We start from the raw sequence: 144179 nt of genomic DNA, 5'->3' as shown, positions 1-144179 counted from the left end.
TTTCTAGATGATAATAAATACTATCGCTTCCAGTCCTTTCCAACACTTTACTCACAACCAAAGTAAGCCTGGTATATAATTGCCAGTGTTCTCTCTTCTCCATTTCTTGAGCAAGCGGACGAAATTTGCTGTCCCCCAGTCTTCTGGCACCATTCCTGTAGATAATGGCGATGTAAAGATCCGAACCAATGGTTCTGTAACCTCCTCCCTAAATTCTCAGAGAATCCTAGGACAAATCCCATCTGGCCAAGGAAACTTCTCTACTTTCACTTTCTCCAGAATTGCTAACATCTCCACCTGACGAACCTCAATCCCGTCGAGTCTAATAGCCTGTACTCCATATAGGCCTCGACAGCATTGTCTTTTTCCCTTGTCAATACTGATTCAAATATTTACTTAGCGCCTGTCCTATCTTCTCGGACTACACACACAACTTCACACTACTGTCCTTGATTGGCCCTAATCTTAATTTGTTCATTCTTTTATTCGTCACATACTGAGAGAAAGCTTGAGGGCATTTCTGGATCCTACTTGCCAAAGGCTTCTCATGCTTTCTCCTGGCTCTTCTTAGTTCTTTCTTTAAGTCCATCCAGAATAACTTCAACTCTCAAGCATCCAATCTGAGCCTTCACGTTTCATCTTTACATACGCCTCCTTCATCCTCTTGACAAGAGATTCAACTTCTTCAGTAAACTACAGCCCCTCTCTCAACCACTTCCTCCTTTCCAGACACGTATAAACTTATCAAGGACACACATTCGCTGTTGTTTGAAAACGCCCCGCATTTAAACTGTGCCCATTCGCTGCAGTTTCCTTCCCCATCCTATGCATATTAAAACCTTTCCTATTCGCTTCATAATTGCCTTTTCCCCAGCTATAACTCTTGTCCTGCAGTATATACCTGTCCCTTTCCATTGCTAAGGTTAACATAACTGTATTGTGGTCACTATCAGCAAACTGTTCACCTACCTCCAAATATAACACCTGGCCTGGTTCATTACCCCATACCAAATCCAATTTGGCCACGGCCGTTGTTAGCCTATCTCCGTACTGTGTCAGAAAAGCATTCTGCACACATTGGACAAAAAACTGACTCGTATAACGTAATTGAACTGGAGAGTTTCCAGTCGATATTTGGGAAGTTAAAGACCTCCATAACAACTACTCTGTTACTTTCGCTCCTATCCAGGATCATGTTTGTAAGCCTTTCCTCTACATCTCTGGAACTTTTCAGAGGAAAATAGAGAACTGTCAACAGGGTGACTTCTCCGTTTTTGTTTCTCACCTCTTCCCACAATAACTCAGTAGACGAGTCCTTATCAAACATCCTTTCTTCCACCGTAATGCTGTCTTTGATTTTCAATGCCAACCGCCCTACTTTCAGTACCTTCCTTGCTCTTAACGAAGCATTTAATGACCGGACCCTCCAACCATCAGTCCTGTCCCTGCTCTATCCATTTCTCCAAAATGGCCGCAACATCAAGCTGTACAACTGCACAAATTGGAAACAGGGAGTGATTGGAGGGACGTTAAGGAGGATGAGTTGGATATATCAGAAGACATCATGACGGGAGATACCCAGGAACAGACAGAAAATGGAAGTTTGATTCAGAAAGTCTCACGGACTGGAATGCCTTTATCTGGTGCCATAACCTGTGAGCACTGTGCGGACAATGGCTGTGGTCCCAGATCATTTATCGTCAATAATATCACAAAGCTGAGTTTCTGACAGTTAAACAGAGTCCAAAAGACCAAGTGATTTTTTTTTGTTCTGCAGGGAGAAGGTGATTTAATTTAAATAAACTGGGTGAACAGCAGCAGGAACTGAGATTCCTGCACGATACTGAGATACTGCGCCAGAGAATCTCAGTGAGGTGGATCACTGACAGAGGGGAAATCAGCATCTCCGCTGTGGGCCAAATAATGATTGATAAAGATTTCACACCACTTCCGTGGTTTTGTAATACACATTTCAATTGATGTAGCTCAATATCATGAGTGTATCTTATCTCTTTGTACTTTCCATAGTTTCGTACTGACATAAAATCATTTTGTCCCTGTATTTTGTGTTCACTGAACAGATTTTACTCCTCATTCCTCACTTTAGATGTATCTTTGAATCTGTTCTTCATATGAATTTTAAGGGTAACATTCCAAAACTGATGACTGGGGAATACTATTTTCCCTCCCTCCAGTCTGACCTGCCATGTCCACAAATTATCTCTGCTTTAGGTATCCTCCACAATGTCATAATCAAACTGTAATTGAAGTCCAGTAAATGACATTTCCTCACAGTTCACTAACATCGATAACATCAATAGGACAGGCCACATCTCCCTCTCTCTGAACCTGGAATAACAATCTGAATTGCATTAGTCACGAACAATTACATGTTAACTTCTCCATGCCATTTGTCTGTTATAACCCCACGTTTCTCAGACACACATTCCCTTCAGATCATGAACTATAAAATTTGTCTTATTGTTTTCTTGAAATTATAATGCTTGGTCACTAGTTCCAGGATGTATGTTTCCATTTATAAACAGAGAAGCATGTTTACGTTCTGATAAACTTATACCATTTCTCCTGCATCCAAGGCAGATTGAATGGTTACACGCAATTGATCTACCAGCCTCAAGATTTGTTCCATCAGTCGCCCTCACATAGCCCATCCAGAATGCGAAAGTTTGAATCATTGTTTTGAATTTTAATACAAAAAATATTGAATTGTAAGGCGTTGGCTGGAGATACTTGTTCAGTGACTGTGATTAATGTCAGCCTCTGTGGATCGTAAATGTGTCACTGGAGGGTTTGTCTCTTCTATTAATTAAGGACTCGGTTCAATGTGTTATCCCAGTATAGGTGGGAGCATCATCAACTGGACTAACAGGGATCAGCAGGTCGAGAGACAGTGGAGGAGAGATCAGAATCTGAGAACATTAGACTGGAATGTTAAAACAGACAGGAGCTTATTCTTGGGTCTTTACTACCTTTCTCAGCCTTGGATATCATTGGCATCACGGATCGACGATATCCTTTGGATTATTCAAGGTGGTTACTATCCCATCCTCGCTATAGTTGGTGTTCCTGGTAAGTCATTCCATATGACCACTAAACTGAGTTGAACTGAATTGCTGTTCATATTCAAATTTTAGAATTTCGAAGTCATCATTTTCAGACACAGTCAAAAATGTTATTCCTGACAGAATATAACTAGCAAATTACTATTCACACCTTACTCAGCAATGCACTGTGACCAACCTCTCTTTCAACATCGGCAGAACTAACCAACTGATCAATGACTTCAGAAAGAAAGGAGGAATACATGCCGCCATCTCCATCAATGGAACTGAAGTTGAAATGGTGGACTGCATTAAGTTCCTCGGAGTGACGATAACCGACATCCTGTCCTGGACTTCTCAGTGAGATGTGACAGTCGAGATGGTACAACTCCTCTTCGTTCTCCAGCAGCTCAGGACATTTGGCATGCCCACAAGGATCCTCACCAATTTCTACAAATGCACCACTGAGAGAAAACCATCCGGGTGCATAATGGCCTGGCGTGGCAACAGCCCAGCCCAGGACAGTAACAGAAATGACAGAATGTTGTGTGCACAGCCCATGCCATGAAGGAAGCCAACCTCCCATCCTTTGACTCCATTTACAGGGCTCGCTGCCGCCGAAAGACTGGCAACCAAAGACCCATCGCACACTGGATCACCTACAATCTCTTCCATCAGGCATACAGTACAGAAGCTTAAATATACAAACCAGCGTCTCATGAACAGCATCTTCCCAACCATTATTAAACTGAGTAATGGAATCTCTGACTTCAAATATTGCTGTTCTTAATCACATTGATCTCGCCTATTGCATGCCATTTGTGGTGTAGCCTGTATGCCTCAGTCTGTTTTTAGTTTTCCCTCTGATCTGTATGTCCTTGCTTATTGTAGGAGCAAGATTACCCATCTAGGGACAAAGACTCTGCAGGGAGTAGACTTTAATTAAAGCAAAAACTGGTTATTGCAGGTAGTGTACCAAAGAATCTTCCTCAAATCAGGCTTTAACATAAGAAGACAATGGTTTCCATAATCCTCAGCTCGGATCAGAGGGGAGTTGCTGCTCCAAGTTACCTGGAGCTGTGGGGTAGTGGGTACCTCTTGGTTTTCACCTGGTGGACGGTGGCCTTTACCAATCACCTCAGAGGGTTCTTCGTTTCCTGTTTGGGAGGTTCTACCCTCCTTTCTCCACGCAGTGCTCTGTTTCTTCTTCTGGTGATGACCCTCCTTGAGCCCATATTTGATTAGCTTAGATCACTTACGGCCCAACAAGTCCACACCGACCCGCTGAAGTCCAACCCACCTAGACCCATCCCCCTACATTTTACCCCTTCACCTAACACTAAGGGCAATTTAGCATGGCCAATTCATCTAACCTGCACATTTTTGGAGCACCCGGAGGAAACCCACGCAGACACGGGGAGAATGTGCAAACTCCACACAGAGAGTCGCATGAGCTGGGTTTTGAACGCGGGTCTCTGGCGCTGTGAGGCAGCAATGTTAACCACTGTGCCACCGTGCCACCCATCTTCACCATCCGAAGAGCTGCCTTTATCCTCACCGTGCAGCTGCCGTTTCTCCCTTTGCTAGGAGGTTTATGTGGATTGGCACGTTTTCCTCCCCGTGTTTTATTTTACAGGAATCCACTCCTCTGCCTCTTTGGTTCCCTCCTCCTCCATTGCCTCTGTCTGTTCTTTAGGAGCTTGGATCGGCTGCTGTACCTACCTGCTGGCTGCTGGCTGTTCCGCTCCAGCCTGTCCTTCGTTCCCTTGCTAGTTTGTGGTACCTTGCTCATCTTTTGCCGTCCACCGCCGGCCATCTGTGCGTAGGTTTCAATCGCTCATCTTGCACAGGCCTAGTACATGTGGACCGCCTCTCCGCACAAATTACAGTTCTTAGCCTCTTTGCATTCCTTGGTTGGGTGACCCTCCTGCTTGCAGTTCCAACAGATACTGACCTTACAGTTAGCCGCAATGTGAACTGACCGCCAGCTGGTTTGGCACACTTTTGGCTGGGCTCCGATTGCAAAGCTGGAAGGTGGGTGGATGATGTTCTCACTGCATTGACCCTCAGGGATACCCTGACCTGCTGCTTGCTGGTCCAGATCCTGAAAGGGTAGACCACATCAGTGCTTGCTGCCTCAACCTGGACGTATCTTCTCAGGAAGGTGAGGACATCAGCTGCTGGGACATAGGGGCTGTACATATGAATCATAACACCCTGCCTGTTCTGTGCACGACGCCCACACATCAGGATCACTGACAAGATGGAGAACAGAGGCTCCCCTTCCACCTCCTTGAAGACCTTAAGGAGCTGCTTACAGTGTTTCACACTCCTGAAGGTCACATCAAAATAACCTGCCCCAGAAAAATCCTGCACACATCAGCTGCTCTCAACCCGCAGCCCTCAAGCAAAATCTTATTCGCGGATACCGTCCGATCCACAGGTGTAATATTCTCCACCATCTTAACAGTCATCCTGACTGTGTTGCGAATGCCCTGGCGTGGGCTGCGGGCAGCTGCTGAAGCCATAGCTCCTAATTTGGCTGGTCCGTGAATTGGTGTTCGGCCAAAGCCAGCATGAAGATCCACCAAGAGCAAGACAGCACAACCAAACGATCATTCAACGTCCAATCACGATTCAGCAATGATTTCGACTAGCTGTGATGACAAGCAAATCGACACCTGTCCTGATATGAACAGACACTTGATCTTAGCCAAAAGAGACTCTATTAAAAATCTTGCTGAAAATCCAAGTTCCGTTCCTCTATTGCTTTTCTGTAAAAAAATCTAGCAGTCAGTTTCTCAAATATGTTTCCCATTTCATTAATGTGTGTTGTTTTTTTTTTAATCTATGCCCATTATTCTCAGTTCCAATAAATTCCCCAAATTCGTTTATTTACTAATTTCATACTATATACTTTTCTCCTCAGTCTCAAGTTTTCACTTATTGCTGGGAAGGCTTTGTTTATGCCTTTTTCTGTGAAGACAGAAGTAAAGTAGTTGATTCATATCTCTCTGTTCTCCATTCTTCATTTCCTGATTTCTGACTGTAAGAAAGCTGACACTTTGACTAAAACGAACAGCTATTGTCTATTCACCCTGTCCATGCACTTTGTAATCTTAAACATGAATTACTTACCCATTCAACTTTCTCTGCTCCAATGGAAACAACCCGAGTTTATCCCGCTCCTCTCCACAGCTCATATGATCCATCCCAGGGAAGATCTCAGTGAATTTCCTCTCACCTCATCCAATACAATCACATCATACCTGTAATGTGCTCCCAGAACTGCACACAGTATTTAATTTGGCCTTACCAAAGTGCTACATAACTCTCATGATCTTTGGGTCAGCTACAGTCCTGCTTAACTCATCAATGATCATATCCAGTCATATTCAAGGATGTGTGAAGAAGCACCCTCTGAACTCTCTGATGTGCAGCCATCCATTGAATTCTCCCCTGTTATTCCAAAGTGCATTACCTCATATGCATCAGGGTTACATTCCATCTGACATTGATCGTTATCATCTGACCAATCCGGCAGTATCTCCCTGTAACGTAAGGTCTTCCCCCTCGTTGCCCACCACCCGGTCAATCTTTGTTTTCAACACAAACTTGCCAATCACACTCCCCCTACTCACTTCACATTAACATCACTTATGATTACCACGAATAATAAGGGACACAGCACTGATCTCTGCGGCACACCAGGGAACATTGGTCTCCAGACACACAGAAAGCCTTCTGCCACGAATTTGTGTTTGGATGCAACTTGGCAATTCACTAATAGGTCCTACTTTTGCTGGTTATTCTGTTCCAGATAATATACCTGTAGAATATCTGGGGACTCTCCCTAATCTTGCCTTGCCAGCAGGTTTCCATGGCCCTGCATGCGTCAGTCCCCTCCGAGAGAAGAATTTCTTCCTTATTGCGGTCTTAAATGCCCTGTCCCTTATCCTGCTATTATTTTGCTTAAATGTAGAGTAGACAGCCAGAGAAACATTCTGTTTATTTCCACCTTGTCACATGTTTCGTAGATTTTCTAACTTTCATTGTGATCACCTCTCGTTCTTTGAAACTGGGGAGGTCACAAGACAAGTACCCCCATCAGAAAATCTTGCAATCTGAGGGATTAATCTGGAGAATGTCCATTGCACGTCCTCTGTGATCAGTATACTACTTCTTACATTGGGTCACCAACACTACACAATTGTCCAAATATATTCCGACCAACACTCTATGCAACTGCTAAAAGATGTCTTTACATCTATATTCAGATTCCCTTAAACGAAGGCCAACCTAACTTTAACTTTCCAATTTCATGCATTCTTCCAAATTCTATTCACGTTAATTGTATTTACGAACTCACTGTGTGAGTTCTTACAGAAATACTTCTGAAAATCCAAATGCATCACTTCTACTGGTTGTCCATTGTCTATGCTGCAAGAAACATCATCAAATAATTCCGAGGTTTGTCAGGTGTGATTTCTCTGTCAGAAATAAATAGAGATTCTCTGCAATGTTGTTGTTCATTTCTAAATGTCCAATATCACATCTTTAGATTAGATTACTTCCAGTGTGGAAACAGGCCCTTCGGCCCAACAAGTCCACACCGACCCGCCGAAGCGCAACCCACCCATACCCCTACATATACCCCTTACCTAACACTACGGGCAATTTAGCATGGCCAATTCACCTGACCCGCACATCTTTGGACTGTGGGAGGAAACCAGTAGATTCCCACTGCTTCCCTACAGGTATAAATTTAATTGGTTTGCAGTCCTCTGCATTATCTCTTCTTGCCTGCGTATATAGTTGCATCATGTTTAGTACATTCCACTTATCTATAATGGCTTATGGCCTCTGCAGGATCTACGGGAAAATAAAACACAGTCACCGACAGTTCAATTAATATGCTGATTTATTTCTGACATTTTGATATAAAGTATATCTGGCCCATCAGACTTAGCAATGATCAATCTAGCTATATTTTCAAGTACTGCCTTTTTGCTGATACGCATTGTCTTTACGTCTTTAGTTCCACAAGTCCCATGTGACCACTTGCTTTCCCTCGGAGATTTCCTGGGGATTTCTCCATGAAGACAAGTGTGAAGTAACTGGTTAGCTTCTCCTCACTTCTCCGTTTACGCCAAAATAATTTCTCCTGTATGTGACAAATTTCCACGTTTGACATTGCTCTTGTTTTCTTTAGTATATGGATCGTAGATATAAACAGTCTGTGTGTTTCCTGTTGGTTTGTATTCATGTTCTTTTTGATTTCCTTAACACTTTCTCCTTCCTTATTATCGAAAAAGTAAATCTCTCGGAATGTTCAGGTTTCCACAATATCTGGAATTCTCCTGAACCTGCTTCCTTTGATTTAATGCAACTGATTTAACACAATCTTTAATTTCTTACGTTAACCATCATTGAGTCACCTTCCCTTTCTTTGATGTTTGTATCTTAGTGAGTACGTATTTTTCAGACATTGCAGTATTTCTATCAATAACAACCATTATTTGGCTCACACTAAATGTCATATTGTATTTTTCCAAATCACTTGTCCTTCTCATCCCCAGGCTTCCATGATATTTGAACACAATGTTCTAAAATTGCATATTGCATGCAGACGCCGTGTAAAATGCAACATATTAATGTCACGATTCCTCAAAATCTGCTTAAGAGCAAGGTTATTAATTAGCCCTTGTGACCTCACAACACCACGCCCGAAATTACCTGCTCTCTAGTTTGATTCGCAACATACTCTTCAACGCACCTCATATATACTTATGGAATTTACTTTTCACAGCATTAGCATTCATTTAGTTAAAGCAGTTTAGATGCAATTTTAGATCATCCAGTACTACTGCAACACTAGTGCATATCTAATTTCCAGAGCATAGGATACTCAAAATTTGCACAACAGTTTTGGTTTAAATACGGAAGGCACCAATGTGTATTCCTCCTTGTTGTTTACAAGATCGACGCAAACTGATTCTGAAGAAGCTGAGAGATGTGGTCTGTGGTGTTATTCGTAATAGACGTGGACAAGACATTGGGGAGGCTCAACCCGACGCTGAGATGATCCGAAGAAATTCCCATGAATACAGGACAAGCATCAATAACCTTCCCCGCTATGCCAGGACAAGTGTCTCCGTATTTTCTCTGCTCCCTCACACTCACTGTATATCTGTTAAATGCCTGATGAAGGGCTTTTGCCTGACACGTCGATTTTCCTGCTCCTCGGATGTTGCCTGACCCGCTGTGTTTTTCCAGCACCACTCTGATGTAAGTTTTGTTTCCAGCATCTACAGTCATCATTTCTGCCATATCTGTTATAACACCAGCACCCGAACAAGGCACTCTATCCACCACTCTCAGTATTGCATGCAACTCTCTCTTTCCTTCACTTTCTTTGTCACTGAAAACAAATTGAGTTTGAATTTATTGTTTTGCCAACATTGAAACAGTAAGCCGATATAAAAATGTGGACATTTGGAAAATTGGAAAGAGAGCAGTTGCCATCGAGACTTAAGAAGGCTGTGGATCAATCATCTTGCTCTGCAAGACATTAGGAAGTATTCCCTATCAAAGTTATTTGCTCATATGAAACATATTCACAGTAAACAGAAATATGACGACCAGGGAATTCAACGGCCAGAAGAGTGACGTCACAGAGGATGACAGTGGCAGTGTGGCTTTAAAATTTAGTTGATGTAATCTTCGTAAGTGTCTTATTGAAACAGCATAATGTTATTGAGTTGGAGTCAGATAATAAGCAGTTGTGTTGGTGTTGGATTTGTGAATAGTTGTAGTGTAATATTCACTTTTAGAGTTTAAAAAATACATTCACATTATTTTATTTAAATAGTGAAATTTGGGAGTTCTCTGTCACTCATATTTTAATAGATTACGAGGTGAGGTGAGCTTTTCTAGGTTTTTGGTATAATTAACAGAGGGTTTCACAGCCAAGTCTTAACAGTTGCAAAGACCAACATAGAACAACGAAAAAATAAATAAGGGGTGAGAAGATTTAGTATGAGAGTAAGCAAGTCAATCATGTAAAGAAAGATTGTAAGAGCTTCCTTCGATATATAAAAGGCAAAGGAGAGGCAAAAATGGGCATTGATCGCAAGAAATTGACACAGGAGAGAGAGTAATGTGGAACAAGGAAATGGTAATTGCTTGTGTCAGTCTTCATGGTGTAAGACATGAGTAATATCCCAAACATTGAAAAGAGTGAGTGGACAGAGCTAGGTATGGTGGCCATCACCAAGGAAGACAAATGTTTTGATGACATGTATTTGAAAGGATTTGAATGCAAAAGCAGGGATGTACTTCTGATCCTCTATAAGGCTCTTGTCAGACCATATTTGGAATATTGTGCGCTGTTTTGGGCCCTATATCTCAGGGAGGAAGTGCTGGCCTTGGAATGGATTCAGAGGCGGTTCACGAGAATGGCCCAGGAATGCAAAGCTTAATTTATGAGAACGTTTCAGGACTCTGCGTCTGTACTTGATGGAGTTCAGAAGGATGATCTAATTGAAACATGCAGAATACTGAATGGCCTGGACAGTTTGCATGTTGAGAAGACTTCCATTGGTAGGAGACTCTCGGACTCAAGGACACAGCCTCTGCGTAAAGTGAAGACCTTTAGAATGGAGATAAGGAGAAATGTCTTCAGCTGGAGAGTGGAGAATCTATGGAATTAATTTTCACAGAAGGCAGTGGAGGTCAGGTCATTGAGGATATTTAAGACAGAGATAGATAGGTTCTTGAGTATCAAAGGGATCAAGGGTTACAGGGAGAAAGCAGGAGAATGTGGTTGAGAAACTTGTCAGCCATAATTGAATGGTGGATCACATTCGATTGGCTGAATGGCCTAATTTCTGTTCCTATGTCCGATGTTCTTATGGTCGTAACCCGCAGCCGATTGCTTCCTCTCTATCACTTTGTCCCTCCTGACAGCAAAGTGCGAGAGTAACAAAATCCCTGTGTCATCTTTATCAAACAGGAAGGATTCCTGCTGAGGAATCATGGGAATCGCTCCACTGCTCGAAGGAAAGGAAAATCTGCCAAATCCAACTGTTCCACGAAGAAGTCTCATATCTGCAGGTTGTTTGAGTAGAATAACGTCAGATATAGAATAGCAGTTGGGACACATTATCACTTTTTCCTGTTATATGAGTTCAACTACTATGAAATGGGACTTGAAAAGGAAACAGTGACCCTTCAAAACTGGTCGGAGCAGGAATCAGAAATTCTCACGGGCTGTTCAAATGGGAATTCTCTTCCCCAGAGGTTTCATCCCAAGATGGCAGCTAAACACCACCATTTCCATCGTAATTAGACATAGTCCATAAATGTTGGCCTGTCAACAACAGCCACATTCCATGAACACATAAAAAATGATAAACTGCAGCAGAACTTATTGGATGGGAACAAGACTGATGGATAAATGCCTGATACCTTCCAGGATTGTGCTTCCTGTGTACTTTGTGTGCAGTTTCCCAGTATTGTGTCTGCGTGTTTGCATTTACTGAAAGTTGAGTTTGTTCAACATTTGGCAGACATGCGAATGGAGGAAAATTGTGGGCAGACAGAAAAGTGCTGCAGAGACAACAATCAGATCAGCCATGATCTTATTGTCTGCTTGAGAAATGACATAGTGTCTAATGACCCACTCCTGCTCCTAAGTCCTTGTTCCAATCAGTCCTTAAAATCACCTGTAAAGGAGCAGATATAGACCACTTGCTCCAAATACCTGGTCCGCAGTAACGCAGGCTATCATTCAGACCCTCAAAACTGTGTGGTTTGGTGTGGGTCGGAAAATGTGATGGGAAATCTAGGCTGGGTACGAAAGAGTCCTCCCACCTCCTTAAATAGTGTCTCTTCTCTGCAACTGGTGTTTCAGTTGTTGGTCATGTTGTAGACCCAGATTCACTGTGAATATCGGGCTCATATCTCGCCCAGAGTCTCACAAAATACTTTTCTCTCACTGTTCTCAACAGTCAATAACAGCACTTCTAGGTAAATTGCAGGCATTCACTTTCCAAAGACAGGATATGAGAAGATAAGAAACAAGAGAAGGTAATTCGGATGCTCACGCTATTGTATGTGATCATGGCTGAAATACTGTTGGCAGTAACTCCTCTTTAATGCCCAATTCTTCCCTCCACTCAGCTCTCTGACAGGTCAAAAGTCTATCTATCTCCTCTTTAAATACTTGCAGTGATCTAGCTCCTCTAACTTTCTAGACCTGAGAATTTATGACATTCTCTACACTCTGTGAAATGAAATCATTCTCCACACAGACACCATCACCTGTTAACACGGATATCAAGGCAGGATTTGACTGAAGATTTTATCCTCAGAGGCACTTAAATATCCAGAATCATACACCGCGAGTAAAAAACAAATACAAGCCATGGAGTTTATCATCTTTTCAGTGTCTGTGTAGAACATAAGGAGTGTTTGTCCATCACCATCAAGTTTCAATGCAATGCCATCTTATTCTTTAACAGTGCTACAGAGTAATTTTCACTCATTCCTCTTTTACCATCAGCTCAGGGATTAGTCTGGTAAATTTCCTTTACACTGTCTCTGTTGCAATGAGATAATTTCTTTGAAAGGAGAGAAATATGTCCACAATACCCCAAATACAGCCACAACCCCACTCTCAGCGATGATCACAATAATTCCTTTCCCTCACTTACCGGTCTCCATTTCTTTATTATGATGCAAAAATCCATTCCTTCTCTATGCACTGCCACTGACGTGGAATTTAAAAGTTCCTTACATCTGTATGTCAACATCAGTAAAGCCAGCACCAGAGGTGCCCGTGGAGATGTACATCACTCTTGGGGACACAGTCAGTCAGAAATAGGGAAATAGGGAGTGGTCACGTACACATCACGTGTAGGAATATTGAAAACAGGCACAGGAAGGGAGCTAACTTTACTTTTGTTCTTCCCTCATGGGATAAGTGCAGCAATGGCGATGCCAGCATGTTATATGGATATTGAGTTGAGTGGCTCGTTCAGCTGTTCCATAGGACAGTAAAGAGTAAAACACATTGATGTGGGTTTGCACAGACGTAACTGGGGAAGGATAACTCATTGACTTCTCTGAAGGACATAAAGCAAGCAGATGGTTTTCTTTGTAACACAAATGATGATAGTTTTATATCAATTACATCAATTTCCTTCATGGGATATCAACAGATTATTATTCTGTGCCTCTAGATTATGTGTCAATGACTTACGCAGTATGAAGTGTCTGCCTGTCTGACAGACACTATGCAGTCAACAAGTTCAACATACTCAAGTCCAGTTATCCTGTATTTGACACCTGATTAGAAGGGACTTGCTAAGTTGTATCCACAATTAACAAAGGTACAATTGACGGTTTATTCAGAAGTCGCACTGAGGCCGAGGAAGAGACTGAGATTTTAAGATAATATTGGACAGGATTAGTGAGGATATAGGATTGGGAGGATATCGAAATGTAGAACTATGCAGGGCTGGAAGGATTATGAAGTTTGAGAACAGTCTGGTTCCTTCTCGCATATTGGTGAGTAATTTTCTCGTTATAGTTTGTGCGAAATGAAATATTTTCTTGGAATTGAAAATGTTGACATCCACCTTTCTAAATTTTAAATTATATGAGCAGCAGTTATACCTGGATTAATGAGCCGATAGAATGATTAAAGTCTGGTTGAAGATTTGTAGCTCGGGTGTCCGTTGTTGTGGTTCTGTTCGCCGAGCTGGAAGGTTTTGCTGCAAACGTTTTGTTCCCTGGCTAGGGAACATCATCAGTGCTATTGGAGTCTCCTGTGAAGCGCTGCTTTGATGTTTCTTCCGGTATTTATAGTGGTTTGTTCTTGGTTTGATAGAATGACTTAGCAGGAACACCAAATATAGCGAGGATGGTTAGTAACCTCCTTGAATAACGACCAGTACATCTTAGATCAAAATGCTAATGACATCCAAGGCTGAGACAGCCAGTAAAGACTATCGGATATATTCCTGTCCATTGTTGGAACATTCCAATCTAATGTCCTCAGATTCTGATCCATTGTTATAACATTCTAGACGGATGTTCTAATATTCTGATCTATTGTTGGAACATTTCAGTTCAATGTTCTCGGATTCTGATTTATTGTTGGAACATATCAGTCTAATGCTCTCGGAATCTGATCTATTGCTGGTACATTCCAGTCTATTGTTCACAGATTCTGATTTATTCTCCCCCTCTCTCTGGAGCTGATGATTCCTATTAGTGCTGTCGGCGATGCTCCCGCTGATTCTATGCATTACACTTTGAATAGAATCCCTAAGCAATAGAAGAGGAAAACCCTCCAGTGACACCTTTGGGATCCACGGAGACTGACATCAGAGCCATTGAACACATAGCTCCAGTTAAGCTCCTTTAATGCAATACATCTTATTAAAATTAAAAATAATGATTAAAATTTACACATTCTGATAGGATATGTGGGGGTGACTGAGGGAACAAACGTTGGTGCTGGTAGGTCAATCATGTGTAACCATTGCATATGGGAGCAATGCCAGAGGTTTACCAGAACATAAATATGTGTTTATAAATGAAACATACAGTCTGTGACGACTGATCAGGAATTACAATATGAGTAACACGTTGAGAGAACTTTTATCGTCCATAATCTGGGAAGAAAATGTCCCTAAGACTACATGCGGTTATAACATGACAATGACATTGATATATTAACAGAAAATTATACCTAAGAGACAATGGGAAGTGCAGATGCTGGAGAATTCAGTGTACATAAAGCAAGACGGTGGGAAAGGCACGTAGGTCAGGCTGCATCCGAGGTGCAAGAGAGTCAACGTTTCAGGCTAGACCCTTCTTCAGAACTGGGCAGGGGAAGATGGCTGAGAGAAAATGGGTGATCGGGTGAGGCTGGGGGAAAGGTAAGCGATAGGTGAGTGATGGTAAGACGTGATATTGATAGGTCGGTGGGGAGTGTGCAGTGGATGGTGGGAAGGAAGTTGGACAGGTAGGTTCCTTTGAGAGAATGGACCTGAGTCGGAGGGTTGCATCTGAGAACTGGGTGGGCGAGGGGAGATTTGTATATCAGCGAGTCCAATGTTCATGCTGTGCTTTTGTAGTCTCCTGAGGCAGAAGATGAGGTGTCCCTGGTAACATCCTGGTAAATCTCTTCTGAATCCTCTTTAACTTAATAATCTCCTTCCTATGACAGAAATGCACACAATACAACAGAAGAGGCTTAATCAATGTCCTGCACAATCTCAGCATGACTTCTCAACTTCTAATCTGAAAGGTCTGAGCAATGAAGTAACCTTAAACACCCTGCACCACAAACTTCAAAGAACTTAACTGCGCCCCGGGTCACTCTTTTCTATATAACTACCAAAGCCTAGCATTAATTGTATAAGCCCTCCCCTTGTTTGTTTTACCTCGCATTCAGCCAATTTAAACTCCATCTGCCACACTTCAGCCCAGTGAGTTGTAGTGCAGAGTGTGTTTCAGGATTTCTTACCCTAATTCAGCAGAATATTGATAGTAGCCATTTAAACCGGAAATCATAGCCAAGCAATTAAAAATCTTCATAGTTTATCTCAAAGGCACAGCGAATGCACTCAATATCCTATTGTTGAGGCAAATAACTTGTACTTTTTTTTCAATGAGAAATTTCCCCAGTATAATTTGGTAATGTTAACCAGAATTTCATAATTCCATAAACCCAAAATAAGACCCACAATCTGGGCATGATGTAGACCTTGTGTAGTGGGTAGTGCCCACATTTCTGAGCCGGAACTCAGGATTCGATTCCAGTCTATGAACGCATGTTAGTGCCCATAGTTCTGAAGAAGGTGGTGTGCATTGATGTTCTGTGGAATGCGTTACAGCTTGTTAGAACAGGCTTAGGAAGAACCACACAGGTGCATCATGTTACATCTTTACGGACAAATGTTGAATGATGATAGTGTCCCTATCACTACGCCAAAAATTCTAAACAAGTTGATTAAACGTTTTTGGAATCTTGCCTTGATGTAGAAGGAAGAGGTACGACTACTGAATTTGAGCATTTAGACCCATGATGACTGAAAGCACAGCCAATCGTCTTGATTGGAGTCGCATTTGCACTTTCTAGAGGTTTATAAAATCATGAAGGACATGGATAGGGTGAGTGGTCAAGCTTCTTTCCCTCAGGGTAGGAGAGTCTAAAACTAGAAGGCATAGGTTTCAGGTAGGAAAAGAAAGATTTGAAAGACAATGAAGCACAATGTTTTTTTCCTGCAGAGGGTGGTGCTTCTATGGAATAAGATGCCAGAGGTACTGGTCAGGGCTGGAGCAATTACACCATTTAAAAGGCAACTGGGTGGCTATATAAATAGTGGGATACGGGCCAAATTCTAACAAATGCCACTAGATTAATTTAGAATATTCGGATAGCATGAAGGAATTGAAGCGTCTGTTTCCTTGTTGTACATCTCTATGAATCATTGATTTAATTAAGGATGATCACATTGTAATCGTCAATTGTTCACCATTATACAAACACTGTCCCCAATACAGCCAAACTTGATGTTATCCGCAAAGTTGCTAAATATACATTCTATAATTCTCATCTAATTCATTTATATAAATGATAAACAAAAGTCGACCCAACAATTTTGCCTCTGGATCATCGCTGCCCACAGTCTTCCAGTTCGAAAAACAACCATCTACGACTACCCTGTCCCCTGCCATTAAACAGGTATACACAGAAACACACACAATCACGCAAACATACATATAGAGACACAGATGCACATCTTTAAGACAAAGGTTAGATCAAAACAATGAACAAGAGTTACAGTGAGAAGGTGGAAAATTGTGTTGAGAAACACACGAGACAGGATCAAACAGCAAAGTAGACTTGATGGGCCAAATCGCCTAATTTCAATTTCCTATGCCGTGTGGCCTTAAGGAGTCAGGACTATTTTCCCAAGGGTCCAGTAGATGGTAAGGTTGATAAATGCATGACTGAACAGTCAATGGGGCTGTGGGATAGTTTTGAGGGGCTGAATGGTCTATGTTTGTTCCTATTTTCTGTGCCCTTGTTGCTGAAAAGAGGAGGTGACTTGCTGTGAGGTTAACACACTTTAAAATCAAAGGGGTCTCCCATTTCCATTTGAGATGACGTTGTTCCTTTCTCCTTTGGATTGTGTGATCTGTGGTCCTCTCATCCCCCAGAAACAGTGAAGACTGGGTCATTGAGGATATTCAAGGCTGACATTGACTGACCTTTGATGGACAGGGGAGACAATGTTTATTGGGAACAGACAGGAAAGGGGTATACAATCAGAGGTTGATACAGAGGGAGAAAAAGATCCCATTCAGACAATCAGCACTGTGACAATACATCGGGGGAGGCCATAATGCACCTCCATGGGATTAGACTGGAATAGAATGAAGTATTCAAATCATTTCAGTAAATTACACAGCACAGGATGTTGACACATAATCTTCCCAGGATGTTATGCAGGCGCAGGGGCGCCCTGGATAGCTGTCAGGAAATACAGAGTAGAGATCATTACTCATTTTGTGTTTGGAAAGCTGTAACTATTGGAATTCTTCAGGGATCTGTGTGAGGTTATCAACAAATTACAATCCATACCAATGAATTGGATGAAGGGGAAGGAACTCAGTTTGCTCATGCACCAGGATAGTTATTCAATAAGATGTCAAATGGAGGCAGGTCGACTGTAATGGGATACATACAGGGGGAGGGCAGGGCGTCTGCAATGGGATACAGACAGGGGACGGCAGAGTGCCTGCAATGGGATACAGACAGGGGAGGGTAGAGCGTCTGCAATGGGATACAAACAGAGAGAGGGCAGAGAGTCTGCAATAGGATACAGACAGTGGGAGCGCAGAACGTCTGCAATGGGATACAGACAGAGGACAGTTGTGATCAAACCTTCAGCAGGAAAAAATAACAGTTCTGGGTGTGTGTGTGTGTGTGTGTATGTGTATATATATATATATATATATATATATAAAATGGGAATTTACTGATTTGGGGAAAAGACAAAACAGCAGAAAATTATTTAAGTGCAAGGAGAATGCAGAACTCAGTGGTACAGAGGGATCTGTGTGTCTTAGTACATGAATGACACCAATCTATTCTGAAAATGTATCTAGTGATATGGAAGGTAAATGGAATGATTCTGTTTCGTGCAAGCGGTGTTGGGTATGATCTTAGCGATGTTTTCTGCATCAGTACAGTGCATTGCTGAGATCACATCTGATGCATTATGTGTTGTTATAATTGTCTAAACTGAAAAAAAAAACTGCTTTCAAATCGTCTCAAAGATGTTTCTCTTTACTCATTCTTGGGATGAAGGCATTACGTCATGAAGAATTAACAGTTCAGCCTGAGAATGAGAGATGTTTTATTGACATAAAAGATCCTGAGAAGAGTATATGTGTGGGAGAGTAAAACTAACAGACTGTGAATGACATAGAATTAAGGACTGAGATGGGATGTATCTATTAAGTGTGTTCAGACTAGTTTCCTCAAGCAGTAAGTAGAGGGTGCATCTCGGGAAGGGACGAAACGTGACCTACTCTAAGATCTAGGGCAGCACAGGTGACTGCGGTGATAGTGGGGGAGCACTCTGGGATCAGTGGCCATAGTTCCAATAATTTTTAAATAGTTATGGAAAGGACAAAACTGATCCACATGTTCAAGTTCAAAACTGGGGCAAGGCGAATTTTGATGGAATTAGACAGGAGCTTGTAGCGGTTGTTTGGCAGAGTTTGTTTGCAGACGAAGGGACTCCGACAAGTGGGAGGCCTTTAACAGTGAATTGTCTACAGTTCAAGTTCTCTATATTCCGGTGAGGGTAAAAGGCAAGGTTGGTAGGAGGAGGGAACCTTGGATGTCAGGAGATGCTGAGGCTTTGACCAGCAAGAAGGAGGCGTGGCTCAGGTCCAGGCAGCTGGGATCGAGGGACTCCCTGGACATATACAAGGGATACAGTAGATTACTGAAAAGGGAAATCAGGAGGCGAAAATGGGGCACAAGATAGCCTTGGCTGAGAAGATTAGGGTGAATCCAAAGAGGTTATTCAAGCATGTTAAAGTAAAAAGAATAACTAAATGAGAATATGACCTCTCAAGGTTCGAAGTGGGCATGCATGTCTGGAACCGTAGGAGATTTGCGAGATTCTCAATGAATATTTCTCCTCTCTCTTTACTGGGGAGAAATACATGAAGACTTGGGAGGTTAACAAAGTCCTGATATTGACTTGGGTGAGCCAATATCACAGGAGCAGATGTGTTGGATGTATGAAGGTGGATAAACCTCCTGGTCCTAAGCAGGTGCATCCAAGAACACTGTGAGAGGCTACAGAAGAAACTACGGGGATCCTGGTTGATATTTTTGCATCATCGTTAGCTACAGGTTAGGGTCCAGAATATTGGAGGGTAGCAAATGTTTTGCCATTATTCAAGACGGGAAGCAAAGAAAAATCTGGGATCTATAGACCAGGAAACCGAACATCTGTGGTAGGTAGTTTACTTGAGAAGATTCTGAGGGATGAGATAAGCATGCATATAGAAAGATAGGGTTTGTTTAGAAATAGTTTTTATTCAGATTCCCTTCCATATGGAAACAGGCCATTTGGCCCAACAAGGCCACACTGACCCTCCAAACAGTAACCCACCCAGTCCCATTCCCCTACCCTATATTTACCCCTGACGAATGCACATAACAGGATGGATAACTTAGCATGGCCAATTCACCTGAGCTATACATCTTTGGATTATGGAAGGAAAATGGAGCACCCAGACACACACAAACACACTGAGAATGTGCAAAATCCACACAGAGTCAACCGAAGCTGGAACCAAACCCGGATCGATGGCACTATGAGGCAGTAGTACTAGCCACTGAACCACCATGCCAACCTTACTTTTTTCCAGACAGTTCAATGACACAGGGACAAAATCTATTCTGCCCTTCACCCATGACGCACGGTCCCGTATCACATACCATGGACAATTTATCTCCACTGAAAATGTCATCTTATTATTATTTGTTAGTTTGTTATCATTAATTTTAATAATTATTATTAATAGTTGTTTTCAGACTGGAGAGATTGAATGGCTTTGTGAGTGGGAGATCATGCCTCTCAAATTTGTTTGAGTTCATTGATGAAGTGATGAGGAATGTTGATGAGGGCAGCGCGGTAGACATAGTCTGTATGGTTTTCAGTAAGGCCTTTGACAAGGTTACCATTGATAGGCTGGTCTGGAAGGTCAGAATCACATGGAATCCAGAGGGAGCTGGCAAATCGGAAACACAATTGGCTTCATGGTAGTAAGCAGAGAGTAATAGTGGAAGGATGCTCTCGTCAGTGGAGTTGAAATGCCCATCAGCCATGATTGGATGGCGAAGTGGAGTCGATGGGCCGAATGGCCTTACTTCCTCTCCTATGTCTTATGGAGGCCTGTGACACATGAAGTGCCTCAGGGGTTGCTGCTGGGCCCGTTTTTTAATTATCTGTATCAATGATATTCTTGTGAATGTACAAGGCATGATTAGGAAACTTGAAGATGTCACTAAAATAGGTGGCATCGCGGAGAGTGAGGAAGTATATCAGAAATTGCAGCTGGACCTTAGTCAAACTGGAGAAGTGGGCCGAGGAATATTTAGCAACGTTAGATCAAGGTAGGAGTTTGATGTTGATCTTAAGGAGTGTAGTTGAGCCGAGGGACCATTCTCTGAAAGTAGCGTCATAGTTAGACATAGTAGTGAAGAAGGCTTTTGCCACACCTGCATGCAAAGGTCAGGACATAGGGGAGAGCACTTGGGAAGTTATGTTGCAGTTATTCAGGATGTTGGTGAGGCTGCACTTGTCGTGTTGTGTACAGTTTTAGTCACATTGCGATCAGGAGGATGTTTTTAATTTGGAATGTGTGCAGACAGATTTGACAAAAATGTTGCCAGGACTCTAACCCAGTGATGGCTCACAAAATCTGCTGGTCTCCCGGATTGCAACATTCCATCAAAGACCTTCCAGGAAAATAACACCAGCTAACTTTCCAATAACAGAATGGGAGAACATTAGAAACTGGGGCAGGACATTCACATGCTAAGCCCGTCTTGCCCTTCACTAAGATAAAGGCTGACCTGCTCCAAGTTTCAAATCTTCCTTAATGTCCAAGTCTTCTTGAGCACTTCCATAGAAAACAGAACAAAGAACAGTACTGATTTGGAGATGCGGATGCTGGACTGGGGTGTACAAAGTTAAAAAATCATGCAGCACCAGGTTATAGTCCAACAGGTTTAATTGGAAGCATACTAGATTTTGCAGTGTCGAACCTTCATCAGGTGATAGTGGAGGGCTCAATCCAAACACAGAATTTATAGCAAAAATTTGCAGTGTGATTTAACTGAAATTATACAATGAAAAATTGATTGCTTGTTAAGTCTTTCATCTGTTTGAATACCATGATAGTTTCACTTCTTTCATATGCAAATCACAAAACCTTTATTTTTAAGTTACATCCTCAGGTTAGCTGTTAACAATGGTGATGGCTAGACAATAAAGGTGAACGCGTTGGCTCCCTATGTTCTCTGTCTATGCCATGATGTTTAGATTGATTCTAATCTAAAAAGTGAGATAACGGAGTTTTACATGAATTCATGCAGTCTTTGAGCTCAGAGGTCTACATAAATGCATGCAGTTAGGACATTCAGCCCTTGACGTTGTGCCGTTTATCCTACTCTACATGCATTCGTTCACTTTGTTCCATGAGCCTATCCAAGAGTTTCAAGGTTCCCTCACGTATTTGACGCTGCTATCACCGCTGGCAGTGTATTCGACACAGCTACCACTCTCTGTGTATCTCTGATATCTCTCCTAAACCTTCCTACAATTACCTTAAAATCATGCCAGCTAGTGATAGACATTTCTGTCCTGGGAAAATATTTCTGGCTATTCACTTTGTCCATGCCTTTTATCATCTTGTACACCTCTATCAAGCCACATCTCATCTATTTTTACGCCAGTGAGAAAAGTCCTCTCTCCGTCATGTTTTCTTCATAAGACCTGCCCTCCAGTCCAGGCATCATCCTGTTAAATCTCCTCTTTGCCCTCTCTAAACTTCCTTATCGTTCCTATAATTAGGAGACCAGAACTGGACACAATATTCACTGTGCAGTCTGAGCATTGTTCTATCAAGCTGCAGCATAACCGCGTGGCTCTTAAATTCAATCCCCCTACAACTGATAGCCAACACACCATACACCTTCTTAACAACCCGATCAACCTGGGTAGCAACTTTGAGGGATCTATGGACACGGACCCCAATATCGATCTGTTCCTCCACTCTGCCAAAAATCCTGCCTTTAACCTTGTATTCTACATTCACATTTGAGCTTTCAAGGTAAATCATCTCAGTTTGAACTCCATCTGCCACTTCTCAGCCCAGCTCTGCATTCTGTCACTGTCCCGTTGCAACCTACAATAGCCTTCCACATTCTCTATCACTCCAACCACCTTTGTGTCATCGCACAATAATTTGTCTCAGTGCCATTTCCCTTGAGTGTGACAGAGGGGTTGTCTGCACGAGGCAGAGCTAGTTTCCTGGTGTTATCTTATCGAACTCACCTCATTAACTATCCACCTCACCCCATGGTGTCCCACTCATTCAATACCAGCCTGAGTCTCCCACGCATCATGGTTGGAAGAACATACCATCTCCCGGATGCCCCTGGATATTCAGTGATCCCTGGTACTGCTGACATCATTTAAAGGCCAATGGGCACACGGTTGAGCTTTCTCAGTTTGGAGCTGCCCAGCATAGTTTACTGAACATGGCAGAGAAGGGGAAATTACACCATAGCTTGCCGACAGGGGCACGGAGGTCCTGGTGAATAGTCTAGTACAGAGGGGGACCATTCTCTTCCCAGTGAGAGCTGCACCACCAGACCCACCGAGCATGGTCTGAACACACCACCCAGCTCAGTGCAGTATCTGTGATCCAAGAAAAGTCTAACAATACGGGAAAAGCATCTTGCCCGCTCTGTCAGGATAAGAGTCATCGTATTCTCTCTACTCTCTCACAGTCACTATATATCTTCCGCCTTACCTAGAATAAGGCTCCATCACTCTCACCACAGCAATGCAGCATCTTCTCTCTCGCTTTCTCTCTCTCTCTCTCTCACACACACTCTCTTTCTCTCCCTCACCTATGCAATACCCCCACATGGTTATAAAATGTTCTTATGAGGACAGTTTCTAGAATTTTCTGGATGATGTCATTTGTACAATGATTCATATAATTTTCAAAATAATTCAACTTTAGCAAATTGTTCATCCCCCAGTATGTAACGCATCAGAGGAAGGAGTAGAGTTTTACTTTTTGTTAATCACTCAGGATGAAAGTGCATCATGATGACATTAAGCCTCTCAAATATGCTCCGCTGTTCAGGCAAAGGGACAACCTAAACACTTGAAGACTCACTCGCTTCTTGAAGACAGGTGGCACTTTGGAGTTTCGCCAGTTTCACTGGGACATTCCTGTAATCCCGACAGTTATGGAATAATTCGCATAGTGCCACTAGTCACTCTGTAACCACTTCTATTAAAACCAGCTATGAATTGCTGATGACCTGTTTACCCTTGGTCTTTTCTGTTTGAGAAAAGCCTTGTTCGTTTTGCAAGAGACGGTGCAAACCTTTCATCTGACTACAATTTTGTTTATGATATTGAAACTCTTTGTGCATTCGCCTGAGAGAAAAGATGTGTAATACTGTTTTAAATTCTCTGCATGTTCCCTGCAACCAGTTCCCCAGTCACATCCTCCAGGTGTCCGACATATTCTTTCCTGCTTTTCTTCCAAGGGTCACACGCACATCATGAACAGTTTTTATTTGATATGGGAAAACTCTTGGGGTTAGTTTTTTTTCATATTTCTTACCAGTTTTGGAATATTTCTCTTTGTATTGTGTTTTATACAATCTGCTTCTGGTTCCAAAAGTAAACTTCCCAAATGTGGCCGACGCGAGAGCTCACCAACCTGAATTCTTTAGTTTGTGATTGATTCGTATCCTTCACAGCCTTTGTGCATCATGGGTGGTTCATTTTCACATCTTCGTATCATATTCTTTTTCACCAGAGACAATAATAGCTGAGCGTTATTCAGAAGCACCTGCTTAAATGTGCCCCCACCCCGACACATCTGCTGACCTTCACCTGTGTCTATTTTCACACTCCGTATTTGACCAGCTATATTACATAAATCTGCATTTGAAATACCTGGCTCTTTTCAGTCAGTCAGGGGGAACCGATGTATGTGGCTGAACACATGGAAAGTAATTCCAATCTCTCAGTTTGTCTGGTTCTGTGATTTCTGTTCGATGATGCCACATTCCTTTGGGAAGTTTCCTACATAACATCCTTTTCTCTTTAAAGTCTGGTTGAAGGTTTGTAGCTCGGGTGTCCGTTGTTGTGGTTCTGTTCGCTGAGCTGAAGTTTTTGCTGCAAACGTTTCGTTCCCTGGCTAGGGAACATCATCAGCGCTATTGGAGCCTCCTGTGAAGCGCTGCTTTGATGTTTCTTCCGGTATTTATAGTGGTTTGTTCTTGCCGCTTGCGGGTGTCAGTTTCGGTCGTAGTAGTTTGTATGTGGGGTCCAGGTCGATGTGTCTGTTGATGGATGTTCTTTCCGTTTCCGGGTGTCAGTTTCAGCTGTAATAGTTTGTATATGGGGTCCAGGTCTATGTGTCTGTTAATGGAGTTTGTGGATGAATGCCATGCCTCTAGGAATTCCCTGGCTGTTCTCTGTCTGGCTTGTCATATGATGGTAGTGTTTTCCCAGTCAAATTCATTTTCCTGATTGTCTGAGTGTATGGCTACTAGGGATAGCTGGTCGTGTCGTTTTGTGGCTAGCTGATGTTCATGGATGCGGATTGTTAGCTGTCTTCCTGTTTGTCCTAAATAGTGTTTTGTGCAGTCCTTGCATGGCATTTTGTAAACTACGTTAGTTTGGCTCGTGCTGGCTATTGGGTCCTTTGTTCAATGAGTTGTTGTCTGAGTGTGGAAGTTGGCTTGTGTGCTGTTATGAGTCCTAAGGGTCGCAGTCGTCTGGCTGTCAGTTCTGAGACGCTCCTATGGTAGTGTGGCTAGTCCTTTTAGTTGTGGCATGTCCTCGTTCCGTGGTCTATCTCTTAGGCATCTGGTGATAAAGTTGCGTGGGTATCCGTTTTTGGCGAATACCCTGTATAGGTGTTCCTCTTCCTCTTTTCGCAGTTCTGGTGTATTGCAGTGTGTTGATCATCAGTGCTATTGGAGCCTCCTGTGAAGCGCTGCTTTGATGTTTCTTCCGGTATTTATAGTGGTTTGTTCTTGCCGCTTCCGGGTGTCAGTTTCAGCTGTACTAGTTTGTATGTGGGGTCCAGGTCGATGTGTCTGTTGATGGATGTTCTTTCCGTTTCCGGGTGTCAGTTTCAGCTGTAATGGTTTGTATATGGGGTCCAGGTCTATGTGTCTGTTAATGGAGTTTGTGGATGAATGCCATGCCTCTAGGAATTCCCTGGCTGTTCTCTGTCTGGCTTGTCCTATGATAGTGGTGTTTTCCCAGTCAAATTCATGTTCCTGGTTGTCTGAGTGTATGGCTACTAGGGATACAACACAGGATCTGAAGAGTGACTGCAGAGAGTTAGTTTGGAAGCGGAAGAGTAGGACGAGTAGTGTAGTGATCTCAGGTTTGCTGCCAGTGGCACTTACTCAGTATATGGACAGACCAACGAGGGGGGAGGCTATTTTCAATGCAGCTTTACACGTGGCTGCGAGGCTGGTGAAGGAGGGAGGACTTCAGATACCTAGACCATCGGGATACATTCTGGGTAAGGTGGGACCTGTACATGAAGGGTCAGTTGCACCTGAACTGAAGAGAACAAATGGCCTATTTGGGAGGTTTGCTCGTGTGATTCTGGCGGGTTTAAATTAGTTTGGCAGGGGGTTAGGAATAAGACCACATGTCTGAGAGGGGTTTAGTTGCAGACGGGACAGTGACAGGATATATTGAATCTAGCAGGAAAGTTTCTCACGCGATGAAATAAAGGGATCAGTTAAAGTGCATCTGCTTTAATGCAAGGAATGTCCAACATAAGAGTGACGAACTTAGAGCATGGATCAGTACTTGTGGCAACGATGTCGTGGCCATAACGGAGACATAGGTTTCACAGGGGCAGAGATGGTTGCTTGATGTTTCAGGGTTTAGAACGTTTAACAATGCTTCGGGGCAACACGGTGGCACGGTCTCACAGCACAGAGACCCGGGTTCAATTCCCGCGTCAGGGAACTGTCACTGCGGATTTTGCAAACTTTCCCTGTGGATTTCCTCCGGGTGCTCCGGTTTCCTCCCATAATCCAAAAATGTGCAGATTAAGTGAATTGACCATGCTAAATTGCCCGTAGTGTTAGGTGAAGGGGTAATTGTAGGGGAATGGTTTTGGGTGGGTTGCACTATGGAGTGTTGGTGTGGACTTGTTTGGCCGAAGGGCCTGTTTCTACACTGTAAGTAATCTAATCTAATCAAATCTAAAAAAGAATAGCGTGGGTGGAAAATTAGGAGGGGGTGTGAATTGTTAATCAGAGAGTGCGTCACAGCTACAGAAATGAAGGTTGTTGAGGAAGGTTTGTCTACTGAGTCAGTATGGGTGGAAGCTAGGAACAGCAAGGGAACAGTTACCACATTTGGGGATTTTCTATAGACCACCTAATAACAGGAGAGAGACTGAAGATCTCATAGGCAGGCAGATTCTGGAAAAATGCAAAAGTAGTAGGATTATAGTTATGGGTGATTTCAACTTTTCCAAAATCGACTGGAACCTCCTAAGGCGCAGATGGTGTGGATGAATCCGTTTTTGTCAGGTGTGTTCAGGAGGGTTTCCTTGCTCAGTATATCAGAACCTGATGAAGGGCTCTGGCCAGAAACGTCGAATTTCCTGTTCCTTGGATGCTGCCTAACCTGCTGTGCTTTAACCAGCAACACATTTTCAGCTCAGTATATGTACAGACCGACGAGGGGAGAGGCTATTTTGGATTTGGTGCTCGGCAACAAGCCAGGACAGGTGTCAGAACTCACGGTAGGAGACCACTTTGGTGAAAATGATCACAACTGCCTCAAATGTAGCATAGTCTGCGAGAGTGAAAGGAGCAGCTTCCGAGGGAAGATATTTAATTGTGGAAAAGGAAATTATGACGCTATCAGACAGGTGTTGGGAAGTACAGACTGGGAGCAATTCTTCCACAGAAAGGGCAAAGCAGATAAGTGGAGACTGTTTAAGGAGTAGTTGTTGCGAGTGATACACAAATTTGTTCCTCTGAGACAGGTAAGAAGGGGTAAGATTAAGGAACTTTGAATGACGAGAACAGAGGAACGTCTCATAAAAAGGAAGCAGGCAGCTTATGTAAAATGGAGGAAGCAAGGATCTAGCACAGTTTTAGAGGATTACAGGCTTGCTAGAAAGGAGCTCAGAAATGGACTGAGGCGAGCCCTGATGGCGCACAAAAAAGGCTTGGCAGGAAGGATGAGGGAGAATCCAAAGGCATTTTTTGCATACGTGAGGAATAAGAGAATAATCAGGGAGAAGGTAGCGCCGATCAGGGATAGGTTAGGGAACTTATGCGTGGAGTCTGAGCAGATAGGGAAAGACCTAAATGAGTTTTTTTGCTTCAATTTTCAACAAGCAAATGGAACTTGTTGTCAATGAAACTTAGAGGAGCTGGGACAGATCAGTCTTGACCAGATCAAGATTGATGAAGTTGATGTGCTAGCAATTTTGGAAAACATTAAGACAGAGTCGTCCCCAGGGCCAGACCAGATTTATCATAGACTGCTCCGGGAAGCAAGAAAGGAGGTTGCTAAGCAGCTGGAGATGCTATTTGCCCCCTCACTCTCTACAGGAGTCGTACTGGAGCATTGGAAGGAGGCGAATGTTGTTCCTTATTTCAAGAGGAGTAATAGGGAAATCCTTGGCAATTAGAGACCAGTCAGTCTTACGTATGTGGTCAGCAAAGTTTGGAAAGAATTCTGAGGGATAGGATTTACTACTATTTGGCAAAGCATTGTGTGATTAAAGGCAGTCAGCATGGCTTCATGGGGGCAGGTCATGCCTCACAAATCCTATTGATTTCTTTGAGGACGTATCAAGACAGGTCAACAACGGTCGAGCAGTGGATTTGGTGCATGAGGACTTCAGCAAGTTATTTGTAAGGGTTCCCCATGGAAGACTTATTCATAAAGTCAGGAAGTATGGGGTACAGGGAGATTTGGTTATCTGGATTCAGAATTGGCTGTTTGGCAGAGGGCATTCAGTGGTTATAGATGGAAAGGATTCTGCTTGGTAGGCAGTGTTGAGATGGATCTCACAGGGCTGTGTTCTTGAGCCTCTGCTCTTTGTAGATTTTATAAATGACTTGTTTGAGTGTGGGTTAGTAACTTTGCTGATGACACAAAGGTTGGAGGTGACGTTGATAGTATAGAGGGCTACTGTATGCTGCCGTGTACCATAGACAAGATGCAGAGCTAGGCTGAGAAATGGCAGATGGAGTTCAACCTGGATAAATGAAAAGGGATGCATTTTGGAAGGTCAAATTCGAATCTTGAATATAGCATTATAGACAGGATTCTTGGCAATGTGGAGGAACAGAGGGATCTGGGTGTGCAAGTGCATAGATCCCTCAAAGTTGCCACCCAAGTGGATAGGGTGTCAAGAAAGCATATGGTGTTTCGGCTTTCATTAATAGGGGGATCGAGTTTAAGAGCCGTGAGGTTTTGCTGCAGCTCTACAAGTCCTGGTGAGAACACACTTGGAATATTGTGTCCAGTTGTGGACGTGCTACTATTGGAGAGCTCAGAGGCTTTGGAAAGGGCGCAAAGAAGGTTTACCAGGATGCTGCCTGGATTGAAAGACTTGCTTTAGGAAGAAAGGTTGAACGAGCTTGGATCTTTCTCTCTGGACACAAGGAGGAGAGAGGAGAGCTGAGCAAGGTGTACAAAATAATGTGAGGAATAGATAGAGTCAATACCCAGAGATTTTTCCCCAGGGCAGGATTTACTAATACGAAAAGTCATCGTTTGAAGATATTAGGAGGAAGGTCAAAGGGAGACGTCCTTTGGTAGGTTCTTTATGCAGAGAGTTGTGAATGCATGGAATGCATTGCTAGCTTTGGTGGTGGAAGCAACGTCATTGGGGACATTTAAGTGACTGTTGATCATGCACATAGATAGCAGTGATTTGAGGGGTGCGTAGGTTAAATTACTACATTTTACATTAGGGTTAAATCTCGGGACATCATCGTGGCCCAAAGAGCCTGTTCTGCGCTGAACTGTTCTATGTTCAATGTTCTAGTTAGTGCATTTAAAACAGACTCAGATAAGTTTTGATTGACAAGGGGATCAAAGATTACTGAGAGGAAGCAGGAAAGTGGGGTTGAAAATCTGTCAGTCGTGATCGAATGGCGGAGCAGACTTGATGGTCCGAATGGCTTTATTTCTGCTCGTATAGAGTTGTTGCCTTATAACATTTCGATCCTGGGTGGTACGGTGGCTCAGTGGTTTGCACTGCTGTCTCACAGCATCACGGAACTGGGTTCGATTTCCTCTGGGTGTTCTAGATTTCTGTCACAGTTCAAAGTGTGCATGTTAGGTGAACTGGTCATGCTGAATTGCCGGTTTTTTTTCAGGGATGTTGATGTTAGGTGCAATAGTCAAGGGTCTATGTATAGTATTAGGGTAGAGAATGGGATTGGTTCACATACTCTTTGGAGGGTCAGTATAAACCTGTTGGGCCTGTTTTCACACTGTAGGGATTCTAAGAAAATGCAGGTTGCTGCAATGTTCCAATGAATCACAACCCAAGCTCGAGTAACACCTCACTTTACACTTTGGTACGTTACAGTCTGTAGGAGTTAATATTCAATTCCATAAATTCACAACCTGAAAGCGTTGTGGCTGTTCTCCATTTTCCGTACACTCTCCCTCCTGGGCTCTGTAAGTTCGTATCTTGTTTATGTTGCATTTACCAGAGAAAATCAATTTCTAATATTTACACATTAATTTACACACGTTATATATCTGTGTCGCTTTCACCAGAATTTCAAGCCCATTTGTCTTTCCCATTGGCCTCCAAACACGCTTTCCCACCTCTGCCAATATACAAAAACGCTCATTTCCAATCCTTTACACTTCTGAAGAGGATTTACACTGGACTTGAAGCATTGACATTGTTTCTCTGTCTCTGAAGATGTTGCCAGACCCACTGAGTTCTTCCAAAAATTGAAAAGTTGCAGAACACATTTTCAATATAGCAAAGATCATTGGATACAGGAAATCAGAAACAACAACAAAAATGTTTGGACTTACTGGGTGCTTTGAGGAGCGGTCACAGAACCCAAAAGATTAACTCTGCTTTTACTCCACAGATGCTGTCAGACTTGTCAGTGTCTTCAGCAATTTCTGTTTTTGAACAAGTTTCAAACATGTGCATCAAAGCTGCTCACACGCCCGGTCCAACAGGGGGCGCCATACACCGGGAAGGGAATGATAATGCAAGGTATACAAATTTATTTGTTCTGAAACTACATAAGGCTGTCAGCACCGACACTACAGAGCTCTTAATCATGGTCATGGAGAGAAACAGAGGGAAATACATTGGTTTAAACAGAAGATGGCATTACCAGAGGGGAAGAGATTCAGGTGAAAACGTCAAATGCTTTTGAGGAATGTGACAAATTGGAGGCATGGCATCATGAAAATACCCAAACAGGATGAGAATTTAAAAAAAGGAAGCGTTCCCACATCAGAAACCTGGATAGGGCACTGTGTACAGGGGAGAAGGGTGACCGGGTCCCCGTGCGAATTGAGGACAGGCAGCAGAATTGTATTGCAGATATTGCAGCTCAAACTGGGCATTCATGTAATGCTGCAAATCATTGCAGCTGTAGTAGCAGCAGCAGCAGAATTATATTCAACCACAATGTAATCTCTCAGTCTACCATTACCATAAAGCCGATCTCCGATTCAGTGATGAGTGTGGGTGAACATGCCACTGTCAGAACCGTGTCTACCGGAACCTGATGACAACCCATTCAAGCTACCGCACTTACTGCTTACATTAATAAACAGCAGAACTAACATCTGATGGAGAGGACACCATGATCCCAAGACTGTGACCATTTTTTTTAAAACCAGCTATGCATTATTGCTGACCTGTCTACCCTTAGTCTTATCTGGTAAAAAAAAAATCATTGTTCCTTTTGTTCGAGACGTTTCAAGAACTTCCCTCCTATTACCATTTTGTCTACCTCATTGAAATACATACCGTGCCTTCCCCTGTGAGGAAAGATGTAAAATATGGGTGTAAATTATCTGTCTGCTCCCTGTAGCCAATTCTTCAGTCACACCATCCAATTATCCTCAATATACTTTCCTACTTAATTTCACCTAAGGTTACACACTCATCTTGAACTTTTTATATATGCGCTGAAAAGCTCGTGCTGTTTGTTTTTGTATTTTGTGCCAATTAACTGCATCATGTCTTTTCTCCCCTTTTCCTCGGTTTCTAGATTGATACAGTCATATCGTGCACAAACAGACCCTTTGGTCCAGCTTGTCCATGCTGACCTGGTTTTCGAAACTAAGCTATTAATATCTGATTGCATTTTGTCCATATGCCTCCAAATCTTTCCCATTCATATGTTTGTCCTAATGAGTTTTAAATGCTATAGCTGTACTTGTATCTCCCACTCTTCCTCTGACAGCTCATTCCATTTACACTCATCACCATCTGTGTGAAAGCATTGAACCTTCGTCCATTTCAAATCTTCCCTCTTTCACCTTAAACCTATACCTTCGATGGTTGAACTCCCCATCCAGTGGAAACGACCTTGGCTGGTCACTCAATTCAAGCCTCTAATGATTTCATAAACTTCTACAATGCCATCCCTCAACCTCCTACACACTATCTGAGACTAACTTCACGAACAATCATTTAAAGATAACCAGTGCAAATTTGAGATAGTATTCAAATGACAGGTGAATAACACTCAGCCCAAGCTTCATACTGTGATTTGTTTTTCTCCATGTTACAGTACTAAGGCAGGAGGAAACGCTTACGACTACCAATAAGAGGTCAAACACCTGATTTGCTTCGTCCAAATGGGGTGATGATCTCTACGGCGAAAGCACATCTCTGTTCTGAACCATATAAGAAGGGGAATTCTTGTACCACACAGTCAGCGTTGACCTTTAGCAGAGTGAGATGAAAGCTGAGTATACGTTTTGGAATTTGGATCACAGTGTGAATTCGATGCAAAGGAGGATAGGTGTTTTCAGTAATGTTTACTCAAAGAAGGAAACTTTCCAGGATGAAATGTGAGTGGGAGGTGTAAAACAGCATGAATGGAGAGGCTGAGCCACACTGAGACCAGAGGCAAAGTGGCAGCACAAAACGCAGCTTGATGCTACAGCAGAGTAGGTAGACGTGATCAAAGAGTTTCAGGTGAAGTGGGTAGGGACCATCATGTGAGAGAATGCACACTGTAATTTGAGAGGAAGAACCTAGAATCAGGAAGGAGAGACGAGTAGGGAAGAGGATGGAGTAACAATGGCAGTGTTTTCTGCGGGGTAAATCAGGAAGCACAGCTGAAATTCATGCCTAACATCAGCGCATGGTCCCTGAAAAAAAAATTATAAATCTGGCCCTCCACTAATGCTCATCAATAGTATCCTTGAGAACTTTTGTCAACCATGGGTGGTTCACATCCTTATCGAGTTCTTCTTTTGAACAGAAGCAATAATTACTGAGCGGTTTGGGATATCTGCTTGAATATCTGCTCACGTACGCTCACTGGCCTTCATCTGGGTCTATTTTTACATTCCGCTTCAGACCAGATGTGAGGCAGAAATCCTCAATTTAGGTGCCTAGTTCTTTTCAATCATTCGGGGGAACTTCTGCATGTGGCTGAACACATGATCAGCGGAGGCTGACTTTATTCTCCAAGTTTCTGCATCTCTGTCATTTCTGTTTCATGATGCCACATTCCTGTGAGCTGCGTCTAACATGAGCTCATTTTCCTTCAAACCAGAAATCCCCTAATTCTGGTGATCAGAGCCTTCAGCTGTCACTGTCACATCGCCCACGGTATGATCCTCAATCCGTCCCCTCCATCCCAAAACAATGTTAGATTCCCTCCTTGACAACACTTCGTCTGCACTAGAATTCACATTCACATAATCATCTTATGCCATTTCCACCATCTCCAGCAGGACAGCACCATCAAAAACACCTTCCCTTGCCGCCCACTGTCAGTATTTCACTGGGGCCATTCCCTCTGTGTCACCCTCCATCACTCCGAACACTTCCCCACTCCCTCATGGCACCTTCCCATGCAATTGCAGAAGCTGCAACATTTATCCATTCACCTCTTCCCTCCACACTGTCCAAGGCCCGAAACATACCTTCTGGGTGAAACAGCATTTCACTTGTAAACTTTCAATCTTGTCTCCTATCATTGCTGCTCACAACGCAGTCTCTCTATATTGGCAAAACCACACAGAGATTGCGTTGAGGAAAACTCCCACTCTTTCTGTAGAAATAACCCTGACCTTCTTGTTGGTTTTCCCCTCTCATGCCAGCATTTCGGCACTAGGCTGCTGCAATGTTCCAAGGAAGTACAGCCCGAGCTCAAGTGACAACTCACTTTATACTTTTGTACATTACATTCTGTAGGAGTTAATGAACAATTTCATAACTTCGCAGTCTGACACAATTGTAACTGTTCTCCTGTTTCCATAAATTCTCCCTCCTTGCCTCCCTATGACCTTATGTGGTTGTATCTTCTTTACCTTTCACTCAATGGAGATAACCCCTTTTCTCCATTCTCAGCTTAATTTAAAGCTATTTCTCGTGATCTTCTAGTTCACCACTTCTAAAAGCATGTTTATCTTTTGCTACACGCACTTTTATCCGTCAACCCACTCCCCACATCTGTCAACGGATTATAAAACTCATTTTCCAATCCTTTTCAGTTCTGAAGAACTGTCATACTGGACTTGAAACGCTGGCTCTGTTTCTCTGTCTCTGCAGATAATGTCAGACCTGTTGAGTTTCTCGGGAAATGAATAGTCTCAGAAGAAAATTCAATTAAACAAATTACTATGGATACTGGAAATGAAAATGCAAAAATTGCTGGAGAAAATGGGAGCTTTGTAAAAGGATCACTGGCCCTGAATGATTAACTCTGCTTTCACTCCACAAGATGCTGCCAGATCTGCTGAGTTTCATCAGCAATTTCTGTTTTTGAATAAGTTCCATAGACGGTTGTTAAAGCTGCTCAAACGCCCTGTCGAACACGCCGTGCATTGGGAAGTGACCGATAATGAAAGGTGCACAAATTCTTTGATGTGAAACTTCTTAAGGCTGGCACCACTGACGCTGCAGAGCTCTTAATCAAGGTCAGGGAGAGAAACAGAGGAGAACACATTCACATCAAACACAGAAGATGGCATAGGGGGATTGAAAAGATTCAGATGCATATGTTATAGGGTTTGAGTAAAGTAATAAATTGGAGGCGTGACAGCAGAATTGTATTCAACTACAATCGGTAACATTTTTCCCAGGATAATCCCTCAGCCTACCATTACCATCAAGCTGATCTGTGGTTCAGCGACGAGTGTGGGTGAACATGATAGGGTCAGAACCATGTGTACCTAAACCTGATGACAATTCATTAAAGCTACGGCACTTGACTGGTTACATTCGAAACAGCAGGACTAACATCTAATTCAGAGGGCAAAGTGATCCCAAGACTAACGGACCAGATCGAAGATCTGCAGTGCTGCCACATCCAGACATAAATGTCGATGGACTATTAAACAACTCACAGGAGGAGAGGACTCCATAAATATCGCCACCCTAAATAACGGGATAACCCTGTAAATCAATGTAAAAGACATGGTTGTTTTATCTGCACTGTCCTCAGCCAGAAGTGTTGAGTTGATGATCCACCTCACCCTAGCCAGAATCACAGATGCCAATCTTTAATCAATCTTATTCGCTGTATGTGACGTGAAGAAACAGCTGAACACAGTAGATACGACAAAGGCAATGGGCGCTAACACTATTCCTGCAATAGGACTGAAGACTTGTGCTGCAGAACACGCCGTGTCCTTGTGGAAGCCGTTTCATTCAAGCTCCAACTCTGACATCTCCCTGGCAATGTGGAAAATTACTCAGCTATGTCCAATCCCATGACAAGGCAATAACTACAGTCTGACCATTTACAACGCCCTGAGTCCCGTCGCGAGAGTCACATTGGTGGGAGTTCCATTTGGCAGAGCTGTCAAGCAGCACAGAAATGACCAGCTCAGTGTGGTTTCAGATGGGTCCCCATGTGGAGATAGTGCTGTTGTGGAAATGACAGTGGATTACTAATCCACACCATGCTAATGCTCTGGAAGCTGGTGGAAGTTATGATTAATAAAATATCGAAATGTAAAGCCTGGAGTCATTAACAGTGACCCTGAAGCCAATGTCGATTGTAAACACCAGTTTCCTTCCTCAATGTACTTTCAGGAAGTGAATATTCTGTGCTTTCCTGATCTGGCCTAAACGTGACTCCAGACTTGCAGAGATGGGATACACTCTTCAATCGGGAAACACTATCCTGTTGACCCTGCAGAGACCTCCTTCCTAACATCTGAGAGCTGGTGGTAACATTTACAGAGCTTTCCAAAGACTGCACAGAAACTTCGGGAAAGTAGTAGGTCATTCAACACACTGAGTATCCTCTATTCTAGTTCATGTTGAAAATCTCCTCAATTCAGTATTCCCCACAGTATTCATTTCGTTTAATATGTTTAAACATCGCAACATATAAAATAGGAACTACTGTATTCGCTTTGGTCCTTCAATTTTGATCCTCCATTCAATATACAGGCAGTCATCCAATAAGGTGTGTTTATAAAATGCAATTTCTCTGCAACATAATTAGTGAATTGTGTCCCTTTCTTTATAAAGCGAGCTCCAGTTCACTGTTGTGGGAGACAGTCTCTGGCACCAGCTGAACAGCAAATCCCAGTCTCAGGATCCCTCTGTCTGCCAAATGCACCCTCAGTGTATTCAGCTAAAGCAGGAACGTAATCCGCTCTGCAAGCATTGACACTGAGCCTGAATTGGGATTTGTAGGAAGGAACTTTATTTCAAACAGGGAGGGGAATATCTTGGAGAGAACCGGAATTCCGCATCGGCATCACGTGGTCAGGCAGCTCGCACGCTTTCTGGTGAAGATCTTGTTGAAAGATGCAGGGCTGTAGTCAGTGACTGTAGTGTTAAAGTGTGATATTTACTCTACTAATTCATTACAATATATGGTTTAAAGATTTATGTAGCCTATGCTGTTGTTTGCAGGCACAGAGAGAATGTGCAAACTCCACACAAACAGTGACCCGAGACAGAAATTGAACCCAGATCTCTGGTGTTGGGAGGCAACAGTGCTAACCACTGAGCTATCCATGGTGGGCAACGCAACCTGCCTGCACAATTCAGCATTCAAAACGTAGCAAAACAGAAGGGAGATTCCATCAGTCCCCAAACTTGTCATTGAGCAATAGGATGAGGGCATTGAGATCTTGAGCGGCTTAGTCAGGAGCAGGCACAGGACATGCAAGCCATCGAAACTGTAGTGTCGGAATACCAGGAGGGCATTTGGCCAATCGTGTGTGTAAAACAGGAACAGAATGAGTCCAATCAGCCACTCATGCCACTTATATAGCAATTGGAGCCAATCGTTTACAGGCTCGTGCCTATTTCACAGGAATTGAAATGGGCTGTCGAGGTTATGGAAAGGGAGGAACTTAGAATAACCAACTTCACTCGGGAGTGGAAAGGTATGAGGTAAAAACATTGACTGCAGATGCTGGAAAGCGTTTCTGGATTAGTGGTGCCGGAAGAGCACAGCAGTTCAGGCAGCATCCAAGGAACAGCAAAATTTCACTGCTCCTTGGATGCTGCCTGAAATGCTGTGCTATTCCAATACCACTAATCCAGAATGGAAAAGTATGAGCAAACGATTGGGACTAAAGACAAATTGATCGAATCTTTTATTAAAGAATTAACAACAGGAGACTTTGAAAGTAAAACCACAATCCGTCAAAGTCGACATGATTTTATTAAGGATAAATCATGTTTGAATGATTTTTCTAATATTTTCTAATTAAAAAATGTGACAAAAAAAGTTGAATAAACGGGATCGGAAAGATGCATTATATCTGGACTTCAAGAAGGCAATGCATAACATGCTTGACAAAAGATTAATATGCAAGACAAATGCACATGGGGTTAGGACAATTTATTTGCTTGGAGAGAAAATTGGCTAATCAATAAAACCATGATATGGAGGTGCTAGCTTTGGACTGGGTTGAGTAAGGTCAATACTCACATGACACCAGGATATAGTCTGAGGGGTTTATTTGAAAACTCAAGCTTTCATTTTCCTACTCCTTCGTGGCACAGGGTGTCTCTTTTCCCATTCCCTAAGCGCAGCTCTTCTAATCATACCCCTTTCTTCCCCTGAAAATAGTATCCCATAATACTCATCAATTCACACCAAGTATACAAATTCGACCCCAGGAGTTGATCCAACTGTTTTGCCAATCCTACTGGATCTTCAATCAGACTTTTAATTTCTCTTTTAAAAAACCTAACTTCACTACTAGTCAGCGTTGCATTAACATATCAAATTTCGTCATTACCGACGGGTACTTCTCTAAGGGGATATATTTGTATCGATGCCCCGCTTAAGTCCCCCTCTTCCCTTCTTTTTACTGCTGATCTCCTTCTAATCGGACTCAAGGAAAGGTCTTCCCCTGGATCTTTTTCAGGTTCTTGTACCGGAGGGGGTGCTGTGGGAGAGGGAAATGATGGGCCATTATTATCATTGTTATATACGGGAGGGGGTAAACATGACAAAGGATCCCAGTGGGAATCCTTTGTTTCCTCATTGCCTTATTCCATTTCTGACTTTTTCAGAATTAGAATTTTCGGGCTCCCTGCCCAACAGGCGGAGTACTCAGATTCTTTATTGGAGGAGTTATGTTTCCTATTTACATATATATTTAATTCTTGACATAACCAATCCTCGTCTGACACATATTTAGGCCAAAATACATTTGGGGCTTTCATGCCTTCCTTAGTCCACTCAAAGCAACAAAATTTTATCATTTGTTTTTTGTCTTCTCTTCGCATCCGAGGATTGTATTGCCAATATCTTAGCATCTTTCCTAAAGGACTGTTCATTAGGATATAGTCTTCAGATATCTGTCTCATGTCTTGTTGTGCATTTAAATTGACATTTTTATTTCCAATTTTAATACTCTTCTGTTTCTTTATATAATTTTAATTAACCTCTCTGAGGTTCGGTGTTATCTTTTTCCACACCCGCTTCAGGGTCCGGATCTCTGTGTGGGGGGTTCCCTTCTTAACAACAGGTCTAAGGCTGGGTGATCGAATCAGTTAGACACCTTTCTTGTTAGATTAGTCTAGCCAATTAAAGATCTTTATTTTCTTTTTTTTTGAAAGTTGCCAATTCCCCTGTACTTCTCGTACTGAAATTGTTAGAAATGGGGTAAAGTGTTGTTTTTGCAGATATAGAGAAAGCATGCAGAAAAGGGGTACAGCAAGAGAACTATTAACCCTGCAGGTATTTAAAGACTTTTCAGTGTATAATTGTGGTGAATAGAATACTAACTTTGGTGTGTAATTACTATAACAAAAAGTTTTTTTTGTAAAATTGAGCTTTCAGCAAAAAGCTGGGATAACCAAAATGCTTGAGCTGTACAAAATGATACAAGGTAATGAAATGGCCGAGGATTGAATGTACCAGCAGAATTGGTACAAAATGTTAAATCAGATCTTGACAAATAAATGTGTGTGTCAGCATTTACAGAAAGGAAGTTTGCCAACTTGGGGACGGGGGAAGTAATAAGGGTGGAGCGCAGCTGGGCAGTGGTCTGGAAAAATAAGAGAGATTGGGTAATTAGGAGTCTGGAGAGATGACCTCACTCAGCTCAAAGGGTATAACCGTACACTAACCTAAGCTCTAATTTGATTATTTGCTTATGCAAGTGAAGCCCTTACTTGCAAGTTCATAATAAATTGTCTTGTTTCCAGTTTTGGAGGTCTCGTCTAAATTTCATTGAATTTTGTTTGTAACAGATTTTGGGGCTCATCCGGGATCCAAAACACGACCGCTTGACACTCTTGTGACGATGGGCGAGGTGCACCTCCACCGTCATCCCAAGAGTGTCGAGCGGTCGGAGTTTTGGATCTCGGACAAGGCCCCCAATTTGTTAGAAACAGAAATCACTTATAAATCAGTTGGAGACAAAGCCATGGAAGCAAGAACAATTTATTACGAACTTGCAAGTAAAGGTGTCAATTGCATAAGCAAATGAGCAATTTAGAACTTAGGTTAGTGTACAGTTATACCCTTTGAGCTGAGTGAGGTCATCTTTCCAGACCCCTACTTACCCAATCTCTCTTACTGTGTCATACCACTGCCCAGCTGTGCCCCACCGTTATTACCTCCCCCTTCCCCAGGTTGGCAACCTTCCTTTCTGTAAATGCTGACATATACATTTATTTTGTCAAGATCTAATTTAACATTTTGTATCAATTTTGCTGGTGCATTCCATCCTAGGACATTTCATTAACTTGTATCATTGTGTAAAGCTCAAGCATTTTGGTTATCCCAGCTTTTTGTTGAAAGCATCATTTTACAAAAAGAATTTTTTGTTATAGTAATTACACACCAAAGTTAGTATTCTACTAACCACAATTATACACTGAAAAGTCGCTAACTGCCTACAGAGTTAATAGTTCTCTTGCTGTACCCCTTTTCTGCATGCTTTTACTATATCTTCAAAAACAACACTATAACTCATTTCTAACAGCTCCCCCATTTTTTTTTACTATTTGTTGTTTTTGCAATCTTATTTTCTGCCCTCTTTTCACCCTATTGTGCCGATGTTCACAATCTAGTCATTTCTGTCCTTTTAGTTTGTACCATGATTGGTTGTTGTCCTTCCAAAGACATTACCAGCTTATTCATTATCCATTTTAACATATTAAACTCTATCAACAAACCTACAATTATTACTAGCACATAAACCAGCTTATTCATTATCCATTTTAACATATTAAACTCTATCAACAAACCTACAATTATTACTAGCACATAAATGCCTAAATTCACTAACCATTTTCCCATCCGGTCAATCTCCAGTTACCCCATCCCCATCCCGTCCTTCTTCTTTTCGGAGTTCATATTGTTTATCTTTTTCTTTACTATTTCTTCCACTCTGGAATAAGTGTCTGGGATGCAGCATTCCTTACCAATCAGAGCACCGGTTCCCCCATTTTCGGCCAAAAGATAGTCTCAAGCCATTCGATTCTGTAAAGCTGCCAGCCTTCCCTTTTTACATACACGATCTGTGCGTCACGTAGCAGTTCTTCTATTGGTTTTTCACTCCATCCCTCTAATTTCTCTAGTTTCTTTTGAATGTCTGGCCATGATTTGGTTAAACATTGGACCTTTAAGAGTCCCTGTGCAACCTGATTATCGGGATCCATTCCCGAATACTTCCTTGTGGCCTATTTGAGCCTTTGAAGAAATGCAGAAGGGGTTTCATCCTTCTCTTGCCATACTTCAAAGGCCTTAACAAAGTTTTGTGATCTTGGTGTCGCCTCTTTAATTCCTAATATTACCATTTCTCGGAGATCTCGCATTGACTCCGTATCTTCTCTGTTATTATTTTCCCAATTGAGGATCAACATTTGAGAATTTATGTTAAACTTTTCATTTCCTTTTTAAAGACCCGAACTTCACTGCCAGTTAAGGGAGCATTTATATATCCGATTGTACCTTCCCCAATCGGAACCTCACGTAAGGGACAGAATTTTACATTTTCCATTATCTCTGCCCTCCCTTTACGTGTGGTGGCTCGAGTGATTGTGAGCCCCCTAGGTTCTGCATCTTTTAGTTCAGAGTCCATTCCCCTTTCTATGTCTGGACTCGGTTCTACTTCGGGAGCTGTAGGCTCTTTCTGGGGAGTAGTATACGATAGCGGCAAACACATTAAGGGATCCCATTGTGGCTTCACTTTTTCATTCTTTTCTTTTGTTCTTTCCATGAGTCCTCCGTATTCATGCAACATAATTTTACTCCTGCGCTCCCTATCCAACAAGCCGCATAATCGGACTCTTCTTGATTGTAGGTTCTTTTCGATTGACATATATATTAAAATCTTGATACAGCCAATCCACATTGGACCCATACTTGGCCAAAAAAAACAGACGCCTTAATACTTTCTCTAGTCCAAACGAAACAACAATATTTTATCATTGTAGTCTTATCTTTCTCCCGCGTGCTGGAGTGGTGTTCCAAATTACCCAACATTCTCCCCAAAGACTATCGGGCGAAATATATTCCACTTTAACATTATTTACAGATCATCGTTACACAGGCAATTCCCCGTGCGTCCCATTGTTGTTAATTTAATTAATCTTAATGAGGTCCTGTGTCACCTTCTTCCACACCCCCTTCAGTGTCCTGACTAGACACCGTACTCGTCTGATTAATTTGACCAATTATATGCTTTTTGAGACTTCAACTGTTAACATTCAATCATCAACAAACAAATGTGCATTCAAACCAGATCACAAAGGGTTAAAATTTCTACTAGCTGTACAGCTCTTCTCTCTCTCTCTCTCTCTCTCTCTCTCTCTCTCTCTCTCACGCACACACACACACACACACACACACACACACACACACACACACACACACACACACACACACACACAGACACTTTGAGCTTCCTACAACAAGTCTTCTAACTTTTGACTATTTTTCTAGACGTCTGGCCATAAGTTAGTTACGAAGTGCACTCTCAGTAGCCCTTCGCCGACTAGCCCATCTGACACGGGCTGTTGTCCATTAACATATGCTTTAATTCAGATTTTGCCAATTCCCCATACTTTTCATACGTTCCCGACCATTTAAGGTTATCCTGACCACCAAGGTAATACTTAAAGGTGAATTTTCTTACCTTGGTCTGTGTACAGAGTTACCTGGTCGCAGCTGGCTCCTAACCTGTGCGGCAATATCTGCAGCTCTTTTGGTCACTGCAAAACCCCACAGCTCTTATTGTCACTGCAAAACCCCTCCTTGTTTCCAGGGCTGCCCGTCCGGATCCTACTCACCCAAACCGCAGGTGGCAAACAAGTGTGTAGGAGATCGCCGACATCGGCGAGGTGCACCTCCCCACCTCATCCCAAGAGTGTTGAGTGGTCGGAGTTTTGTATCCCGGTCGAGGCCCCCAAATTGTTAGAAACAAAACTCACTTATAAATCAGCCGGAGACAAAGCCATGGAAACAAGGTAAATTTATTAAGAACTTGCAAGTCCGGGTATCCAGCTAGCCTGGCAAAAAGTGCAAAGATATCAGTTATGCAATCATTTTTATACAGTTTGTGTGTTGCAGGCTCACATCCCCTTTCCCGATTCGTACCCTATCATAATCATTTATTTCATTTCATTCCCTTATTTGGCCTTTACTTGAGACTAACCTGAAGATAATTACTTCACTTGTTTTTCTCTTTCCTTATCTATGTACCAGGCTGTCCGTGTCCTTGGATGTCTGCTTTCCTTGTTCTGCTACTATAAGCTTTATTGTGAAAATACCCTTACTTCTTCTTTTGTGGTCAGCTACAATACTCCATAGTTATTTCCTAGCTTAAAACTATTTTCTTTAAAACTACTTATTTAAAAGACCCCCTTTATTCATTAAAGTGTCAGCCTTAAGTATACTACATGTTACAAGAATTCCATGACCGTTTGTATAATGTCTCACACCTCACCTATCTACAGAAATTATACTCCACTCGCACTTACAACAATTACATTTCTATATCGCCTGCAGAAAACTACGTTTCTTATTTATAACATACATCATTGCTTTTGGTCAGACAGTTGGATACTCTGACAATGGCATTGTATAAGCATTGTATAACATTGCAATTCATTGTATAAGCTTCTTTCCATCTAAGTCGATGAGTTGGGGGAAATGTCACAACCTCCTGGCTAAAACACAGATAGACAGCCAAGGTATATTGGCCAAGTAAATCTCCCAAATCACAAAACCCACACACCAGGCACAGTGCAAACACAGCAGCCAAGCGGTCATGTCATCAGCATAATGTAAAAGGCAACAGTTCTCCTGGGCAGAGATATACCGAAGAACGTCTCCACAAAACAAAGGAGGGCCGACAAAGGAAGGCACCGGGTCCTGCTACACAAAGAAACTAACAGCAACAATCCATCCAAATGGTTGGAAGTGCTTCAAACTATTAACCGATTCTCCTAATTGGCCAGAACTACAGAACTTTCTGGAAAAGCATCCAGAAATGAACAAAATGAACAAAGACTGATGTCTTCAATCTTCTGGAGGCCATCTGAGACCAGCATGACAAGAGACAGACAGAAAGAAAGCAGGTTTGCAAACCCAAAGACAGAACCAGAGAGAGAGAGGGAGGGGGAGGGGTGGGGGTGGGGTGGTGGGGAAAGAGGGAGAGATAGAAAGTCAGGCGGAAGTAAACCCCAGAAGCATGGGAGAGAGTGAATGTGGAAAACTATTGATAGAGAGAGAGAGAGAGAGAGCTGTAACTAACTGGAATAATGAGAGTCACCCCTTCAGTCTCCCCATGCTTTAACTCCTCTTTGTCTCAGTCTGACAACCCTTCTTCCCTCTCTCTGTCCTTCGCTCTCTGCCTGTCTCTCTGTCTCCCTCTCTCTCTCTCAGACTCTGCCTTTTTTCTCACTGTCTCCCTCTCCCTGTCTCTTTCTGCCCAACATTCTTTCATCCCCCATCTCCATCCTAACTCTCTCCATCTCTCCCTCTTTTTCTCACCTCCCTTTCTCTTTTATTTCCCTATTTCAGACCTGAAAGTGCTCACCCAATTTTCAACACACTCAAAATATTTTGCCGCACATTTTCACACTCCTCTCAAATTTATCCCCTTCCCCAAATATCTTCCCTCCCAAGTAACTGCCTCACTAACTGTGCCCCCTCGAATATTTTGCTGCCCCACCCCATCGTTGCTGTGAGCCCCACTCCGTGTGGCAGAGGGAATTGAGTGGAAAAGTGTGGAGCTGGAAAAGCACAGCAGGCCCGGCCTGAACCATCGACTCTCCTGCCTAACCTGGTGAGCTTCCCCATCTCCACACTTTGTAACACTGACTCTCCAACATCTGCAGTCCTCACTTTCTCATACAGGTAAATGGGTCTGGGTTGACTGACTGGCCTGTGAGTGTTTTAATATACAGCAAGATCCCATTCCCAGAATTACAGAAGGTTTGCATCACAAATAGAGTCCTTTCTGCCCATTATCGCCCCTTCCACATTAAATGATCCTGGTCCTATTCAGGGACGTCAGGAATTGGCCGCTGAATGGCCTCATTGACTCTCCTTTCTGTGGACGCCTGTTCTCCACGCTGTCTCAGACTTTGCATCATATGCGATCCCTCCCTCCATCTCTCTCTGACAACAACCCATCCTTTCTCACCAACCCCAAATCCCCAAACACTCCCCCTGTCTCTGACTGTCCCAATCCCCCCTTGTCTCCCACTCTCCTCCTTTCCCATGCAGGCTCACAGCCCCTGGGCTGGAGAACATGGTGCAGAGACTAACTCGCCTTTTGACTGATTGCTGTAATGCACAACTAGATCCCACTTTGCAACTTTCCCCAGTCACACACACTGTCCTTCTCCCTCCATATGTGTCCTTCTCTCTCTCCCTGTCTCTCTCACTCCGTCCTTCCCTCACTCTCTCCGTCTCCCTGTCTCTCACTGCCCATCTCTCTCTCCTCACTTTCTCCACCCCCATTCTCTCCATGTCTCCCGCTCTCTCTTTTTGTCACCCTCCCCTTCTCTTTTCCTCGACTTCAGACTCAATGAGAAAAGTACTTTAAGTCCCTTACACTCACCTTGTCCCCACCGTCTGTGTAAAACCCAGCAGAGACCAGGAAAAGTTGGATCACCCTGCATTAACTGTATAGCATCCAGCGGCACAGAGGCAAACTCTTCCCAATGTCACTTCCCCAGTTACTGGGACAGGAGTCTAGGGAGAAAGATAGAGAGAAACTACAGGAGAGAAAGAGAGAGGAATAGACAGACAGTGAGAGGGAGGGAGAATACACGAGAAAGACAGGCAGACGGGGGGGGTGGGGGGAAGTAAAGTGAGAAGAACTGAAAGAGAGCAAGAGAGAGGGGGGGAGAGAAAAAGAGAGTAAAATCCGAGGAAGATAAATGCAATGTCAGACAGATACAAGGAGAAAAAGGGGAGGCAAAGACAGGGACAGAAGGTCAGACAGACAGCAAGAGAGAAATCCCAGGGAGAGACATAGGACAGAGAGAGAGAGAGAGAGAGAGAGAGAGAGAGAGAGAGAGAGAGAGAGAGAGAGAGAGAGAGAGAGAGAAGAGTTGCAACAGCAGAGAGATAGAGCTGAAAGAGTGGGGGATGGGGGGAGCTGCTGCGATGCAGTGAGAATGTTGTACAGACAAGAATAACAAGATCCCACAGAGCTGAGAGAAAGATGCAGAGAGAGATGAGCAAGGAGTTGGTTTTGTGGAAGATTGATTAGATTAGTAGTTAACTGAGTTTCATTGTTTTTCTTTCTTCTTTAGTATCATTCCTTTGAATTTTGATGATTATATATTTAAGATCTATTTTTATATTAATGTTTGTGCTTGAAAGTTCTGTTTATTTTTGTAAATCTGTCAAAAGATTAAATTTCTAATAAAAATATCTTTAAAAAAAAAAGGATTCCTGAAAAACATGGTGCGGTGACAAAGGGGCAGAGTGTTGTAGGAAGGGAATCTACAGGGAAATGTCAATAGGGCAGAAATTTGAAATATGTTGAGAGATAGGAATTGAAGGAATGACGTGGGACAGTGAACTGGGAACACAGAAATGGACATGAAAGCAGTCATGGGAGTGGGAAGCAGTGAAATCGTTGGGATCAGACTGTGCAGCTGCCCCCTCTCGAGCATTTTGCACCTTTGTCTCTCCTCAGTGTAGACAACGCCCCCTTGTGGTAAAGTTGCCATGGACAACCTGAATCCCACAGTTCGTGTGTGTCAGTGTGTGTGTGTATATATATGTTCATTCTCTCTGATGATTCCTCATGGCAGAATAATTTGTTTTCTCTGTCTTTGTATTGTACTGGTTTCAGCTCCCAAATCAAATGCTAAATCATCCATGATCGTATTGAATAGCAGAGCAGGCTGGAGGGGCTGAATGTCCTCCTCGTGTTCTTATTTCGGATGGTGTTATATTCTTAATGCTATCTCACAGCTCTTGGTCCCCACACTGGAGATTATAACTATACAAGGGCCTGATCTGTAGAGTGCTGCACTCTTCCGTGAGTCACCGAGGGAACCAATCTGGATTGGAGTTGCAGCCTCTGAGTGAGAAGTGAAATCTCCAGGTTCTCAATGTAAGGTGGAGCAGGCCAGTTCCGGCGAAGCAAACAGCTGGCCAGATATGCTCTGTCCTCCAGCTCCATTTCAGAAGGCCACGCGGGAGGGGCTTGTTTCCTTCATCAGCTTCCTGTGCTCTCCCTTCTGGGTTAAAGTGGTGCCGAATGGCCTTGTTCCTGGCTCCTATTGAGGTGCAGGCTGGCTCTGATTGGATTATACAGGGTATGCCCCTGGAGTGAAGTAAGTTATCTCAGTTGGTTAAACAGTCGGTTTGCAATGCAGAGTAAAACCAACAGCATGGGTTCACTTCCCACACCAGCTGGGGTTACCCTGAAAGACTCTCCTTGCCAACATCTCCCCTCAGCTGGGGCCATGCTGACCCTCTGATCCAGACACCGCTTTCTAATGAGGAGATGCCCCATGCTCTGGTAAGTCTACGGTGACATTACGTTGGGTTGCAGCTGAAGCACTGTGTGCAGGATTGGTCACTGTACTGCGAGAGGGATGTTAACGTGTGAGGAACAGTTCAGAGAAGGTTTACTGGATGAATTCCCACTGGAATGAACAATACTCTCTTTACCCCAGTTCAGCCACCGTTACAGATTTTGTGTCTTTGGAGACACAAGGACAAATTCACCTGAAACAGGAGCTGGGCACACCATAAGACTGGCTAGTTCACACCACACTCCCTCAAACACACACACATACACACTCCCTCAAACACATGCACACAAACACACACTCTCTCTTTCAAACACATGCTCACTCACTCAAACACACACATATTCCTCTCTCTCTCACACACACACAAACACACACTCAGACAGACACATACACAAACACATAATCCCTCTCTCACACATGCAGACATACAGAGATACAGACACATGCACTCTCTCTCTCATGCACACGGACAGACACTCACTCTCTGTCTCTCTCTCTCTCAGAGAAACACACACAAACCACAATTACTGTACAAATGTGGAGGAAGGTATGATGGAGAGATTATTTCTCATGGGATTGTACCCTGATCTCGAATGATGACTGCTCTAGGCAGACAGACAGCAACTGCAAATGACTTGTTGGATCTTCCCGTGCACCACTTCTTGCATCGATGGCGTTGTTCTGTTTGGGTGCCTGTTTTTATGAAGCATCTCCAAGCAACAAGTGACCATAGATTGACAACAGTTTTCCTCCAATCCATTTTGAAGACACATGGTGATGTTATCTTTCACTGATTGTTTAAAAAGATCTGAACCTTCTAAAAAGAGCCTCCAACCCAAATTACAAAATCAGCTTTCCGTGCGGACCCTGAGGAAATGATCAGGGAGGTGTATCTGTACCTTTCGAAATTCTGCACCTTGTACCGTCAGATAGTGCTCCCTCATACCTCGGAAAGCACCACTCTATTGTGTTTAACCCCAGCGTCCCTCAGACAATACCTCCTTAAAACATTCACACCCTCAACACCTCAGAATACAGCCTAGCCCACCCTTCACACAACGTTCATCTACAAACCCCTTCAGACTGTAAGGACTCGCATCCAGTGCAGTCCAAGATTGGAGCCCTGGTCCTCAGACATTATTGGGTCTCAGGATTAATCATAGAATTCCTACAGTGTAAAATCAAGCCATTCAGTCCATCAGGTCCACACCAACCATCTGAAAACCATCCCATCTACACTCCCACTCTCTATTCTATCCCAGTAATTCTGCATTTCCCATGGCCACCCCACCTAAGCTGCACATCTTTGGATAGTTGGTAGAAACCGGAGCACCCAGAAGAAACGCACAGTTACAGGGAGAATTTGTAAACTCCACAAAGACAGTCGTCGGAGCTCGGATCAAAGTTGCGTCCTTGGTGCTGTGAGGAAGCAGTGGTAACCACTGAGGCACCGCGCTGTCCTCTCTCCCTGGGTGTCATGTCATCTAACCTTTTACTAAGCAGTCTCCCATGTGAAAACTTCTCATCCATCTTTTCGGTCAACGCTTCAAAAACTCAATGAAGTTAGACAAACGATTTCCACAAGCCTTGCTGACCATGCCTAATCAATTCTTGCTTTTCCAAATGCATGTAACTTGTCTCTCAGAATGCCCTCCAACAGCTTACCCACCACTGCCATCAGGCTCACAGCTCCATAGTTCAATGGTTATTCCTTCTAGCCTTACTTCAATAATGGCACATCATTAATCACCCTCCAGTCTTCAGGCACCTCACCCATTTCCACTGATCAGTCCATCTGACAAGGCCATCTCCATCCTTCTGTAACCTAAGGCTATCTTCCTCAGTATTTATCACCACACCAATCTTCAGATCGTTCATGAACCCAATGATTAACCCTCCACCTTTCAAATCTAAAACTTGTCTCTCAGCCACATCAGCAAGACCCCCAACAGTAACTTCTGTGAGACATGAACAGACAGAGATTGCCAACTGGATCATCACTGTCTGTTTCCTGCCACTCAGCATTATCTGCTAAATTCCTTGGATCTTACGTTTTTACGTTCACCATCAATTTCCAGCATGGGTCCTGGTAAATGCCTTACTGGCCTCCAAGACAACAGGAAATTATTGACCTTATTTGCACACCTGGGCCTGGTCACCTCCTAAAAAAATGCAATCCCGTTGGTCAGACCTGAGCTCCCCTTTATAGAACCATTCTGACTGTTCTTCATAAACTCCAGTCTCTTTAAATGCTGATTAATTCTATTTCCCAAAATTGCTTCCATCAGATGTCCCACCCACGATATTAGCCTGACTGGCCTATAGTTGCCTAGTATATCACATGCTCCTTCTTGAATAACAGTACCACATGGTCAGTCCGACGACACCTCTCCTGTGGTCGGAGGGGATTTGAAAATGTTTGCAAGTGTACTTGCTACTTCCTCCATCACTCGTTCGGTAAACTGAGATACATTTCTACCGTCTTTGGACATTTATCGGGTTTTAAGAAGGCCACACCACTCAGAACCATCTCTCTCTCTCTCTCTCTCTCTCTGTCTCTCTCGATATGCTGATTCATTTAATTGTATCACAGAGCATCTCCACGATTTCATATCAATCCTGTCCCAATGAGCACCGACATAATGCATCCATTCACTGTAGCCTCTGAGTCCATGCACAACTTGTCACTGTGTTCCACAACCTACTCTTTCTGTCATTATCAGTTTACCCGTAATGTCACTGTAAAGTCCTTTCAGATCTTCATTTCCTCTCTTGGCACTCCTCTCTCCCAGGCAAATAGCCTGTGATGCAAGTTGGAGAAGTGTGGGATGTCAGTCTGGGCGTGGATTAACTTGGGAAGATCAGAAATAATGAACACACGACCGTGCTGAGTGTGGTTTAGTGGGATTCATTCGGAATGAGTACATGGAAGCCGAGGAATAAACCTCAGCCCTGCGGCATGAAAATATCCCTTTGAGCTGGCAGGTCAGACACGCAAAACAAAAGCTCTAACCCTGGGAAAAGAGGGTGGAATCTCTTCAGGTTCAATAACCAATTGAAGACTGTTTGAACACAGTCTCTGGAATCTGGACGTGGGAATTGCTGAGCAGGGGTTGTACGAATGAGAGGCAAAAATGTACTGAACAATTTCACATATTCCTCTTAGACTACTAGACATGGGAGCAGAAGTTAGGCCATCTGATAGTGTGGCATTCAATCAGTACTGACTCTTTTACAATGCAGGTTTCCCCCAGACTGTTGCACTGACAGTGCACTGCTCCCTCAGTTATGACCTTCTAACAGTGTGCCACTCTATCAGAACTGACTTCCAACAATGCAGCATTCCCTCAGTAATGACCCTCTGACAGTGCAGCACAGCCCCCATATTGAACCTCTGACATTGCGGCAATCCCTCATTACAGACCCCTTAACAGAGCAGCACTCCCTCAGTACTGACCCTCTGAGAGTGCCGCACTCCCTCAGTACTGACCGTCTGACAGTGCAGCACACCCTCACTACTCACCATCTGACAGTGTAGCACTCCCTAAGTACTGACCCTCTGACAGCGCAATGATCCTTCAGTGCAGACCCGACAGTGCAGCACTCCCGTAGTACTGACCCTCTGACAGTGCAGCACTCTCTCATTACTGACCCTCTGACAGTGCAGCTCTCCCTCAGTACTGACCCTCTGACAGTGCAGCACTCCCTCAGTACTGACCTCTGATGATGCAGCACTCTCTCAGTACTGACCCTCTGACAGTGCAGCACTCCCTCAGTACTGACCTCTGATGATGCAGCTCTCCCTCAGTATTGACCCTCTGACAGTGCAGCACTCCCTCAGTACTGACCTCTGATGATGCAGCTCTCTCTCAGTATTGACCCTCTGACAGTGCAGCACTCCCTCAGTACTGGCACTCTGACAGTGCAGCGCACCCCCCACACTGACCCTCTGACAGTGCAGCGCAACCCCATACTGACCCACTGAAAGTGCAGCACTCCCTCAGCATTGACCCTCTGACAGTGCAGCACTCCACAGTACTAACCCTCTGACAGTGCAGCACACCCGCATGCTTACCCTCTGACAGTGCAGCACTCCCTCAGTACTGATCCTCGGACAGTGCAGCACACCCTCAGTACTGATCCTCTAACAGTGCAGCACACCCTCCATACTGATCCTCTGACAGTGCTGCATTCCATCAGCATTGACCCTCTGACAGTGCAGCACTCCCTCAGCACTGACCCTCTGACAGTGCAGCACGCCCCCCATAATCACCCACTGAGAGTGCAGCACACCCTTAGTACTGACCCTCTGACAGCGAAGTGATCCCACAGTGCTGACTCTCTGACATTGCAGCACTCCCACAGTACTGACCCTCTGACAGTGCAGCACTCCCTCAGTACTGACCCTCTGACAGCGCAGTGATCCCACAGTTCTCACTCTCTGACATTGCAGCACTCCCGCAGTACTGATCCTTTGACATTACAGCACTCCCTCAGAAATGATGCTCTGACACAACGTCATTTTCTCAGTACTGACCCTCTTACAGTGCAGCACACACTCAGCACTGATCCTCTGACATTCTAGTGCTCCCTCAGTGCTCTTTTCACATTGTAGATCTCCCTCAGTGTTGACTCTCTCACAGTGTAGTACTCCCTCAGTAATGACACTCTGACAATGCAGCACTCCCTCATTACAGACCCACTTACAGTGCAGTGCTCCCTTAGTACTGATCGATGATAATGCAGCATTCCCTCAATACTGACCCTCAGACAGCACAATGGCACCTTAATGCTGACCCTCTGACAGTGCAGCACTCCCACAGTACTGAAAATCTGACAGTGTGGCACTCCCTCAGTACTGATTGTTCGTCACTGCAGCACTCCCTCGGAAATGATGCTTCCACACAACAGCATTTTCTCAGTTCTGACTGCCTGACAATGCAGCACTCCCTCAGTAATGACCCTCTGATAGTGCACTGCTCCCTCAGTGCTCTCTGACAGTGTAGCACTCCCTCAGTACTGACCCACTGACAGTGCAGCTCATGCTCAGTCCTGATCCTCTGACAATATGCTGCTCACTCAATACACATGCCCTGTCAGGGCAGCACTCCCTTGGTACTGACATTCTGACCGTGCTGCACTGCCTCGATCCTGCATCGCTGATAGTCCAACAATGCCTTTGTCCTGACCATTTAGCAATGTACTGACTGTCCGTCACATAGCTTGGTGCTCCCTCAGTACTGAACCCCTCACAGCGCATTGATCCCTCGGTACTGACCTCTGATGATGCAGCACTCCCTCAGTACTGACCTTCTGACAGTGCAGCACTCCCTCATTACAGACTCTATGACAGTGCAGAGATCCCTCAGTGCTCTCCCAGTGTAGCACTCCCTCAGTACTGACTCTTTCACAGTGTAGCACTCAGTCTGGACTGAACCTCTGACATTGTGGTGCTCCGTCCATACTGACACTCTGATAATGCATCATTTCCTCACTACTGTCTGTCCGACAATGCGGTGATCCATCAGGACTGACTATCTGGCAATTTAGCAATCCCTCAGTACTGTCCCTCTGACAGTGCAGCCCTCCCTCAGTACTGAGCCTCTGACAGTGCAGCACACCCTCCATACTGACAATCTGACAGCGCAGCACTCCCTCAGTATTGACCTTCTAATAGTGCAGCACTCCCTCAGTACTGACCCTCTGACAGTGCAGCATACCCCCATACTGACCGTCTGACAGTGCAGCACTCCCTCAGTACTGACCCTCTGACAGTGCAGCGCTCCCTCAGTACTGACCCTCTGATAGTGCGGCACTCCCTCAGTACTGAGTCTTTGACAGTGCAGCACTCCCGACGTAATGACTCTCTGACAGTGCGGCGCTTCCTCAGTGCTGACCCTCTGACAGTGCAGACCTCCCTCAGTACTGAGCCTCTGACAGTGCAGCACACCCTCCATACTGACACTCTGTCAGTGCAGCACTCCCTCAGTATTGACCTTCTAATAGTGCAACACTCCCTCAGTACTGACCCTCTGACAGTGCAGCATACCCCCATACTGACCGTCTGACAGTGCAGCACTCCCTCAGTACTGACATTCTGACAGTGCAGCGCTCCCTCAGTATTGACCCTCTGATAGTGCGGCACTTCCTCAGTACTGAGTATTTGACAGTGCAGCACTCCCGATGTAATGACTCTCTGACAGTGCGGCGCTTCCTCAGTGCTGACCCTCTGACAGTGCAGCACTCCCTCAGTACTGACCCTCCGACAGCGCACTTCTTCCTCAGTGCTCCCTCACAGTGTAGCATTCCGTCAGTGCTGAATGGCTCTTAGTGTACCACTCCCTCCATACTGACACTCTGATAGTGCAGCACTCCCTTAGTACTGATACTCTAACAGTGCAGCACACCCTCCATACTGACCCTCTCACAGTGAAGCAATCCCGACGTAATGACTCTCTGACAGTGCGGCGCTGCCTCAGTGCTGACTCTTTGTCAGTGTACCACTCCCTCAGTATTGACCCTCTGATAGTGCAGCACTCCCTCAGTACTGACCCTCTGACAGTGCAGCACACCCTCAGTACTGACCCTGCGACAGTGCACTGCTCCCTCAGTGCTCTCTCACAGTATAGCACTCCCTCAGTGCTGACTCTCTCACAGTGTAACACTCCTTCAGTTCTGACACTCTGATAGTGCAGCACTCCCTCATTACAGACCCACTTACAGTGCAATGCTCCCTTAGTACTGACCTCTGATACTGCAGCACTCCCTCAATACTGACCCTCAGACAGCACAGTGACCCCTCAATGCTGACCCTCTGACAGTTCAGCACTCTCTCAGTGCTTTCCCAGCGTAGCACTCCCTCAGTACTGACTCTTTCACAGTGTAGCACTCAGTCTGGACTGAACCTCTGACATTGTGGTGCTCCGTCCTTACTGACACTCTGGTAATGCAGCATTCCGTGACTACTGTCTGTCCGACAGTGTGGTGATCCATCAAGACTGACTATCTGACAGTTCTGCAATCCCTCAGTACTGAGCCTCTGACAGTGCAGCACACCCTCCATACTGACCTTCTGACAGCGCAGCACTCCCTCAGTATTGACCTTCTGATAGTGCAGCACTCCTTCAGTACTGACCCTCTGACAGTGCAGCACTCCCCCATACTGACCCTCTGACAGTGCAGCACTCCCTCAGTACTGACCCTCTGACAGCACAGTGACCCCTCAATGCTGACGCTCTGACAGTGCAGCACTCCCATATTACTGAACCTCTGACAGTGTGACACTCCCTCAGTACTGATCCTTTGACACTGCAGCACTCCCTCGGAAATCATGCTTCCACACAACAGCATTTTCTCAGTTCTGACTGCTTGACAGTGCAGCACTCCCTCAGTACTGACCCTCTGATAATGCACCACTCCCTCAGTGCTCTCCGACAGTGTATCACTCCCTCAGTACTGACTCTCACAGTGTAGCACTCCCTCAGTACTGACCCACTGACAGTGCAGCACATGCTCAGTCCTGACCCCCTGACAATGAGATGCTCCCTCAATACACATGCCCTGACAGGGCAGCACTCCCTCGGTACTGACACTCTGACCGTGCTGCACTGCCTCGATCCTGCATCTGTGATAGTCCAGCAATGCCTTTGTCCTGACCGTTTAGCAATGTAGCACTCTCGCAGTACTGTCGACACGTAGCGTGGTGCTCCCTCGGTACTGAACCCCTCACAGCGCATTGATCCCTCGGTACTGACCCACTCACTGCGCGGTGCTCCCTTAGTTCTAACCTTTTCACAGTGCAGCGCTCCCTCAGTAGTAACCGTCTCACAGCATGGCTAGCCACTTTTAATGATGCTCAGAGAATGTGCACTTCATCATTTTGGACCCTCTCAATGCACAGCAATTCCTCTGTCCTGACCCTCCGACAATGCTGCACTCTCTCCATACTGACCCTTTGACAATGATGCACACACTCAGTACTGACCTTTTGACAGTGATGCACTCCTTCACTCCTGACCCTCTGACAGTGATGCACTCACTCAGTACTGACACTCTGACAGTGCAGCATTCCCTCAGCACTGACTCGCTGACAATGATGCACACACTCAGTACTGACTCTCTGACAGTGCAGCACTCCCTCAGTACTGACCCTCTGATAGTGCGGCACTCCCTCAGTACTGAGTCATTAACAATGCAGCACTCCCGACGTAATGATTCTCTGACAGTGCGGCGCTTCCTCAGTGCTGACTCCCTGACAGTGCTGCAAAACCTCAGTGCTGACCCTCTGACAGTGCAGCACTCCCTCAGTACTGACCCTCCGACAGCGCCCTTCTTCCTCAGTGCTCCCACACAGTGTAACATTCCGTCAGTGCTGACTGGCTCATAGTGTACCACTCCCTCCGTACTGACCCTCTGATAGTGCAGCACTCCCTCAGTACTGATACTCTAACAGTCGAGCACACCCTCCATACTGACCCTCTCACAGTGCAGCAATCCCGACGTAATGACTCTCTGACAGTGCGGCGCTGCCTCAGTGCTGACCCTTTGACAGTGTATCACTCCCTCAGTACTGACCCTTTGACAGTGCAGCACTCCCTCAGTACTTACCCTCCAACAGTGCAGCTCTCCCTCAGTACTGACCCTGCGACATTGCAATGCTCCCTCAGTGCTCTCTTACAGTGTAGCACGCCCTCAGTGCTGACTCTCTCACAGTGTAACAATCCTTCAGTTCTGACCCTCTGATAGTGCAGCACTCCCTCAGTAACTGTCCTACTTACAGTGTAGTTCTCCCTCATTTCTGTCTTCACAGTGTAGCACTCCCTCTGCACTGACCCTCTGACAGTGCAGCACTCCTTTAGTACTCACCTCTGATAATGCAGCACTCCCTCAGTACTGATCCTCTGACAGTGCAGCTCTCCCTCATTCCAGACTCTCTGACAATGCTGTTCTCCTCATTACAGACCCTCTGTCCGTACAGTGATCCCTCAGTGCTCTCTCACATTGTAGCACTCCCTCAGTACAGACTATTTCACAGCCTAACACTCCGTCTGGACTGAAACCTCTGGCAGTGTGGTGCTCAGCCCATACTGACACTCTGGTAATGCGGCATTCCCTGACTACTGTCTGTCCGACAGTGCGGTGATCTATCAGTACTGACTATCCGGCAATTCAGCAATCCCTCAGTAGTGACCAACTGACAGCGCAGTACACCCTCCATACTGATCCTCTGACATTGCAGACTCCCTTAGTACTGACCCTCTGACAGTGCAGCGCTCCCTCGGTACTGACCCTCCGACAGTGCACTGCTCCCTCAGTGCTCTCTCACAGGGTAGAAATCCCTCAGTGCTGACTCACTCACAGTGTAGAATTCCCCCTGTACTGACGCTCTGATTGTGCAGCACTCCCTCAGCAATGTCCCACTTACAGTGTAGTGCTCCCTCAGTGCTCTCTTCACAGTTTAGCACTCCCTCTGCACTGACCCTATGACAGTGCAGCGCTCCTTCAGTATTGACCTCTGATAATGCAGCACTCCCTCAGTACTCACCATCTGACAGTGCAGCTCTCCCTCATTACAGACTCTGTGACAGTGCAGTTCTCCCTCATTACAGACTCTCTGACAGTACAGTGATCCTTCAGTGCTCTTCCAGTGTAGCACTCCCTCAGTACTGACTCTTTCACAGTGTAGTACTCCGTCTGGACTGAATCTCGGATAGTATGGTGCTCCGTCCGTACTGACACTTTGGTAATGCAGCATTCCCTGACTACTGTCTGTCCGACAGTGCGATGACCCATCAGGATTGACTCTCTGGCAATTCAGCAATCCCTCAGTACGGACCACTGACAGTGCAGCACTCCCCCAGTACTGACCCTCTGACAGTGCAGCACACCCCCCCATACTGACCCTCTGACAGTGCAGCACTCACCTCATACTGACCCTCTGACAGTGCAACATTCAATCGGTACTGACCCTCTGACAGTGCAGCACACCCTCAGTACTGACCCTCTGACAGTGCAGCACTCCCTCAGTACTGACCCATGACATTGCAGCACACCCTCCATACTGATCCTCTAACAGTGCAGCACTCCCTTAGTACTGACACTTTGACAGTGCAGCTCTCCATCAACACTGACCCTCTAACAGTGCAGCACCGTCTCATTGGTGACACTATGACAGTGCAGCACTCCCTCAGTACTGACCTTCTGACAGTGCAGCACTCCCTCAGTACTGACCCTCTGACAGTGCAGCACTCCCTCAGTACTGACCTTCTGACAATGCAGCATTCCGTCAGTACTCATCCTCTGACAGTGCAGCACTCCCTCCGTACTGACCCTCTGACAGCGCAGTGACCCCTCAGTACTGACCCTCTGACAGTGCAGCACTCCCGCAGTACTGACCCTCTGACAGTGTGGCGCTCCCTCAGTACTGATCCATTGACACTGCAGCACTCCCTGAGAAATTATGCTTTGACACAACAACATTTTCTCAGGACTGACTGTCTGACAGTGCAGCACTCCCTCAGTACTGACCCGCTGATAGTGCACTGCTCCCTCAGTGCTCTCTCACAGTACATCACTCCGTCAGTACTGATTCTCTCAGAGAGTAGCACTCCCTCAGTACTGACACTCTGACAGTGAAGCACTTGCTCACTATTGACACTCTGACAGTGAAGTGCTCCCTCAGCACTGACCCTCCGACAGTTCATCACGCCGTCTGTGTTGACCCCCTGAAAGTGCAGCACTCCCTCAGTACTCACACTCTGACAGTGCAGTACTCCCTCAGTACTGACCCTTTATCAGTGCAGCGCTCCCTTAGTACTGACCCTCTGACAGTGCAGCATTCCCTCAGTATTGAACCTCTGACAGTGCAGCACTCCATCATTACTGACCACATGACAGTACATTGCTCCCTCAGTGCTCTCTTCACAGTGTGCAGTCCCTCAGTTCTGACCCCCTGACAGTGCAGCACACCCTCAGTACTGATCCTCTAACAGTGCAGCACGCCCTCAATACTGACCCTCTGACAGTGCAGCACTCACTTAGTACTGACCCTCTTACAGTGCAGCCCTCCGTCAGTACTCACCTCTGACAGTGCAGCACTCCCTCAGTACTGACCTTCTGACTGCGCAGTGATCCGTCAGTGCTGACTATCTGGCATTGCAGCACTCCCTCAGTACTGACCCTCTGACAGCGCAGCACACCCTCAGTACTGATCCTCTAACAGTGCAGCACACCCTCAATACTGACCCTCTGACAGTGCAGCACTCCCTTAGTACTGACCCTCTGACAGTGCAGCCCTCCGTCAGCACTCACCTCTGACAGTGCAGCACTCCCTCAGTACTGATCCTGTGACACTGCAGCACTTCCTCAGAATTGATGCTCTGACACAACAGCATTTTCTCAGTCCTGACCCTCTGACAGTGTGGTGTTGCCTTGGTACTGGCCCTCCGACTGTGCAGCGTTCCCTCAGTACTGACCCTCTGACAGCGCAGTGATCCCTCATTGCTGACCCTCTGAAAATGTGGCACTGTCCACATACCCACCGTGCAGCAGTGCGGTGCACCCTCAGTACTGACCCTTTGACAGTGCAGCTCTCTGACAGTGCAACACACTTTAGTTCAGACATTCTTACAGTGTAGCGCTCCCTCAGTTCTAACCCTCTGAGAATGCACCGCTCACTCAGAACTCAACCCCCGACCAGAGCAGCACTCCCTCAGTACTGACCCTCTGTCAGCGCAGCACTCCCGCATTACTTACCCTCTGACAGTGTGGCACTCCCTCAGTACTGACCCTCTGACAGTGTACTGGAAAATAGAAAATATTTAACATTTGGTTGTAATCTAGATACCTCAGCAGTTTGGCCACCAATTGAATTCAACCAGGCAGTTTCAATTATGCCCCAATATACTAAAACCCAACGGAATTTGAATTGTACAATGTTGACAACTTCGAACCAGTGAGTTGATCCAATATTTAGGGTATCAACCGTCAGCATTTTGAGAGTTAGCGAGAGAGAGGTAGAGAGAGAGTGCCATTCAAAACACTTTCAATCAAAGGTACTTTTTTCACCCTTGCAGCAGAATTCCGAAGACGACCCAGGGAGATCTACAAACAGGAAGATAGTCACTGGAGACGGCAGCCGCTGTCTGGTTTTGAAAATTAATATGTTGCAAATTTTAATTGGGGTTCATTCGATCAGTATAGAGTTGGATATAGAAGAAAAGATATTAAAGAGAAATGAGGTTCAGAGTTGTAAATAGCTGTTGTTTACATAGAACAGTACAGTACAGATCAGGTCCTTTGTCCTACGATGTTTTGCCAAGGTCTAATCCTAATGTAAAATAAAATAAATTAACTTATGCACCCCTCAATTCACTGTTATCCATGTACATGTCCAGTAGTCGCTTAATTGTCCCTGATGACTGTGCTTCCACCACCACAGCTGGCAACGCATTCCATGCATTCACAACTCTCTGCATAAAGACCCTACTCTGACAACCATTTTAACCTTTCTCCTAATAATTTAAAACTATGACTCTTCGTGCCAGTCAATCCTGTCCTGGGGAAAAGTCTCTGGCTATTGACTCTAACTCTTACTCTCATTACCTTGTATATCTCGACCAGGTCTCCTCTCTTCCTCCTTCTCTCCAGAGAGAAAAGTCTGAGCTTCGTCAATCTCTCTTCATAACGCAAGCCCTCCAGTCCAGGCAGCATCCTGGTAAACCTTCTTTGCACCCTCTCCAAAGTCTCTGTATCTTTCCTGTAGGAGGGCAACCAGAACTGGAGACAATATTCCAAGTGTGGTCTCACCGGGGACTTGATCACCCTGTTAATGAAAGCTAAAACACCATATGCTTTCTTAACAACCCACTTGGGTAGCAAATTTGGGGAGCTATGTACTTGAACACCCATATCCCTCTGTTCCCCCACACTGCCAAGAATCCTGCCTTTAATCCTACATTCAGCATTCGAGTTCAACCTTTCAAATTGCATCATTTCGCTTTTATGCAGGTTGAATTCATCTGCCATTTCTCAGCCCAACTCTGCATCCTGTCTATGTTGCGCTGCAGCCTGCAATGGCTCTCGATGCTATCAACGGCACCTCCAACTTATGTGCCATCTGCAAATTTAATAACCCATCCCTCAATCTCCTCACCCAAGTCATTTATAAAAACTACAAAGAGCAGAGACCCAAGAACAAAGCCCTGCGGGACAACACTCAAAATTGACCACCAGTCAGACATTTTCATCTGCACCCACTCTCTGCCTTCTATCAGCTAACCAATTCTGAATCCAAATAGCCAAATCTCCCTGTAATCCACACCTCCTGACTTAATGAATGAGCCTTCCATGGGGAACCCTATCAAATGCCTTGCTGAAGTCCACATGCACCACATCCACTGCTCGACCTTCATCTATCTGTCTTGTCACATCCACAAAGAACTCAATATGATTTGTGAGGCATGACCTGCACCTCAGAAAACCATGCTGACTGCCTTTAATCACGCTATGCTTTTTAAATAGTCATAAATTCTATCCCTCAGACTTCTTTCCAAAACCTTGCTGACCACAGACGTAAGACTGACTGGTCTCTAATTGCCAGGGATGTCTCTATTACCCTTCTTGAAATAAGGAACAACATTCGCCTCCTTCCAATCCTCCTCCGCCTCCTGTGGAGAGTGAGGAGGCAAATATCCTCACCAGCGGCTTAACAACCTCCTTTCTTGTTTCCCAGAGGAGCCTCGGATAAATCTGGTCTGGCCCTGGGGACATATCAATCTTAATGTTTGCCAAAATTTCCAGCTCATCGACCACATCAATCTTGATCAGTTCCAGCCTGTATCCCAGCTCCTCAATGTTCTCATTCCCAACAAGGTCCCTTTCCTTAGTGAAAAGCAAAGCAAAAAAAAAACGAACTCTTTTCGGGCTTCCCCTAAGTGGTCAGACTCCACTCATAAGTTCCCTACGCTATCCCTGATTGGCTCTAACCTGTCCCTGATTATTCTCTATTCCTCACATTAAGTAAAATGCCTTTGGGTTCTCCCTAATCCTTCCTGGCAATTCTTTTTCGTGCTCCCTTCTGGCTCTCCTCAGTCCATTTCTGAGCTCCTTTCTAGCAAGCCTCTAAAGCTGTGCTAGATCCTTGCCTCCTCCACCTAATGTAAGCTGCCCAATTTCTTTTGATGAGAAGCCCCTCTGTCCTCGTCATTCAAGGTTCCTTAATCTTACCCTTTCTTACTTGTCTCAGAGGAACAAATTCATGCATCGCTTGAAACAACTGCTCCTTAAATAGTCTCCACATGTCTGCGGTGCCCTTTCTGTGGAACAATTGCTCCCAGTTTAAACTTCCCAATTCCTGTCTGATCGTGTCATAATTTCATTTTCCCCAATTAAAATGTTCATTTAAATGTTCACTTTTATTTAATATTCACGTTTAGGATTAAATAAATTTGATTTATTTTTTAAATAGTGGAATTTGGGAGTCCTCTGTCACGCATACTTTAACAGATTACGAGGCAAGGTGAGTTTTTCTATGTGTTTGGTTTAAATAGCAGAAGGGTCCAAACAAGATGGCCGCCACGGCCTAGGCCCTGGTCCTGTGAATTAAAATGAGGGCTGAAATCGCGGAAGCCGCTAATTCTTATTTGTTTCGCGGAGCCTTTATTGGATATTACCAAGACAGATTACCTTACTTCCCCATATATGATCCATTATACCTCCGGGGCCACCCCCTCCCCGCCATTATCCAATGACTGAAAAGGGGGCCTTCAGTCAATCTGCGCATGCTCCAACGTGCTCAATCCAACGCCTGCACAATGGTGTCCTTTGGGGTAGACACCGAGCGCCCTCTTCAGGAATCCGCTAGAACCTCATCCAGTTGCCAGGTCTCAGTGATGGCCATTCAGTCAGATGGTGGTCTTCTCTCACTCACTTTCCTTCTCTTTAATTAGTTTCACAGATTATGTGAAGGGGTCAGTCTGTGGTCAGGAAATAGAGCTAGGTATCATATTAGAATTGGAAAGATTGTTTTTTTTAATGATCGGAATATTGTTGGATTCTGAACTTGGAAGAAGACACCAATCACAGTGAGGAGGAACAGTGTACCTGTCCGGTGCGTGCATGAAATAATCTGAACTGTCAAGACATAATTACAGTCACGCTGGGGAGAAAGTATGAAGATATGAGAACTGTGAAGAGGGATTCAAATCCCCACCTCAACTGGAAATTCATCAACGTACTCACATTGAGGAAACGCCATTCATCTGCTCCAAGTGTGGGAAGAGGTTCACTCAGTCTTCTCAATTGCAGGCAGACCATTGAGTTCACACAGATAAAATAATGTTGTAAATGACGGACTGTGGTAAATGCCATAGAAATACTCTATAGGTATGTCAAGAATAAAAGAATGACTAGGGTAGGTATCGGTCCAGTCAAGGATAGTAGTGGGAAGTTGTGTGTGGAGGCGGAGGAGATTGGAGAGACATTAAATCAGTACTTTTCATCAGTATTCACTCAGGAACAGGACACTGTTGCTGATGTGAATATGGAATCACAAATAATTAGAATGGATGCCCTGGAAATATGCAGGGAAGAGGTTTTGGGAATATTGGAAAGGATGAATATAGATAAGTCTCCTGGGCCTGATGGCATTTACCCCAGGATCCTATGGGAAGCTAGGGAGGAGATAGCAGAGTCATTGGCCTGGATTTTTATGTCGTCATTGTCAACGGGAATAGTACCAGAGGACTGGAGGATAGCGAATGTGGTCCCATTGTTCAAGAAAGGGAGTAGGGATAGCCCTAGTAACTATAGGCCAGTGAGTCTGACTTCAGTGGTGGGCAAAGTCTTAGAGAGAATGGTAAGGGATAAGATTTATGAACATCTGGGTAGGAATAACGTGATCAGGGATAGCCAGCATGGTTTTGTGAAGGGCAGGTCGTGCCTCACAAACCTTATTGAGTTCTTTGAGAAGGTGACTAAGGAAGTGGACGAGGGTAAAGCAGTAGATGTTGTGTATATGGATTTTAGTAAGGCGTTCGATAAGGTTCCCCATGGTAGGCTAATGCTAAAACTTCGGAGGTATGGCATTGAGGATACATTAGAGGTTTGGATTAGGAATTGGCTGGCTGGAAGGAGACAGAGGGTAGTAGTTGATGGATTATGTTCATCTTGGAGCGCAGTTACTAGCGGTGTACCACAAGGATCTGTTTTGGGACCATTGCTTTTTGTTATCTTTATAAATGATCTAGAGGAAGGACTTGAAAGCTGGGTAAGCAAGTTTGCGGATGACACAAAAGTCGGTGGAGTTGTGGATAGTGAGGAAGGAAGTGGTAGGTTACAGCGGGATATAGATAAGTTGCAGAGCTGGGCGGAAATGTGGCAAATGGAATTCAATGTAGCTAAGTGCGAAGTCGTTCACTTTGGTAGGAATAACAAGATGATGGATTACTGGGCTAATGGTAGGCTACTTGGTAGTGTGGATGAGCAGAGGGATCTTGGTGTCCATGTACACAGATCTCTGAAAGTTGCCACCCAGGTAAATAGTGCTGTGAGGAAGGCATATGGTGTACTGGGCTTTATTGGCAGAGGAATTGAGTTCCGGAGTCCTGAGGTCATGTTGCAGTTGTATAAGACTCTGGTGAGGCCTCATCTGGAGTATTGTGTGCAGTTTTGGTCGCCATACTATAGGAAGGATGTGGAAGCTTTAGAACGAGTGCAGAGGAGGTTTACCAGGATGTTGCCTGGAATGGTAGGAAAATCTTATGAGGAAAGGCTGAGGCACTTGGGGCTGTTCTCATTGGAGAAGAGAAGGTTTAGGGGAGATCTGATAGAAGTGTATAAGATGATTAGGGGTTTAGATAGGGTAGATACTAAGAACCTTTTACCGCTAATGGAGTCAGGTGTTACTAGGGGACATAGCTTTAAATTAAGGGGTGGTAGGTATAGGACAGATGTTAGGGGTAGATTCTTCACACAGCGGGTTGTGAGTTCATGGAATGCCCTGCCCGTATCAGTGGTGAACTCTTCTTCTTTATGGTCATTTAAGCGGGCATTGGATAGGCATTTGGAAGTTATTGGGCTAGTATAGGTTAGGTAGGATTCGGTCGGCGCAACATCGAGGGCCGAAGGGCCGGTACTGCGCTGTATCCTTCTATGTTCTATGTTCTATATGTTCTAAATTGTGGGCAACTGATGTGCTATTGACGTATTCGAACGGAGGAGAGTCATTCAGGAGTTCTCACTGTGGCATTAAGTTCAGACAATCATTTCAACTCACTGCACACCAGCTGAGTGAGAAAGCATTCTGTACCTTATCCTTTGTGCAGAAACACTGGTAATTTCACATAGGTGTGAGAACTTTTCGTTGGACTGTGTTTCGGGAGGGATTTGCTCACTCTTCTGCCCTAATGGGAGGCCAGTGAGTTCACACTGAGACCAGGTCTTTGAAATGTCCAAACTGTGGGAAGTGCTTTAAAAATTCCAGGGAACTGATGTTCCATCAACATGTTGACAGTGAAGAGAAAATTTTCAGGTGCAATTACTGCAAGACAACGTTCAGTCAATCATCTGACATCAAACATCAGTGAGTTAACACGATAGAGAGGCCATTTATCTGTAAGAAGGGTTTGCTCACTCATTCCACCTGCGGAGAAACCAATGTATTCAAAAGGAACTACAGAAATGAGATTTTGTTGTTAACTACATCCAGGCCTAAGCCATGTTCACTGCGTTTGCTTCTGCTCAGGTTAATTAACCTGTGTGAGACAGGTTTGATATTTTGGTTAAAAGTCGAAATGGACTGGGGGTGTCAAGTTTCAGTATCTTTAGTAATAACTGGTGAGAAACAAGAAAAAAACCTGACTGAAGTGTGGGATTTCCTTAGCAGTGTAAGTCTAGGGGTGAATGACTCCCTGACCTCTCTGACATTCAACCAGTTTGGAATAAGATGGGCTCAGAGAATAGGGACAAATATTCCTCATAACTGAAGGTGACCAATGTAGCCATTAGAGAGGTAGAAAGGATTTAAAAAAGAAGATAGTGAATTATTGCTATAGAACGGAACAAAACCGAAATGTTGCTAAAAGATTTCTGCCTTGCACTCAAAAGGATTAGAAGACAAGTAACCAAACTGAAACAGGGAAAACTAATTTATTGTGAGTGAGAAGGACTGACATGGAAATCTAGTAACAGCTATCAGGATTTGGGTAATCCAAGAGGGAGGATGGGAAAAAGTTTTGGGTGTAAGTCCTGCTGGCGTTTGTGGTATTTTCGATGTTGGAAGTGAGTTCCTCAAATTCAACAAGCAGTAATTACTGTTCTTAAGCTGTTGTATTATTTTGGAAGTTTGGGAGAAATAAATCAAAATAATGGTACTTTAAAAAGGAGGAAGAGAACAAAGATAGCGACCATTTTGTCAAGGAGAGACAGAGAGGGAGGAAGAAACCTACACTGCTGTCTGACACAGCCGTGAATCGGCACAGTTAATGCCTTTGTTGTTTGAGTTCAAGTATTTCCGGACTTCGGAGTGCGTTGAAGAACAATTAACAAACAGCGAAATTCACAGCTGACATTGGAGGAACATAATGGGCGGCACAGTGCTTAGCACTACTGCCTCACACCGCCAGAGACCAGGGTTCAATTCCCGCCTCGGGCAACTGCTTGTGTGGAGTTTGCACATCCTCTCCGTGTCTGCCTGGGTTTCCTCAGGGTGCTCCGGTTTCATCCCACAGTCCAAAAATGTGCTGGTTAGGTGAATTGGCCATGCTAAATTCACTGCAGTGCTAGGTGAAGCGTAAATGTAGAAGAATGGGTCTGAGTGGGTTGCTGTTCGGAGAGTTGGTGTGGACTTGTTGGGCCGAAGGGCCTGTTTCCACACTGTAAGTAATCTAATCCGAAGAGCGCAGAAACAGGTAAATTCTTGATTTTTAAGTGTAATATTGCTGTCATTTTTAATAGCGAGTGCAATGGGTTATTTTTTGGTATTGTTTTGAGATCTGTTCTTTGATTAAAATTTAATAATATGAATCTTTGATAGTAAGTTAGGCTGGATCAGTGTTTCTAGAGCATAAGACTGTGCTATATTCTGTAGATTGTTAAGGTATAAAGATGGCATTTAGCCGAGAGATGTGCTCTTCCCGTCGGCTGGTTGAGATTAGATAATTTCCTTATTACTGATGGTTGTGTCAGCAGTAATTGTGTTTGGTTCCGAACCGTATCACATCACTTCAATCAGTTGGAGCGGCAGTTTGAGGCACTGAGGAATTTGCAGGAGTTAGGGGTATCTGACAGATGGTAGTTTATAGGAAGGGGAACAAAAACGCAGATACAGTCAGGTGGATGTATTCCAGCCAAGAAAAGCAGGAGAATGAGGCAGGTAGTGCAGGAGTCTCCTGTGGCTAAACCCCTCTCAAACAAGTATGTTATTTTGGAAAATGTAGGGGGGGTCATTGCCTTCATGGGAACGCAGCATGAACAGCCAGGTTTCTAGGACCGAGACAGGCTCTAATGTAACAAGGAGTACGTTAGGTACCAAGCGATCAATTGTGAGAGGGGACTCTATACTCAGAGACACAGACAGATGTTTCTGCGGCCAGCAGTGAGAAATCAGAATGGTGTATTGACTTCTTGTTTCCAGGATCAAGGCAGAATATTCTCAAAGGGCAGTGGGACTAGCAGCAGGTCACTGCGCACGTTGGAACGAATGACACAGGAAGGAAAAAGGATGACATTCTGAAGCGAGGATACAGAAAGTTAGGCAGGAATTTTAAATGGAAGTCCTGACGGGTAGTAATATCTGGATTATAGCCGATGCTGTGAGCTAGTGAGGCTAGAAATAGGAGGATCCAGCACATGAACGTCTGGGAAGAAGTGAAGACTGCAGATGTTGGAGATCAGAGTCGAGAATGTGGTGCTGGAAAAGCAAAACAGGTCAGGCAGCATTTGAGCAGCAGGAGAATCAACATTTTAGGAAAAGGTCCTTCATCAGGAATAAGGCTGTGAGCCAAGGGTGTGGAGGAATAAATGGGAGGGGGGGATGGGCCTAGGAAAGTTAGATGAGAGAGCATTGGGTGGATGGAGTTGGGGTAAAGGTGAAAGGTTGGAGGTTTGAGTGAAGTGGATTGGTGGGAAGGAAGATGGACAGGTAGGACAGGTCATGAGGGTGGTCCCGACTTGGAAAGTTGTGCCTGGGATTGTGTCGGATGGTGAGGGAGAGCAGAAGTGACGGAACTGGTGAAATGCACATTGACAGCATGTGGTTGCAGTGCCTCAAGGCAGAATGTGAGGCATTCTCCCTCCAGGCGTTGGGTGGTTAGTGTTTCCTGATAGATGAGGCCCAGGACCTACATGTCCTCGGTGGAATGGGAGGGAGAGTTGTGGTTTTCAGCCACAGGGTTTGGAAAATGTTTGATGTGGGCATCCCGGAGATGTTCTCTGAAGCACTCAGCAAGTAGGCGTCCTGTATCACTGATGTAGTAGAGACTGCATCAGGAGCAACGGATTCAATAAATGACACGTGTGGAAGTGCAGCGAAAGTTCTGATCGATGTGGAAGGTTTCGTTGGGGCATTTGACGGAAGTGAGAAGTTGGGGGCACGGGTTCTGCGATTCATGTGGTGTCAGTGGAAGGTGTCGGGAGGGGAGAGTGGGTTAGTGGGGTATGGACCTGACAAAGGAATTGCAGAGGGAATAGTCTTTACAGAAGGCAGATAAGGGTTTGGAGGGAAATATATCTCTGTTTCTGGTGTCCATTTATAGGTGGCAGAAATGGCAGAGGTTAATGCAATGTATCTGGAGGTTGGTGGGGTGGAAGTGAAGATCGGGGGATTCTGTCCTTGTTTAGCTGTCTGAGCCAGTGGGTTTGTAGAAGATGTCAGTGTTGAGTTGGTCACTGTTGATGGAGATGGAGTGGCCCAGGAAGGGGAGGGAGGGCAGTGTCCAAGATGAATGTGTAGCTGAGGAGTTGCTATATGGGAGAAGGGTTCCAATTTTAGATCATTGGAAGCTACTCTTGGGTAGAAGTGATCTATACAAGAAGGATGGATTGCACCTGAATTTGAAGGGAGTAATAAACTGACAGGGAGATTGCTTCAGCTGCTTGGGAGGATTTAAAGTAGTAAGGTTGGGGGTGGGGGGGGGCGCGCTGTAGAGTCCAGGGAGATAGTGAGGAAAGAGATCAATCTGAGACTACTACAGTTGGGAAGAGGAGCAAGTCAAACCGTCAGGGCAGGCAGGGACAAAGCAGAGAACGAATTAGGACTGATAAATCATCCTGCATTTACTTCAATGCAAGGGGCGTAGCAGGGGAGGCAGATTAACTCAGGGCATGGCTAGCAACATAGGACCATAATTCTAAATTTTTTAAATGGTGATGGAAAAGGATAGACAGAATCTAACTGTTAAAATTCTAAATTGGATAAAGGACAATTTTGGCAGTATTAGTTAAAAACTTTGAAAAGGTGATTGGGTGCAGATTTTTGCAGGTTAAGGAATTGCTGGAAAATGAAGAAGTTTTCAAAAATGAGATAATGAGACAGTGTGTTCCTGTTGGGTGAAAGGCAAGGCTGGTAGGTGTGAAGAATGCTGGATGACGAGAATAATTGTGGGTTTGGTCAAGAAAAAGAAGGAAGCATATGAAAGGTATAGACAGAATTGATCGAGTGAATCCTTTGAGTAGAAAGGCAGTAGGAGTAAGAGGAAAATCAGGAGGGCAAAAAGGGGCATGAGATAACTTTGGAAAATTGGGTTACGTTGAGGATAAAGGGATAACTAGGGAGACAATAGGGCCCTTCAAGGATCAACAAGGCTGCCGATGTGTCGAATTGCATGATATGGGGGAGATATTAAAGGATGCATTAAAATTTACTGTGGAGAACGACATGGAAGAAATAGAATGTGGGGAAATATATAGTGACATCTTGAAAAATGCCCAGATTACAGAGGAGGAGGTGCTGGATGTCTTAAAACACAGAAAGTTCGGTAAATCCTCAGGAGCTGGTATGGTGTACCTTGAACTCTGTGGGAAGTTAGGGAAGAGATTGTTGGGCCTATTACTGAGATATTTGTATCATCGATAGTCACAGGTGAGATGTGGGAAGACAGCAGGTTGGCTAACGTGGTGCCACTCTTTAAGAACGTTGGTAAGGACAGGCCAGGGTACTATAGCTCAGTGAGCCTGACATCATTGGTGGGCACGTTGCAGTTGGAGGGAATCCTGAGGGATAAGATTTACATGTATTTGGAAAGGCAAAGACTGATTAGGGATAGTCGTCATGGTTTTGTGCGTGGAAATCATGTCTTATGAACTTGATTGAGTTTATTGAATAAGTAACAAACAGAATTAGTGAGGCAGAGCGATGGACGTGATTTACATGAATCTAAGTAAGGCATTCGACAAGGTTCCTCACGGGAGACTGGCTAGCAAGGTTAGATCTCATGGAATACAGGGAGAACTAGCCATGTGGATGCAAAACTGGCTTGAAGGTAGAAGAGAGAGGGTGTTAGTGGTGGTGAGTTGATTTTTAGACTGGAGGTCTGTGACCAGTGGTGTTCCACAAGGATCGGTGCTGGGTACACTGCTTTTCATCATTTATATGCAAAATTTGGATGTGAACATAGAAGGCGTATGTAGCAAATTTGCGGATAATACCAACATTTTTGGTACAGTAGACAGTGAAGAAGGTTACCTCAGAGTACAACAGGATCTTGACTAGATGGGCCAATGGGCCAAAGGTTGGTAATAGAGTTTAATTCAGATAAATGCGAGGTGATGCATTTGGAAAGACAAATCAGGGCTGGACTTACGCAGTTCCTGGTAAGGTCCTGGGGAGTGTTGTTGATCAAAGAGACCTTGGAGTGCAGGTTCATAGTTACTTGGGAGTGGAGTCTCAGGAAGACAGGATAGTGAAGAAGGATTGAGTATGCTTGTATTTATTGGTCAGAGCATTGAGTATAGGAGTTGGGAGGTCATGTTGTGGCTATACAGGGCACTGGTTAGGCCACTGTTGGAATATTGTGAGCAATTCGGGTCTCCTTCCTATCAGAAAGCTGTCGTGGAACTTGAAATGGTTCAGAAAAGATTAACAAGGATGTTGCCAGGGTTGGAGGATTTGAGCTAAGGGAAGAGGCTGAACAGGCTGGGGCTCCTTTCCCTGGAGCTTCGGAGGTTGAGTGGTGACCTTATAGAGATTTGCAAAATCATGAGGGGCATGGATAGGATAAATAGGCAACATCTTTTCCCTGTGGTTGGGGAATTAGAGGGCATAGGTTTAGACTGAGAGGGAAAGATATAAATGACACCTAAGGGGCAACTGTTTTCATACAGAGGGTGATACGTGTATGGAGTGAGCAGCAAGTGGAAGTGGAGGAGGATGGTACAATTGCAACATTTAAAATGCATCTGGATGGGTATATGATAGGAAGATTTTGAAGGGATATAGGCAGCGTGCTAGCAGCTGGTCATAGTTTAGGTTTGGATATCTGTTCGGAAAGGACGGGTTGGACCGAAGGGTCAGACTCCATACTGTACACCTCTATGATTCTGTCACTCGAGGACTTTAAGTTGGTAAAGCCAAAAGCCAAAATTGTCTTCACTCCTGCGGATAAAGGTACCTGCCAGTATCCTCTGAGCGATTCCAAATATACGTTGCTTGTTCTACCTTTTCAATACAGGCTTCTCATTGAGGAATCGGATATGAATCAGACTCTGCAACTGCATTCACTTTGCAATAATCTGCATAGAATCATCTGGTTGTGGCACCATTACTATGACTGAGCTCCAGTTACTGTAACTCACTTTGATGCTTTATTTTGGAACATGCATTCAAGTTGTCTTTGAACCGATACCAACTTTTTTGGTTTAAATCTATAAGGACATTGCTTAGTTGGAACAGCATTTCCTATATCTGTATCATGCATAATTAACTTAGTACTTCCCAGCTTATTTGCACACATCTCACCATGCAATAGTAATAACTCTTTCAGATCATTTTGATTTACTGGGGAAGGTATCTCAATAATTTATACCAAATTCTGAGAACGTCCTCATTGTCCATTTTAAAATGAGGAAAGTCCAATTCAGAGTCCTCTGAACTCACTTCGTCACTCTGTGTGTATCCAGTAACATATTCTCATTTTACTTTCCTTCTCAGTTGTTATGGACCAGGCCAGTCCCCTCAAAACGTTTCAAGATGGTAGACCAGACCCGAATTATGCTAGTTGTTTTGAGAAGGTGTACAGTGGATATTCAAGGAGAGAATCAGCTGATCAAAACAACTCATTTTAAACCAAACAGGACTTATTTACAAGATTACTGAATGAAACACAAAGAACAGAAAACAGAATACGGAATAACTTATCCCATCTTAAAACCTGACAGTTTATCTGTTCCAAGATATTTACAAAATTCCTATAAACACCCCTTGGTGCAAAAGGTCAAATCAAACACAACTGTGGGCAGCATGTTGGCTCACTGGTTAGCATTGCTGCCTCAAAATGCCAGGGACCTGGGTTCAATTCCTGCCTCGGGCAAACGTCTGTGTGGAGTCTGCATATTCTGTCCATGTCTGCGCGGGTTTCCTCCGGGTGCTCCGGTTTCCTCCGACAGTCCAAAGATGTGCAGATTAGGTGAATTGGCCATGCTAAATTGCCCGTAGTGTTAGCTGCATTGGTTAGGCTAAATGTAGGGGAATGGATCTGGGTGGGTTGCTCTTCGGAGGGTCGGTGTGGACGTGTCAGGCCGAAGGGACTGTTTCCACATTGTAAGTAATCTAATCTAATAATTATCACAAGATAGACGGTTGAGAGAGCTTACCAGCATAAAGCTGCTTCTTTGGCTCCAGCAGCCTTTCTTCACACTAGTGCTAAAAAAAGGCAAACAAGAGAAAGCTGAGCTGAGAGAACTGGCCGCTCTCCTTTCATTATACATGTGTTTTTTAAAACTTGAACACCTTCAATCTGAGGCAGTATATCTTAGCTATTATCAAATTGGCCCTAAAATCTTTCCAAAATGAGACTTTTCCGAACCTGTGTTTTTATGACCTCCAGGAGAGAAAAAAACAATGACAACCTAACCTTGATAAAGGAACAACTTGGTCACATTACCAAAATACCCATTGTGCACATTCACAGGTCATTGTGTGAGATTTCTTTCTATCTGCACTCTTTATTAAATAATTCATCTCACTCAACTTACTTCCACTAAATCTTGTTTGTGAAGATTCCCCTCTCACTGGAAGTAACACTAACACTTTATCTCTGTTCACAAAATTGCAGATTTTCGATCTCTTGTCTGCTTCCTGCTTCATCACATGCTGTGCTACTTTTAGTTGACATCTAGCCAACTCCCCCACACAACTTAATCATTCCCTAAAATTTGAAACACAGTTTTAGTGAGTAGTAGCTGAACTCTGACTCACTAATTTCTCCTTATTTATTTCCAGTCATGCCACAACAATCATTCAAATGGACGGAATGAGGCAGATTCTTTTTGTACATCCCTATTGGCAAGATGTTAAAACGGAATTTCTTTATCCAGTTGGTTTAATTGTCTTGACAATAAGCCCTCAATATGGTCTTCTCCAAATTTGCTAATGGACTGTGAAGTTTGATGCCACCTTTCTAACACTCCATGCCATCCTTGTTGGGAAACAGGAGAATTGAATTGTTTTATTCCTAAGCTACCCTTCCATACAAACCTTTGATGTAAAATTTGACCCTTGATCAGATCGTATCTCTCTGGGTAGTCTTTGTTTAGTTAAACATTGCGGTAACTCTTTTACAATCCTTCTAGCAGTGGTATTGCACAAATGGAATTGCCTCAGCAAATCTTATGGACTCATCTATTATTGTTAATAAATGTTGTTTCCCACTTTTTTGCTTAATGTAGGTGTCCTACTCAATCAATTAAGACACTTGTAAAAGGTTCCTTCAATGCAGGGATGGGTATTAAAGGTGTTGGTTTTATTACTGCTTGAGGTTTTCCGGTTGCATGACATGTATGAGATTTCTGGCAATTTTCAACTCCATCTTTATGCAGTCCAGCCCAGTAAAAATGTTTTTGCATTTTTGGCGGGAGTACTTCTCACTCCCATAATGACCCTCAGGTAGCTCATGTGCTACCTGCCTCACCTCCTTTCTATAAGCTCCTGGTAATGAATTTCTCCCACTTTCCCATCTGCCTGAATATGTGATGGTTTCCATTTCCTCATTAAGACGCTATGTTTAAGTTAGTAACATTTGGGAATGCACTCAGATTCTACTTCTGTGTATGTTTTTCAATGCAATTGTTTCCGTTTTTCATCTTTCATTAGTTCTCCACCTGCTCTTGTTTTGTCTGAGCCATTCAATCAAATATGGTCTCTGATAATTCTGTTTTAACTTGCTTATCTGAATTATTTGATTTATTCTCCTGTTTCAACTGGTGGCTTTATGACCTTGTTATCTATCCGTTAATGTTTTCCAATTTTTTCATGATTCACATAGCACTGTGAATGGTTGTTGTATTTATTTAGAAAATGAGATAATCCATTCACAAGAATGTTGAATTATTGCGCTCTATTAGAATGGTGACTAAGTTATTGATTTTTATTGCCCAGTTCCAACAGCAAACCTTGTCACACCAATAGTCTTCACTTCTGACCGAAAAGTCGGTGTTTCGGACAGGACACTCCATGTAAGCCTTATGCCCGAAATGTTGACTCTCCTACCTCTTGGATATGCTGCCTGACCCGCTGTGCTTTTCCAGCGCCACACTTTGTGACTCTGCGTTGCAGTCCTCTCTTTCTCCTTTTCCCTCGGTTGTCTGGTCTGGTCTGAAGTAATCTGAGAGGTACAGATGCACTTGCAAGGAGTTTTGTGGTCCTAGAACATGCAGAGGGGGGAGTGAAAAGTCTGTTGTATGGAGACTTGCAGGGGTTGTTGGGTTTAATTGAATGTGGGTGAGGGTATCTCAGTTGGAATGCTGAGATTTTGGAGGCGACATGACAAATTATTGAACTCTGTGTCCTCTCAAATGGAGAGTTCCGAAATCATCCAACAGGTGTGTCTTGGGCATGTCGACAGAATGGAAGCATGTGACTTGTGAATTTACTTCCTGCATGGTGAGATTCCTACAGCCAGGCAGCTCGTGATGGACCAAAGGGTCCGCTTCAGGAATGCTGAAGAATGGTATGACAGCCCTCAACATCGACTATACATGGAGAGAGTCCCTATTGGCTGAGAGAAATTAATGGGAAGATTTCCATTGGTTTGACATGATCTGTCAGGGTGACCAAGCATCATCTTAGACACTAAAACTAAAGGCAATAACTCATAATGACACTCTGTAGTTGTTAGTGTGAAATTGATGATAGAAGCTGTCTCTTAAGTCTTTTCCTCAAGCAATAAAGTTACTTTGCATGGAGGCAAGCAATCTGAAATACATTAGAGCACCTTCCAGCAACTGAAGCATGCTGGTGGCCTCTGACAAAGAAAGTAGTTTCAAGGAAATATCATGTGCTTCACATGGCCACAGACACAGAAATGTACATGCACACATACACACACGCACACAAACACAGACACCCTCCCACACAGAGACACACACACACAGACACAGATATGCACACACCCCACACACAGACCCTCATACACACATACAACCACACAAATGCAGACACATACATACACAGACAAACACACACAGACACACAGCTCCACACACAGACATACACACAAACAATCACAGAACAAAATGACATCTTGTGTTAAGAATGAGCAAAGCTGTATTTCAATCATCACATATTGACTCTTGGGAGGCAATGTGTCATTGAAATTTGAGAGGTAATGTCTCCACATTATTTTTCAGGTGGGGTTATGAGTGATATTTTGAGGTAAATGGGAAAGTAATAATAATATCCATGGTTTTCTCAGGGCAATATCCTCTTAAACATGGAAGATAGGAGCAGGACGAGGCCATTCAGCCATTTGAGCCTGCTCTGCCATTATCATGATCTTGGCTCATGGTCCAACTCAATAACCTCATCCTGCTCACTCCCCTTTGAAGTCATTTGCCTTAAATGCTATATTGAGCCACATCTTCAATACATTCAATGTTTTGGCATCAACTAATTTCGGTGATAATAAATTCCACAGTCTTATCACTCTTTGGGTGAAGAAATGTTTCCCTCGTCTCTGTCCTAAATGATCCAACTCAAATCTTCAGTCTGCGTCCCCTGATTCTAGACACACCCACCATCAAGTGCATCCTTCCTATATCTACCCTGTCTCATCCTGTTAGAATGAGATCCCCTCCCATTCGTTTAAACTCCAACGAATACAATCCTAAGCTCGTCAATTTGTCCTCGTATGTTAGATCCAACATCCAAGCAAGAACATCCTTCCTCAGAAAAGGGGACCAAAACTGCACACAGTGTTTGAGGTGCGGCCTCACCAAGGCTCTGCATAAATGTAACAACACATCCCTGCTCCTGTACTTGAAACATCTCACAATGAAGGCCAATATAGCATTTGCCATCTTTTCTGCCTGCTGCACCTGCATGACTACCTTCAGCGACTGGTGCTCAAGGACATGTGGGCCCTGCAGCACACTCCCCTCTCCCAATTTACAGCCAGTCAGGCAGTAATCCGCCACCTTTCTTTTGTCTCCAAAATCAATGACTTGACATTTATCCAAAGTAAATGCATCTGCCATTGATTTGCCCGCTCACCCCATCTGTCCAGATCATCCCATAGGGTCGCTGCATCCTCGTTACAGTTCACCCTCCCAGATTGGTATCTGCAAGCCTTGAGATGTTACATTGTATTACTTCATCCAAAACATTAATATATATTGTTAATAGCTTGGGTCCCTGTGGCACCCCACTAGCTACTGGCTGCCAATTTGAAACGGACCTCTTAAGCTCTACTCTGTTTCCTCTCTGCCGATCAGTTTTCTATCAATCTCACTACACCTACCCAAATCCTATGCACTTTAATACTATACAGTGATGTCTTAAGTGGGACAGTGTCAAACACTTTATGAAAGCCGAAATACACCATATTGGCCAGTGCCCCTTTTTCAACTCTGATAGTTACATCTTCACAGAATTCCAATAGATTTGGCAAGCATGATTTCCCCTCCATAAATCCATGCTGACTCTGTTTGATCTTGCCACGGCTTTCTCAATGCTCTGCCATAAAGTACTTGATAAAGGATTTGATAATTTTCCCTACAGCTGATCTGAAGCTTACTGGTCTATAATTGCCTGTTTTTTTTCTGTATCTCTCTTTCTGAGTGTTGGAGTAGCAGTAGCTGCCCTCCAATCTACAAGGACTGTACCAAAATCTAAAGAATCCTGACAACCAAAGCATCCACTATTTCTAGAACCATTTCCTTAAGTACTCTGGGATGTGGATTTATCAGGCCCTGAAGATTTATCGGGTTCAATCCCCTCAATTTCCCAACACCATTTCTCTACTAATATTGATCTCCCTCAGTTCTTCCCTCTCACTAAATCCTGCGTTTTCCAGGATTTCTGGTACTTTATTTGTATCTTCGAGTCAGAGAACTCGTTTAGCCCAAACTGGTCCATACTGACCAAAATGTCCACCCATGCTAACCCCACTTCCATGCATTTGGTCCACATCATTCTAACCCTTTCCTATCCATGCATTTGTCAAAATGCCTTTAAATGTTGTTAGCATACCCACCTCAACCATTTCTGCTGGCAGCTCATTGTATATACGTGCCAGCCTCTGTGTATTCAAATTGCCCCTCCGGTTCCCTTTTATACTTTTCCCCTCTCACCTTAAACTAATGCCATCTAATCATTGATTCCCCAACCCTGGAAAAAAAGACTGGTGCTTGCCTCTCATGATTTTGTACAGTTTTGTAAGATCCCCTCTCAGTCTCCTAGGCTGCCGAGACAAGAAGTTCTAGCTTGTTCAGCCTCTCCTTTTAACTCAGATCATTGAGTCTTAACAACATCCTGATAAATTTCTTCTGCACTCTTTCCAGTTTAATAACATCTTTCCACGACCAAGGTGACCAAAACAGAACACAATGCCCCAACTGCAGCCTCACCAACCTCCTGTACAACTGTCATATTTTGTGAAGACAGAACTAAAGTATGTATTCAGTTGCTAAGCTGTTTCTTTGCTCTTTGATATACATTTCCCCATTTCCTTCTGTAGGGACCTACATTTGTCTTCACCAATCTATTTCTCTTCACATACTGTAGAATCTTGTAGCGTCAGTCTTCATGTTCCCTGCAAGCTTACTTTCTTTTGTACTGTGTTTTTCCCATCTTAATCAATCCCTTGGTCCTTCTTTGCTGAATTCGAAACTCCTCTCAAACATCAGACCTATTATTTTTCTTTGCCAATCTCTATGCTTCTTCCTTCAATTGGATACTATCTATTTTCCTTTATAAGCCATGGATTGACCCTGTTACCCATTTTGCTTTTGTTCCAGACAGGAATAAATAGTTGTTGCAGCTCCCACATGATTTCCTTGAATATTTGCCAATGCCTATTTACTGTCACACCTTTAAGCAACTTCCATTAATCTATCAACACTCACTCATGCCTTATATATCTTCATCGTTTCCTTTATTAAAATTCAGCACCCTAGTCTCCAAATCAGCTAGCTCACTCTCCGTCTTGATAAAAAAATTGTATCGTGTCATGGTCACTCATCTCCAAGGAGTCTCACGCAGCTAGATTGGCAATGCTTCCCTTCTCATTACACAGTATCCTGTCTCAGATGGCCTGACCTCCAGTTGGTTCATCCACATGTTGGTTAAGAAAGCCATACCATATGTAGGCCAGGAATTCCCCCTCGTAGACATTGTGGCTAATTTGGTTTGTCCGATTTAGATGCAGATTAAAATCACCCATGATCACCGATTTCTCCATATCACATGCTTGGCTAATTTCCTGTTTACTGATATTCCAACATGACCACTGCAGTCTGAGGGTCTGTGTATGACACCCACTAATGTTTTTGTCCCTTGGTATTTCATAGTTCCACCCACACAGACTCCACATTGTCGAAGCTAATGTCCTAAAAAGAGGTGAACAAAAATACGTGGCCAGGAATTGAGATATTTTTGCTCAAATATTGATCTTGGTTTAATGCTGTTGACTTTCAATGAGTTGCTTCGTAAAATCTGGGAACGCCAGCAGAAGGTGATGATCTAGAACATTTGTGGAATTGCTTTCTCAATAGATGAACGTCAGATACATTTTGTTGAGATTTTCACAGTAGATGCAATGACAGTGCTTCTCCAGCAGGTGGAAGTGAGGGCTGAAAGTAGATCCTTCAACCAACACCTTCACTCGAAAACGGTTAAGGTTCAAAAAAGATTGACAGAGACTAATTAGTTTAACATCATTTATTGAAAAAATGGTGGAGTCTTTTAAAAAGGATGTTACAGCAGAAAACTGAGAATGGCTTTACAAAATGGAAATCTTGCCTGATAAATGTATTGAAATTATTTGATAAAATGGAGGAAACCGTGATTGTAATATGTTTTGATTTTCTGAAGGTGTTTGATAGCACCCATGCAGAAGATTACTGAATAAGAAAGGAGCCCGTGGCTTTGGAGATACTGTATTAACATGGACAGAGTATTTTTGAAATCCCAATCCGAAAAGTTTGATTAAGAGTTTTATTTTTCAGGATGCCAATCTTTGGAGTACCACATAAATCTGTTCTGGGGACACAAAAAGTTACAAAATATTTTGATGACTTTGATGAGCAAAGTGAATATATTGTAGGCAAGTTTGCGAATGACACAAAAATTGGAGAGGAGGCAAGTGGTGAGTATGACATAAAAAGATGTTTTCGGAGGGATACAGATAGGACAAGTGAGTGAACAAGGAGCTTTGCATAATAATGTAATGTGGATGAAATAAATGCGAACAGACATAAACCGTGAAATTATGCATTTTAACGGGCAAGATAGAGACGCTGAGTATTATAGACATAGAGATTGAATTCAGAAATCTACAGGGAGACTGCATGTCCGAACCACAAAAAAGTTAGCTTTTAATTTCAACTGTCAGTAAGGATGGCAAATGTCATGTTGGGGTTTGTTTAAAAACTAATGGAATATTGAGAGTACAAACAGTCAGATAGATCAGCGAATGTGTGGCTGAGGAGCTGCTGCAGGCGTTAGGTTTCCCATTTTCCAATCATTGGGATATCTTCAGGGATGGAAATGACCTGTATAAGAGGGACCTGAATTGGAAGGGGACCAATTTGCTAGCAGTATGCTGAAGGTTTTAAACTAGTAAGAGAGGTGTTGGGAACCAACAAGATAGTGAGAAAAGAAAAATTTTTGAGGTGAGATGAGGTCAGCAAATATAAGAGTCAAGGCAGACAACATTTTGGCAAGAGCGAGGTAAGACTTCGAAATTGCATTTACTTCGATGCTAGAGGCCTGACATGTGAGACAGATGAACTTGGGGCATAGATTGGAATGTGGGACAAGGATATCATTACCATTAGGGAAACGTGGCTCAGTGATGAACAGGACTGGCAGCTTAATGTTCCAGGATATAGATACGATAGAATGTATGGACAGGGGAGCAAGAGAGGAGGAGTGGTATTTTTGGTTAGTCAGAAGATTATGGCTGGATGTAGAGAGGATATTCCTTGGAGATTGCCCAGTGAAGTTATATGGATGAAACTTAAATATAAGAAAGAGGTGATGACCTTGCTGGGATTGGAAAATGGCTCTCCTCATAATCAGTGGGAAATTCACACGCGCAGATGAAAGGTGGTCACAGCTATCTGTAAGAAAAAAGGAGGATAGTAGGGAATTTTAACTTTCCAAACAGAGTTTGGGATAGTTTTAAGATCTTGGAATGGGGAGAAATCGGTTAAGTGTGTACAAGAAAAATTTGTTATTTAATCAGTTGATGCACCTACTAGAGAGTGCACAATACTTGACCTTCTGTTGGGAACCAAGGCATGGCAAGTGACTGAGGTGATCATAGGGGCACGCTTCAGGGAAAGTGATCATAATTCTATTTGTTTAATAATAATGATGAGAAAGGATAGAACTTATTCAAAAATGAATGTTCCATATTGGAGTCTGGCCACTTTGAATGATATTAGAATTTGAGAAGTTGGTTGGGGGAGGTTATTCACAGGTAAAGGGGCTGTTGACAAGTGAGAGGCCTTTAAGGATGAGACAATGAGAGTTCAGTGATGGTATGTTCCCACTTGTGTGAAGAGCAAGGCATGGGAAAAGCTCGATGACAAGGAAAATTGATACTCCTGTCCAGAAAATGAACGGGACATACGTCAGATATAGACAGCTGGGATCAAGTGAATACTGAGAAGGGTATAAGGGCAGTAGGAGTATACTTAAACAGGAAATCATGAGGGCACAAGAGGGACATGAAATTGCATTGGCAAATAGAACTAAGAAGAATCCAAAAAGATTCTAAAATTATGTTAAGTTTGAAAGAATAACTAAGGAGAGAATCTAACCCGTTAAAGATCAACATGGCTTTCTATGTGTGGAAACACAGGAGATGGCTGAGAAACTAAGGAAATATTTTGCATCAATATTTACAGTAGATAGGAGCATGGGAGCTAAGGAGATTAGGAAATAAATAATGAAATCTTAAAATGAGTTCATCTTACAGAAGAGGAGGTGTTGGAGAACTTAAATCAGAAGAATGGAAATAAATCCAGGAGACCTGATTAGGTATTTCCCAGAACTTTGTGGGAAGCTAGGGAAGAGATTCCTGGACCCCTTGCTGAGATATTTGTATCGTTGATAATCATAGATGAGATGTCAGAAGTCTGGAGAGTAAATATTGTGGTGGCATTATTGAAGAAAGTTGTATGGTAAAGCCAGACAACCATAAACTGGTGAGCCTTTCACGCCAGAGATGCTGCCAGATCTTGTGAGCATATCCAGCAATTTCTGTTTTTGTTTCTGATACACAACATCCACAGTTATTTCAGTTTTTATTTAGTAGTCAGAGAGCATTACAATTTGGATTAGAGGCCTGTTAGAACACAACAACATTCGAACATAAGAAATACGATCTGACCCCATGAGTCTGCTCTGCCTTTCAAATAACATCATGGGTCATATTTCAATGGACTGAGGCTCCACGTACCCACCCGCTCACTATAACCCTTCATTCCTTTACTGTTCAAAAATCTATCTTCACCTTTCAAACATTCAACAGGTTAGCTTCAGCTGCTTCACTAGGCAGGGAATTCTACAGATTCACAACCCTTTGAGTGAAGACGTTCATCCACAACTCAGTCCTAAATCTGCTGCCCTCATTTTGAGGCTATGCCCTGTAGTTCTAATTTCACCCATCAGTGGAAACAGTCTCCCTGTTTCTGTCTTATCTATCCCATTTATAATTTTACAATCCCACTCCCCTATCCTTCTAAATTCCAATGAGTATATTCCCAGTCTGCTCAATCTCTCCTCATAAACTAACCGCCTCATTTTCAGAATCAACATGGTCGACCTCCTTCGCAAATCCCACCCCAGGGCCATCTCATGTAAGGAGATGAAAAGTGTACAGAGTACTCCAGGCGTGGCCACATCGGCGCCCGAGACAGCTGCAGCAGGAAGTCCTAATTTTAAACTGTATCCACTGGCAATGAAGGACATTATTTCATTTGTCTTCCTAATTAGATACTGTACTTGCAAACAATACTTCTGTGTTTCATGCACAAGAACACCCAGGTCTCTCTGCACAACAGCATTCTGCAACTTTTCATTATTTTAAAGTAGTCCACTTTGATATTATTCCTACCAAATGGATGACGTCATGTTTACTAACATTATACTCCATCTGCCAGACCCTTGCGCACTCCCTTAACCTGTCTATATCCTTCTGCACACTTCGCTCTATCACTCATTTAAGTGTCTTCTGCGAACTACAACACTCTACACTTGGGTCTCTAACTCAAAGCAACCTATCTGAATTGTAAACAATTGCAGTCCCAACACTAATCCCTGAGACACATCACTAGCCACTGATTGCCAACCAGAAAAAAAACGCCTATATATCCCCAATTTTTGAATTCTGTTAGTTAACCAATCTTCTGTCCATGTTAATGCATTGCCCGTAACACGGTGCATCTTTACCTTATGCAGTAGCCTTTTGTGGAGTACCTTGCTCAAAGCCTTTTAGAAATCCAGATACACCACGTTCAACAGTTCCCCATTGTCTACCACACTCATTATGACCTCAAAGAATTCCAATAAATCAGTTAGCCATGACCTGCCTTTCATGAACCCATGCTTTATTAAATAAATGTGAAGTGTTGCATTTTTGTAAGGCAAACCAGGGCAGGACTTATACAATTAATGGCTCGGCCTTGGGGAGTGTTGCTGAGCCAAGAAACCAAAGGGTGCAGATGCATCATTCCTTGGAAGTGGAGTTGTAGGTACACAGGATGGGGAAGGTAGTGTTTTGCATGCTTTCCTTCATTGGTCATAACATTAAGTGGAGGAGTCGAGATGTCACGTCTCAGCTGTACAGAACATTTGTGAGGCCACGTTTAGACAAATCTGGCTGAACATTTCTATGAATGATTTTGTGAAACTTGAGAGGGTGTAGAAAGGATTTCCAAGAATGATGCTGGAACTGGAGTGTTTAAGGTGTAAGGTGAGGCTGAATAGGCCGAGGCTTTTCTTTTTCCTGCAGCAAGAGGAAAGGAGGCTGAGGAGTAGTCTGAATAAGACCTATAAAATCATGCGGGGCATTGATATGGTGAATAACCAAGGCCTTTTTCCTCGAGTGGGAGAGTCCAAAACGAGAAGACAGCAGATTAAGATGAGAGGAGAACCGTTTGAAAAGAACCTGAGGGGTAACCTTTTCACGTGTGTGACTGGAAAAAGCTGCCAGTGGTATTGGTGGAGGTGGGTTCAATTACTGCATTTTACAGGCACCTGGATGGGTGTATGAACAGGTAACATTTAGGGAAAGATTGGCCAAATGTTTGGCAAATGGTACTCAGTCAGATTGGGATGTCTGGTCCGTGCAGTTGGACTGAAGGTTCTGTTTCTGTTTTGGATATTTGTATGACTATAATGTTTGTTAAAACTGAAAACAAAACTCTATTCTTACTACAGCTGGAATACTGTGAATTGTTCTTTGGACTCATACCAAAGAAAAGGTACACTGGAATGTGAAACAATCCACACGATGTTTAGCTCACTGATCCTGAGGATGGAGGGATTGTCTTGAGAGTAGAGATTGAGTCGTTTGGGCCTATACTCAATGGAACATAGAAAATTCAGTAGTGACATTCTGAAACATCTATTATTTTCAGGAAACTTGATGGTGTAAATGCAGAAATGTTGTTTCCCCTTGTGGGAGAGATTCTGACCAGGGAGTAGAATCTCTGAATTAGAGGTCACAAATTTCGGGCAGAACAGAATTTTGTCTCCTAGAATGCAGTGAATCTGTGGAATTTGTTTCCACAGAAGACTGTCGAGGCTGAGTCATTCAGTATTTTGAAGGCTGAAATGGACAGGTTTTGATTTGGTAATTGAATCAATGCTTACAGTTAAAACGCTGGAAAGTGGAGGTGAAGGATTATCAATTCAGCCATGATGTCATTGTTTAGAAGACCAAACACCATTGGCTGAACAGACTGCTTCTGGTACCCTATCATTGACCTTTGCTCTAAGTTAGTCTTTTCAGAATTATATAGGCCTCATCTAAATTAGCGTCTATTTCATGTTTGAAGCCCAGCTGCTTCAATCCGTCCTAATCATGAAAAAAAACAGGGATCATCTTTCTCACTGTTTGACGGCATTGCATTCTGCTTCGAATGCAGTGACTGCATTTATAGTCATAGAGTCCACCAGTTTTATTGAATATTTGTCAAACACAACCATGATTGTCACAGAAAAGGTTAAAGACAGATCTAAACTACATTTCAACTACCATATCAAACTCACTGTTGGCATGTGTTGCATGGAATACACACACATTGCATATTAAAGCTCTCTCAGTACTCATCCATTAAACACTGCAAGGGTTGCTCAGAGATGATTTGCTAATGTGTGTGTGTATGTCTGTGCCTGTAAATGAAAATTTCCTTGTACAACGAAGTTGCGATGCATAGTGTGGTTCCCTTTTTATTCTGGTATCAAGCAATTCAAAATCAGAAAGACAGTGGGTAGGAGTCCAAGCCCCTTTACACGGCTACATCAAATGTTTTCTGTGATTGTACAGCTCATGTAATGTGCTGGGTAAATCTCCCTCTATATTGTACTGTCCAATGCAATTATGTTAAATATACTTTGGTTCAGACACAGAGTAGAGCTGCATCCAGGATTCCCGAAAAATACCCTCCCAGAGTAGGTACAACGCAAAGTTCATACAGAATAAATCGCCGTCAACAGTATTAAACATTCCATGAGATGTGCAGCAAAAGTTAATTATATACTAAACAAGCATTGCACTGAAGCATTACACATTCCTCAGCCAAGAATAATACTGCTGAGATACAATGAAAACACCATCACAGTAAAGTCTTGCAGCGTCATTCCGATCAAGCATTTCCAGATCACTCAATACTCAGACAGATTTTTGAGAAAATCTGGTTGTACTGACTCAAATCTCTCAAAAGAAATGGACGTATTTGGCTGACAGGATATGTTGGTGAGGTGTTGGCTTCATGTTATTGAGGAAAACATTGTCTGATTGTGGAGAGGCAAAACAAGGCATCAGCTATGAAGAAAAAAAGGGGAAGGCAGGAGGGGAAGAGAGAAAAAAGAGAGATAGAAATATTAGTTGTGCCAATGTATCTCTTAATTATAGTTTTTTTGACTAAACAGGACAATTGATATTTCTGTCATTCAACGATCATACAACTTATGTACTAAAAGTCCATTGAGTTATTTGCATTTTTTCCACAATTCATGTGCTGTGCTTGTGGGGAATGTAAATTCGGGTTTTTTGGTTCTGTAGTCTATTCTGAGAATTCTATTAATGTGTTTATTTACATAAATGCTAAATTGGCTTCAAGGAAGTGATGATGGCAGCAAAGCCAGATGAACAAAGTGATTTATTGGTAAGTTTCAAATCGAAACAAGTTTATTTTAAGAATGTTGACCATTTGCAGAAGTGAATACAAATTTATGAAGAGAGTTGCAACAGATTTTATTTATTTCTGAAAGATTATCAATTTAAATCTTTTATTTAGTTTAACAATTCAGTTCTGAAAATTCTGAAAATTTAGAATGTTCACGTGAAATAATTGAAATGACATCAGGAACTGCCGCAACAATTACATTTAATTCATATAGCTGTTGCGAGGTTTTGATACACGTATTACTTAATGGTAAGGGTCAGCAATGAGTCCCTATCCCCATTTGCCCATTGCATAGCTTGCTAAAGCCACTGCAGAACACAGTAAGTCTGGAATCTCATGTCGGCCAGACCATGTAAAGTTGACAGATGCCTTGTCATTCGTGAACCAGCTGTTTTTGTATTTTTCCATTGTGTTGGGTTAATGGCCACCATTTGGCTTTCTTTCCAATTCCAGGATTTCTTTAAATTCTAATTTCACCCTGGGCAAACGATGGTATTCCAAACCCTGGCCATTCAACATCAAACTGAAGTTTGGGCATACTGGTCTCGTGATATCATCACTATGATCCTAATGTTGGAAATGCACAGAAAGCGGTCACAAACAGAAATGCAATAAATCTGACACTTTACATCATAAACAAATATTGGAGTGCAATTCTGGCAAGAACTCTCTTGTTGTTCACAACAACATAGCAGGAGACTTTGCATCCAATCACCAATCTAAAATATGTATCAGACTCTGTCTGAACAGCCTGACTCACCGTAATTTGCATTTTTTGAATTCTTCATTCAATTATGAAAATGTTAGTCACATATCCCAAAAAGGTGGTCATCAGCTACCTTTTTTAAGGCCTGCCATCTTGCTCGGCTAATTATGGTTGATCTTTCTTAATAAGCTTTATTACAACTAATTGGCTTCTCAGTCGAGACTAGTGCTGGAAAAGTACAGCAGGTCAGGCAGCATCCAAGGAACAGGAGAATCGACGTTTCGGGCATAATACCTTCATTAAGATACCTGACGAAGCTGTTATGCCTGGAACGTTGATTCTCCTGCTCCTTAGATGCTGCCTGACCTGCTGTGCGTTTCCAGCACTACACTCTCAACTCTGATCTCCAGCACCTGCAGTCCTCATTTTCTCCAGATGGGTTTCTTAGTCAGGTTCGTCACATGAAAGGAACCATCGCCTTTTTGTTGGACAGGTAGGGCAGGCCAGGTAGGAAGGTCAGACGTCATCCTCTGAAGGACAATACTGAACCATGTAACATGCATCAAACCTTTGGTAGGTCTGTGATTATCATTCGTTTCTCTAGCAATTTCATTTCATACTCTTTCATTAATTGAAGTTACCATGGTAGGGACTGATTCTGGAATTTTACTCCAAACCTTTTGATTGCTTATTACATACGCATCATGCCTCCTCAACCACTTTATCAAACTGTCATGTTAGCTTCAATGATTTTTTTTATTGACTCATGGAACACAGTGGTTGCTTTTAGTTGTCAGTAGGTGTCCTTCTAAAGATGGCAGAAAGCTGCCTTTCTGAAATAACATGTTCCAAAATGTCCTGAGGAAGGGAATTCCAGATTTTGACCCAGTTACAGTAAAGGATCGATGATATATTTCCATGTCAGGATGCCGAGTGGTTTAGAGAGGAGCCTACACTGGTGTTGTTCCCATGTATCTGTTGTTTTTATCCATCGAGATGCAAGTGGTAGTGGGAAGGTACTGTGTAAGGAAGTGGCTAAGTTACAGTAGTGCAGTATTTTAGATAGTGCATACGGCAGGTATGCCTGAAGAAGGGCTTATGCCCGAAACGTTGATTCTCCTGCTCCTTGGATGATACCTGACCTGCTGCGCTTTTCAGCTGCACATTTTTCAGCATACGGCAGGTACTAAGCATCAGATTTGGAGGCAATGGACGCTTGTGGATGTGCTGCTGATCAAGTGGGATGCTTTGTCCTGGACAATGCCTAGCTTCTTGAGTGCAGTTGAAGGTGCTCCTATCCAGTCAAAGGTCGAGCTGTGCTATTTCCTTCCTGATTTCTGTCTTTTAGACATTCGATTGGCTTTGCAAGTCAAGAGGGTGAGTTACTCTCTGCAGTATTCCTAGCCTCTGGCCTGCTCTTACAACCATTTTATTTATATGGAGTGTCCAGCTCAATATTTCAGAAGAATAAAACCCAGGATGTCGATGGTGAGGGATTCAGTGATGGCAACACTATTGAATATTAAGGAGTTTTGGTTAGATTGTCTCTTATTGTCAATGGTCATTGTCTCGCAGTTTTGTGGTGTGAATGCTATTTGCCACTTGTCAGCTCAAGTCTGGAAGTTGTCCAGATTTTGTTGCGTTTGAATGTGGACTGAGCAGTCACAAAAAAAAATGCTAGATCAATGCAGTTTTCACTTCTGACCTTCTGATGGAGGGAAAGTCATTGCTGAAGCAGCTGAACATGATTGGGCTAAGGACACTTTCTTTATGAACTCCAACAGAGATTTGCTTTGGCTGAGACGACTGCCCTCTAACAAGCAGAGCCACCTTCCAATGTGTGAGGTCTGACTGCAGGCAGCAGGGAGTTTGTCACCTGATACCCATTGAATCCAGTTTTGCTAAGACTCCGTTATAGCTGAAAATGTGTTGCTGGTTAAAGCGCAGCAGGTCAGGCAGCATCCAAGGAACAGGAAATTCGACGTTTCGGGCAAAAGCCCTTCATCAGGAGGGCTTTTACCGGAAACGTCGAATTCCTGATGAAGGGCTTTTGCCCGAAACGTCAAATTTCCTGTTTCTTGGATGCTGCCTGTCCTGCTGCGCTTTAACCAGCAACAGATTTTCAGCTCTGATCTCCAGCATCTGCAGTCCTTACTTTCTCCTATAAGACTCCATTATGTCACACTCAGTCGAATGTGACCTTAATGTGATGGGCTGCCAATCTCCCCTCATTTCTAGAATTCAGTTCTTTGTCCATGTTTAAATCAACTAGGAGAAAGTGAGGACCGCAGATGCTTGAGATCAGAACTTAAAAATGTGTTGCTGGAAAAGTGCAGCAGGTCAGGCAGCATCAAAGGAGTAGGAGGATCAACGTTTCGGGCATAAGCCCTTCTTCAGGAATCAGGCTTCAGAAGAGCTTATGGCTGAAACGTTGATTCTCCTGCTCCTTTGATGCTGCTGACCTGCTGCGCTTTTCCAGGAACACATTTTTAAGCCATGTTTAAATCAAGTCTGTAATTCAGTCATGAGCTGAGAATGCCTTGCGTAACCCACATTTTATGCCACCGAGCAGGTTATTACAGAGCCAGTACTGCTTGACAGCACTGTTGAAAGCACCTTCCTACACCTAACTCATGATTGAGCATGGACTGATGGAGCAGTAATTTCCCAGGGTGGTTTGACCTATTTTCTGTACACAGGACGTGCCTGGCATATTTTCCACATTGTCCATGCCAGTGTTGTAGCTGTACTGGGAGTGCTTGGCTAGCACGAGCCATCAGTATTATTGCCAGAATTTTGTCAGGCTCCATAGCATTTGCAGTAACCAGTGCCCACCGCCCGACAGTGTCTTGATTTCACATGGAGAGAAGCGAATGCCCTGAAGACAGGTATCTGTAATATTGGTGATCTATGGAAGATGTCAAGATGGATCAGACAATTGGCAATTCTGGCTGAAGATTGCTGTGATTGCTTCAGCCTTAACGTTTGCGCTGATATGTTGTGCTATCCAAAGCAGAGCACGGGGATATCTGTGGAGCTTATTCCTTCAATGAGTTGTTTTATTATCAACTTTAATTCACGACTTGATGTGGCAGCACTGTGGGCTCAGACCCGAGTTTCCTGAATTTATGGTCTAGCCACAATATCTCCAGACTATAACTTCAACCCCCCACTCCATGATTAGATTAGGTTAGATTAGATTAGATTAGATTAGATTAGATTAGATTAGATTAGATTAGATTAGATTAGATTACTTAGTGTGGAAACAGGCCCTTCTGACCAACAAGTCCACACCGACCCGTTGAAGCGCAACCCACCCATACTCCTACATTTCCCCCTTACCTAACACTACGGGCAATTTAGCGTGGCCAACTCACCTGACCCGCACATCTTTGGACTGTGGAAGGAAACCAGAGCACCCGGAGGAAACCCACGCACACACGGGGGGAACGTGCGAACTCCGCGCAGTCAGTCACCTGAGGCAGGAATGTGGATATGCACAACAGAAGATTGCTTATCCTTTTTATGTGTAGATTCCAACAATGCATCGTATATTCGCTTAATTTGTTAGACTTGAAAATGCTTTACTTCACAGACTTTAGGATATAATGTTCTGTTTTCAATTTTTCTCTCTAACAGGCAAGGTCATCGATGTCACACTAACTTTCCTCCTCATTAATTGCAAAACCAAACGTTTTTCACCTCATCTTTGAACTTACTGATCAAAATTGCTACATTGTTGACTAGACTGTTCATATACGCTGCAAATAGCAAAGGATCCAGCACCAAGTCAAATAGTAAGCCACTGGACACAAGATATCTTCACAATGACTACCTTCAACCATTACCTTCTGCCAACAAATAAACCTTCGATGCATTTGACAAACTGCACCAGATCCCATGAATCCTTACCATATTGAAGATGCAAAATCTGGTCAAAAACCTGATTGAAGTCAAGAAGCATTACATACACCTTTTTTTACACCCGATGACACATCTTATTGCCTCTCCGCAAAACAGAATCAACCACTTCCGATATGAGGGAAAGACAATGACGGCAGATGCTGGAAACCAGATTCTGGATTAGTGGTGCTGGAAGAGCACGCTCCACTTCCGACATGATATCACTTCCACAAAAGCCATGCTGAATTTTATTGCTTAAACCTTACAATTCCAACTTTTAATGAATGCTGTCTCTTACATTTACTTATTAACTTCCCTCAAGCTTTCTACTTTTAAACATAGGTTTATGAGTGAAACTTCATATTGTCATTTAGCTCCTTCCACCCGATGGTAACTCTTCTTATCTCTCTGACAGATAATTTACTCTAGCTAAAATAATCTTTTGTCTCTTCTGTTTAATCCTGGAAAATGGGAATGGAATTGAATACAATGTTGAGACCAAAAGCAATCTGTCCGTTTGTTCTTGACACTGCCAGTGTGTGTTCACCCTCAGAGGTAGGAAGACTGTTTGTGCTGATATTACAGAAAGTAACGCCTGGTGTATCATTCTCAGCTGGCACACTACTTCCTGTTTCTATGTGCCAGCAGCAAGCCACCCATCTCACTTCTGATCAGAAAATAAACCCAGGGGATTCAATCTGGCGGAAACATCTGCCAATGTGGCCTATATGAGGACACAGAGTGTGAAGCGATCACATTGAAGTGACATTTACAAATCAACCTTTCGATCTCTGTTTCACAGTCTGATTCCAGGACGTCATTTGTCGAGTCCCTCGACTATTTAACAAGCTCATTCGATTCACTACAGTCTGGAACACATCGACATGCACCTTTTCATGTCTCTGATCTTGTAACTTGTTACTCTCCCTTCAGATATAATGTTCCCAGTTTTTGATTCTGTCTTCTGTATCCATCACCTTCCCAGCAGAATACATTCTGTTTGATCTGTTTCCTAAATTTTGATCAACTAAACAAATAATACAGTTTTGTCCAGACAGGTATGTCGGTGTGTCCGATTAACAAAATCAATATATGGAGAGATCACCTTGTCTCTATCTAACTCTGACCGACATTGAATTCAAATAAACCACAGCAGTGTATGGTTTCAAACTTTGCAAATTCTCTCTCTTTGAAAGAACTTGTTCTGACGGTCATGATTTAGAGATGCCAGTATTGAACTGGGGTGAAAAATTTAAAAGTCACACAACCCTAGGTTGTAGTCCAACAGGTTTAATTGGAAACGCACTAGCTTTCGGAGCGACGCTCCTTCATCAAGTGATTATGGAGGGCTCGACCGTTAGAATACAGAGACGATCACTGTATTCTAACAGATGAAACGCTTAACAGAAAATCAATTTTTCAATGTATACTTTCAGTTACATCACACTGCAAATTTTTGCTATTCATTCTGTGTTACGATCGAGCTCTCCATAATCACCTGATGAAGGAGCCTTGCTCCGAAAGCTAGTGTGCTTCCAATTAAACCTGTTGGACTATAACCTGGTGTTGTGCGATTTTTAACTTTGTTCTGACGGTTAATTCTTTTCTTGATTATTTCAGAAACTATGACTAAAAATCCCTCTTTTTAACAAAGTTTCAAGTATTATTAGAAGTTGCAGCACTGGCATTTCCTACAGTGAGCTTTGTGGTGTTTAAATGTTCTGGATAAAATCTTATTCAAGCAGAAGACTGAAACATTGGTTTCTCCGAGTTCACAGCCATTACCCTTGCAGTTCCATAATAATTGCAAGCTCCAGAATAAACAGAATGTCCAGGCCCTGTACACATCCAAATGCCATGATGTAGTTCTCGAAGCCCTCAGTTTCTTCCTGTCATGCCAACCCAAGCAGTGCATGCTCAACCTCAACTACATTTTCTTTCAATCCTCCCACTTCCTCCAAACAAAGGGGAAGCCATGGACACCTGTATGGACCCCAGCTCTGCCTGCCTCTTCGTCAGATATGTGGAACAGTAAATCTTCCACAGCTACACCGGTATCATTGCCCGCCTTTACCACCGCTACATTGATGACTGTATCAGCGCCACCTCATGCAACCACTAGGAGGTTGAACAGTTTATCAACTTTACTAAAACCTTCCAAACTGACCTAAACTTCACAGAGACCATCTTGGACAACTCCCTCCCTTTCCTAGATCTCTCCACCTCTATCTCCAGTGACCAACTAAACATTTACTACAAGCCCACTGACTCCCCTAGCTACCTGGACTACACCTCCTCCCACCCGACCTCCTGTAAAAATGCCATCCCTTATTGTCAATTCTCTGCTTCCACCGCATCTGCTCCCAGGAGGACCAGTTCCACCATAAAACATCCCAGATTCTTTATCAAAGACTGAAATTTCCCCTCCCACATGGTCGACGATGCCCGTGAACCCCATCCTTCCAATCGCAACAGGGAGCCCTACTGGTCCTCATCTTCCACCGCACCAACCTCGCATACATCATATCATCCTCCGCTGCTTCCACCACCGTAAACAGACCCCATCACTCGGGGTGTATTTCCCTCCCTACACCTATCTGCATTCCGGAGACACCATTCCCTCCGCGACCCACTCGTCAGGTCACTCCCCACCTCTGTCACCTTCCCCTGTCACAACAGGAAGTGCAAAACCTGCGCCCATCTCCCCTCACCTCTGACAAGGCCCCAAATGACCCTTCCACATCCCATGGAAACTTATCTAGACTTCCACAAATCTCATCCACTGTGTCTGTTCCACCTGATGTAGTCTCCTCTACATCAGGGAGACAGGACACTAACTTGCGGATCATTTCAGAGAACATCTCTGGAACACCCATGCTAACCCCATGGCCCCGTGGCTGCACACTTTAACTCCCTCTCCCACTCAACCAAGAACAGCCGGTCATATTCCTGTTCGATTCCAATGAATAAATACAAAATAACCGAGTGTGAATTTGGGATGATATTAATAGGATTTATTTCGATCTAAGCATGAACAGATTATTTTGACATAACAGGTGAAGAGATTCACTTCCTGAAAAAGCAGCTCAAGTGATATAAGCTGGCACCAAACCAAGTTTGGTAAATTCTGAGGCAAAAATACAGCATACAGTCTTGAGTGAAATAAATAAAGAAACTATCTTAACCCCGGAACAAGGTAGCGTATATTATATATGAACAAAGACACAAGTATTTTAGGATATAATAGAAAAGTAATTAATAGTCTATTGAAATACAAACAGAGATGTGAATTTGTGTCTCTACATTCTTCCTAGCTAAATTAATCACTTCAGAAATGCCTTTGTTAATTTTCATTATCACTCGTCGGTCCATTCCACAAACCTTGCTAAGTGTTTGTTAAATTCTGAACCATCACCTTCCAGGTTCACAGTGGTTGCGAGAGTCATGTTAGAGCAAATTGTGATGTTGTCCATTGCATTCTAATGTCTTAGTTAAAAATTTAAAGCAATCACAGCTCCAGACATTTACAAAATATCACTATGGATCTTCCTTGAGTTAAAAACAATGTCCCTGTGATCAATGATTTCTAAAATTTGCTCCCATATCTGTTATGAAGGACGTTTCAAATAACATGAAGTGCAAATGGTTCACATCAGTCGGAATACAGTAACATTTCATGTGTTACCCCACACAAAGAGAATCAAGCAATTTTGATATCACGAGTTGTTCTAAGCAAGTCTATGATGGACTGGTTTAACAAACAAAATCATTTCCAATGTTGTGAGGGCTCGTCTATCTTCTGTACAATGGTCTGAGTTTTGTGTATGACTGCAGAAGAAACTGGCTGATCTGGGTAAAAGTACAGTTTGTGCCTTTCACATTGTTAATATATATTGCTGACTTTAGTTGAATAAAGCGATGTTGTCCCAGGATCGTCTGGCACCATTAATTAGACCATTAATTTCCACATCGCTAGCTGGAGAGTCAGGTGGAGTTTATTAATATCATTGAACCGAAGGCTTGGAATATTACCGATATGAATCATGTGAATTAGAGTCTCTGAACGAGATAAAGTAGGAAAGATGACTTTAAGAAAGATGAAGATTTCACAACAGAGAGAGATGCCCATCGCACCTGCATCACGTGAAGACAGAGTCTTCCAGCCAACACTCACTTTATAGCATGTTGTCCATAACCCTGCAGGTGATATCACTTGAAGTAAACATTCGGGAACATCGTGTACGGTCTAATCCATTATCAACACAGATATAATCTCCAATGCTGCAAATCCTGGCTCATGGGGAAAAAAAGTAGGGGCAGAACGCCCATTTCTAAACCTTGTTTCGCAGGACATTTTGAAAATTCTTGACTTAATATCATTGAAAACTGACACGAAACAAATGCAGACATGTTCCCCAGAAATGCTGACAGCAACATACCTTTACTCAGCCAAGATCAGCAACATGAATTAAGAAAGTTTTCAAAAATCTTTCTTTTAACTGATTATTGACAATACTGATTTCACAAAGCGAAACGTACAGAACGGAAGGGTGGAGGGTTGGGTGTGGACGATATGCAGTTGTGAGAAACAAAGCTCACACACTTCAATAATTTCAGTGCGTGACAAAATCTGAATCAGTAGTGCCCTTTATTTTACCCTTGCAAAAGGATGTGATGTCCACTGTCTACAAGGCAGGGACACACACTGAATTCAACTAATACACAATATTTATGTTATTTGGTTTCTTTTTTTTATTTCATTGCTCCTCCCCTGTTTCCATCTTCCACTTCCCTAAGACCGGCGCCCATTACTCCTGTGTATCTCTTGCCTTATCAGGCCTTGTCTGTGACAAAATGCTTATGTCTGGCCTCACAAGGTCGTTTGACCTCATCCCGCTTTGGGTCATTGTTAGGCACATCCTTTATTCACCATTATCTCCTCCCTCCATCTGTGCTCTCCCCTACCATACTGATTCATATGACCCTTTTAATTGGGGTTTGTTCTTGTGTTTCTGTAAAAGTGGGAAACAGATGTTTACACCTGATGTTTGTACAGGTGTATCTAGCTTAACTCTCCCCCCTCACAGCATCTTATCTATTCGTCTGTAATATCTACCATTGCTTTGCAGTCCCGTTTCATTCATGCATACACTTTTAGCTAATACAAAAACAATTATGTATTTCCTCTATATAATTTCCATTCTTGTTGACTCAGCTCTTGGCTGAAACAATTACACACTGGTGTGAGTTCATATACTTTGTATAAGTAAACATAATTGCAGAAGTAACACTACTTTACCTATATCCCACACACTGTTACCTGATGTCTGGTTGCAGTTGTGAGCAACAGGTGAACCTGCGAACCAGATTCAGGATGGTACTGCAGGTATTTCAGCAGATACTGTGTAAACGGAATTCTCCCATAAATCAGCAATGACATGAACATTTTTTTATGGTGTTTGAAGCCAAATAAAATTGTAAAATATTGTGGGACACGTTCCTTTCATTTCTTTGAACTAGTATTAAGGGACACTCCCGTGTACCTGGGGTGGCAGGAGTATCTTTAACAGCAGAATGTGAGGGAACAATGTTATCGTTGGAAATCCAGATAGACTGGAACTTGTTTCACTGGAGGGTGAGAGTTCGGGTGGTGGTGGTGGGGGGAATCTCATATAGGTTTATGAAGCCATGAGTGGAAAGGTGAATGTCTCTAATTGACATGGTTCATACTGGGAACGTACGAAGCTTTCGTTTTAAAAATATCACGTATCAATAAACTCCACCTGACCCTCTGGCTAGGTATGTGGAAATTAATGGTCTAATTAATGGTGCCAGACGATGCCTGGGGCAATATCCCTTTATTCAACTAAAGTCAGCAATATACATTCACAATGTAAAAGGCATAAACAGCACCTTTACCCAGATCAGCCAGTTTCATCTGCAGACACAACTTAAAATTCAGACCATTGCACAGAAGATAGACGAGCCCTCACAACACTGGATATGATTGTTTTTGATAAAAGAATTCATCATAAACTTCCTCAGAGCAACTCATGTCCACAAACTTGTGTTTTTTTGTGTGTGTGGGGTAATACACAAAATGTTACTTTAATACGATTGATGTGAACCACTTGCATTTCAGAAGTTATTTGAAAACATCCATCGCATTAGATACGCGAATAAATTTGACAAATCATTGATCAAAGGGGACAATCTTTTTTGGAGTCAAGGAAGATCCATAGTGATATTTTGTAAATGTTTGGAGATGGGATTGTTTTCAATTTTTGACCCAGACATTGGCGTATTTTCCCTATGGTGAGGGATTTCAACAATAGGGAACATGTTTTTACAATGAGAGTAGAAATTTTTTTAAAAGATATCAGAGACAACTTTTTACACAGAGAATGATTTGTGTGTGGAATGATTTGGTGGTGGATACTTACAACCTATAGAATAAATTTGGATAAGTAAATGAATATCAAATGTTTGGAAGGATATGGGCCAAGTGCACACAGGTGGGATTAGATTAGTTTGGGATTATGACTGGCATGGACTGGTTGGACTGACGTGTCTGTAACCATGCTTTATCACTCCATGACTCTATGACTATTTATCAATTTTTCTCAATATTAAGCAGTGCCGTAGTGAGCCTCGAATGAACTGTTGATGTTTAGGTTCTGTCTGAGACTCTGCGAATATTTCCTTCAATGAGAGGAGGGACTAGTTCTCCAAGTTTCACAACTGAAAAATAAACTTTTCTCCAGCATTGTTGCTGAGTAGATTTGTTTCTGCGGAGGTGGTGGTTATGGTTTGCAGTTTCCTTTCCACCAACTGGTCAACAGTGAGACAACATATCTTTGATCCACTGCAGAAACTCTACCTCCTTCCAGTAAATGAAACTGGGAATTCAAGGACCTTTTCTGCAGTCCGCTTAATTGCTGCCAACTATTGTATCTGGCCGATTAAAGAGAAAATGAATCAACTAAAATAAAATCCTACCAAACAAACTATATTTTCCCATTTACTCACAATGGACACATTTCACTTGACATTTCTTCTTTAAAAAAGAAAGTCACTGAATACACCATTCACTGTATGACTAGCAGAAACAGGACATTGAATGCAATGACGTTCTGGTTAGTCCAGCCTGTTTATTGAGTATCTTTAAAGCTCCTGAAGATGAAGTTAATGGATTCAAAATCCCACATTGCAGTAACATTTGTTAACATCTCAAAGTAAATTAACAAACTTGAATTGGTTCAATCTCACATTACTTGTTGCACAATTCTCTGATTCTTGTATCTCATTAAAACTGAGTGGGCCCTTTATACATGATTAATACTGGTATATTGTAACCGTGAATTTTTGCTGATTTTTATGAGTTAACCCCCTTGTCAGGGCTCTCAGTGAGGAGAGACATATACTGTTTATGACCTACATCCGTGTTAATGATTATTGTAATACTCTCGAATTTAACCAAACACTCCTAATGTACCCAGACAGTTACTTGCAATGGTTTAGATGTTGAGAATTTTTAAAAATAAACATATGAACTGTCCTGTTCTATTTCATTAGATGCTCTTTCAAAAGTTTACCTAGGTGTTATGTATCACTGCCAACTCACGTTTTGTTTCTCAGGCACACAGCTATCCTTTACTATGCATTTTAGGGTCGGAGCAATTTGAAATAAAAGACGCAATGAGAGACATTCTGCAATGTAAGGAGGTGCTTCTAATCTCCGGGTCCAAACTGTTTAGTGACATCCACTCGCATTCTGAACATAATCACTTTAGACATGCTCCATATTAGGTTGCCTAAATTGAATTTAGAAACACAGATTAGAAATGGTGTATTATTTATAAAGTGAGAGAGACTTTGAGTGACAGCAAAAGTAAAATCACTAATTTTGGTGGTTAATAACATTATTGAAGTTCTTTTTAGCTTTATCTGTTTGTGGTGGAATGTAGAATTAAAGGGAGTTAACTTCTAACTGAATATTCTAAATATAATCACTTTGGACACGTTCTATATTTAGTTGTCTAAATTGAACTTTGAAATGTTTAGTATGAATTATATATTATTTTGTACTGGGACAGAGACTTGCAGTGTCCAGGGGAAAAGAAAGCTGAATTGTTTTACTAGCTGGTAATATGTTTGAACTTTGATGTTAGTTTTATCTGCTTGTAAATGAATGTTGAAATAAAGGGAGCTAACTTCCAATTGAATTTGTTTTGTTTAAACAAAATACTTGCAACGATCATGTGAAACAGACCTGAAGCTACTCAATTTTACTTCCACCATTAAAAAAACTTCCAAAGAAGCTATTCAGCAAAACAAATATCCCAAGATGTGTATATGTCCATGTTTAAACATAACCTCATATAAATACACGAGCCCATATGTTTGAGCTGCGTGAGCTGATACCAGGGTCCAGTCTCAGCCTCCAGCAGGAAACCAACAGGCGGAAGCTGTAAATTTGCCCTTTCCGATGGCCATATAAATCCTAGGCACTGGACCGTAATTCAACACTCCTTGGGTCGGCTTTGTTTGGAAAGATCTTGACAGAACCTCTTCCCAGAAGTTATCAGAATGATTGTGTCGACAATTTTTCTCAGTTCGTTACTGACTTTCTTATCATGTGAGTGTTTTTTGTTCAAGTCCCTCTTTGTTACTGTCTCAACGTTAGTCTACAGCAGGAATGTAAAATACTCAGGCATCATTTCATCAGCATTAATGCTCATGGTTTATTTGTTTTCTTTTTTAAAGGTGTCCAGTCGGAGATTGTTTTGATTCAGCCAGAGGCAGAGACTGGCCATCCCGCAGGCAGCCTGAAACTGACCTGTAAAACCAGCGGCTTCAATCTTGGCAGCTACACAATGAGCTGGGTCCGACAGGTTCCCGGCCAGGGTCTGGAGTGTCTGGTTAGCTACTATAATTCAAACAGCAATAACTATGCACGAGCAATTAAGGGTCAATTTACTGCATCCAAAGAAACTTCAAACAACATTTTCGCGTTGGACATGGGGTACCTGAAGATCGAAGACACCGCCATCTATTACTGTGCAAGAGGGGATAGCTGGAATTACTATCTTGAATACTGGGGCCAAGGGACCATGGTGACAGTGACTTCAGGTAAGAACTTTGAACTTTCCTAGTGACTTTTTAAAAACTTTCTATTCATGTGACTAATTTCTGAATTAAATGAAGCCCAGATTCTGTGCTGAGTTTGGTTTGGTTCGGATTGATTTTTATTCAGACTGATTATAGACTTATTTTAAGGCTCAGCAAATAGTTAAAATGGTGATGGTGGAATCAGTTGCTCGGTGTATCTCTTTTTTTTTGATCAGATGGGCATTCTGTGTGGCTGGGTTACTTGAAACACCTAATGTCTCTTAATCAGTCAGCTATAAATAATGTTTAATGTCAGTGACACCCTGACTGTGAGTTTTATTATCAACAACAAACGATAAGAATTCAAAGATGTTCATGATATTACCAAACATGGCTAAAATATGCTAAAATATCATCATTAATTTCTTGAATATATGTTCTTACAATGATTATATTTTCTCATTTATTTTGTTAATTTTGTTGATGACAAGCAAGTTAGAATCTGTCATAAAAGGTTCTTGCGGTGCTATATTGCATTCTGTTGATTAGATTCTGAGTTTGTTTTACTTGATTCTGTTGAATTGAGTTGATTGGATTTTGGCTTTGTTTTAGTTGATTCGGTTGAACTGTATTGATTGGATTCTGACTTTGTTTTTACTTGGTTTTGTTGAATAGTGTTGATTGGTTTTTGAAATTTGTTTTATTTGATTCTGTTGAATTGAATTGGTTGGATTCTGATTATGTTTCATTCAAATCTGTTGTTTTGAGTTGATTGGATTCTGATTTTATTTTCCTTGATCCTGTTGAATTGGCTTGATTGGATTCGTATTCAGTTTGTGAAATTGATGTGCGTTTTCATGCTTTCTGAATCGGTGTTTTCTTTCTGATGAGGAGATTGACTCTCTGGATTACTTTCCATTACCAATATTTGTGAAGTTTTTTTGTTTTTCATGAATCATTTCTGCATTTGTTAAACTTATATGACACATTTTTGTCTGCTTGATTGAAAACATTGCATCCATTTGTAACGGTCTGAAAAACAACTTAAGGCAGAAACCCGGAAGTGTGAGAAATGAAAAAAACCGAGTTTTTAATGCATTGACTTTTTTAAAAATCTCAGTTCTAATTGTAAACTAACTGCTTTTTTTTGAGTAGCGTCATTCAAAATAAAATTTTGGACTAAAATCTGAAACTGCAGAATTGGTCAGATTACGTAATTGGAACTAAATTAAAATTATAATTTGGTAATATTTGTCCATTCAGTAATTTTGTTTTGACCATGAAGTGATTAAGCAATATGTGCCTTCAACCCCACTCTACTGTGCGCTGCACAAGATTGTCATGGTCAGGAAGGGTGTGCAGGTTGGAAATAAATTGAACTATTCCCAGAAACGTTACAGTTTTAAGTGTTAAGTCCCCTCACAAACAAGGTTGCTGATATGACTTGTTATTTCTGTTCAATTTATTCATTAGTTTGCTTGATTCTGAGCAGCTTTGTTAGACTTCAATTTGTTTTTCTTTGTGTGAGGTCACATCATGTTCTTGGTTCTGCTGAAAATGTTTGCAGAGCTAGTTCTGCTGCAAACACACCGTGTTGTGATCTGGTGATCTGGTGATCGTTGATCTGTTGAGTAGGGACTGTGCTTGAGTAACATTAAATGTGTTATATTTGGGAAACCGTTTCTGGCTTCTACGTTGTTTTTGCAATGTTAACACGGTTGGTGACAGTGAACTGCTCTTTCCTCATTCAATGCAATCAGCATGCGATTTGAAATTTCATAAAGCCTGTTATTAAGTGAAAGGCAAATCGCAAAGGTTTTAGAAATGAAGGGAAAACAGATACCTTCAGGCGCCATTTTTACTTAAATAAATGATTAAGGATTAATCTAATCCATGCTTTGCAATCCAAATTCGAAACTTAACTATCTAGTTTAATCACAAGGTCTGTCTTTAAACAGTTTACAAGTCATAGAGAAATATAAACAGCATTTCAAAAGTCTAATGTTCTAATAGTTCTTGCTCTTGAGCAAAAATGCCATGACCGTGTTATAATTGATCAAAAAACACCTTTCAATTCCGCTGTACACTACATACGTATTTTTCTGGCTGGATAATATCATTGGCAAAGGCCATTTGGAAATTCTGCTCAATTTTATGAAGAACAGATCATTTTCACTGCTTTGATCAGTTTCACACATAGCTTGAGTTAATTAATTGTTATGTCCCTGATTAAACTGGATTTGCAGGATAAAAATAAAACACTAACTGAATTATTTACCCTGCATAGTGCTTTAGGTGTTCCCAATCTGTGCATTTTAAATAAATAGTTACATTTACAACAAAATATCAACTGAAGACTCATTCTTTCGGAAACAACTGCTATAGTGAATTATGTAACCAAGGCCAAATTTCGAATTAATTAAAATAACCCAGTCATGAACGCGCAGGGCAGCATGGTGGCTCAGTGATTGGCATTGCTGCCTCACAGCACTATGGTCCCAAATTTGATTCCCGCCTCGGGTGACTGCCTGTGTGGAGTTTGCACATTCTCCCTGTGTCTGCATGGGTTTCCTTCGGGCGTTCTGGTTTCCTACCACAGTCTAAAAGATGTGCAGGTTAGGGGATTGTGCAATCTAGTACAGCCATAGTGTTCAGGGATGTGTAGGTTAGGGTGCATTAGTCAGGGGTAAATATGAATAAGAGGGAATGGGTCTGGGTGGGCTACTTACTGTTCAGAGGGTCAGTGTGGAATTGTTGGGCCAAATGGTCTGTTACCATACTGTAGGAACTCTACTCTTAAAACCATGGGAGTACTTGCTGCAAACGCCGAGAATTCATTTTACATAGATGTGTTCAAGCGGACGCAGAGTTCACAAATTTGCAAAAGACATGAACTAGAGGATAACAGATCACATTGTTTATTCAAACACTGAAAATGGAGTAATATTTATTTTAATTAATATACTTGACCGATTTATTGCAATGTAACAATCGGAAGGAATCTGCTCACATTAGTTAAGTGTGACAATCATTTAGATTAGATTTCCAGCAGTAGTTATCGGGCCATTTGACCCAACAAGTTAACAACGACCCTCTGAGGAGTAACCCACCCTGACCCATTGACCTACCCTATATTTAACCCTGACTAATGCACCTAACACTATAGACAATATAGCATGACCAGTTCACCTGACATGCACATCTTTGGATTGTGGGAGGAAACTCACACAGACACAGGGGAGATTGTGTAAACTCCACATAGGCAGTCACGCGAGGCTGGAACCGAGCCTGGGTACCTGGATCTGTGAGGCAGCAGTGCCCATATTTACTCAGACATCTGCTAAAGTGCGCAACTCCACACAGAAGCATGTTTTCAATTCATACCTTTTTAAACATTTTTGTTCATTCAAAGCAGTTAACAAGAAAATAACCTTTCCCTAATTCCTTCAACAGAAATGCTTTCCACAACGGAATGCAGTATTGTTTATGCAGTGCATGCAAAATCTACACAGTTCAAGGAACATTTTAAGCATATGTAAAAATAATTTAGAGAATACCCCATTTCCTCCAGATCTGTGCTTCAGTTGGCGATATTTCCCACCTCAATAATTTTGTTAAATGCAATGACTTATTAAGTTTATTAACTTAGTGGTTATTTATGTTCATTGTGAACACATTGTCGTTCACATTAATCCACTGGTTAGTTATTCTGATGAATATTCACTTACAGTGAATATATTTGACGTGATGAGTTGAGCAATGTATCCTCTCGGATTAAGTCTGTTGTACAGTTTGTATCAGTGCTATCTCTGACTAACTTGTCAACGGTCCTGACCATTTGTAAATTGTCCAGTTCGGATACCTGAATCTCAGACAGTTCAATTTCATCTCGCGCTTCAAAACCACTTTTATTTGCCAGAAATACAATATTGGATGAGGTGCCTCAGAATTGAGAGCCCTGACTAAGTTGTTCCAATCAGAACGAACGTTTCAGGAACAAAAGGCTGATAGCAAGAGTTTTGAAATTGGTTACTGGCAACAAGGGATATTTGATTGAGCGAGGTAGTGGGAAATATGTTGCATATTTTCTTTTTGCCTCAGTTATGCAGGACATGTTTCATGGCACAATTTAGAATCAGAATTTTTTTGCATCGTATTATTTGAAAACCTATTATCAGCTTTTAATGTCACTGGCAACGGTCATATTACACTTCAAAACATTTTAATATTTTTCAAACTAAGTAGACCATCTGGTGCAGTAACATTAGCAGGGGAAAGAGGAAGGGAGTTCGAAGTTGGAATCCAGTGACAGTGAATTGATGGCAATGCAATTCCTAGTTTTATTGCTCTGTAGTTCGCATAGAGTTTGCACAATTCGGAGCTGCTGTCAAAGTATTCTTGGATAGATGTTGAAATGTTACTTTCATTGTACAAATATTCTGGAACAATCCCTGGTTGTTGGAAGGTGTTAATAAATAACATGGTTTATATACTGTCAAAACAGGTGGGCTGTGTTCTCCGTGATAGTGTCGAGCTCATTGTGTTCAGGTCTGTTGTGAAGTCGTGGTAGGGTCCCTGATTCTGTGCCAGGTGGCCTGTGTTCACTTACAACCTGTTAGAGAGGTATGTAACACCATCTCTTACCAGATTACTTCAGTGCAAGAATGCAGATTGAGATGTTTGGGTGTTTGTTGGAATTCCACTCACAGAGGCCAGTGAAATCTATTCAATCACTGTACTGACTTGTGTCTCTTAGATATTAATCAGAATTTTGTTGGTTAGCAGCTTTTTCCAGATCAATATTTGTTCACAAGCTTTTGGGCATCGCTAGATGGGGTTAATGGAGTAAGTGCTCAAAGAAATCCCAGCTTTTGACTTGCTGTTCTAAAAATATCATTTATAACTAATCCAGAATGAATCATTTTCAAAGCATATTTGATGAGATTATGTTGAGGCTGTCTTACTTTATATTAAACCTGTGCTGTAGCTGAATTTGATTGTTCAGTACGGTGAGGGTTCTGCTGAATCCAACACTTCCAGCAGATGGTGATAGCTTTTCAGTTGGTCTTCAATTGCTATCTCAGACCGTCCATTGCTTCTGCTAAGAATTCTTTTTCCAACAGGAGTCAAGCCAACGTAATCACTGTTTATCTCAACAGGTGTGAGCTCTTCTGCCAAAAACATGAAAACAATTTGGTGAAGAGGGGATCTCTGGATGCGAAAGGTTAACCTTGCCTTCTCTCCACAGGAGCTGTTTGACCTGCTGAGTTCCTTCAGAAGTTTCTGTCTTTATTTTGGTTTTCTAGCATTTAAAGTTTGTTGTTTCATTGAAAAAAGTTCTGCTTGATTAAACACGTTCTTCAGAGAAAAGATGCATTTGAACAAATTGCGAATGTTCAGAGATATTAAATATCAGAGAATCATTGAATTTGAGTGCCCTGATCTCGAGCTGTAGTTTCACAAGAAACTATTATGAAGTAACAACACACTGCAGAGTGCAGTGGCTGCTGTAATTGGGTGGAAGTTATTTTGATCACGCAAATAGAGAATGTCAATGATCCCGTTCCAAATAATCGACAGAACTTTTTTTTTAAAGCATGTGTAAAACAATTAATTTGTTGAAATATTTTAATAAAAAGTATTCACGGCCAGTGCTAGCTTAATGAATGACACAATGATAGGATGGTAGAAACAGGAGGATGGCACTCAGCCCCTCGAGATGTTCCACCACTTACTTAGATCATGGTGCATCTGTGAGCTAAATCCACAGATCTCCCTTTGGCTAAAACTCTTTAACACCTTTGATTAACAAGCAAAAACTATCCCAGACTTACTGATTCGACTGCCTATAACAAAGGGAGACACCATTTCTGAAAGACACTCCTGTGAGTACTGTTACACAATGAGGCTGGAATTAATTGCTCATGAAAGTAATCTTTAAATCTCTGACAATTTCCAATTGGAAGTCCCAATCATCATATTTCATTAATTTAACACTAATCTTCCCTGGAATCAAGAAATATAATGTGTGATTGTCTTGCTAAAAATGAGGAGAAAGTGAGGACTGCAGATGCTGGAGATCAGAGCTGAAAATATGTTGCTGGAAAAGCGCAGCAGGTCAGGCAGCATCCAAGGAGCAGGAGAATCGACGTTTGGGGCATGAGCCCTTCTTCAGGAAGGGCTCCTTGGATGCTGCCTGCTCCTTGGATGCTGCCTGACCTGCACGTTTTTCCAGCAACACATTTTCAGCAGTTGCTAAAAATGAGGGAAGCTTCATTCCTATTATATTATTAAGAAATAGCTCTGTTCATTCAGCGAAAACACAGTCAAATCACACAAAAGGAAACCATGATTTGGAGATGCCGGTGTTGGACTGGGGTGTACAAAGTTAAAAATCACACAACACCAGGTTATAGTCCAACAGTTTTAACTGGAAGCACACTAGCTTTCGGAGCGACGCTCCTTCATCAGGTGATAGTGGAGCGTCGCTCTGAAAGCTAGTGTGCTTCCAATTAAACCTGTTGGACTATAACCTGGTGTTGTGTGATTTTTAAAAAAGGAAACCATGTCATCTTGTGTAGACACACAAGTGCCTCAAATAATTTTCAATTCTTCCAGTGGTTGTTTGAATCTCCAGACAGGTGTGGTAGTGTTAGACTTTTTATATCGCCTTGAGAAACCAGTTGTCATCTGTCTATTTGAATTTCTGAAATTTGTGTGGTATTCGCACATTCACAGCGCTGTTAGGAAATGAGTCCCATGGTTGTGATTGAGGAAGAGCAAACATGCAGGGAAATAGTTGAGAGTCAAGTTGAAGTCTGATTTGGAGGAAAGCTTTACATGCATGTGTGCCCTTATCCTCAAGGATCACAATTTTGTCACATGCTGCCGAAGGGACATGTCAGCATGCAAAATGGAAGCTGAAGAAAGCATCTCGGCCTCTCTAGAAGGCTATTCCATTCATGAGATCATCATTAATCTTTGCTGCTCACCAGTCTTCCCAACACACGATAACATTGAACCTGTTTGTTTACTGTTCAGCAAAAGAATGGTGAATTATTTTGGAATTCTCCACCACAGAAATTCATAGATTCAAGACTCATAGATTCTTCAAAGCATTGTCTCAAGTACCTAGTGTGTTGAAGGTGTTTGGCGCATGTACCTTCATTGGTCAGAGCACTGAGTGCAGAAGTTCGGGCTTCATGTTCTAACTGTCCAAAACATTGGAATGAACTGCCAGAAGAAGTGGTAAATGCAGAGATAGGTCCAACATTTAGAAGACATTTCAACAACTACAGGAACTGGATAGGTCTGGATGCATATGGGCCAAAGGCAGGCAAAGTGGAATTAGTTTAATTTGGGAACTCTGGTAAGCATGGATGAGCTGGACCAAAGGAACTGTTTCTGTGCTGTCCGACTTTATGACTCACTGTCTTTATGTTGGGGTAGGCTCAAAGTTGGAAGGTGGTGAGCAGGTGAGGGGTTAGTTTGGGCATGTGGTAGATTTTGGGCTGGTAGGCTGGTTGGCTGGCTGCTGGGTAAGCTTGCATGCATCCTGTCTGACAAGGTGGCATCAAGGTAAATGGTAATGTACACAGGATAATTTGGTCGAATTGTGCTTGGTAGGTGAGGGGTAGTTTGAACTGAAATGCAGGAGGTCTGTTTTTGCCAGGCTGGTTCATGGAGAGGTGGGCAGGATGCCAGGCTGGTTAGTGTAGAGGTGGGCAGAGTGCCAGGATGTTTCGAGGGTGGAAGGTCACTGTAATGAAGTGACAGGTGGACGGGTTGTCAAAATGCAAAGCTCGGAGTCTGGCAAAATAGTAGGTTGTAAAGCACAGATGCGAAAGGAGCTAGGATGCAATGTACACAGGTTGTCTTGGGTAAAATGAGAGGTCAGTGATCAACGGTTGAGGTCATGTCTTGGGTAGTGGGCTTTTGTCAGAGGTTGTGAAAATGATGGTGCCAGGTCCAGTCATGGTCAGATTCGCCATGGGCCAGGTGCAGGGTGGCAGGAGTGTAAATGACTGAAAGAAATTGAGATCATATGTCCATCTGGAATATAGAATATAGAACATTACAGGGCAGTACAGGCCCTTCAGCCCCGATGTTGCGCTGACCTGTGGAACCAATCTGAAGCCTATCTATCCTACACTATTCCATTTTTATCCATAGGTTTATCCAATGACCTTTTAAATGCCATTAAAGTTGGCGAGTGTACTATTGTTGTAGGCAGTGCGTTCCATGGCTCTACTACTCTCTGAGTAAAGAAACAACCTCTGACATATGTCATCTATATCCTCTCCTGCTAGCCATCACTATTCAAGGAAAAAGACTTTCACTGTCCACCCTCTGTTTATCTTTTATGTCTCAATTAAGTCACCTCTCAACCTTCCTCTCTCAAACAAAAACAGCCTCAAGACCCTCATCCTTTCCTCATTAAACGTTCCCGCCATACAAAACAACATCCTGGTAAACCTCCTCTGAACTCTTCCAAAGCTTCCACATTCTCTCTGTAATGAACAGGACACAATACTCCAAGTGCAGCCACACCAGAGTTTTGTACAGCTGCAACCTAACCTTGTGGTTCGGAAACTCAGTCCCTCTATTGATGAAAGCCAGCACAAAGTATGCCTTCTTAACAACTCTATCAAACTGGCTGGCAACTTTTAGGGATCTATGTACATGGGCACTGAGATCTCTCTGCTCAGCTACACTACCAATATGGATTGCCTTGGATGTGTTTTGTGTGATAGGGGTTGTGTGTTCTGGGCATGAATGGGTGTGTAGCAGGGTAGGGTTTGTCAATGTGGAAATTTAGGTCTAGGCTGAGTAAGCGAAGTGGTTAGTCTGAGAGATGAGGTTTGGTGGTGAACTGCGTATCAGTTTGATAATTATTAAAGTTAAAGATTACTTGTTCATTTCTCAAATCACATTTACGTAAATACTCAGCTGTAACACTCCAAAGTCTCTGAACCTTATTGGTCCTGCATTTTTCAGAGGCCTCCAGAATTCAGATAATTGTAAATTAGATGTTTCAACTTCCAGATAATTGGGCTGAGCTCAGCTGTGACAGTCATCCTCCCCGTCCCAGTGCTCAGCTCCTGCCTTTGCTGCTGCTGCTGCTGCAGTGGCCTACCTACCAGAGAGAACATTCTGCCTTACATTGATAAGTGAGGAAGGCTCACTGGACCTGATTTCCAAGTATGGGAATGGAAAACACGAGGGGACACAAGTTTAAAGTGAGGGAAGATAGGTATGAGACAGATGTCAGAGGTAGTTTCTTTACTCATTGAGTAGTAAGTGTATGGAATATTTTGCCTGCAACAGTACTAGCTTTGCCAAGTTTAAGTGCATTTAAGTTGTCATTGGACAGGCATATGGATGTACATGGAATAGTGTAGGTGGGATGGGCTTCATATTAGTATGACAGGGCAGCGCAACATCGAGGGCCGAAGGGCCTGTACTGCGCTGTACTGTTCTATGTTCTATGATTCACTCTGATTTCTCTCTGGGGGTACTGCCAGCTGTTGGGTATTTCCAGCAGCACGGTAGCTAGTGGGGCGGCACGCTGGTTCCGTGGTTAGCGCTGCTGCCTCACAGTTCTTGGGACTCGGATTCCATTCCAACCTCGAGTGACTGTCTGTGTGGAGTTGGCACTTTCTCCCCATGTCTGTGTGCATTTCCTCCCACAGTCCAAAGATGTACAGGCTGGGGGAATTGCAAATGTTGTGTTCAGTGATTGGGAGGTTAGGTGCATTAGTCAGGGTTAACTGTAGCATAATAGGGTAGGAGAATGGGTCTGTTTGCGTTTCTTTTCAGAGGGTGGATATGGACTTGTTGGGCCCAATGGCCTGTTTGCACACACTGAAGAATTGCGATGAATCTGCATTTCCTTGGTTTGTATTTTGTGAAACTTCTCTGCTCTTCACAACAATCCAATGAAAGTGTCAGTTGGTTAGATCTTCAAACAGCTACTGGGCTGGTATCAGGATGTTCTTCTTCCTAAGTTATATGGTAATGGTCGAGGTCGAGGGCATGTTTCTAAAGAGGGAACCAATGATCATCATCAGCAACTGGTAGGAAACAAAAATGAACTCCAGTTGTGCTGTAGATTTCAGCGGGAGCATACTGGCAAACATTTACTGCTGAGGGTACATTAGAGTAACTGATAAGGTCAAATTAACAGAAACTAACATGCTCAATTGGTCATTCTATTGTAGAGACACCATCTCCTCCGACACTTTATGGCCTGGTCTCCTCCTGTGAGGAGCTCAACACCAATTCCACAATCTTTGGTTGTTTGGTGATGGACTATTCCCCTGACATCACCACGGTAACCTGGAAGAAAGGTGGGGAGCTAATCAGGAATGGATTGAAGACTTACCCATCAGTGAGAAACAAGAAGGGAACCTACACCCTGAGCAGCCAGTTAACCCTGCCCGGGTCAGTGGTATATTGCTCCAGCAAAATCTACTGTGAGGTTCAACACAGCGGGTCACACAAGAGCAAAGAAATGCCATGTCCAGGTACGTATTGTGGGAACTGAGATAAACAGAGCATCTGGGATTAATATGAATAAGGCATTATTTATTACCATTTTCACAGAATCACCTTATACAGCACAGGAAAAAGGCCCTTTGATCCATCCAGTTTACGCCTATCAATAACAGCCACCTAACTATTCCAGTCTCATGTGCCAGAACATGATTCATTGCCTTGTGTGACTTGCCCTTGCAAGGATGCATCTCAATACTTCATACTTGTTATGAGGGGCTCAGTTTCTACATGACTTATAGGTGCTGAGCTCCAGGCTAACACCACCCTCTGTTTGATTTTGTTTTCCCCTGAGATCCACTTGGAACCTCCTGGCCTTACCTTCACCCTGTGCCCCTGACTCATTGATCTCCATCAAGGGGAAAGGTTTCATCCAGTTTACCCAGTCGATGCCTAAAATAATTCTAGACATCATGATAATCTTCTCCCTAATTCTCCTCTGCTCCAAGTAAAACCCCTGTCTATCTAATCTAGTTTCATAACTAAAACCCTCCAACCCAGGCAAGATCCTGGCAAATCTAATCAATACTGCCTTCAGTGTAATCACATTCCTTCAATAACATGCACACAGTGCTTCAGTATGGCTTAACCAGTGTTCTATTAAGTTCCAGTATCATCTCCCTATTCTTCATTGTCAATGTCTAGGCTAACAAAAGCAAATATCCTCCCACCTTCTTAGTCTTTTAATCCAGACGACACAGTACTATAGGGGATCGGTGGGTACATGCACCAAAGATCCTCAGGCCTTTCCAGGGTTCCACCATTCAAAATGTCATACCTCACAGATTCTTCTGCCGAATTCCATCACCTTACATTTATCCAGAATAATTCCCATTTTCAACTTACCTTCACATATAACCAACCCTTTCATATCCTCCTGCAATCTAAAGCCATAATGCTCATGCCTTACCAACATGACAGTTTTCATTTCATCTGTGAATTCACTGGTTAATCCTCCTAAATTTGAGTCTCAATCATTGGTATGCTAGAGAAATAGCAAGGAAATCAGCACGAATCCCTACAGAACACTAGGAGACATAGATTCTCAGTCATGCAGACACCCGATGACTATTATCCCCTGCTCCCATCACTCAGCTAGTTCTAGATCAAATCTGTCAAATTAACTCGGATCCCATTGGCTCTGATTATTGCTATCATCTGGACATCGAGTTATCTCTCTGAAAACTGCTATCAAATTGTTACACATGACTTTCTTTCAATAAAACCGTGCTGAAAATTGTTGATTTATCTTCCAAATGAAGACTAATTTCACTTTTCAATGGTTTCCCTACCACTGAGACTAGCTTGACAGATCTGTGTTTTCATTATTTATCCCTTCCTTTGTCCTGCATAACAGTGCAACGTTGGCTGATCTACACTCACTTGGCACAACTGCTGTGGCCAGACAGTAATTCTAAATTATTGTCAGCGACCCAACTATTTCATCCTTTGCATCGCTCAACCGCTTGATATACTTTTCATCTGCCCTGGAAAAATAACCACTTTTCATTCAGCAAGACAACACAGAACATCACATCATGTGTCCTAATTTCTGAAAGTACATCACAACGCCCCTCCATGATTTCTGTCCCCATATTGTCCGTCCTACTAGTGAACACTGACACAACACATTCGTTTTAACCACAACCTAATCCTCCGGCTCCACTCCAATAATAACACTTAATGGGCACTGCTGTTTCCCGAATAATTCTTTTATTATGAATGAGCCTGTAACTTTTAAAAATATTTTCCTTTATTTTGACTGCTTTTATTTTCTCATGGTCCCTTTTGCTCTTCTAATTCCTTTGCCTTTCAAACTCCCCCTTGCACGTTCTGTATTCCATACTAATTTCTATTGTTTTGAGATTTCAGTATAGACCGGAAGCCTCCCTTGTTTCTCTTTATCTCACCCTTCATGCCCTTTGGTGTCCAGAGCCCGCTACATTCCTGGTCCCATTCAGTGGCTTCCTGGGAAATGTCCTCCCTGTGATTTTCCTATCTCTTCCTTAAATGTGTGACAATGCTCTGACTCAGGTTTACCCATAAGTGTCAGCTTCTAATCCACTCTGGTTAAGTCATTACCTGATCTTACTAAAATTGTCCTTCCCCTTTTCAGAACTTTGGGCCAATTTCTATTCCTTTGCAGTACAATCTGAAATCCAACTGATTTACGATCACTGTCTGCAAAGTGCATCACCATTGATGTTTTACCCACTGGGTCGACTTCATTTCCAAAAGTTAAGTCCAGGTTCACCCCTTTCCTGCAAGGTCTGGATTAAAATTCTCTGCATTAACACAAACTTTGTTAAAATATTCTCCTGGGGGCATTTTCAGAATCGTGGTCCCTCTAAACTTTTGACACAATGAATATCAAAGCCTATGCTGAGGAAGTTAAAAACCTCTTTTCTCATTCCCCTATTTAATTTACATTTCTCTGAAATTTGCCCATGTATTTGCACTTGATCTTTTGGAACTATAATAAGGTCTATCGTGCTCTCCCAGTAGTTATGTTTGCTGTATTTTGGTTTTGAAGTACTGTCCATTTGCCTTTGTTCGAGGAGGTATCCATGATTTCGTTTCTCTTTACAGCCTAAAATACTCTTGTCAGAATTGCGACAGAAGCAACATTCTGTGCCGCAAACCCCCGCCCCGTCCTTTTCCATCATTCCCTGTCTCGCCTGAAGGCACTAAATCCTGGAATATTGAATAGCCACTCCTGCCCGGCTCTCAATAAATCTCCGTGATAGCAACCGCATCATTTCCTCATTTATGCCGGGATTTCATCTGCCTTGTTCATCAGAGTCTGTCATTAAAACGAATACCATCCAACGTTGCTATCTCCCTTCTGATGTTACCGGCCTATAGTTTCTATGCCTCCTTGACTCCCTTGCAGTGTCCTATAATTTTAGCCTTTCACATTGTCCTGCTGATCTTTCTGTGTGGTTCCCAGCTTCTCCAGAACTCTGCACAATTATGATTCTTGTATCCATTAACCACAAGAAACCTTGATATATGAGAACTGATTTGTTATGAAATTCATCAGATAATTTATGCGATGTGTTTCCTAAAGGTACAGGTTCTGTCCCACCAACTCTTCTCCTAACTGTGAGCTCCAGTGAAGAAATCGCAAGCAGCAAGTTTGCAACCGTCGTCTGTTCAATCATCAATTTCCATCCAAAGTCAATCTCCGTGAGTTGGTTGAAAAATGGCCAACTCTTGGATTCTGGCTTCTTCACGTTTCCCGTGTGTGAGGCGAACGGGAACTTCTCGGTGACGAGTCGGCTGATGGTCCCTTATGGTAAATGGTACAACAGCGCAGTCTATACCTGCCAGGTCACTCACGAAGAGAACATTCAAAGTAAAAACATTGCCGCACTCCAGGGTAAGAGACACATACTGAGAGAGCTACAAACCACTCTGAACTCGGATGTGAATCAAACACACTAATTTATCAGGCGTAGTAAACAGCACGATACATCTTCTCATATCCCAACCTGTCCCGTATCGTATTTCAGTTTGAGTGTTACATTAACATTGCTCATAATTCAACATTTTGGCAAGTCAGAAAAGCATGTTTCCTCTCTGTTGAAGGTAGATATATAGACAGTGAGCTTTGTTAAATAGTTTGTTGCCTGACCATGCTGGGAGAGGCATTCAGAGTGCTGAATCCTTGCCTGGTAGTGGCTTCAAGGATAAGTTTGGAGGTGGAGGGGGGATATTGGACACATATCTAATTGAAACATAAAAAATACTGAGAGACTGAGGTCGAGTGAACGTGGAATAGATGTTTTGACTGCTAGGCGAGAAGAGGACCCAAGAGCACAGTCTCAGGGTCAAAGGGGCACCGTTAGAAATGAGATGGGGAGGAATTTCTTCAGCCAGAGGGTGATGAATCTGTGGAACTTGTTGCTGCAGAGGGCTGTGGAGACCAGGCCATTGTGTATATTCAAGCCAGAGATAGATTGGCTCTTGTTTAGTGTGAGGAGAAGAGTGTAGAATGGTGTTAGCCTGAAACGTCGATTTTCCTGCCCGTCGGATGCTGCCTGACCTGCTGTGCTTTTCCAGCATCACTCTGATCTAAACTCTGGATTGGCCGAACAGTCTTATTCTGATCCTCTATCTTATGATGTTGTGGTCTCAAAATGACATGGTTAAAATATGCAGTGACCCTTACTTGAAAATAAATCAAAATGCGTTCAATGCTTCGTTCCCTGATCTGGAACGACCTGTTGGCCTTGTAGATTGTACGACATCGATTTGTATCTGGTACTGAGCTCTTTAACTTCATTTATGGGATCAGACCACAAACCAAGTGGGTATCACATTTAATGAACTGGGATAAACGTGATCTCACTGAGCTTCCTTAAGATGCTCTCTGTAATTAGTGGATGAGGCAGGAGAACAAATTCTGGGAAGAATGCTACAATAGGGATGAATGAATGAGAAACTCGAGACAGGCTGATTTAGCCTGGTTTGGGGTGACGATGTTTACACGGTGGGTAGTGGATGTCTATAAAATTAGTGTACATTTTCGTCACGTTTGTAGATTAATTTAAGACGCTTTTGGTTGTTTTGTATTCTCCCCTGCTCTATGAGGAAATTAAAAAATGCAGCTTGGTAAATAAATTGGAAGTACAGACCAGTCATGAGCTAACTGAATGGAGGGAAAGACTTCAGGAGATGGGTGTCCTTCTCGATATCCAATGCTGTAGTCAGTGTCTTGTTTTCAGATCTACTCCAAACTCAGCCCCCGAGAAACAATGACATAAATTAGAGAATGACAATAATGCAAAGTATTTTTGATCACGTTTAATATAATGAACAGAATTTCCATGGATATTCACCGCTCCTGTAACACTTTGGAACTCTGCAAAGAGAATATCATTATTTATTATAATTTGTCCAAAATTTGTGATGTGATTTGGCAGTCAGCGTGACCAGCAGCACTTACACCTAAGGGTTATGAACATGGAATTGAATTCATTATATTCAGATTGCTCTTGTCATAAGTATCAATAGATGGTCGTAAGTCAGAGAAAAACTCTGAAAGAAAGCTAATTCCATGGGTTACATAACGGTATCTTCAATGATTTTACCTTTTTCACAGGTTTCACTTGTTACAAAGCCAGTGTTCTTTAGGAATAATTACACAGGGTATGTCATAGATAATCACAAATGCTTTCACAAATCAAAATACATTAACAACAGTAAGCATCGTTTTAGCAATAGTTGGAGTTGCCATTTTGAAGTAGGTGTCTTCACCCAGTGAAGATGTAATCCGAAGATTGGGTGTTTGTATCATAAAGAGGCCTTTTCCATTGACTTTGATTTTTGTTTCATAGAAGATACCGAGTGCCACCCTAACACCGTTAATATCCTCCCACCGCCAGTAGAACAAGTCTTACTGGAGTCGACAGTGACGTTAACCTGCGTTGTGTTCAATCTTCCTTCTGGAGTCAACGTGACCTGGAAACAAGAAAATAAGCCTCTGAAATCAGAGATTGCTGACCAGCCTGGACAGAATCCCGACAGCGTGATCAGCAAATTAGACACTTCTACTGAAGCCTGGCTGAGTGGTGTTACTTTTGAATGTGTGGTGTACCATCAGAATCTATCGACTCCGCTGAGAGACTCCATCCACAAGGAAAAAGGTGAGCGGTGAGATTAAAACACAAAGCATCCCATGTGTAATTCAGATCCAGTTACATCAATGGCAGGCTTTGTTTGTTAATGAACAAACACCATTGGGAGCATTAATGATGCATCTGAAGGCAGGATAGCTAAGTAGCTGAGTAAGAAAAAGATGGACCAAAGGATATTGTATTCTGATTAAGTCAGATAAGGTGAGAAGAAACCTGGGTTGTGATGTCACCATCAGCAATGACAGTTGGACAGAATGCCCTTGTTGTGGGCTGGAAACATGGAGACAACTTTCACATTAAACTTTACTTTTTTTTTAACTGAACAGAATGTGTACCATACTGCCCCTTTAGAAAATGAAGTGAATAAATCCCAAATTCAAAATAGCATATTTTAATATTTAGTGAAATTGTGATATTGGTTCAGGATGTTTTTGGTTGATTTATATTTGTCTCAAATATTCTGCAGTGATTAATCCGCTGGAGCCATCAGTGTCGGTCCTCCTGCCACCAACAGAAGAAATCTCCGCTCAGAGGTTTCTCTCCATCACCTGTTTAGTGAGAGGTTTCTCCCCCCGAGAGATCTTCGTCAAGTGGACAAACAATGACAAACAAGTGAATCCCAGTAACTACAAGAACACCGAGGTGATGGCGGAGAGTGACAACACCTCCTTCTTCATCTACAGCCTGTTATCCATTACAGCGGAGGAGTGGGCCAGCGGTGCTTCTTACACCTGTGTGGTGGGACATGAAGCGATTCCATTGAAGATCATCAACAGAACAGTCGATATATCCAGCGGTAAACTGAGTTTCGTAAACATTTCACTTGCACTGATGGGCACTGTTAATTCATTTCAATAAAAATCTCAGAGTTGTATTTAATAATTCAACAGAAGTAATAAAGTTTTATTTTTCCTCCAGTTGTGAGTTAAATACTGAATTAGTTGTTTCTCACTCTGACTTACATTGCATCTGTGTAGTTAAAGTGGATTATTAACAGGTCTAGGACGAGTGTCTTGTGCAGTTAATGTTCTCTGCTCAGATACACCCTGGGTCAGAGACAGAGTAAAACTCACTCATTGCAGGATTCCGCCAAGTACCTTATCCATCTTAAATCCCTCTGTGACAAAATCTGACAATGTCCATTTTATGTCAAGGGTAGAGCACGAGTTTTGAACTTGGTGTTCCTGATTCCCCCGATTGGACATTCTTACAAAATTCATGTCAGTTTTAAACTGCCACATTGCACCAATTGGAAATGTAAATTTAAGACACTTTAAAATTAAAATTTGATTGGAACATACCAATCGTAAAGAGAGCAGAACAGTTTGAATGCAACCTTTGTGTCTGAGGAACTGCCAGTAATCTTGCGCCAGCGTATGAATTGACAGAATGTATCTTCACTTTCACACCAAAGAGAATCGACAGATAAGTTGTGGAGCAGAGGGGAGGGGAACGATGAATGGTCTGTCCTCTTGCTCCCTGTGCAGAGTTTTCATGGTAGATGTCCTCTGTAATGTAACTCAGTTACTAACAGGAACAGTCAGCTTCTTGCTTACTGTTCAAAGATTTAACATTTCCATGCAAAATAATATCTTTGAAACATGTTGGACACGCTTGGCTCTGTTAACAAATGATTAATATTGATTCCTATCATCCAAAACTGGTGTTTGCATCGTCCCGGTTTGAATTCCATAGTTTTGTTTCAGTTTTCTGGAGCACATGGGATCAATTCTGGTATTGGAATACCTGATATCATTTTGCTTCACATACAGAACACAAGTAGACATTTTCTAATAAACATATTCAGAAATGTTATCTCTGGGGCAGTGGGATTTGAACTCATGCCTTTTCTCTCAGAGACAGAAATTCTATCACTGCAACAGAAGAGTTCCTCATAAAACGCTTATCTCTCCACGGCGATGGGAAATGTTTCCTACAACACCAAGGTCAAATCTAATTATGAGCAATGCATTAAAATTAGAACAATAAATTAGAATAATAAAAACTGCAGCCTGGTATAAGAACAGATACAGAGAGATGATCGCAAATACACACATAATGACACATATATGGGCTCTCACCTAAAAATACATATTTATGTGCACACTCAAATGTGCATATAGATAAGATGTCACACACGCATACTCGGACAGAGCCACACATGCAAGTGGTACTTGAACACTCAGCTAAGCTCATACAAAAACTCACATACACCGAAAGAAAATTATTTGCACAAATGAACGGGGTACTCACACATAACCATGAGAAATATAGACACACGGTAACACACAAATGGGCATGAATGCATATACATTCATACAGCACAATGCGTACAGACATACACGCATGAGCACACAGATACAAATTCCGAAAACTGTCCTCCCACATGTCAACTCACACAGGCAGGTAAGTGCACAGAGATAAATATTAATATCATTATTTTCCCATTTTCAGAATCGCAAACATACAATGACAGAAGCAGCTTAATTAGTTATTTTTAAAACACATTGATCAGCATGTATACAATGTCACAGGTACACACAAATACAGAGACTCACACGCAGACACACAATTGCAAAGATCAACAAATAGAGGGGCATTTATTAAATAAGGATAATGGGCACAAGCAGCAGCAAGCATCCACACACAGTAACACAAACAAGCTTATCAGGAGATAGTTTGGGAAAGATTGCCACACAAGCAAACATCATCATATAAATATAAACATCCATCAAAGCATAACAGTGCATGCTAACATTTAATAAGCATAAACATGAGAATAACCTAGTTTAGGTAGGACCTGAAACAGACACATTTGCAGACATTTTGGAAAGCACTCATGAAAAGTGAACACTCACAAAGACATTACAAGATAAGCATAGCCAGCAATGAAGTGACATATTAGCATGATGATGCTTACACAATGTGAAAAGACCAAAATTTAGGTGCACAAAAACATGAGCACACCAGCAGTAAAGGAACAGGAATATGTTTATTCATGCACAGACTCCAACATGGGCAAGAGTGAAGTAAGAGACTCTCATAACTACGTATACAAACATTAAAGGAAAAACAAACACACCAAACAGTAGGTCAAATAAGTTAAGGGACACATGTACAAAATTTTATTCATAAATATACAGATCCTACAAACAAAAATATGAAGCAATGTCCTGACTGTGATGTCACTTATATTCACGATTTGCCGAACAATTGGTCACCAATACATAAAGATGAGAATCACATTTGAACTTTTATTCAGTGATGGCCACAATTTTTCAACTAAAGTACTGTCACAGCCTATATTTAAAATATAATGATATAATTAAAGTAATCATTCGTAATAAACATTCCTCAAATAATAATATCCTCAAATAACAGATTAAAAGAAAAATAATTTAAAACATTCTGACATGGACAATGAAGAAAGAACATGTGCAGTTAGTATTTGTAATTTCTTGCTGAGAGTCAATAATGCACGGATGGATACAGATAAGAGTCACACTTGAGAAATACCTGACTGCTTTATGAAGATGTAATGGTCTCTAATTACATGACTTGGATGCACATAGATCGATCCAGATCAATAAACGATCTAAATGCGTTCTCTTGGCTTTGTATTCATAGATTCAATAGATCGCACGTGGATTGAAAACTATGAGGATGATAACAGCAACATCTGGACAACTGCTTCCACATTCATCACCTTGTTCTTCCTGAGTATTTTCTACAGCGCTGCCGTCACTCTGGTGAAGGTGAGAATAATCACATCTTTCTCACGCCAAGCAGCCCAATATGTTTTGTGAAATCTCTAAGTGTGCCATTGAATAAACATTAAATCTGAAAGTCCCTGATCATAAATATCTGCATCATTGCTTTATCTCTCTTTTCCAGGTAAAGTGAATGAATTGTGGACCCCTTTGATTTTCCTATTCTGCTTATCAAGTTCTCTGAATTCCCAATCTACAATCTGTCCTGTTGCTGACACTAACAGTGAGATCACTTCAGTTTATCAGCGTGTAACTGAGGCAGTTATTGATGGATTTTTATTTTTACTTTGATATCTTTGAGATCGTTGTGGTTGGAAAATTTATAACTTCCCTGTTGTTTGAAGCCTATTTGTTTTGTTTTTATTTGTTCCTTACTCAGACTGGTTGCCTACCCTTTCTGATGAGACTTTGTATTCCCTTTCTTGCGACTGTTACTGATGTACAGAAAATTCCCATCTCACAGCACATGTGTTCTCGTCTCAATGTGGCATCCAGCCATTATATTCACTTCTGTTAGCTTTTACATTAACTTTTTGAATAAAAATGCTTTCTGAAATGGTTAAATAATCTCGAATGAATATGCACTAACCTTGAGTTTGCTTCATTCTTTCTTCGAGGCCAGTCAGTAATCATACATTTTCCCACATCCTCCTCCTTTCCCAGCCAAATACTTTCACTTGTTCTGTTTGGTTGTGTTTCATCCAGTCATTTAGTTTAATGCTGCGCTGCCATGCAGCCCACTAATATAAATGCATCTTTCACACAAAAAGCCTGATGGAACACTCCAGAGGCGGAATGATTAGAGAACATTTCCTCTTATGCACCAAGGGTCACGGCCTCGGGTCACGTAATGATATAAATTAGGAGCCTTGGTTCCCCAGAAGCCTATAAAAGGCAGGCAATGGAGTTTGAAAGTTCACTCTACTCTGTCTAAACTAAATGTACTCCCAATGTACGGACAGCCTGGGTTAGTAATGCATAAATAGCCACCTAAAACGCCCAACGAAACATTCATCAGCCAAAAACGTCAACGTTCAGTCAGGTAGTCAGACACAACATGCGCAAAATCCAAGGGCGGATTCTCAGGATGGAGTTTTTCTCACACGTAAATCTCATGAAGCACAATTCCTAGGATCTATTTGACACACCACACCTATCAAATCCCAGGGAATGAGACTGAGATCTATCTGATAGAGGGATATTACTGAACAGCAACCCTCAAAAATAATAAATCAGAGATCGATGTTAATCAGGCAAGGCAGAGCTCATAAGTATCTGAAATATTCAGCCATTGGGATCTATATGAAGCAAGACGGAATTGAGAACCAATCACAGCAACTGTTCACAGAGTCTGAAAACTATCAGCAGAGGAGAACGTTCTCAATTTCTCAGAGTTGGTGAGGTGTATCATCGCGGGAATAGTGTTGTGAATCAGTCACGCACCCAATCTCATAACTTCGCATTTTTTTTCAAAAATGTGGCACCTGAAACTAGATGCAACATTCCAGGTGGGACAATAGACTGTTTTATTTCAGTTTAACGTAATTGCTTTGTGTTTGTTCTCTACAGCATTATTGATGAAGTAGGGTTTATTTGCTCTTCTGTCCACGTGTCATGGTACATTCCCTGATTTGTGCACATACACACGGAGGATCCTCTGCTCGTGCAACCCTTTGGGTTTACCCCCTTACTATTGTATGTTCCCCTGAGTTCATCACAAAACAAAGAAGCACTCACACCTCCTTGAGTCTGAGATCTATCTGACACACCGATATTAAGGAATAACAATCCTCAAAAAATGATACATCACAGGTTGATTTCAATCAGGGAAGACAGAGATCAGAAGTTCTGGAAATCCTGCTGCTTTCCACGTCCTTTCCGACAACCCCTCTGTCAAACTTGATGCTCTTAGCTGTTCTTCCAATATCCTAACATTTTACCTTAAATTGCTATTAATATTTTTCTGTAATTTTGCATTATAGACCAAAGCACAGGTTGAAACAACAAGGACTCCAAACACTGAACTCTGAGAACGTACACAATAAGGCAACCTACATTCTGAAACAGCAAACACCCGTTAACAAATGGTTGACAAGTACAAAACAACGGGTGAGATTAACTTGAACTCATCAAAATAAAAGGAAAGTACTCTGGAGGTACAGCGGTGTTGGCAAGACATGGGCAGACAGAATGGAGTTCGTTTTTTACAATTCTTGTTTATATCCAGAATTTTCCTTCCACACAATGTAACCTTTAATTTCCCATCACCCAAGTCCCCCAAGTCTTTATTTTCAGCTACTAACCATCACCAGTAAATTGAATAATTAATGTTCAAAGCTCCTCCCACCATCAAAGGTACGGCAGAACTAGGAAGAGCTAGAAGGAGAGTGGAGTCAATTTTTCTTGTGGTGAAACATTACTGCTGTTCTAACACAAGGTATTTCTGAGGGGTGGTCCAGTGAAGCTATGTGGATGGAACTCATAAATAAGAAGGGCACGAATACTTTGATGCAATTGTAGTAGTCCCCCCGTTAGTCAGAATGAAATTGAGTAACAAATATGTGGAGACATCTTATTTATAAGTAAGAATAATAGGATTGTAATAATCGCAAATTTTAACATTCCAACCATAAAGTGGGACAGCCATGGTCTTAAGAGCTTGGATGGTGAGGAATTTGATAATGCTAAAGTCAATTTTCTTCATTAATAAACAGATGTAACTATCACAGAAGGAGAAACCCTGACCTAAGGCAGGACAAGTGACTGAATGGTTATTAGGGGAGCTTGTGGGGGCCTGGGTCATAATTCGATTAGTTTAAAATATCTATGGAAAGGATTGGCATTATATATAAGTTAAAGTTCTTAATTGAACTGGGGCAAATATTGATGAAATGAGACAAACACTTTCAAGAGTTGATTAGAGTAGACTGTTTGCAGCTCAAGGGACGGCCGGCAAGAGTGAAGCTTTCAGAAATGAGATAACGAGAGTTCGGAGGCGTGATGTTCCTGTTAGTGTGAAGACAAGGCTGATAAGAAGAGGGAACACTGGAGGAATAAACATTCTGAGGCGCTAGTTCAGATTAAGAATGAATCATATATTAAATATAGATAAATGCGATCAAGTGAATCTCGAAGAGTACAAGAGGTGCAGGGACATTCTAAAGAGGGAAATGAGGAGGGCAAGAAAGGAAAATGAGGTGGCCATGGGAGATAATGTTAAAGATTATCCAAAGAGGTTCGACTAGTACATTAAGAGCAAAGGGGTAGATCATAGAGTCATAGAGATGTACAACTTGGAAATAGATCTTTCAGTCTCACTTGCCCATGCTATCCTAAACTAATCTAGTCCCATTTGCCAGTATTGGCCCATATCCCTCTAAACCATTCCTATTCTTATACACACTCAGATGTCTTTTAAATGTTGAAATTGCACCAGCCTTCACTGCTTCCTCTGGCAGTTCATTCCATACACACCATCCTCTGCATGAAAAGGTTACTCCTTAGGTACTTTCAACTTTTTCCCCTCTCACTCTAAATCTGTACTCAGGAGTATAGGTTTAGATGAGACTCCACCCACCTCAGGGAAAAGACCTTGTCTATTTACCGTATCCATGTCTCTGATGATTTTATAAACCTTTATAAAGTCACCCCTCAGCCTCCAACGCTCCAGAGAAATCAACCCCAGCCTATTCAGCCTCTCCCTAACTAACTCTACATGGCTGTGAATATGTATAAGCCTCGAGGATTGGCTTCATAAATCATGTTGCATTTTATATAAATGTTGTTTTTTTATTATCATTTAGTTTAAAATGGAGGATGAGTGCCTTTTCAATTTCATATCAGGAGCACAGAAAGATCTGGGGAAATAAAATGCAACAAAAAAATGGACAAAAAGTTATTGCACTCGCCATATCATTCGTGTAAAAAATAATTCCCTGTTTTGACCGTGAAGTTAATAGAGTCTATTAATTAGTCCTGTGTTTGTAATAATTTTCATCTATCTGTCATTCTACATTTAGTTGTTATAGTTAACGTGTGGATTACTGCACCTCTCTAAAAATGCAAAACAAAATAAAGTAAAACTGCAAATTAAATATTTCATCTAATTACAAAAAAAAAAAACAATTCAATGACACCAAATTGGAAAGGAATGTTGAAATGTAGCCAATTCTGAGGACTACAAGAAGTTGCAAGATATCATTAATTAATTTATGGTATGTTCAAATAATTAGCAAATTAAGATCCACACAGATAAACGTAAGGTGTTACATCTTGGTAGGAATAATGTGCAGGTGACTTATTCAAAGATGCACGTTTAAGCGAGGGAGACAAACAAAGGGTTTTCAGACAATTACATCCGTCACTAACAATTTCACCACATGTTCTAAAGGCCATAAAAATGCAAACAAAGCTCTAAATTTTATCTCTAAAGGGATAGATTTAAAAGTAGGGTCGCTATAAAAATTTGGTTGACTATTATTAAGAGTATTGCCTGCAGTTTGAGTTGACATATTATAGAATGTATGAGAGAGAGTGAAGAGATGATTTATGAGAATGCTACACAAGTTTCTGGCTGTGTATATCAAGGAAAATTGTTGTGCTGTTCACTTCTCTCTTGAAAAGAAGGCTGACAGCTCTAAAATTAAGAAAGGTTTTGAAAAGAGAAGGTACAGAGAAAATATTTCACTGTGAGGTAGAACATAACTAGAGGCTGTCAATATAAGTCGGTACCTCAAAAAGTCCAAAAGAGAATTCAGAAGAAACCTCGTCACGAAAAGAATGATGAAAATGGGGAATATGTGACTAGACGGAATAGTTTAGATGTATTTCAAGGAAACTAGGCGAGCACTTGGAAGGGATGGGATTAGAGAATTACAACGGGCGATTTAAATGAGGAAAGATGTGAAACACCTTGCGTAGAACATAAGCACTGTCATAAACTGATTGTGCCAAATGATCTGTTTTTCCTCTGTAATCCTATGTAGAAAATCACCATTGTATGAAACAAAAAGTGCATTAAGAACATTTAGAAGAATTACAAAGTTTCTCACAAAAAAGTCTGAAGTATCCAGCACTGAATGTAAATGATTTTATCACATGGCCACACTTCATTATTTGCTTGAAAGCACTGAAAAAAAACAGTAATCACAGTACTCTTACTAGGAGTAGGAGTAACCCATCGTCCATGCACCAACTGGAGGATCTTAATGACTTATTAATGGCCTCAAGTAGGAGCTGCCAACCTGATTCTGGGAATGTTGTGAACACTCTAGCCCTCACGGCTTTTTTCACTCACTTACTCTGATTTCCAGTTCCCGCAATGATCGCCACCATGGACAGGAGACTGTTCCAGTATGCAGATGGGATACCCTGTTGTGAGCCGTAAGGTACTTCATAAGGGGGGACATCCTCCAGGTGTGTCACTAGGATGCAGGGGAAGGTCTCCCACTCAATGGAGGACCTTACTGCTAATAAACTGCCAGCATTGGCGGGAACAGACTCTACATTGACCACCTGAGTGGCCATCCTTTGCCGAATTTGGCATCAATAAAATACTACGGAGGTGAAAATATGAAAGCCACTGAAACACCTTCCTTCCCTGATCATCTTCCACCCAATATCCACCTAATGACCTTGCAGCCTGTACCTAGAGGGCTGATAGAACCCAGCCCCATTCCAATATTCAAGAACATGAATAGCTGGCAACCTGGTCAAAATTGATGAAGCTTAAAACAAACAGTCTACGCCTGACAGTAAAATTCTAAAGTGTAACTTGAGATGAGTTCAATGAAAATGGCAGAAGAACAGAAACAACCACTTCCATCCATCAGAAACAAATTTCTCTAAATGGGAATGGGTGGTCCGCTATTTGGAATGGAGCAGTGCATTTGAAAAGTTAATGAGGAGCAGCAATGTTTTGTGTTGGACATGTGCACAGTTTGAAGCTGTTTGCTGATTCGGTTTTGCTAAAGGTTTGACAAATACATTCCAATTAGAATCAATTAAATCTGCCAAAGTGGATATTAATACTCACATTTTTGAGATGCTTTAACATAGAACATAGAAAAATACAGCACAGTATTTGGCCCACAACAGTGTGCCGAGGTTTAATCCTAATGTAAAATATACTAACAACCCACACGCCTCTCAACTCCCTGCTAAACATTTGCATGTCCAGCAGTGACTTAAATGCCCCTAATGACTCTGCTTCCACCACCACTGCTGGCAAAGCCTTCCATGCATTCGCAACACTCTGCATAAAGAACCTACCTCTAACATCTCCTCTATACCTTTCTCCTAATATCTTAAAACTATGATCCCCCTTGTACCAGTCAATCCTGCCCTGGGGAAAATTCTCTAGCTATTGACTTTATTTATTCCTCTCATTATTTTGTATACCTCAATCAGGTCTCCTCTCTTCCTCCTTCTCTCCATAGGGAAAAGTCTGAGCTTATTCAACCTTTCTTCATAAGGCAAGCCATCCAGTCCAGGCAGCATCCCGGGAAACCTTCTTTGCACCCTATCCCAAGCTTCTATCTATTTCTTTTAGCAGGGCGACCAGAACTGAACACAATATTCAAGGTGTGGTCTCACCAGGGACTTGTAGAGCTGTAGCAAAACCTCGCTGCTCTCAAACACTATTCACCTGTAAATGAAAGCCTGTACACCATATGCTTTCTTAACAATCATATCCACTTGGGTGGCAACTTTGAGGGATCTATGAAATTGCACACCCAGATCTCTCTGTTCCTCCACACTGCCAAGCATACTGCCTTTAACCCTATATTCAGCATTCGAGTTTGACCTTCCAAACTGGAAAAGGATGCACCGAATGGCAAACAGGAGAAGGTTGTTGGCATGTATCAGACCAATGACCAGAAACCTGAAACCAGTCCTTTCTCTATAAGCACAAGTTTAAGTTTTCCAGTCTTGTGCAGGCCAGCATTAAATGGGATTTTTATTTGCACTGTGCACATCTCCTGATTTCACAAGATATCTCAGTTTTGTAAATGCAATAGAATGTATTTTCCACCGTTTCAGCAATTCGTTAATAGAAGTTGACAGAAATAAACAACTTTCCAAAGCTGTCTTTCAACAGCCAGACTGATACAATATTCAAAAAGGATCTACATGTACAAAGTGGGCTTGTCAGGGGGTTAAATCAGTTCAAATTCGAAAACTAGATTCCATTTTAATTATATCAGCTGGATGTTTGATACTCCATTAACAAAAGGTTCCCATATTCAAACGGTTGTTTGCAAATATAGAAATTAGATATTGCTATAAAATATGACATGCATTTTTTTTGTCTTTCATACATCAGGATAGCTGCAACGATTTTGATATGAAGGAAAACAACATTTTACATTGAATAAGAAAAGAGTTCTGATGCTTTGGAAAGTGCACAATGATTGATCGAGATGTCCCCAATGGAAATGGACTGGTCAGATGGTGACGGATAGTTAACAGTTAAACTTTGTTAAGTTTTCAATTGACAGGTTATCTGCGTGGTCAAGGTATTGCCCTGCCAACTGAGTCAGAGAATGGCCATCACCAATTTAGTCGAATCACAACAAGCATTGGCAGTTAACTGCCAATCATAACCTGGACCATTCTCCATGCCTTTACCAATCATCACTCATTACCCAGACAGATTAAATGCTTTTTCACTTCCCATTGGTATTCTTGAGAGTGTCCTGATAAGTACAATACTAAAGACTTAAATAAAAAAAACTTTATTTTCATGAATTCTCAAATTTCCATGTTGTACCAGCTAGCAGAGGTGAAACTTCACTATAATGTATCAGGACTACAATGAACTGGTAAAGTTCTGCACTGGTCTCAGAGGGAAACCAGCAATAATCTCCTTGTGGCGACATTGCTTTACCTTTGATCCTATACAGCAACAATTTCAAAGCCATTGAGGAACAGAAATAAATAGAAACAAACCACATGCAGATACACATAGCACACTGTTATGTAAAGTAATAGAGAGAAATGCTGCACGAGCAGGAAAACTAGTTATTCTGAATAGTGAATATGGCACCAAAAGCACCCTTGTGATAATGACATTTGGAAAATCTAGCCCACATTGGTTTGCAGCAGTTAAAGAGTTGCTCATTCTGTTATGGGCCCCGCTCAGTTGCTACACCAGTATGTGACCATAGATTCAGATTGTTTTTAAAGGCAGTTATAAATATGCAGTTGCACAGTGGCAGGAGTACGGCTATCCTAAGGACAACACTAAAGAGATCGCACACACATTGGCTCTTCAATAAAGAAATGGGACTAACCTCAGAGATAGGGAACTGTAAATAAATGAACCACGAACAAGATTTCATCCAATTCGATAGTAACTGATACCTGATCACCAAATTCAGCTGCCACTTGAAAAGATGCAAGAAGCCCCAAAAGGAGATACACCAAATTTCACTTGATTCTGCGTCACGTTATCGCAAGAGAGCTTTGCAGTTGCCTTCTAGCAAACATTATTTTTATCCATAAACCACAGAGAAGCATTGGTTCCGATCACAGATCATAACCGAATAGTGCAGAACCACATCATAACTTATTTTGAGAACCAGTGTCAATTGGTGTTTGGGTTTGCAGTGTCTCTGTGTTCTGAGCTTCGGCCCCAATCACTCACTGTTCCCTAGTTTTTCCGATTGATTGCGGTTCCAGTCAGTTTGTATGTCATCATTGTCCCAGATTATAGAGGTTTCAGTATCAGTGAGGTCACCAGTATAGTGCGTTGGGTAAATCAGCAGTGGCTCCACTGAAAAGGCTTTCAAATCCTGAGGCTCATAGAACAGCTTTTAGTTATCCCTGTTAATTGACCTCATAATAATTAACAACATTATATTTGATCTGCTATATTTCCCATTACTGACTGCAATGAATCTACCTCATGGGATACAGAAACTCACCAATGTCAGTAAAAACCTCTTAAACTTTGGGCAAAATCCAGGCTTTTGACTTAAGAGAATAAACTCCATACAATAATGCAACAAAGAAAAGCAGATTGAAGTCAAATGATGCACAGGTTTGATGAAGAGCAAAACCCCCTCTACCCTAGCAGGAAGGCAAGTAGAAAAGTTGCGCATTTATATAACATCTTAATGAAATCTCAGAGTATCCTAAACATCTCCTTCCAGATCTCTGAAACAAGTGCAGAACCCCTGGGGCAACTGTCAACTACATGCTATCACACCCAAGGAATCAAAGAATGAAATGTCAGGATGTGCACATGTAACAGTTTAAAATGTGCGTTTAATACCTCTGCTTGAGTAACTAGCAAAATTGTTTCGCGGTATGAACAATGAACGAGAACAGCTCACTTGGACCTTCGAGCCTGCTCCACTCTTCAATAAGTTCCTGACCGACCCGATTTTTACAAACTTATAAAACTTTCAGCTGACAATATCCCACTTTAGCTTCTCTCATTCTATCATTTTAGTATATTCCACTACATATCTATTCTAATCTAGAGAATAATTCTCCTGCTGTTAATCACTGATCCACACTGTATTGCTCTCCTCATGGACTGTTCTTTTCCTCAGCCTATTCTTTAGACAAGATAAAATAGATTGGAACAGATTCCACTGTTTGCTGGTACTTGACACAATGAGAACTATTGAAATATTTCAATACACTCCTTTGGTGGAAAATATAATTTGCTTTGACACTTTAAAACTGGTTCAATTTATTTTATATTTGCATTGAATGGTATATTAGTTTGATCCAGATGTTAGTACAAAGTGAAATATTACAGCACTGAGCTTTGTCTCATTCTCATTTGATGGAAGTTGGGAAGGAGTGTGGGATATTGGAAATTTATGTTTCTTCTGCAAATTCAAAATTCACTGAAACTCACATCAGTGTGCAATTGTTTCAGCCAGGAGCTGAGTCAACAAGAATGTGAACTCTGTGGAGGAAATGCTAATTGGTTTGTTTATATTAGCTAAGAATGTAACGTGACTACAAAACAAATGGTAACCCCATTTAGAAGGGCTTCGTGATAAGATGCTGTGAAGACAGACAGTTAAATTCAACATGCCTGTATAAACAATAGGTATAAACATCTGTTTCCCAATTTAAAGAAACACAGGAACAGACCCCAATTAAAAGGGCTCAGTGATAAGATGCTGTGAAAAGGCAGAATGAGGGCAAATGGCCTGAGAACAGAAATGTGGATGTTTTTCACAGACAAGACCGGATAAGACACGAGACAAAGAGGAGTAATGGTCTTAGGGAAGTGGAGGATGTAAAGGGGGGGAGGGGCACTGAAATAAGGAAAAAATTGTGTGGGAACCGAATTGTATAAATATCGAGTATTTGTTGAATTCAGTGTGTTTTCTCTCTGCCTGGTGGACATCACACCCACTTGCAAGTGTGAAATAAAGAGCTCTGCTGATTCAGATCTTGTCTCGGACTGAAATTATTGCAGTGTGTGAGCTTTGTTTCTCACAGGAGTGTTTTCTTACAGCAGAGAATGAAAAATAAGCAACCAAGTTGAGTAATAGTACATGCAGGCTCTGACAAAGTCAATTTTCAATCAGAGACGTTCTATACAATAACTGAAGTACTGTTGATAATGTAGTCACATGTCAGAAATGTGATATCCAATTTGTGTACCATGAGAAAAGCAGGAAGGAGATGATGACCAGATCATCAGCTCATCGGGATTCATCGATAAGTATTGGCCGGGACACCAATACTCACTTTAATTCAAAATAATAAGGTTCCCTTTAGAGGGCAGAGTGGCTTTGGTTTAATGCCTCATATACATCTGACGTGCAGGATGATCTCAGGACTGCACTGCTGTGGCAGTATCAATTAGTCTATTCTAAACCCAATGGTACGTCTCGAACTCTCCGACTCAAAGATCAGCATACTACTCAGTGACACCTGAGCAACACCCAATACTCTGACAGGTGGCATTTTATTTACATCCCCAGGGATTAATGAAGCAATTAAGGGAAATTGCATCGATTCTATGTGAATGGTAGAATGGTAGAATTATGGTATAATGATAGTCTCCCTTCCCCTAGATCAGTAGGCTTAAGTTCCTAGATTAAACTTAGTAGGCTTAAATTCCTGTCCCAACGTGTCATACATCGCTGAACATTTTAATTTTTAAAAAAGGAAAACTGCTTCAAACAATGGGCTGTTGCCATTTGGAAAGTGCAACATGTGTAATTAGGAATCAGCACTTTGAGCAGTGAGGATTCCAATGCTCCCGATTTTAGTCTTGCAATGGTGAAGTTAATGAGGATGCAATGACAAAGCAGTATACCTTGTATCCCAGTCTTGTAATTTTGTTGATGTAACTAGTTATTGCTGCCTTCACCACAGACACCCCAGAGTGTATTGACAATGCTGTCCTATGATCTAAAAAATGTTGCTGGGATTTTATTTGTTTTCAAGATGCGCCATGAACCATCTTGGTCGTGTTGGTATGGGGTTCTTTTGACTTCCACAGGATGTCTACAGTATACCACAATGAGGGAATGCTGGGGTTGGGGTGTGGAAGAGAATGTACAGATGAAAAAAAGAGAAAACCATTTCTTCATTATGTCACAGTATTAAAGCCATTTCTGGGCTATGCAAGACCTTTATACTGAAAGACAGGCAAAATTCAACGGACCATTGAAAAACTTTGGATGTTTTATACTGATTCAAGATTGATCTCTCAAAATAAGGCAAGCATTTCTGAACCCGTCAAGCAGCTGTGTCTGTGATTGCTTTCCTCTGTGTTTGTGTTCACCATGCTGCCATGGAATGCCTTCGTGAGGCAATCCTGACATAATCTTACAACAACTGCCAGCACTTCCCTTTCACATTATGGGATCCCTAATATAGCAGATTCAATCTGATATTAGACCAAACTTACTTGCCAATTTATTCCCTTTAGTTTCTGACAAACTTAGGTTTCCACTTAATTCACAGTGTGAGGTGTCAACATTTTCACAGCTGCAATTGATCATAAAGTACCAGTTAAGTCAGTTTAAATATGTGCAAGATCACAAAGTTAATATTTGGTACTTCTTATCAACATCGAGAGTTTTGGCTGTGAGAGCAGGAGCTGGTGGGTGGGGAGTAAATAGGTCAAATAAAGACTTGTCTGGGACAGAGGGAAAACATCGCAAATGCAATGATTCAAGTTTAACTTCCTTATCTCGGAACAAGAAACTCAAGGTCTTTCTACACTATTGCTAATTTAACCCTTACAAGCACAATTTGTAACTCAATGTTTGATTCAGAATCCGAACATTGTAATTTCTCATTATTCAAATTTACAGAAGGTTCATGTCATATTAGTCAGTATTGGCTGCTTTGTTGAAAAGAGAATTTTATTCCTTTTCCTTTCCTGCATCTTCACACATTCGCAGTTTACTGAAAGATCTGACCATAATAAACCCAGGAATAATTACAGGTCTCTGACCCAGAGCAGTGTAATCAGCTCAGTATTTAGGTGTAATCACCTCTGTTAATTGATGACATCAGTGAAACAGTGTGGATGTGATGCTGCCTGTATTGAATTCGCCATGAAAACACTTTATAAGCTTGATTCAAACAAATACCTATTACTAGGGAAAGTGCCTGACTCTGTGAATACACATGACCTCTGGCCAACTTAAATTATAAAAAGTTGAAAACATTCTATGGCGACATTGCATGGGAAATAGACCAAGACGAGGAGACCAGGAGCCGGTCCTAATCCATAGCCATATTTCTTCAAATATGTAGCCATATTTCATCAAATGTCACAGACTCTGGAGACCCATGGCAATGATTTTGGAGGGAGTGAAGAATGGGGGGTGGGCGGTAGTGGGGTAGTGAGGATGAGCAGGAAAGAGAAACAAAGCGAAGCGATGAGGTGGGGTGAAGGAGAGGAATCTATTTCTGCAGCATTTTCACAATGGCTCCAATGGCCAGAAATAGAACCTCAATATAGATCAGCGAGCAATTTCCCGTTGCAGTGTTTCGGATGGTGGCACTACTGTTTAAGACAACTCTGTATCAAATATTTAATTCCTCGGGAGGCAGTCCAGCAGCCTCGTTAACGTAGCTGCTGTTGTCTGGACTGGCATTCGTCACATTGCACAAAACATTTTGTAGGAATCAATGGTTCTCCAACATTCCCGTTTCACGTTGTTGTATTCTAAATGATTAAACCACATCAAAATCAGATCAAATCAAACTTGCTTCCACATGGTTGTCCTCATGTCTGGCAAACGTTGATTCCCATCCTCCTGATAATTGGGTCTGTCAAAATGTCCCCAGCCACAAGTCATCATGAAGCACAAATTAAACAAAGGACTTACATCTATAAATGACTTGCAAACATTTGAAAATAAACCTGAAGATCAAAAGGCTCTATTGAGCTGATACAGCATTTTTTTAAAAAATGACGAATCTCTGTAATCACCAGGAGTAATGCAAATATTGGGAGGGGCTGTGGTCTGGAATAGTGGTGTTTGCTATGTCACTGAGAGATGTTGTCAAGAGAAAGTTCCTCCAGAAATCTTACAGAAATCCCTGATCGCCAGAAATTCCTGTTCACATTACATTCGGTTAAAAAAAAGCCACTTTCAAAAGCTATGACTGCAATATATGTTGGCTTTTTACCAACTTTCATAGTGGTTTGCAGGACACCATGGTGTGTTCTTTTTGAAGAGATGGGGTGAGGGGAGGTGGACGATGTAATAGTATTGGGAAGCAGGGACTTAGGTAGCCAATGTGTTTTCAATATGTTTAGCCTCATTGCACAGTCCAGTGCTTGGAAGTCAACAACTGAAGGCCTGAATATTGAAGGGCTAGAAATGATCATTGGAAGACTTTGTGTTAATGCATGCTCAATTATTCACTGGCTTTTAACTGGGAGGTGGTAGGATTCAGAAAATGGCAGGGAGAGAGTCTGGCACCTTCCCATTGCTACACCATGCTGACATAGACCAGTTCTCTTTGATATCTTAATGCTCTCTAGCCTGCCTCCCTTATTTCCCTGATTGTTCCCACCTTTGCAGGCTCAGTGATGATCAGTATGAATAGTAGTGCTCAGAAATGTGCTGATCTGTCCTCCTTCTTACTGGAGTAGCAGCTCTTGAAGCTAAACTGAACGTCAACTAATGAGTAACCCTCTTCATTGTAGATTAGAGTGGTGCTGGAAAAGCACAGCAGGCCAGGCAGCATCTGAGGAGCAGAAAAAAATCGCCGTTTCGGGGAAAAGCCCTTCATCAATAAAGAAACTCTTCATTGGTACTGCTGGCAACATATCATCCTTGGCTTATGCCAAAGCCTCCAGGTTTCAGTCCCAGCATCTGGTCTGCAGCATTAACTGCAAGCTTCCACCTAAATTGTCTTTTTACAAGATTAACGATAGAGCAAAGATTATATGCCAGTCAATAATTTCTTTAATGTAAAAGAACAGACTGTAGAAGTTGACAATCTGAAAGAAAGACTGAAGTTGCTGGAGAAACTCAACATAATTTGCAGCATCTGTGGACAGAAAGCAGAGTTCATCTTGAGTCAGAAGACCCTTTTTCACAGATACCTGAAGTTCTGAACATGAGTAATTCAACTAAAAACATTAACCCTGCTTTCACTCCACAGATACAGCCAGCTGTTAGTAGACACACATTGTATTCAGCTTACTTTTCAATAACCTTCTTCGTTTCTGGAAAACCAGGATCACCAGCTCCCTTGCCCCTTCAGCAGTTGATGTTTTCGGAGCTGCAAATAGTCATCAAGGGCTATTAAGTCAATTTAAGTAAACATTTACATTCAGAATAAAAACATTTTTAGAAACTTGAATAGGAGTGTCTGGACTTCAAGCCGCTGACAGTTGGGCTGGAACATAGAAATGAAGGATGTGAAAAAACTATTGCTTCAATACTTTACACGTGTTGTACAGTCTAGAAAAGTCTCAAATAAAGAGGTTAGGGCAATTATAGGAGGGTAACTAACTGTCCAGTTTCTCCATTTAAGAGCTTTGTATACTGGCTCTACATACAGGATTGACTTTTCCTCATCAATGGCTATTATTTCAGCAATTGCAAACATTAATGGTGGCAGAGAAAGGTTTGCCACCCTGCTATCATTCCGATTTCACCATCAGCTCTTTAGATTGGGACATTTCGTTCTTGGGATAGTGATCCAGCAACAGCTTCCTGATCAGACCACATCAGCAGCATGCCAATATTAGTGGTGCCGTCATTCACAGCAGCGCTGGCTCCAGCTCTCAGTCTAAGCAGCAGGACTCCATTACAATTCACAACATTATTACTGCAAAAGTCTTGTTCAAAAATAAAACCGCCACAGTCTAACTTCTCGGAAAAATACACACTTGGGAGGCAGAGCCCAGCAGTTTCCATAATGTGCTAACTGTGGCCTGGAACAGCGTATTTGACATTGTTCTTGCATGTATGCAGAAGTAAATACCTACATAACTTCACAAGAATTGTTGGTTCTCCAGCAATAACCTTGATTCCAAATACAATATTATTCAAGCGTTAAATTGCACTTTGGATCAAATTGACACTTCAATTTCTTCAGTTGTTCCTGGTGACTATAGGTTTCATTTCCTTCGCAGTTTGGATTGTCACATTTACTGTGCCTGCAATTGATGATAAAAGATAAATGAAGTTATTTAAATGAGCATTTGCCTCCATCCCACAATTGTGTGCCAGCTGTTTGAGAGAATGAAGATTCGGGATTCAGGACTGCAGTCTGCATTCAGCCATTTGAGTGAAACTGGACATACACCAGATGGGTGTCTGCAATAAATGTTCATGATTCAGTTACATCACACTAATTTTTTGCTATGAATTCTGTGTTAGGATTGAGCCCTCCACTATCACCAGAAGAAGTGACACTGCGAAAGCTAGTGTGCTTCCAATTCAACCTGTTGGACTGTAATCTGGTGTTTTGTGATGTTCAGCAATAAATAGTGAATTTGTTCTTCAAAACCTTTGTTGATGGTGATAACAATTAGAGACAGAAATGCGATAGCAAGTTCTTGAATGTATTCGTATTCAGAGTTTAGAAACTCCAATAACAAAATGCAAGCAACCTTACAATGATGTTCTCTCCTGGTACAATGTTTTTGAAACAAAATTCTGAAGTCCTAATTCTAATGCAGGTAACAGAGAGACAGTAATGCAAATGGTCTTGCCTGCATTGGTGTTCACTGCGCTGCTCTGTGATGTTTCCTGAAAAGTCCCAAGAAAGTGATTTCCTTTCTATTTTATGTACTCTGAATGAATTAATCACATATTGTTTTCAAACTTACTTTTTTCATGATATATTTTGGAGTGTACAGTCTTCCATCGACCTTGTACTGTCAGTTGATCGCCAAATAGTCAGAAAAGTGCTATGCAGTCATTTTAAGCATACATCTACATCCACAATAAAATCACTATTATAAACCTGAAGAATTGAGTAAATATTTAAAGCGATTGACAGCTAGTTTTATAAAACTAGTTCAAGATTTATTGCCCAAAACCCTCATTGGCTGTTTGCAAGACAAGATAATGAGGCTAGAATGTGGTAGCAAAGAAAGGGAGACACGATGCAACAAATTCATTTCTTTAATACTTATACTTGTTGCAACGTCTCAAAATATCTCAATTAAAGAGCTCCAGGCGCAAATGGTGACTAGGCAACCAATTTTCCAATGTCTCCAATGAAGACCTTTGGTACTGGCTCCACATACAGGGCGGAATTTTCCATGTCAACTGGCTCCTGCCAAAATTCTCATGAGTCAGGCCAAGTGGAGGGGAGTTCAGGAGCAAAGCCCAACTCCCTTCTGCCCCATTATATGATCCTGTCAGTAGGGGCAAATGAAGTTACCAATTGAGAGCCAACCGTGTCTGTCTGTGTAGTGAATAGGAGAGCTCCTCAACTCCCACAGTGGGCCATGGCCTGCAAATCTCTTTAGTACAGGCTCAGCAATATCCACCACGAATGTCAGCAAAGGAAAGGTCACTTCTCTGCCTTCACTCAGTTGTTGCTGTTCGCTCCTGGGATCATGTCATTTCAATAATGGTTTGTGACCAGGCTGCAACTTCTGTACTAGCTACTGTCAGTACCATGCTACCCTTGGCACTGCCAACCATCACGTTTGACTCCAGATTCTCAGTTCCACCAGCAGAGCTTCATCAGAATTCATAAAATGATGACTGCAAAAGTCTCCTGTGAGAAAGAAAACTATCTTCAAACTTCTAGATATAATACATCTTTTGGCAGTTAAGCTGACTGTGGTAACGAGGGCCTGCTACATGGTTCATGGCAGAAGGAAATATCTGCGTAACTTCACAGAACCTGCATGTTCTCCAGCAATTGCCTTGGAGAATATAATATCAAATGAAGTACGAATTATGCAAACAATCAAACATATTTTCTGGTTATTGCAAACAATCTTGGAGAATTATATTTTCCATATCCCTTGCAATTTGGATTGCCAATCTTACCATGCCTGTAACTGGTCGGGCAAGATAAATTAAGTCCTTATGTTCGAATTTCCTCCAGCTACTATTGAATGCCAGCTGCTTGAATGGCTGAAGACTCTGGAGTCAGTCGTGCAGCTTGAGTTCAGCTGCTTTTGTTAAACTTCTTACAATCCAGACGGATACTGCAATCAATACTGATTTTATTCTTCAATCCCTTTCAAAGGTTTGATGGACACTATAGCTGTTGATTTGGGTGAGAGAGTGATGGGATACGTATTTCTTGAATTTATTCATTTTAAGAGACTAAAATGATTAGAGATATGTCACCCAAATTTGCAAGCAATTTTGAATTCAAGCTTCCTTGATGTCGTCTCCTAAAACTGTCTGTTTTTAAAAAAAAACCTTTCCGACCCGAAGAATAATTTAGATAGTGGAGGGGCAGTATGTGATTGCTATGGCCAGGAATAGTATTGTGGGATATAGGTAAAGTAGTGTTGCGTCTGCAATTATAATTACTTATGCAGGGTAAATGAACTCACACCAGTGCGTAATTAGCTAAAATTGTACGCAAGAATGAAACGTGACTGCAAAACAATGGTAGATGTTACAGAAAAATAGATAAGGTTCTGTGAGTATGTAGGTTAAGCCAGATATGCTTGCACAAGCAGTAGTTATAAGCATCTGTTTGCCACTTTTACCGAAACACAGGAACAAACTCCAATTAAAAGAGTCATAAGGATCAGTATGGTAGGAGAAGGCACAGATGGAGGGAGTAGATAATGGTGAAGAAAGGATATGCCTAACAATGGGCCACAGTGGGATGAGGTCAAATGGCCTTGTGAGGCCAGAAATAAGCATTTTGTCACTGACAAGGCCGGATAAAGCAAGAGATAAACAGGATTAATGGGTGCCGGTCTTAGGGAAGAGGAAGATGTAAACGGGGACAACCAAATTATATAAATATCGTGTATTAGTTGAATTCAGTGTGTGTGTCCCTGCCTTGTAGACAGTGGACATCACACTCTCTTACAAGAGTAAAATAAAGGGCACTACTGATTCAGATTTTGTCACGGACTGACATTATTGAAGTGTGTGAGCTTTGTTTCTCACAGTATTCTTTGCATTGCTGTGTGGTGTTTTCATGAGGAGTCTGTACGTTACCTTACTGTGACTGTCAGCCCACCAGCAATTTACTTTCATTTCCTTGTACTCTGAAGGAAGCAAAATCATGGTCACATATTACATCAAACATCCTTTTTCATGACCGCTTTAGATTTGGAAGGCACGGTTTCCCATCTCCATCGCAGTTTAGGCTGCCAGGTTTACCAGGCTTGCAATTGAACAGACAAGTTTAGCCACTGAAATCAGCATTTGTCTCCATCTACAAGGGTGTGCAGCTGCTGGAACGGCTGAAAAATCTGGATTCAATATTGCAGCTCTAATTCAGCTGCTTTTTCAAACCTGTTCACACTGCAGAAGTATGACTTCATGAGTTGGTGTTTTTTTTTGTCACATTTACATTACTAGTTTGCAAGAAAGCAGAGCACAGGTAGGGGAAGAGGCAGAGAATGTCGGGGAGAAGGGATACTTCCTTGCAGTATAAACTAGAGAGATCAATCAGAGGTAAAACTTTCAGGATCTGGCTGATGAAGGGGAAACATCTCACTGAAGAGATTTGGATATTTCAAAGCAATGGCTTTTCCAGCATCCCTTTTATTTTCTGATTTACAACATTCTTTTGGGTTTTATTTGGATGCTTTCTGTTGTTCTAGTTAAATAAGAGCTTCATTCTGTAGGAATAAAGCGAGCATTAGAGATGGAAATTTGCTGCGATTGCTATGGTCTGGTCTGCAAAGGTGTTTGTTGCACGGCTGTCACATGCTTTCAAGAGGAAGTGCCTGAACAATAAAAAAAAAGCTCTCCAGCAATTTCCTTTCACATCTTTGAAGTCTGAATCAAGGATCATTTATACACAAACTGGAGCAAACTTATATTCTGCAACTGTCCCTGGAGACATTAGATTTCCCAGTTCTTCACAGTATACGCAGCTGAAATTAGTCATGAAAGAAGACATTTTAAGCTAGGTCTTAGAGTCATAGAGATGTACAGCATGGAAACAGACCCTTCGGTCCAACCCGTCCATGTCAATCAGATATCCCAACCCAATCTAGTCCGACCTGCCAGCACCCGGCCCATAAGCGTCCAAACCTTTCCTATTCATATACCCATCCAAATGCCTCTTAAATGTTGCAATTGTACCAGCCTCCACCACATCCTCTGGCAGCTCATTCCATACACATCCCAGCCTCTGCGTGAAAAATCTGCCCCTTAGGTCTCTTTCATATCTTTCCCCTCTCAAACTAAACCTATGTCCTCTCGTTTTGGACTTTACTACATTATTCTTGTGACATAAACTCTCTCACACCGTCCTTTGGTCATCAAATTTTAACAAAATAATCAAATTGAAATAAGAATCCACAAGAGTTCTAATAAGTTCAGTAATTACCCAATTTAGACATTATTGCACAGTCAAATTCTGCTCCATTCAGTGCTATGGAAAATTTCAAACTACATCTATTCTCAATCCTTTGCTGAATTTAATTTATTGTTCACAGTAACAGCAGGAAATTTTTACTTTTCTGTGTTTTTTTCTAGCACTGGAATCCTGTTCTCACATACATTTGGTTTTGGCAAAGAGTACAAGTTCTTGCATGTATGCACAATTAGCTGATGGCTAGTATAAAATTGCTGGATGCTCAGCGATTCAGTATTATATTCATTGATCAACTGTATTTATTAAGTAGATCAACTTCCAAAGGTAGTGGGACAAGGGAAAACAGTAGGTTTCTTCTTTCATACTTTCATAGGGGATTTGAAAGACACCACAGGCAGAATGAGGGGAGCAGAGGAGATAGGAGCCCCAATCGTTATCCTTTCTTCAGAATTCAGCTATCTAAATGTTTGACTACAAATTGAGATCTGAATAGTGAATGGGCAAACAATTTTCCACTGACGACTTTTGAAGGTTTTGTATTGATGCAACTATTTTGTAAGCAAACAAAATCTCTAATCTCTCAGAAAAATGCAAACCTTGTAGACATAATAAAGCAATTTTTTTAATGTGACTACTGTAGGCTGGTGTTTGTTGCATTGCTGTGGCATGCACTCAGAAAGAAGCCCCTCCATAGAACTTACAGGAAGTGGCACTAATTTTCTTTCACATTGTTTATGTTCTAGATGAAACTTAATTATGTCACACATTGGACCCAAACTTTCTTTGTGATCATTACATTCATTACTGGAATCTCTTCTGCCTTGAAAGTGTCACAACTGTTTCCATATCTGCAATTGGTGTTACAGCACAAGTGAAGTGATTTTAAACAAACAGTTGAAAAACTCAACCATTAGATTTGGAGGATTTCAGCATTATAAACGTGTTTGTTGAATCGTTACATTGAAACTCCAATTTGTCAGTTTAATCAACCTGCCACATCCCACACAAACGTGGATGAGTTAGATATTCAGCATGAGTATGTCTCATTAATTGTGACTTTAAATCCACATTCCTGCCTATCCTGAAAACCTTTCACCACCCCTCTCTCAACAATAAACTATTCATCTTTGTCTTAAAAATATTCCAGAACTCTGCTTTAATAACGTGTCAGAATTTCCACATTTTGAGAGAAAACAAATCATCTCGATCTGTTTTAAATGGACAACCACTGACATTTAGACAGTAGTCCTTCTCTAAGAGGAAAAACCTTGTTTCAATGAATTTGCCTCTTCCTCTCCTAAACACAAACTGATAAAAGCCTAGACTATCTGAATTCCCTCTGTATGACAAGTCATTCAATAGGTATTATTCTGGTAAGCATTCTCCGAACTGCTTCCAATGTATTTATTTCCTTCCATAAACAGGGTGACCAATAAGAATTAGAGCATTCAAGATACAAGCTCAACAATGCTTTCTACTTTTGTGTTTAAATTCTCCCACAATAAAAGGAAAACATTTATTCGCTTTCCTAATTATGTACTGTATCTGCATGCTAGCACTTTGTGATTCAGGTAATGTGACACTGTGATCCCAATGCATCTCAGAGCTATGCAATCTCCCTCTATTTAAAAAAAATGTTTTTGTTCCAGTCAAAATGGACAACTTCACGTTTTTCAACGTAAAGCTCTATTTGTCAGGTCTTTGACGACTCACTCAAACTGTATTTCTCTAGAGCACCACAATGTCCTCTGAGTATTTTTTTTAATCTTAATTTGTCATGTCAGCTTTATATTAATTCCTTCGTAAGTCATGGACTATCAGTCCACACTTGGAAAATTTGAGCAGATACAGATTTGTTTTAAATAGCTGCTTAAGTTATATGCTCCTAAGCAGTCTGAAATCCGGTTAATTCTCAGTTCCAAACAAACACCGAAGTATACGTGAACATGCATGTTAAAAAGACTGAACCCCTGAATCTAATTAGAGAATACCAAAATAACAATAGCGTTTTCATTAGCCTCTCTCTATCTCTGTCTCTCTCAAACACACACACACACACACACACATACACACACACACACACACACACACACACACACACACACACACACACACACACACACCATGGATAAGGGAAAATCTTGAAATGTAAGATGTCTGTAAGGCAAATAGGATACTATAAACTTTCACTGTACTATGACAACCTTTTAGCCAAACTGCAATGGTTGACTCAGACCCGTGGCCTGTGCCTCTTGCTTGATGTGGGAGCTGAGGAACGTGGCTGACATTCCTGACTCTTACACTTGCAAGAAGTGTGTCCAGCTGCAGATCTTGTTTGACCGCGTGACGTCTCTGGAGCTGTGGATGAATGCACTGTGGAGCATCCGTAATGCTGAGGAGATCGCGGATAGCACATTTAGTGAACTGGTCACACCGCAGTTTAGAATTGCTGAGGAACATAGTGAATGGGTGACCAAAATACAGAAAAAGAGTAGGAAGGCAGTGCAGGTGTCCCCTGCGGTCATCTCCCTCCAAAATAAGTTTACCGTTTTGAATACTGTGGGGGGAGATGGTTCACCAGGGGAGGGCAGCAGATGCAAGTTTCATGGCATCGTGGCAGGTACTGCTGTTCGGAAGGGCGGGAAAACGACTCTTAGGACCATTGCCATAGGGAATTCTATTGTGAGGGGAATAGATAGGCGGTTCTGTGGCCGAAAAATGGGACCCCTGGATGTTATGTTGCCTCACAGGTGCTCAGGTCAGGGATGTCACCGATCGGCTGCAGAGTGTTCTAAAAGGGTAGGGTGAACAGCCAGTTGTCTTGGTGCATATAGGCAACAACGATATAAGTAGAAAGCAAGATGAGGTGCTGATAGAAGGATTCAAGGAGCTAGGAGAGAAGTGGAGGACCTCAAAAGTAGTTATCTTGGGATTACGACCAGTGCCACGTGCTAGCCTGCGTAGAAATCATAGAATAGGTAGGATGAACACGTGGCTTGAGAGATGGTGTAGGAGGGAGGGACTAAATTTGTTGGACATTGGGACTGGTTCTGGGGAAGGTGGGAATATTACAAAATGGACGGTCTACATCTGAACCAGACCAGAACCAAAGTCCTTTGGTGAGTTTTTGCTACTGCTGTTGGGAGAATTTAAACTAATGTGGCAGGGTACTGGGAACCAGAAGAGAAAACAAGTAGGCAGTGAGATGGAGACTGTAAGAATTATGAAGATAGCATTCATAAATGGAAGAGTAGGCAGTGAGTAGATGAGCATTAAAAAAAACTGGTAGCCTGAAATGCATCTACTTTAATGCAAGGAGTATAGTGTGTAAGGCAGATGAACTTAGGGCTTGGATTGGTGCCTGTGAGTATGACATTATCGCCATCACAGAGACTTGGTTGAAGGAAGAGCCTGATGATTGGCAATTAAACATTCCAAGATATGGACGCTTCAGACAGTACAGGGAGGGAAGTAAAAGGGGATGAGGTGGAGTTGCATTGCTGGTCAAGGAAGATATCACGGCTCTGCTAAAGGAGCACACTATGGAGGTCTCGGGTAGTGTGGCATTATGGGTAGAGCTGAGAAATAAGAAGGACGCAGTTACACTGTTAGGGTTGTATTACAGGCCTCCCAACGTTGAGTATGTGGTAGAAGAACAAATAGTAAACAGATTATGGAAAGATGTAGAGTCAATAGGGGAGTGGTGATGGGAGATTTTAATTCTCCCAACATTGACTGGGATATCCTTAGCGCCAGAGGTCTGGAAGGGGTAGAATTTGTGAGAAGTGTCTAGGCGAATTTTCTACTGCAGTATGTCAAAAGTCCGATGAGGGAAGGGGCCATATTGGGCCTGGTACAGGGGAACAAGCCAGGACAGGTGGTAGATGTTACGGTAGGGGACTTATTTGGGAACAGTAACCACAATTCTGTAAGTTTTAGAATACTAGTAGAGAGTGATTCTAAAGAAAGAGTATTAGACTGGGCCAAGAATAATTATATCAAAATTCGGCATGAGGTCAGAACTGTGGAATGGACACAGCTATTTGAAGGGAAATCAACATTTGAGATGTGGGAGGCTTTTAAAGATAGTTTACAGATAGTGCAGGATAGGCATGTCCCGTTGATGGCAAAGGATAGGAAGTGCAACAGTCGTGAACTGTAGATGACTGGAGAAATTGTACGATGAGCCAAGAGGAAAAGGGAAGTATACATAAGGCCTAGGCAGCTAAGAACAGAACGGGCCCTGGAAGAATATTGGGGGAGTAAGACAAGTCTTAAACGAGGAACCAGGCGAGGCTTAAACGGGTTATAAAATAGCTTTCGCGAGCAGAATTAAGGAGAAACCAGCATTTTATTCTTATATAAGAAGCAAGAGGTTAACTAGAGAAAGGAGCGGCCCACTAAAGGATAACGAAGAAAGGCTGTGTGTCGAACCTAAGAGAATGGGTGAGATTCTGAATAATTACTTTGCATCATCGTTCACTGAGGAGTGGAGCATGATGAATGTTGAGATTAGAGACATACGTTTGATTAGTCTGGATTACATTGACGTAAGTAGGGAAGATGTATTGGCGAGGCGAGAGGTTATTAAGGTGGACAAATCCCTAGGACCGGTTCGGATCTATCCCAGGTTGCTGAGGGAGTCAAGAGAGGAAATATCTGGGGACTCGACAGATACTTTTGTGAAATCCTTAAATGCAGGTGAGGTTCCGGACGACTGGAAGGTAGCTTATGTTGTCCACTGTACAAGAAGGGTTGTGGACTTATTCTGGGTAACCAAAGACCAGTAAGCCTGACGTCAGTGGTGGGAATGTTGCTGGAGAAGGTACTGAGGGATAGGATCTACTTATATTTAGAAAATAATGAGTTTATCTGTGATAGGCAAAATGGTTTTGAGCAGGGGAGACTGTGCCTTACCAACTTAATTGAGTTCTTCGAGGAGGTGAGCAAGTTGTTAGATGAAGGAAGGGGTGTAGATGTTATATACATGGACTTTAGTAAGGAGTTTGATAAGGTTCCCCACGATAGACTAATGGAGAAATTCAAGTCATATGGTGGGCAGGGTGTTCTAGCTAGGTGGATAAAGAACTGGTTTAGAAACAGGAGACAGAGCAGAGTAGTTGAAGAGAGTTTCTCGAAATGGAGAAAGGTGACCAGTGGTGTTGCACAGGGGTCAGTGTTGTTTGTAATATACATAGATGATCTGGAAGAGGGCGCTGTTGGTATAATCAGCAAGTTAGCATATGTCACGAAGATTGGTGGAGTAGCATAAAGCATAAGGGACTGTCAGAAAATACAGAAGGATAAAGATATACTTGGGATTTGGGCGGAAAAGTGGCAGATGGTTTTCAATCCAGAC

The 144179-nt window shown here is 42.3% G+C and overlaps 1 gene segment (V, D, J or C); it reads left to right on the top strand.

Moving 5' to 3' along the window:
- Nucleotides 1-30612: 30612 nt before the first annotated feature.
- LOC132824820 (Ig heavy chain C region, membrane-bound form-like) lies at nucleotides 30613-120451 on the top strand. The segment is given in 10 exon segments: nucleotides 30613-30686; nucleotides 33220-33275; nucleotides 39348-39557; nucleotides 98563-98928; nucleotides 109128-109433; nucleotides 112532-112843; nucleotides 114804-115112; nucleotides 115570-115899; nucleotides 118731-118858; nucleotides 120443-120451. Coding segments are annotated over 10 exon segments (2100 nt in total).
- The last annotated feature ends 23728 nt before the right edge of the window (nucleotides 120452-144179 follow it).

The sequence above is a fragment of the Hemiscyllium ocellatum genome, chromosome 19 (genome assembly GCF_020745735.1).
Source record: "Hemiscyllium ocellatum isolate sHemOce1 chromosome 19, sHemOce1.pat.X.cur, whole genome shotgun sequence".
NCBI classification, from domain to species: domain Eukaryota; kingdom Metazoa; phylum Chordata; class Chondrichthyes; order Orectolobiformes; family Hemiscylliidae; genus Hemiscyllium; species Hemiscyllium ocellatum.
This window is presented reverse-complemented; position numbering and strand designations above follow the sequence as displayed.